The 144179-nt window shown below is 45.1% G+C and overlaps 4 protein-coding genes and 1 long non-coding RNA gene across 8 annotated transcripts; 3 read left to right on the top strand and 2 right to left on the bottom strand.

Moving 5' to 3' along the window:
* Positions 1-7: 7 nt before the first annotated feature.
* Positions 8-1288, bottom strand: LOC135901283 (akirin-2-like). Its single transcript, XM_065431023.1, has one exon. It carries the CDS (start codon positions 1137-1139, stop codon positions 510-512), a length of 630 nt encoding a protein of 209 aa, XP_065287095.1. The 5' UTR covers positions 1140-1288; the 3' UTR covers positions 8-509.
* A 12159-nt stretch (positions 1289-13447) lies between these two features.
* On the top strand, positions 13448-14775 carry LOC135901284 (uncharacterized). Its single transcript, XR_010564081.1, has 2 exons — positions 13448-13726; positions 13819-14775. It is a non-coding gene; the product is annotated as an uncharacterized lncRNA (long non-coding RNA).
* A 10744-nt stretch (positions 14776-25519) lies between these two features.
* On the top strand, positions 25520-57003 carry LOC135901285 (uncharacterized). 3 transcript variants are annotated; one of them, XM_070534613.1, is made up of 8 exons: positions 25520-25973; positions 36642-37192; positions 37890-38016; positions 38454-38572; positions 39319-39474; positions 43377-43674; positions 50994-51143; positions 56873-57003. In XM_070534613.1, the coding sequence occupies exons 1-8, from the start codon at positions 25934-25936 to the stop codon at positions 56905-56907; spliced, it is 1476 nt and encodes a 491-aa protein (XP_070390714.1). In that variant the 5' UTR covers positions 25520-25933; the 3' UTR covers positions 56908-57003. The 3 variants fall into 3 exon arrangements, with proteins under 3 accessions (XP_070390714.1, XP_070390710.1, XP_065287096.1); XM_070534609.1 differs by having other exon boundaries at positions 56868-57003; XM_065431024.2 differs by having other exon boundaries at positions 25525-25973; positions 36642-37180; positions 56868-57003.
* An 82-nt stretch (positions 57004-57085) lies between these two features.
* Positions 57086-78052, bottom strand: CSN8 (COP9 signalosome subunit 8). The gene is made up of 7 exons (XM_065431006.2): positions 77859-78052; positions 77216-77286; positions 77099-77147; positions 68882-69011; positions 62949-63056; positions 62821-62883; positions 57086-57243 (listed from the first exon to the last, which is right to left on the bottom strand). The coding sequence occupies exons 1-7, from the start codon at positions 77943-77945 to the stop codon at positions 57164-57166; spliced, it is 588 nt and encodes a 195-aa protein (XP_065287078.1). The 5' UTR covers positions 77946-78052; the 3' UTR covers positions 57086-57163.
* A 200-nt stretch (positions 78053-78252) lies between these two features.
* LOC135901263 (MPN domain-containing protein-like) lies at positions 78253-137693 on the top strand. Of its 2 annotated transcripts, none has more exons than XM_065431008.2 (14): positions 78253-78506; positions 79323-79502; positions 96606-96752; positions 101773-101841; positions 109250-109308; positions 109402-109421; positions 111154-111241; positions 111337-111433; positions 113525-113597; positions 116122-116198; positions 116305-116476; positions 124357-124427; positions 133538-133627; positions 135249-137693. In XM_065431008.2, exons 1-14 carry the CDS (start codon positions 78504-78506, stop codon positions 135456-135458), a joined length of 1356 nt encoding a protein of 451 aa, XP_065287080.1. In that variant the 5' UTR covers positions 78253-78503; the 3' UTR covers positions 135459-137693. The 2 variants fall into 2 exon arrangements, with proteins under 2 accessions (XP_065287080.1, XP_065287081.1); XM_065431009.2 differs by having other exon boundaries at positions 78254-78544.
* Positions 137694-144179: the final 6486 nt, after the last annotated feature.

The raw sequence follows: 144179 nt of genomic DNA, 5'->3' as shown, positions 1-144179 counted from the left end.
CACTGAATCACACAAAAGAATGTTTATTCATTCCTGCCACAGCAAAAAAAAAGAAGTTACAATGCACACAGCTCTACATTTTCATGCTTTGACTTAGAACAGGTTCATACACCAAAAGAAAAAAAAAACACTGTTCCGACACTTGGCCACTCCAGAAAAGAAGTTCGTTCAAACAATCGACACCTTTCGATCGAGGAGCTCGATGTTTCTTGCGTTTTACATCGGAGAGCCGAACATGTTCTTTGTGAGCGGAGGAAGAAGGAAAAGGAACTGGCGAAGGAACTCTTGTTTAGAAAAAAAGTAAAGTAAGGAAGGAGGCTGGAAAACCACTGACGGGAAACATGACTGTAGCATGCAGTCGTTCAACTCTCTTGTCGATCTCTGCTGTTGTTATTTGCAGCCCAATACAGACAGTGCTGCTTTAGTGTTTCCTTTAGTGTTTCCATCGAGCGCACAACTGATGCATATTCCCGTCCGAGTCCTCTTCAAATATGGCACCCGTGGCCAGGTTACGACATGTAGCTGGGCTCGCACCCCTGAAGTTTTTTCTCGATTTGCTCGAGAGTGAATTTAACAAATGCATCGTGCTGTTCGGCCAGCAAGGTAGACAGAATGCGGTCGTACTCCTGACGTACCAAGTTTTCGCGATCCCTCCAGATGTTCTCGCAAATGTTCGCCACTTGGCGGTAGGTGAACATGGGCTGGTCTGGACGCACCGGAGGCTTGACGTCGCCAGCGCCGGCGCCCTCGGACGAGGTGCCGGCACGTGGGCAACCTTCCGGTGGGCTGCAGTTGTCTTGAGGCTCCGGGTAGCTACTCTGCTGGCTTTGCTGCAGCTGCCACAATCCTTCAGGGGCCTGACCTGATGCCTCGCCTGAAAGCAGCTGTGCTGGCATGTCGCCGCACGGCGAAGGATAGATCTCATCAGCCATTGTTGAAGCAGTTGATGGAGCACCCAGGTAATCGACACGTCGTCGTTTCGCCGGTATGTCGTCCGAAATGTCCATTCTCGGGGCAGGTGCTGGTGCCTGGCGATGTGTCAGGCACATCCTCTTCGCTGGTATTTCGTCCGCCTGGCCCGGGGGATCCCAGTACAGGGTTCGCTTGGGTGCCCAAGAAGCCATTTCTTGCTGCGACATGCCTAAGTGCAAGTGAGTCCCTCCCGTGGCGGCGGTCTGAAGAGGCAGCTTGCGGGACAACTGGAGAAGCGGCGCAAGGCCTGCGAACGACTTCGACGTGCAGCGTGCAGAGCTTGCCCGTCGTCTTTGTCGTATCTGCACGCGGCGTCGTCCTTTTCCATCGAATCACCGTGTCAGCCTGTATAAACCCGTTGCAATAATTATACTGTCTTATCAGATGTGAGCCATCATCACCGTTTTTTTTTTACATATCAGAATGGGACGTTTGTAAGCCTCATGAGAAGGTTTTCGTGTAAAACTGCCCTCATCTAAATCGGATCATTCAATAATCCGTGTATTAATTACAGTGCGTGCGTCCGTCGATGTTGGTGGAAAGAAAAAGTGGTAGCGCCTTATATAAATCTTCTTCCTTATTAAATCAAAAGTTAAAGTAAGAACAGCGCACATGATGACCATGAAGAACAGGCCGGCGACTTGAAAGAGAGAGGGAAAAAGAATGAAAAAAATGACGAGAACGTTTTTTTGTGTACGCTTGACGTTTTGCGTAGTAGCAGTAATTCATTGCGTTCATTAGGAAAGGAAAAATGAAATGGAAAGGGCCCCAGTAATATGACTGTCTCACCTTTCGGTTGACAAGTTAACTGTCCTGCGGTCACGGAGAAGATAAAAAAAAGGATTTGTAAGAAGAGACAGGAAATACTGGAATAAATGGATAGAAGTACAAAGAGAATAAGTGGCCATAAAGAAAAATAAGTATTTATTAGCACGTAAGAAAACTTATGGTATAAAAGAACGAGCATAAAGAATCGCGTGAACAGCACTAGAAAACTTTACAGGGACACTTGAATCACACACCAAAACACGTGTACACTATCGCGTTGAGATGCTCAACCATCCAGCGTTGTTATGCGCACTACCAGGCCAATCTCCTCCAGAAAGTCGCTAGGCTGGCGTATATGCCCTCTCGCGAGTCCACCTCCTGCCCTCCATCGGTAACAGCGGAGTGGTATCAGTGCAGCGAGGCCCAGGCCCCTGAAACTGGCACCGCGCGATGGAGCAGCAAGTGTGGTCTCGTAAGCAGCACAATCGGGGTAGGCACTAGCCCGACTCGGCTCGCTACTTCTCGCCAGTCCGTTTCCAGCGGATGCCAGTCCACACACACCTGATGAGCAGCCTGAATCAGGACGGCGCGTTGATGGCATGCTTAAGCCTGCGGACGTAGTGGGCCTCGGTGGGTTCTCGGTGGGGACGCGAGCGCCTTGAAGGTGGACGACTAGCTGAAGACCATCCAAACGGGAAAAGGAAAAACCACGAGACTCCTGCGGCTCCCTTATTTCAGTTTCTGCGAACAGCAGTCATGAGCCCCCGATTCCTGGATACGTTTAGAGTATGTACCATCATCTCATGAATAGCACCCGGGTTATCTAGGGAAAGATCATTATTTGCCGCAGGCCGAATTCCCGCGAACTACAGGCAAACGCTAAGAGGTTCCCCCGCCACGTAAAGAAACATGCAGCAAAACAGGCGTATGGATGTCCGCAGCGGCATCCATTTCAAGGACGACGTGTGAGACACGCCTGGTTAGCTTCCGCGAGGTGACCTTTAGCGAGTACCAAGCAACAGGCCTCCATGACACCGCCGCGGAGGTGCTGTCATTGAGGTACCCTAACGATATAATTATTGGTCGACCTCCCATATAGTGGGTATGCGCCACTCTTGGAGGGAAATAAGATAAAATCATATTGAAACAACAATGACGGCGACAGCGGCAAGCAGCAACAGAATATCGTCGGCATTTGTCACCGTCAAATGCAAATGCGTCTGTTCGCTATAGCGCAAAGCGCATACAGTATTGTATCTGAGGAAACTGATGTTGTTTCTTATTTAGATGTAGAAGCATAAGAAGGTAGGCGCATCAGAGCCGGCTATACCAAAATCCCAGATTCGTTACGCAAAGAAAAGAAAAAAGAAAAAGGTAGACATTTTCAAAAGACACGATACACACACGAACGCAGACGCACAAAGATTGTCTCGTCTACAGGAACCAGCACCAAAAGGCACAGTCCAGTAACTATATCTTGGTCACAGGAGTGAAGGAGTCCACACAAGTTTATTCAAATATGCATACAAGGACAACACCACCACGAGATCAGCTCGTTAAAGAAGAACCACAATGCAAAAGACAAAATAGTATTGTCACTTATTGGCAGTCAAAAAGATTCATCATCATCATCATCATCATCATCATCATCATCATCATCATCATCATAATCATAAACCTGGTTACGCCCACTCAGGGCAAAGGCCCCTCCCGTAATTCTCCAACTACCCCAGTTATGTACTAATTGTGGCCCTGTTGTCCCTGCAAACTTCTTAATCTCATCCGCCCATTTAACTTTCTGCCGCCCCCTGCTACGCTTTCCTTCCCTTGGAATCCAGTCCGTAACCCTCAATGACCATCGGTTATCTTGCCTCCTCATTACATGCCCTGCCCATGCCCATTTCTTTTCTTGATTTCAGCTAAGATGTCATTAACTCGCGTTTGTTCCCTGACCCAATCTGCTCTTTTCTTATCCCTTAACGTTACCCCATATCATTCTTCATTCCGTAGCTCCTCGCGTCGTCCTCAATTTAAGTGGAACAGTTTTCGGAAGCCCCCAGGTTTCTGCCCCGTACATGAGTACTGGTAAGACACAGCTGTTACACGCTTTTCTCTTGAGTGATAATGACAACCTGCTGTTCATGATCTGAGAATGCCTGCCAAACGCACTCTAGCCCATTCTTATTCTTCTCATTATTTCAGTCTCATGATCCGGATCCGCAGTCACTACCTGTCCTAAGTAGATGTGTTCTCTTACCACTTCCAGGGCCTCGCTACCTATCGTAAACTGCTGTTCTCTTCCAAAACTGTTAACCATTACTTTAGTTTTCTGCAGATTATTTTTAGACCCACCCTTCTGCTTTGCCTCTCCAGGTCATTGTAGTTGGTCCCCTGAGTTACTAAGCAAGGCAACATCATCAGCGAATCGCAAGTTACTAAGGTATTCTCCATTAACTCTTATCCCCAATTCTTCCCAATCCAGGTCTCTGAATACCTCCTGTAAACACGTTGTGAATAGCATTGGAAAGATCGTATCTCCCTGCCTGACGCCTTTCTTTATTGCGATTTTGTTGCTTTCTTTATGGAGGACCACGGTGGCTGTGGGGGAGCTATAGATATATTTCACTATTGTTACATACGGCTCGTCTACACACTGAATCCGTAATGCCTCCAGGACTGCTGAGGTTTCGACAGAATCAAACGCTTTCTCGTAATCAATGAAAGCTATATATAAGGGTTGGTTATATTCCGCACATTTCTCTATCACCTGATTGATAGTGTGAATATGATCTATTGTTGAGTAGCCTTTACGGAATCCTGCCTGGTCCTTCGCTTGACAGAAGTCTAAGGTTTTCCTGGTTCTATTTGCGATTACCTTAGTAAATAGTTTGTAGGCAACGGACAGTAAGCTGATCGGTCTATAATTTTTCAAGTCTTTGGCATCCCCTTTCTTATGGATTAGGATTATGTTAGCGTTCTTCCAAGATTCCGGAACGCTCGAGGTCATGAGGCATTGCGTATACAGGGTGGCCAGTTTCTCTAGAACAATCTGCCCACCATCCTTCAACAAATCTGCTGTTACCTGATCCTCCCCAGCTGCCTTCCCCCTTTGCATATCTCCCAAGGCTTTCTTTACTTCTTCCAGCGTTACCTGTGGGATTTCGAATTCCTCTAGACTATTTTCTCTTCCATTATCGTCGTGGGTGCCACTGGTACTGTATAAATCTCTACAGAACTCCTCAGCCACTTGAACTATCTCATCCATATTAGTAATGATATTGCCGGCTTTGTCTCTTAACGCATACATCTGATTCTTGCCAATTTCTAGTTTCTTGTTTACTGTTTTTAGGCTTCCTCCGTTCCTGAGAGCATGTTCAATTCTATCCATATTGTACTCCTTATGTCAGTTGTCTTACGCTTTTTGATTAACTTCGAAAGTTCTGCCAGTTCTATTCTAGCTATAGGGTTAGAGGCTTTCATACATTGGCGTTTCTTGATCAGATCTTTCGTCTCCTGCGATAGTTTACTGGTATCCTGCCTAACGGAGTTACCACCGACTTCCATTGCACACTCCTTAATGATGCCCACAATAGTGTCGTTCATTGCTTTAACACTAAGGTCCTCTTCCTGAGTTAAAGCCGAATACCTGTTCTGTAGCTTGATCTGGAATTCCTCTATTTTCCCACTTACCGCTAACTCATTGATCGGCTTCTTATGTACCAGTTTCTTCCGTTCCCTCCTCAGGTCTAGGCTAATTCGAGTTCTTACCATCCTGTGGTCACTACAGCGCACCTTGCCGAGCACGTCCACATCTTGTATGATGCCAGGGTTAGCGCAGAGTATGAAGTCTATTTCATGTCTAGTCTCGCCGTTCGGGCTCCTCCACGTCCACTTTCGGCTATCCCGCTTGCGGAAGAAGGTATTTATTATCCTCATATTATTCTGTTCCGCAAACTCTACTAATAACTCTCCCTGCTATTCCTAGTGCCTATGCCATATTCCCCCACGGCCTTGTCTCCAGCCTGCTTCTTGCCTACTTTGGCATTAAAGTCGCCCATTAGTATAGTGTATTCAGTTTTCACTCTACCCATCGCCGATTCCACGTCTTCATAGAAGCTTTCGACTTCCTGCATGGTCATCATGACTGGATGTAGGGGCGTAGACCTGTACAATCTTCATTTTGTACCTCTTATTAAGTTTCACAACAAGACCTGCCACCCTCTCCTTAATGCTACAGAATTCCTGTATGTTACCAGCTATATTCTTATTAATCAGGAATCCGACTCCTAGTTCTCTTCTCTCCGCTAAGCCCCGGTAGCACAGGACGTGCCCGCTTTTTAGCACTGTATATGCTTCTTTTGGCCTCCTAACTTCACTGAGCCCTATTATATCCCATTTACTGCCCTCTAATTCCTCCAATAGCACTGCTAGACTCGCCTCACTAGATAACGTTCTTGCGTTAAACGTTGCCAGGTTCATATTCCAATGGCGGCCTGTCCGGAGCCAGTGATTCTTAGCACCCTCTGCTGCGTCGCAGGTCTGACCGCCGCCGTGGTCAGTTGCTTCGCAGCTGCTGGGGACTGAGGGCCAGGGTTCACTATACTATACGTCCAGTATATAGTAGGAATGAAAGAAAAAGGGTCTATTTGGTATTAGTTACACGGCTCCAGTTACGGAAGACCACTCCATGCAGGTGCATGTTAAATGTCCGAGTTCACATCAGGACACGTCGCCCTACTGCACGAAAGGTATCCGCTTTTAAACCGTTGTCTTCCCTTGGCGACTCGACTAGGGAATCTGATTACTGTATCGCGGCCAATCACAATAATCGAATCGGTTGCAATACCCCGCCCAGGATATCGCATCGTTCAGCAGCACTCTCACATCCGATGCAATCCTACCTTAGCAGCCCTCCTACCTCCGCGTCATTCCTACCTAAGCAGCCTTCCTACCTTAGCTGCAATCCTACCTTAACGTCATTCCTACCTCCCGGTGGTATGGAATGTGTGACAGGATAGCACGTTGCGAGTCCAAGGTCGGCGCCGTTCTTCGGTAGCATCTGACGTTGACCTTTTTCATCATTAGTTCAGGCGGGCACGTGGTGGTATGGGAGCTTTTTGTGGAGCTGTCGGCAGTCGGTGTCAACGCTGCGTTGATTTCTGTCTATGCGCGGATGGATGGATGGGGTTGCCTCGTGGCAACGGTCTAATTAATGCCATTGGCCGTGTTGAGACGTAACAGCACTGAGCTCTTAAATCTAATAAACGGTGGCCATTGCATACTAATCCGCAATTAACCTGCTGCCGCAAGAATTTAATAGGACAGCTTTACACTGATAATTCAAGGGTGCTCGATTGGTGTTGTAGGTTATATTAGAAAACAGGTGAAGGGATAAAGGAGGAGGGGGAGAGGAGGGTGTGCGTGGAGGCAAAGAGGAGAACAATAGATCAAGGGGTGAGGGAGAAAATGTTAAGGGTGACGAGAAGGTGGGCGCAAGCGATTACGTCAGCGTCACGTGATAGCGCGTCTTCCCAGGCAGAAGCCGGTTATTAGAAAGTTTGTTGGGCGTCCGTAACCAATCATGTATGCAACGCGCGAGGTCGTGCGCACGTAGCGAAGCGCACACGCACGAAACGGCAATAGTTGGCCGGACGCAGAAGTTGAGAAGAGGATTGCTGACTTGCACGCGCAGGAGCCGGTTGTGTTACTCAGTGCCAGCTTCTGAAACTGTGTAGCTATTATCAGCCACCACGAAGTCCAACCACAAGCTACAGTCATATCGTCGACAAGAACCATATCGAAAAATGCGCTCTCGTGGACACTCGAGAACACGCGAGAACGTCCCGCAAAGCCCGCAGAGCCTGCAGCGGACGCTGCGTAGCTTTTTAAAAGACGCGGGCGCACGCAAGAGACCTTGCATGCACCTGCTTAATTCGCAATGCGCGCTGTCCCCTCCGCGGGTTTCCTGCATACGCAGAGCTGCCGCAGATGCGGCGGAGAGGCTGCGTCGCCAGGACAGCACGGAAACGTCGGGCTTCAGAAAGGCACAAGCGAGGCGCCGCTCGCTTGAAAGTCGCTGGGGCATCGATACGAAGTAAAAAGAAAAAGAAGACAGATAAACGACGCTGAAAATTTTCACTGACGATTACGATACTCCCTAATGCGAATTTCGAGCGCAACTGCTTAGGTGTTTTGAGTTCGCGATATATTGTGGCAAAGAATTTGATTCTGAAGGACAGTGTGTTCTCGGCGGCGGCGCTGAGCCTCTGCTCAGGCAGTTCGTTTAGCAGCAGCGGCAGGCGAAGCATTTCCACCGGTTGCGTCTCTCATTGGTCTGAAAGAAAGCGTGAACAGCGGAACGCGTGATTCGCGCGCGCCGAGTTTCAACACGTGAAGCTATAAGGGAACAAGTCGACGAAATGCTGCGCGACGACATTATCCAGCCGTCGAAAAGCCCGTGGGCATCTCCTTTTGTCCTGGTGAAGAAAAAGGACGGGGCCCTACGTGTCTGCGTCGATGATCGTTGACTGAACAAGATCACGAAGAAAGACGTATTCCCCTTTCCACGGATAGACGATGCGTTGGATCAGCTCTGCAACGCTAAATACTTCTCGTCTATGGAGCTCAAGTCTGGCTACTGGCAAATAGAAGTCGACGAGAGAGATCGCGAAAAGACCGCCTTCATCACGCCAGATGGCCTCTACGAGTTCAAGGTCATGCCATTCGGACTGTGCTCGGCGCCTGCAACGTTCCAGAGCGTCATGGACATGGTGTTAGCAGGATTGAAGTGGCAGACGTGTCTTGTTTACTTGGATGACGTCGTCGTCTTCGCCGGAAATTTCGACGATCACCTTAGGCGGCTTGCGACAGTACTAGAGGCCATCAAATCATCAGGGCTCACTCTGAAGCCGGAAAAGTGCCGCTTCGCTTACGATGAGCTTCTATTCCTAGGCCACGTCATCAGCAAATCCGGAGTACGGCCCGACCCGCAGAAAACAGCTGCCATCGCACAGTTCCCGCAGCCTATCGACAAGAAGGCAGTGCGTACAGTGCGGACATTCCTTGGCATGTGTGCCTACTACAGGCGCTTTATCAAGGACTTTTCACGCAGCGCTGAGCCGCTAACGCATCTAGCCAAATCTTGTCTTGTTCAAGTGGCAAACGCCGCAGGCCGACGCATTTGAAGAACTAAAACGACGTATGCAGTCGCCGCCGGTAGTTGCACATTTCGACGAAGACGCCGATGCCGAAATCCACACTGACGCCCGTAGCCTAGGCCTCGGTGCCGTCCTAGTCCAGAAGAAAGACGGACATGAACGAGTGATATCTTATGCTAGCCGGTCGCTGTCAAACGCGGAAGGCAATTATTCTACGACTGAAAAGGAATGCCTCGCCATAATTTGGGCTACAGCAAAATTCCGCCCTTTCTTATATGGCAGGCCATTCAAAGTCGTCAGCGACCATCACGCGTTGTGTTGGCTAGCTAACTTAAAAAACCCTTCAGGACGGCTGGCGAGGTGGAGCCTCAGACTGCAAGAATATGACCTCACGGTAATCTATCACGCGCCCCATCGATCCCCCGGCGCAAGACGACGAGGTTGACGACGCCTTCTTCGGAATAATAAGCGCGGAAGACTTCACTAAACAGCAACGAGCAGACTCGGAGCTAAAATGCCTCGTCGAGTATTTGGAAGGGAACGCCGACGTAGTACCTAAGGCATTTAAGCGCGTATTGTGTTCGTTCACGATACAAAACAACCTGCTCGTAAATAACTTCTCACTAGTCCGCGCCAGCTACCTTCTTGTTTCGTCAGCGCTGCAGCCAGAAGTACTGCACGCCCTTCATGACGATCCAACCGCTGGGCATCTCGGATTCTCCCGATTGCTGTCGAGGATACAGGAAAGGTATTACTGGCCGCGTCTGACCGCCGACGTCGCCTGTTACGTCAAGACATGCCGAAACTGTCAGCTACGCAAGACACCACCGACAAGGCCAGCAGGATTACTACAGCCAATCGAGCCTCCTTGCCGACCGTTTCAGCAGATTGGGATGGACTTGAGACCCTTTCCGACGTCAACATCCGGAAGTAAGTGGATCGTTGTGGCGACGGACTACCTCACCCGCTTCGCTGAAACTAAAGCTCTGCCAAAAGGTACCGCAGCCGAAGTGGTGAAATTCTTCGTTGAGAAATCCTGCTGTGACATGGCGCCCCAGAAGTCCTCATCACCGACAGAGGAACGGCCTTTACAACGGAGCTCATCCAAACCATTCTGCAGTACAGTCAGGCAAGGCACAGGAGGACAACTGCCTACCACCCACAGACGAATGGTCTTACGGAGCGCCTGAATAAGACCCTCGCTGACATTCTAGCAATGTACGTCGACGTCGAACACAAGACCTGGGATGCCGTCCTGCCGTACGTAACATTCGCTTACAACACGGCGATGCAAGAAACAAGACAGATCACGCCGTTTAAGCTGGTTTACGGCAGGAACCCGACGACGACGCTCGACGCCATGCTGCCGCACGTCACTGACGAAGAGAATCTTGACGTCGCTACCGATCTCCAACGCGCCGAAGAAGCCCGACAGCTCGCCCGCCTACGGATCAAGAACCAGCAGCGTACCGACAGCCGACACTACAACCTCCGACGACGCTTCGTTGAGTACCAGCCCGGCGACCGTGTTTGGGTTTGGACCCCGATACGCCGACGAGGACTGAGTGAGAAACTATTGCGACGCTATTTCGGGCCCTACAAGGTCAGTCGTCGTATTGACGCACTGGACTATGAGGTCGTGCCAGACGGCATTTTGCGTTCACAGCGGCGCCGCGCACGATCTGAAGTGGTCCACGTGGTGCATCTTAAACCATTTCACGGATGCTGACGAACATCCTTATTATACCCGCCGTGGTTGCTCAATGGCTATGGTGTTAGGCTGCTGAGCACGAGGTCGCGGGATCGAATCCCAGCCACGGCGGCCGCATTTCGATGGGGGCGAAATGCGAAAACACCCGTGGGGGTACTTATATTTAGGTGCACGTTAAAGAACCCCAGGTGGTTGAAATTTCCGGAGTCCTCCACTACGGCGTGCCTCATAATTAGAAAGTCGTTTTGGCACGTAAAACTCCATAATTTAACTTCCTTATTTTGTTGTTCTCGTTGCTGCGGGTGTTTTTCTTTATTACTTTCGTTTGCAGCATCGAGTCGATGCCTTTTAAGAGGGGGGTATTGACACGTGTACTTGTTTGTCTCTATCGGGCGACACGTTTCACCGCCTAACAAATGTTATCGCACAGCGCAGGACGTGCCTGCATGTATCGGAAGTTTCTTAAATGTTATCGATGCTTCCATCCGCTGTCTGTGACCGAACCTTGTGTAATCTCATTGCATGTGTGCGCGACGTGAATAATGTAGAACTTTGTGGAAGGCACGCGGGTCCCAGCGATTACTGTGGAACATTCGACGACTGGTGTATAAAAACCGACGCGCTTGACCCGCTGATCAGATTTTCGACGATCGCCGACTTCGTTCGCCGCTGTCGACGTTCTTTGAGTGTAGCCTGTTTTGAGGGCACAAGTTCGCCCAATAAAACGCTAGTTTCGTCTTTCCCAGTTTGGCTGCTTTCTTCACCGTCACTACCACGTGACAATATGCTGCCTTAAATGTCCAAAAATAATGCAGTAGGCGTGTTTCCACAGACCAATTCCTCTTCAATTGATGAGAACAATGACATTATCAATTGTGGACCTATTTTGTAGGAAGCCACTCATTTCCTCCAGGTAAACTTTTGTAGTTTCCAGGAGCCAATTTGTTTGTTTGTGAATCATTTTTTTTCGAATAGCTTTCCTACGCAGCTTAAGCAGAGATATGGGTCTGAAGGAGGCGTAATTTGTCGGCTGCTTTCCTGGCTTCAATATAGGAATAACTTTCACAAGCTTCCATTCCGTAGGAACCTCCCCAGTTATCCATGAGGCGTTGTAGTACTCCAGAAGGCGTAGGCGAGATGTGTGGCATAGATTTGCGAGCGCTTCATAATTCACACCGTCATGGCCAGCTGATGAACACTTGTTTACGCCGCCTATTGCTGCCGTAAGCTCTTCGATTGTGAATGGCAATTCTAAGTCAGTAAGGGTAGCTCGAGGTGGACTAGGCTCATGACTTGCAATTTGCCGAGAAGGGTGTGCCCCGTTGGAAAGGAGCCTGCAGTACTGCTCTGCCACCTCTTTCAGGGATGCGCGCTCATCTAATGAGAGGGCGATAAAGGGATAAAGCTGTTGCGGCTCTTAGCGAATGCCTCTGACGACTCGCCAGATTTTGCTCAGCGGTTGTCGTATGTCCAGTGTCCCACAAAAGTCCCTCCACCTATTTCAGTTCAGCTTGGGGAGGTAACGTCGTATATGTCTTTGTGCCCATCGACAACGTCTGATGTCTTCGATATTCTTAGTAAACGTAGAGCCTTCCTTACGGCACTCCTTCGAATGGCACATAACCTTTCGAATTCCTCGTCGTTAGTAGGTACATTACAATGCTTAGTAGCAGAGCGGGTGCTTTGTTTGAGGTAATGAGCTATTGTCGGTATTAATTCTGCATTCGTAGTCGAGGCTGTGATCCCTTTGTCTACGGCTGCTGTGTAAGCTTCCCAGTCTACCGACTTTAGTTTCACTTTTCTGGGCGACGTCCGAAAATGAAGGGCAGAGATTAGGATCGAGTAGTGATCGCTACCTCGAGTCTCGAAATCTGTACACCATCCGAACATAGGGGCCACTTGACTTGATGCGAATGTGACGTCAATGCAGCTAACAGTCTTCGGATTTTTCAGGTGTGTTATGCTGCCATCGTTCAAGGGCTCTATATTGTATTTTGCAAGAAGCTTCGCCAGCTTAACACCCCGAGCCTTTTACGCGAACCTAACCTAACGTTAACCTAACCCAACGTGGCCGAGACGCAGACAGAAATCCGCACGGCGTAACCGCTGTCAGAATACGCCGCGCCACCCTAACGCATTTTACGCTAACGTAACCTAACCTAAGGTAACCTAAACCTAATCTAAACCTCAGCTAAGCTAACCTTACGGGGGCTAGACGCAGAGCCAGTAATCCTCACGGCGTGACCCCAGGCAGTGGCGTTCAATCGCGGTTGCTAAGACGTTGGGCGTTTATTTCACTCAAAGAGGACAACTCAAAAATGCTCCTGAAAAGTCGCGGACAGCAGCATACGAAAAGCCTACCAGGAGCGAAGATACTGCACCACCGAGCCTCTACTATACGGCCCCTACTGCTCCCCCGGAAAATTCTGTTTTTCTTTTGTTTTTGTTGTTTGAGAAAGAGCACCGTGAGGGGTAAGAAAGGTTTAGTCCGGCATGACTGACTCAGCACCAGTGCCGCAAGCGTGAGAAAGTCTGTCCGGCGTACCTTCAAACACAGCGATCACCGAATGGGGCCTCCGTGCCCACTGCCTCACCGCGCGGGCAGCCAGCATCGGAGCGTAAACTCGACCCCACTCCGCAATGCACGCATGTCTAGGAGACAATCGCATACAACACGCGCTAAGAGACTTCCCCGTAGTGCCTAGGCATACTCATATATTCAAGGAGCAAAAGCCCGCTGATTTTCTCTCACACACGCTCGTACTCGCGCCTGCGCACAAACGGCTGGCGATCCCTCATATGAACGTCTCGTCCTATGCCGCCTGTCGATACATGCGTCCTTGGCGTAATTGTTTCAATATCGGGCTTGTGTAATTTGCCGTCGTGTGTTCACATCTTGTCTTCTGGCTATATTAATTGTATTTATTGAATTATTTATGACAGAGAACCTAATTTGCAATGATGTGTTTACGAAGTGAAGAAGCCGTTTGAATTAAGCCTTAAAAGGACGAAGTTTAGGCGAATACATCATTCTCATGCAAGCTGAATCATCTTCCTTGGTTCTTTTTTCTGTGAGCCCGCTTACAACTTCGAAAGACTAACGCCAGAGTTAATTATTGTATGAAACTCTATTCTGTACATTTACTTTATGGCTAGGAACGAGCGAGAGGGGCAACGGTGTTTGTTTATGTCTTTCATTTCTTTTGCCAGGCCCATGGCGAACGAGCTTCGGTCGAAGCCTGGTGGTGGCACGAGCACGTGGAGCTTATTCGAAGAAGCGTACAACTGGCGGCACGCGCAGCCGCGTTGCTTCCGTTCCGTGTGTCTCGGCATCCAGGCTGCCGCTGCGAAGCAAGACCCAGTGCCAACGTCGCACCACTTCAAGGAGTACGTGTCTACTGCAGCCATAGATTGCACCATGAGTGATCGACGACCACCGGGTGAGCAGCTGGCTTTCCCGAACATCTTCACCGAAGGCGATTGTCAGCATGACACAATGTTTGGTACGGGGCCGGCATCGCGGTGGCAGCTTGAGCCTGGGGCGGCGTATGAGCCTGACGCTGTTCCAGGGTCAAAATTTGAGATGGCTAGCACGCAGACTGGCGCCGGCGGCTGCCTTCGAACAGGGACCAGTCAATTACACGGACGACCCGCGACAGTTTCCGCAGAAAGCTACCTTCAACATGGCGCACCACACTGCCGATCGCTGCGCATGAACTTCACGTCCCTTCTTTGTGATCCCGTTTTTGCTGCTTCTTCCGTGGATCATATAGAACCTCTTCATGCGTTCCTGTGCTGTCCCCTCTCCCATTAATGGTGCCTCGAATATCGTCTGAAGCAGCGTGATGAGTGCTTTGGACTGATTTACGGTGCCAAGGTCCTTCCAGAAAACTTCAAGATAAGCATTTTTTTATGCCTTGTTACTGCTTCCTTTGAATGAGAAAAGGGAAGGACAATGCCTTTTTGCGCATACCTAGCCAATATTTCACGATGTTCTTGTGTTCCATTTTATTTGGCTGACAGCTAGATGTGTGAACTTGAAAGTGTGCAGTGCAACCTCGCGAGAGGCGAGTGGAGCCAGACAAGTGTGCTGTGAATTTGCCGTTTCTTCTCAAGACCGTATCCTGGAATGTTTACGTGGTTCAAATAAATTTGTTAACTGCGTGGGCTTAGGTACGGACTAATATGCTTGATTACGCACTGTGCTGCGTCTTTCATCGATAACAAAACTTTGACCCCTCTTTCTTCGAATAATGTAAACCAGAGAAACCTGCTTTTGAGGAAAGCAGCAACCACACGTATTTCCGTCGTATTGTCGGCGTAGCACCCCTTGTAGTCAGCTACTTTTAGACAGTAACTACTTAACTGTTAAGGAAGGAGTTCAGTTTCCAAGAATTATTTTATTTCGCAAGAGCATGCTTGACCTACGACAAAGGGATGCAGGCCAAAAAATTTCACCGACGATCACGATACTCCATAATGCGAATTTTGAGCGCGGCTGTTTAGGTGTTTTGAATTCGCGATATATTGTGGCTAAGAATTTGATTCTGAGCGACAGCAGCAGCGGCAGACGAAGCATTACCACCGGTTGCGTAGCTCATTGTTAAGAAAGCGTGAACGCGTGGCTCGCGCGGAGCGCATTCTCTAGCGGCAGCGGCGCAGGAGAACTAGCGCGTGCGCAGCGGGTCCGAAGCCCACGCCAGCGCATTGTTTCCATATATGGTACAGGTGGACGTGCTCGCCGCATGCCTGGTCGCCGCCGTAAAGCATGTCTCGTCCGGCACTCCGCTTTCCTCCTTGCCTTTTCGCCATACTCTCCTCCGCTTTCCTCCTCGCGCTCATTGTGCTCTCGCCGTATTTCATCCCCCGCTGCGCTCCGCGTTCGCTCTCTCATCCTTCGCTGTTCTCGGTCGCTCGGTTACGCCGAGGGACGCCGCCGCTCAACGCAGGATCAAAGCTACGCTATAAAACGGTCACGCCGCAGCAAGTTCGCCCCTGCGCGAGCCCGCAGTGATTTGGAAAGCGCGCCATGTTTTTCGCGCACTGTCGAGTATCAAAGGCGCGATAACAGGCAATCAGAGAGCTGTCCTGGAAAAAGGCGCCCGGTATTATGTCAGTAAATGTGAGACAAAAAATAAATTCTGAAAGAAGAAATCTTACGATGAATGTCAGCGTAAATGCGATTATGATTGGAGAAATGTAGCGACTCACCGTATTGCCGCCGCAGAGACCCATTATGTGTGAGGCAGGTATGCAGACGGGTTTCTCTCTCACGCTTTCCACTTGAGGTGCCTAGATAAAGAAGTTTCTAAGGTAGAACCACTAATTGTTCTTTGCGCCGTCCTCCTCACTCTCGCGCTTACTCTCTCTATTATATCTTATTAGCGTCTGTGATTAGTGCACTGCTTGCGCGTGATGTTCTAAGTGGCTAACGGTCATATTTAATATCTTGCGGAAGGTTCCATGATCCATGCCATGATCCGCCATGATCCGGTCGGCTTTTTTTTTTTTTTGTCGGAAGGCGTAGTCGTAGCTACACCATGGTCGTAGCCAAGACATAAGGTGGTGCTCTAGACTACCACGGCCGCTGTACTACTCTGTATTAGAAGCTCCGCGCAGCTCTGGAAGCTACAGACACTTCTGCCAATGAGGAAGGCGAATACATCAAAATGTATCCGTCCGCGCTTTGTCATCTGCCAGATGACAAGACTGCGCAGATACGGCTTAAGAGCGGACATATGCGAACTATATTTTCCTTGAGCAAGCACCTGCCTTCCCATGCCTCGCAGTCTTGGATCTCCTAAACGCAGCTTGTGGGACAGAGTTCACTCAAGGCATTTTTTATTAGAGCAAAACGCAACCCGCGTTGGAGTCCCGAAACGGCTGTATGACCGGAGGCCGTTGGTGCAAACAGGTAGTCTGACGTCGGCGCCGGTGATACATCACAGCAAGAAATGTTTCGGTGTTGTAACTATAAGCCACGTTTACATGAATGATACAGCGGGGCTTCCCTTTATTTGCAGTACTATACTCTTTCTCAGCTGTTCCTTACTGTTTACTTAGCCGACAACAGGGGCGAGCGCTCCTCTAAATATGTTCACCCATGCCGTGTTGTCGGCTCGGCGTCTATAGTTGGCGTGTGACGGCCCGCTGACGTGCAAATTTTGCCAGCCAGTTGCGACAGCGGGCGTCAACTTTTCCTGGAACGCCAACGCAAACCTCTAGCCACGGCGTCACTAAGTCGACTGTGTGTGGAGAACAATACGCGCGCCCTCGACTCTCCGTCGCTGGAGCCAAGATGAGTGTGAGGAAGCAGGTTTTGTTCCTAATCCCGCCACCGCCAACCTGGTCTGCTGTGAACGAGAGTCCCCGAGGGAACGTAGTTCGAGGCCCCTTCCCACGCGCCGTTCAAGACGCAAGACAATGGGCAACCGGCGGGCGCGCTGCGGGGGTCAGCTCGGGGGAATAAAATGCGCCTTTATTGACGTAAGCCCCGAGTTCTGCGAAGACCATCTGACCTCGGTTGGGGACCGTGAACCTGTGCGGAAATGTGTGTGTGTAAGCCTTCCCGCCTACGGTGCCTGGCCAGCTCGTCTACGGTGCCTGGTCGAACGTTTCCCTCACCTTGGGATCGAGGGAGGACCGAATGTTTATAAACCGCTGTTGTGCGGCTGCTCAGTGTACTTTCTCTCGCAGTCATGCTAGACTGATGAACTGCAACGTCCTGATGTAGATACTGTAAATAAACCCATATTCCTCGTTCTCGATGAGAAGCAGTCCTTCCCTTCAACAACGTCCTCAGCGTGGATAAGTTGGACGACGGCATGGGCCAGCTGCCTTCTAATTCATGCCAGACTGCAATCTTGACAACTGGTTACGAACGGTGAGATTGAGCCCCCAATCCTTACAGCGTTTGCTCGTCACCGTCATCGCGTACCGTACTAGAGCGGAGTAGTAAAATGATAGGGCTATTTTTAATAGGGCTAGCGTACGTAGGCAGTCGCCATTTTTCTTGACTTGTGTATAAAAAGTGTAGATCCGCCCACCTACACAATGCCATTTATTTTAGCAGTAGTGTAGCATGGAAACTACAGTTTCTACACCGCAGTTTCGATTAGTGTAGGTAGCAGACGACAAGCAATAAGGCTGGCGTTGCGAATGCGTGGGGCCATTTTGTCTCTGTCTGTCGGCGCTGATATGGCGGCGATAGGGAAGGTTAATTGCAGGGACGGGCAGCGAAGTGCTGGCGTGACCGTGTGTCATAGACGGTCACGCCAGCACTTCGCTGCCCGTCCCTGCAACTAACCTTTCCTATCGGTCACGCGAGCATTTCAATGTATTACATGAATAGAGAAGTCTTCGTGCGCTACGTATTCGCAATATATTTAGCTGCAGTTTGTTTAGATTTGTCGCTCAAACTCGTACATTAAATTTTAGTTTCAGGCAAGTGCATACACGCACTTGCCTGAAGCACTAAGCACTAAGTCAGGCGAAACGAAATGGAGGTAAAAAAAAAGGCCCTATTGATGCACTGATCAATTAAGCTTTTAAAGCGTTCCGCATCGTCAACGCATCACTTGGATTTGGATTGCATTTAGTGGCCTCACCCTCTGTAATGGGTGGGCATCGCCGTGAAAGAGTTGCGATGCCCTGGCCTTGGTAGGTAACACATATCAGGTACATGCACACATAAGCACAGTCACACATGCATTCACACACACCATCAATGTCAATATCAGGCGCACGCTAAGTTTGGTCGTTAATGTGCGCGCACTACGGCCCTGCACTCATTAAGTCGATTCTTGGTTGAGGCGACTTGGTCACCGCCGCTAGATGGAACGCTGGGGGAGAAGCCAAGCGCTAGCGGTAGTGTGGTGTCATCTATAGGCGCTGGTGTGAGGCTCGCGCAGTGCAGGACCAAATGTTCAATTGTCTCTTCGTCCGCATCACACACTCTGCGCATAGCGTTTCCCGCGTTGTCGTCAAAGCGCCGGCGGTAAATCAGAGTTCTGAGAGCGCCGGCTCGTTGCCTCGAAGAGGAGGCCGCTGGCTACACTGTTGTCGTAGAGGGGTTCCTAACTGATCTCATGTTTGTATTCCCTAGAGTTTCAGTGTGGGCTTACCCTCCATTTCTCGCCGCCAAGTGTCCGCCTCCGTGTGTCACACCAGGGTCTCGACTGCTTTGGCCCACTTTCTCTCGGTCTCCTCCTGTACAGGGCTCGAGAAGAAGCCGTATTTCTTGGACAGCTGCTGCAGCCTTTTCGTCCACCTGGTGCGGATGCCATTGCGGTGTATGTAATCAAATATACGCCGTCTCCAGCCGTGTGGCTGCATCAGGCGCAACCTGCCCTCGTACGCCAGCTTGCTGCGTGCCTCGCGCACTTCAGACCGGGACCAACCGAGGTCATCCTGGATTGCCTCGTTTGCCACGTTGCCGTGGCATCCCGGAGCCAGTCTCCCTACAGCGCGCTGGCTGCGTTCCAGCCATTCTCGGGTCTGCGCTGTGGGGCATACGACTGCATTGGCAAACGTCAGTGCATGCACGTGTACGGTTTTCCACAGCTTTCGCACCACGGTGAAGCGATTGAATCCCCACAGGCACTTTCTGCAGAGTATTTGGTTGGCCCGCTGGGATGTTCCTCTCAGGTGCTTTTCATGGTTTGCCGTATAATCTTGTTGCGCGCTGAAGTTCACACCGAGGTATCGGTACTCAGTTGCCTGGGGCAGTAGTCCTCCGCATGGTAGTGTCAGCGAGCCGAGTGCCTCAGGGCCAGAGAAGGCAATCACTGCCGATTTCTTTGTGTTAAACTGCAGTCCCAGTGGCGCCATGGCTTCGGCACAGCTGGTGACGAGGGTCTGCAGATCGCCAGTGTTCCCCGCCAGCAGCACTACGTCATCTGCAAATACCAGCCCCGGCAACACTTGCTGCTCCCTGAGCCCATCACTTGTTCTCTCCACCACAAAGCCTACCCTGGGGGCCAATAGCGTGCGCTTAATTTTACACATGTGGTATACAGCATATAGAGAAAGGGCGAGAGTGGGAAACCCTGTTTTAAACACTTGCCCACCGGTACCTCGCTCGAGTAGGCGCCGTTCAGGGTAGCTACAACTGTGCTGTCTGCATAGAGGCGTCTGATAAGCCCAGTCCATGTGGGCGTCATCCCAATCGCCTCAAGATGCCGTAGCAATGGCTCGTGCGGGACACTGTCGTAAGCCTTCTTCACATCAAGAAAGCAGCTAATCAGCCCACGTTCCTCCTTTCGTGCGACCTCTATACATTGGCTCAGGACAAACAAATTGTCCTCGAGCCGTCGGTCGCGCCGAAAACCATTCTGCAATTCAGTGAGGTGTCCGCCCTCTTCGGCCCACGCAGTCATCCAAGCCTTTAACACTTGGGCGAACACACGATACACTACGCTAGTGATTGTAAATGGCCGGTAATCACGTAGAAGGCCGGAGTCGCCACCCCTTTTGGGGAGCAGGATCACCTTGCCGCGTAGCCAGTCTATAGGTATTGGTCCACCGTCCAGAATTTCGCTGAAGAAATCAGCCAGCTGTGACCGGTGATTCAGTACCGAGACATTTCACAAGTCCCGCCGCGATACGGTCAAGGCCTCGAGCAGTGCGCGCACATATATTCTCGTGATTACCCTATCAACGGCACTCCGAGACACTGTCCATGTCTGATGGTCGGACCCGCCAATCCTGAGCGATCTGGGGCAGGGAGGGGCACAGCGGGTGAACCCTGTTGTGGCGGCGCATATAGTAGGCGGATATGGTCAGTTAAGGCTCGGTGGAGTTCTATTTGGCCCCCGTTGACTCTGTGCGAACTTCAGACTGTGCAGCTTTGCCATCAAGGCGAGACATACACGTCCAGAATTTGACTGCTACTCCTGTGCCTGCAGATTTGATTGCCTGGAGTGTCTTGTGGTTGGCCTCTGCTATCTTCCGCTGCGTGATAGTATGCATCTCCCGTTTTCGGTGCAGATATTCCTGCCATGTCCCCTGGACATCCTCGCTGCGAGGACTCTTAACCGCGTGGCGGTGGTTCCGGTTGGCAGCTCCGCGAGCCTTCAGTGCTGCCTGGACCTCCCCGTCCCACCAGCTCTTCCTTTTAACCCCTTGATGCGCGTTGACAATCTTCTCGTGTTTCCGCATGTTCCGGCGGAGCTGGTCAATGTACTGCTCGTACGTCTCCGCTTCTTCGCGGCTGGGACTTAGTTCAAATTCGTTCGCCACTTCATATGCCGCTTCGGGGAGAAACCGCACTGACGCTAATGCTGTGGCGCCATCTGTTAATGGGAAATCAAACCCCTTTTACACCTAGACATCGTCTGTGTAGGCCTAACAGCGTCAAAACAAGTAACTGACCTCAATAACAACGACAAAATATACATAATGCCCTGTCCTCCGCATGGGATGAGACTAAGTGATGGCTGATCTCACGATTTATTTTTTTGCCGTTGAGACGGAGAGCAAGCAACAAGTGGGAATTTCGATCGAAGCGGGCACATGCAAGGGCGCACGCGAGGCATCATGGCTAGTGGTGTAAAGAAAACCTGCACAGTGTTGGCAGCTAGACAGCACATATTATGCTTCTTTATTTCATGTACCCTGCACCATTGCCTCCTTTACTAGTTGCCTGCCGCATGAGGCTCACGCAAATGATTGTGCCGGCTGTGATTTCATCGCGATATACAGCGTAAACACCGTGCGCTAGGTCACCAGCCGTCGATACTGCCCGCCATAGAGTTTCTCACTATATATATATATATATATATATATATATATATATATATATATATATATATATATATATATATATATATATATATATATATATATATATATATATATATATATATATATATATATATAATACCTAGACGCATGGAAGAAGGAAAAAGTTAGAAGGTAGCATTACGTCACGCAGCCAGCCTTGGCAAGCGAACGCTCCGTGAAGTCCATACATTTGCTCAGCGGTGGCCCAACACATGACCTGTTGCGTCGAGATCACGGAGCAAGAATCGAGATTCGCTGAGACATTTGGTTCCCAGTATGCCAGTTGTTATTATTCGGTGCGCGCTTGTTCAGCTGCCCTGCCGTGCATGGCTCTGCCTGTAGAGTGGGAACACTAAAACTATATATCCGAGCACTTTGACGTGCGATCACGTGGTGGGTCACCAGGTTTGGCTTCAATCGCGTTGCGCGATGCATGCTCCCTCCTAACGTTTTTCTTCCTCCATGCCTAGATGGAAATCTGGTGCCACCGTCTTAGGGAGTTTTCTAACGAGTGCTGGGTGCCGTCATGGGAATGAAAGTGTTGTGCGAGGCTTGTGTTGGCCGGTGTTGGCTACACAAGGGATGCGTTCGTATATTAAAATCTTCATAAAAAGTTTTCATTCACCGATATTACATGAGATTAAAGCAACGCACCGAAATCTGACACGTATACGCACACGTAAAAAATGACATACAGAGGCGCTACCAGCGCCTGTGTATGTCCTTTTTTATGTGTGTGTATACGTGTCAGATTCAAGTGCGCTGCTTCAATATATTGGCTCACCAACTATAGCCCATCAGTCCATTACCCATACTGCATATTTCAATAAAGTTTACTCACCTACTATGCATAATTAAGCGAAGAAAGCAAGAACAGACGACAAACAGTCCGAAAATGAGCGAGACTCTTGTCGTCTGTCCTCCTACTTAAGCAGCCTGCTGATAATTTTTACGTTTCATATAAGTGAACACCGGGCCAGAAGTCCTCATAATTATAAAAGAAACACGCTCTTTTTGTAATAATAGAGCTAACTCAGCTCTTTAGTGTTGTTTTAGTAGGAAATGAATCATTGTGACGGACAGAACGGTGCTAGCCAGGCTCATCTTCAAGGTGTCCTGGCTCTCCGAGGCCAATCTGAAGTCACCATATACCGGCATTCCCATGCATACAACAGCGCAGCAGCCCCAGATTTCCCTCTAGGTAGAGAGAGATAAGTTTAATTGTACAAAATGCAGATAGGTCGGCCTGAGGTATATTCCTCTAGCCAGCTACTCTGCGTTGTGGGAAGGGGAAGAGGGAAAGAAAGAGGGAAGAAAGAGGCGCATGATGGGTGACGATGACGAGAGAAGGAGGATGTAAAACATATGGGAAGCAATTTGGCATGCTCAAAGCTTACAGTTCAGGCCCGTACTTTTTAAAAAGTTCAGTAACGCCTGGATGGCCTTGAAACTCGATTGAGCGTCTGGCCAAGGGTCTAAAATAACGTCCTCCGACAACGGTGGGCTGCCGATACGCGTAGGGTCGTTGTTCAACTTTTGACGCTCCTCCACGTACTTAGGGCAGTCACAAAGCACATGGCCTATAGTCTCATTCACATTGCACAACTCACAGTCTGGAGACTCGGTGCGTCGCATGAGGTGTACGTATCCGCGCGTAAACGCTACCCCCAGTCTTAGCCTGTGCAGAAGACTGGCACAGCTGCGTTGAATTTTCGGTGGTAGCCTAAATTTCATGGTAGGGTCCAATCTCTGGAGTCGTCTGTGGCGATTATCCGGATTGTCCCAGTGTTTTTCTGTCGATTTTCAGATGACACTGGAGAGGAGGCAGTTGGCGTCCGCTCTTGAAAAAAGGAATTGCAAGCAGTGACTCTGGTTCTTCGAGTGCTTTCTTTGCTTCGGCATCTGCCAGTTCGTTGCCGTGTATACCACAGTGACTCGGAATCCACTGAAATGTGATGTGGTGGCCGTTTTCTTGCGCTAAAGTGTAGAGCTCGGCAGTTTGAAGAGCCAACACTCTGTAAGCGCTTTCTCTCAACACCACTCTAAGTAGTTGCAGAGCCGATTTTGCGTCACTGAAAACTGTCCATACTTGAGGAGGCTCTCGCGAAATATATTGAATGGCTTCTCTGATTGCCACTAGTTCCGTAGATGTTGTAGTCGTCTTGTTACACAGACGAAACCGTCCAATGACTTGATTCGCAGGCACGACGATAGCCGCACCATGACGCATACGACGAGACCGATCCGTCTGTGTACACATTCACCGAGAAGTCATTCTTTCGACATATATTCAAGTGTTAAATGTCTGAGGCCGAAGGTAGGTATTCGCGATTTTTTTAGAAATTCCGGGAATACATTGACGTACCCGTATTTTGGACATTACCCATGGGGGCATACGTTGAAGGTCAGCAGGGGCAAAGTATGATGGTATGGCAGATTCTTGGCATTTAATGGCTCTTGAAAAAGGGGACTCTGGCCGCATGTCGGGCAGTGTCGATAAGGGGTGGCGTCCATGACGGTACAGCAGTCGCAGGAATACTCGAAGAGGTTCGCATCGTAGATAGACAGGTAAAGGGGTGACGCGAGCCTCCTCAATTGTTCCCTGGGAAATACAATGAGAAATCTATGCCGCCCGCCGCCCGTGATGATGATGATGATGATGATTTATTAGCATTCCCTTTGAAACGGTGCGGGGGGAAATAGTTGCCTAGCTTGCTTGAGTTACTCCGTATGTTATCATGCTTTTCCTTCTAGCATTCTTGTATACATCTTTTTAATCTTCTTTATCTACCTTGTACCGCTGCCTATGCCTGTAATGGATCCAGTCGTATCAGTCTCTTACATGTATTTTTTCCACCAATACTCTAAACGTCTCTTGCTTATCTAGACTGCTGACCGGTTGATACTTCCGTCTAATTTAAATCCAAGCGCTTCTGGAAATTGTACGTTACGTACTGGTCTCGCTGGCTGAATCCCTTCGCATCCCATTAGGATGCACTGAGTGGTCTCCGGATTTCTGCTGCAGCATACACATGCCTCATCTTGTTCCGAATATTTGCTTCGGCATGCTTTTTGTTCTTAGGCAACCGGCTCGAGCCTCAAATAGCAAGGCACGGCCCTTTGTGCTCTCGTACAGACTTTCCCTTCTAATTTCTTTCTTCCCATTCTTGTAAATCTCAATCGTCCTTTTTGTTTCAATTCTATGCATCCGATTAAGTGTCTCTGTTTCTCTCACTTTTTCTCTGATGACTCCTGGTTGTCCATGTACTTTCAATTACCCTGTATTTGGTTATCAACTTTCTTCATCTCTTCCTCTATTCCGCGTCCGCGCTTTTCAGGTACAAATACTTGCGCACTTTAGCCACCCATTAATTCTGATCCATGTTCCTGAGTCTTTCTTTAAAATTAATTTTTATCTGACTTCAAAAGAGACCCAACCTATCTCCCCTTGCACTGCCTCTTTGTGGTTTCGGCGTAGGCTCGAGCTAAAGCCAAGCGACCCACCGATCTTTGGTTAACTTCCAACCCCGACAATATGTCTGATTTTAGACACAGAATGGTATTTGCGAACGTCAGCGCTGGCACCATGACTCCTTTCCAGATTCTATGCACCACCTCATAATTATTGTGGCCCCAAAGTGCCCTATGTTTCATTATTACTGCATTCCGCTTGCCCTTTATTTTCAGATTATCTTGAGGGGTGCTTGAGTAAGGCTTTCCTCTGCTTATGTATACGCCGAAGTATTTATATTGCTTGACTATGGGAATGACTTGCCGTTGAGTTGCCACCACGTAAATACTCGTCTCTTCATTAAAGATCATAGTTTCCGATTTCCCTGTGCTAAACTTTAGGCCTAGATTTGTCGTTGCGTTGCCACGCACATTGGCCAGTGTTTGTAATTTGCTTGCTTTGTTCGATGGTAGCACTATGTCGTCCGCATACATCAGTGCGGGGACCTTCTGTTGCACCATTTGTCCATTACGCGTGTATGATAAATCAAATCCTAATTGACTGTTTCCCAGTTGCCTATGTCCTTAACATACCTCAAGCGTGCTCGTCATTTATATGCAGCGAACTCGCTCGCATTCGCCCTCCTTGCACTATAGCTCTCCTCTGAATCTCTACATGTCGGGAGAGCGCATGTCCGCACTGTGTTCTTTTCTATTATGTCGCTCACCGATGTGAACATCACGTGGCGACAGGTCGTATCTGCCGTGCTTGCGTAGGCATTTCACTGAGCATAAAATGCGAGAACGTCCTGCCGCGCTCGGCTGGTGTCCCATTCCGTGCGCTCCCGCTCCCAAAGTTGCTGACGAAGCGCGACCGCTCTCGCGTGAGCTCGAGCTGCGCTGCGGGAGCAACTCGCCGGTGGCCAGCACGGCAACAGCCTCGTTTGCGCCATCGCCCCTGATGTTCGGCGTTGCATAGTCGAAGAATGGGCGGCGGTCGCGGAGAGGGTCTCCAGCGAGGCCTCCTCGCCGAGCGCCTGCCGCAAGACGCGCACGGCCGTCCCGTCCGCGGCACTCGGCCGCCCCGTGCAGGATGGGATGCTGGGTCCTGCTGCTGCTCCTGCGCCTCGCCGGTGAGAGGACCCACTCTTCTGCCCTCTCTCTGCGCGCGCTCAACACGAGCGGGCGACTAGACCCAGGCGCATCATCAGCGCCCATCTTTGGCTGCGCGCGCGTATGCAGTAGTTATCGCTGACTGCGACTTTGCGTTTGAGATTTCCTAAATGCGACAGGCAGACAGCACGCGAAAGTTGTGGCTAGCAGTTAACAACAGTACCGCGCCGCAGTTTCGGATAAAAAAAAACATGTAATTGGTTCAGGTCGTGCAAAGCGGTCGCTTTCAGTACGCACATGCACAGTTCGAGCGAGCGTGCGGTAGCCGTCTGTCTGTGCGTGCAGCAAACTTGATGGGATGTGCTGTTCTCAGGATTGCTGCACCGGTTGTTTTTTGAACGCGATGTGGTGGATGGCGAGGCTTTGAATTTTGCTCGTCACGGTTTCAGAGTGCCCATACGCTTGTGGAGCGGAGCGCATCAGAATGCACGTTTTGCTTGCAGCGTAGTATATATGTCATGATGCTCCCTCAGCTCTATGCTGCCAGAGTTCGCAAAGCAAGAGCGGTGTTCGGGTACTATGCGCCCTAATTGCTCTGCTGTGCGCGGAAGCTTTGCACCATATAAACTGCTCCGTTGTCCCATGTCTAGGGGTGGTCGAAGTCAACTTTTGCTTGTGTAGCCATCTGGAAGCCTTCAAGGCGCACTAGCCTCGAATGGTGGATGCTTGCGCATAGTTCCAACTCCACGGTAAAAAAAAATACAGCTTCTTCGGACGCACCAATACTGTGCCTTGTTTCAAATTTGGAAAATAAGTATTCTTTGGGGCAGGTTGGCGCACTGCGACCCGCCGTGGTTGCTTAGTGGCTATGGTGCTGGGCTACTAAGCACGAGGTCGCGGGATCGAATCACGGCCACAGTAGCCGCATTTCGATGGAGGCGAAAACATCCGTGTACTTAGCTTTAGGTGCACGTCAAAGAGCCTCTGGTGGCCCGGATCACCCCCATTACGGCATGCCACGTAATGAAATCGTGGTTTTGGCGCGTAAAACCCCACTTTTATAGTGGCAGCATAATTGGAAAAGGTTGAGGCATAAAACGCGTGACCAGAAGGAAGACGGCACGGGCGCCCATCCCGTCCATATCGACTTTCCTGTGGTCTCGAGTTATGAGCTTCAACCTTTTCCAAATTAGAAGTATTAAGATATGACTTAAAATTAATTTTGTGTGTGAGTTGGCATATAGAACGCCGTCGAAAATGTGCTGTTTTGTCAGTTCTGTGTGCTTCTAAATGACTATCTCGAGGTAAATTATGCGTACTAGTTGGCAAAATAATATATTGATACAAATACGTATTTATAAATATGGCAAGGGCTCCAAGTTTCAAGCATGCCCGGAGCTTATTGTATACGACCTCGCGTCACGACTCCGGCGATCTCGCTTTCGAGCTGGAAACGCAAGCTTAATTTAAGGAATGCCGCAGCCTCTGTAAGCGTGACATTATACAGGGTGTTTCACGTAACCTGTGCCAAGGATTTAAAGAAAGTGTTTAGCCGCGGCTGAATCAAACCAACAGCATATTGTTTGCCGTCATGTGGCGCTCCTTAGTTTTTTATATTCCGCTTAATTAGGTAACTGAATTATGCAAAATTTTTCAATATGCACTGTAGGGCCAAGCGCGTTTCGTTGCGTTGTAGATGGGGTTCAGAAACGACCAATGCAACTTTTTGTGGCAGCGTACATGCTGCGTGGCCATTTTTTTTTTCGGCGTTTTAAGAAAGCCCTCGAAATATGAAGTAAAACCGCGCTCGTGCGCTCGTGCGCTATCGCATTGCAGCGCTCTCCACCATGCGTCGAGCCTATCGCTTATCAGGGAGGACGGCGCTTCCTCTCCCGTGTGCCGCCGCCAAAGATGCTGACGCAAGCGGATGTCTGGAGCTGCGGCCGCCACGGTCCGCGCGCACGGCTCTTTTTGCACGAAGTGCGGTTGAGAACGCTGCAATACGATAGCGCACGAGCGCAGTCACGTGGTTTTATTTCATATTTCGCGGGCTTTCTTTATTAAATGCCGAAAAGCAAAATCGGCATGTGCCTTGCCACAAAAAAACGGATCGGTCGTTTCTGAATCCCCGCTATAACGCAACGAAAGCTAGTTGGTAATTCATGATCAAAAATAACGTACAGCGCGAAGGACAAGGACTGCGATAGACCTAAATCTAACAGTACATTCGACTGGTCGTTTCAGAAGCTGCGACAGCGCTACAAAAGTCGTGTAATACAGCGACCAAGCTTTACTGCGAGTATTTAAAAAAGAAAGAGATTCACTTTCGATAATTCGGCCATGTCATCACTACTAGACTTGCTTATTCTTGTAAAGTTGTCACGTACGCGACTTTTCGTAGCACTGCCAGAGTGATCAGAAGAGACCAATCGAATGTGCGGCAAAGTATACACGAGTGCGTTTCGTCCTGATGGCAACGCGGTCGGGAATCGAACTCAAGACCTCGTGTACATCAACAGAACGTCGTAGCAACTGAGCCAACGCGGCGAGTGTAGCAAGGTTCAATAGAATGGAATTAAATTCTGGGATTCTACGTGCCTACACCACAATTTGATTACGAGGCACGCCGTAGTGAAGGACTCCGGCTTAATTTTGACCGCACGGGGATCCTTAACGTGCCTCCAATGCGCGGTACATGGGCGTCACTGCATTTCGCTCCCGATCGAAATGCGGCCGCCGCGACCTCCGTGCTTAGCAGCACAACACCATAGCCGCTAAGCCACCACGGCGGGTGAAACTTCAGTAGGGCTGTTGACACTTGGGTACCTAGCCGGGGAAAGCAGATATTGGGCTTATTTAGGTTGGTTGGTGCCATATATTAAAGTAAAGTAAACGGAACAATATCACAGCTAAAGAACAGAAATCCCCAGGCTCTAATGAATCAGTCCATTCCTGGGACTCGTTTAATGCGGAGAGTACACCAAGTACGCCCCCCCCCCCCCCCCCCCCGCCCAATGATGCAACGTGTTATGCAAATCTTGTTCAAGTTCGAAATTTTTCTCAATTTGGCCAATTTTATGCCACTTTTGTGCAGTTACACACATTCCCTTAACCGGCTTTTTACTGCATCCTAGCTTACTTAACTTTCTCGCGCGATCAGGCCCTCTGTCTGTCTTTCGTTAATCTGTTCCTCCGAAATGTACAGCAACAACATAGATATAGCACGAGCCAAGCGATAAGCACTTCGCTCGCTGCTGATTCCTTACCCGAATTTTCAATTTAGGCAACTGGGTTGGCGCCCTTCTATCTTCACGGGCTTTCGGTGAGGAGGTAATGGTGCGAATGTACGGAACGCAAACTCATTTCCTGCTGTCGCAGTCAAAGAAAGAAAGCGCACGTGTCTGCGTTCTTGTCCTGTCCTTGCAAACCTTTATTTTTTAAATTTATTTCGACTGTAGCTCTTCATTACGGTAAAGGATTGGAACGCCGCTTTGGAGTACAAGCTTTAAGTTTGGCGGTACTTCCTTCCGGGGCGACGTGTGTACTAAATGTGATGTAACCCGATCGAAGCTCTCGGGCTTCACCGTCCGCTTACGATTACGCTTTCACTTTCTGACCGTGCAGCCACTCTGAAATTTAAGGCAGCACGTTTGTTACTATACGCGGTATATGCGATAATTTCTGCTTAGAGTAAAAGTAAAGAGTAAAAGCGCGGAAACTACGTCCCTGGAAAAGAAGAAAAAGAAAGAAGAACGCGCCGCGGTCACACAGCGACATGGCATTGCACTGCTTAGGTCACGAATTCGATCGCTGGTGTGGCGGCCGCATTTAGATGGGGGCGAAATGCAAGAACGCTCGCGCAATGAGATTAGGTACACGTCAAAAAACCCCGGGTGGACGAAATTGATTTGGAGTCCCCCACTAACTCATAGTTAGATCGTGGTTTCGGCGCGTGAAACGCCATAATTATGACTATTTTTTTTAAGGAAGAAGGCATTGCAACTGATGCGTCAGAACGTAGATGTATGCTTGTCGCGAGAAAATAGTGTTCCCATGGTATCAACTGAGTTAAGCTGTTTCCTCACAGGCAGTCGTAATATACATCGTGTGCTGTGCAGTTGAGGTCTTGTGTATTAGTTTGCACCACAAATCTTGTATTCGCGCTTTATGTATGTGCTTTTGGCGTTGAAAGTTTACAGGGCGCGGAATCCGCGAGAAAGCTCAATTTTTTTGCAAAGCCAGGGCACGCAGCCTAGAATTTAGAGTTGCAGCTTGTGATAAAGTATGGACAGTCAGCAGAGTCGTCCAATCCTTGACATGATGCCCGGTCAAACTGCCCGGAAACTAAGTTTTGATTTCTCTCTCTCTCTTTCGGTTTGCAGAAGCCGTGTCCCGTGAACGTTTGACGCCGATTGAACGTAACAGTTGCAACGCGTACAGTTCACTTAACGGTTTCTATAGTACACCTGGCCTGCTCAAATTGGCATGATCGGCTTCACATATCTAGATAATAAACTCAATAATAATAATAATAATAATAATAATAATAATAATAATAATAATAATAATAATAATAATAATAATAATAATAATAATAATAATAATAATAATGATGGATATTAAACTATTACTGAACGGGGTACTGCACTGCATCATTACGCCGAATTTCGCAAATCGCAGAATACTCCACTCATATCCGAGATCATGAAAAGTGAGATTTTCGGCAAGAACAGAGCTGCATGGCTCTTTATTTCGTCACCCATGAAATTCAACGTGGTGTTAAAACACAAGCTTGCACGGCGCAAGGACATTGTATGACTTACAACAACCAATGAAGCACGTCTTAGGATACAGGTGGAGTTTTTACCGATGGCGTTGTCCTCCTGCATTACTGAATACAAGCTATAAAACCTTTAAGACAGTTCACTCTGCGGTCCAGGAGTAAACGAAGGAGACGTAGAAGCTACCTATATACAGGCAGCACGTAGAGCATACGCAAATTGTCAATTCTGTCCCCAGTTGTCCTAATTCGAACGCACTTGCAAAGCCAGAAGGCCAGAAATCGGGTCATGGCCAAGGAGAACACAACTTATAATACGTTACGTCGCAAAATCGACTTTGGCAGGATACTTAGACACGCCGAGAGGCTTCTGCAGCGCGAAGTTCATGGATATTGGTACAGGTTCTTCGATATAAACCACCAAAAAGGTATTTGTTAGACCGCTTCTGTAACATAGTCACAAAGGGCCACGACAACACTCTTCTGCTTGGTGATACACGACAAGACTTGAAGTACTTCGGCCGCAAACGTGTTTGCTGTCGCAGCAGGACGCCCGAGCCAATAATCCTTGTGACAGGTTTATTTCTCTAAGCTAAATTACCGTCTGCATTCAGCCGTAAAACATGTGCGGAAGGCATCAATAAGGAACAGCGTGAAACAATCGAAGAGGAAAAACAGCATTTGCAAAAGCATTGCGTGTCGATTTTCCTTTTTCTTATGTTGCGCTTGTTTTCTTTTCTCCATTTTCTTTCTTTTTTGTTCGCTTGTTTGTTGCTTCCGCGCGCTACACGCCCTGCATGGTGGCCCTATGGCGTAGCGCCGCTATAGGTCGCGGCATCAAATCCCGGCCACGGCGACCGCATTTCGATGGGGGCGAAGTGCAAAAACACCGGTGCGCTTAGATTTATGTGCACGATAAAGAACCCCAGGTGGTTTGCTAAAGCGCAAGCCCTCACCTTTAAAGAATGTTTAACAGAACGCACGAGCGCAAACGTCCCTATCCGTGTCGACTTTCCTGAACGCATTGTACATCTAGGCCGGAAACACGAAACGGAACGTGTTTTGGTAGCCCTACAGACTTGCTGTATACGAGTATACGCTCCCAAAGGAACTGAGGGGCATAAACAGTTCAGAATCGCTGGACTCTAGACGGTGACGATGATGATGGCAACCACTTTGGAACGGGGCGGCAGCAAATAGTCACCTAACCTGCTTGATCTAATCAGGTTTTACTACATCAATCGCAGTCTATCATTTTGGCTATCTCTCCTTGGTCTTTTCTTTCTTTATTAAAACCTACCTCTCCTAATTGTACAGTTACCTATGTCTGCAATGACTCCGGTTCTGGCAATGTATTCCCTGCTTTTTTTTTTTTATCCAATACTCTAAACGTCTCTTGCGTCTCGACTATAGACCAGTTAATGCTTCCATCGGTTTTGAATACCAGCGCTTCTGGAAAATGGACGTTTCCTACACGTCTCGCTTGGTGAATACTTTCGCATTCCAAGGATGTGCCGAGTTGTGTCTGGACTTTAGCTGCAGCAGACACATGCCTTATCCTGTTGCGAATATTTGTTCCGGTATGTTTTTGTCCTCATGCCTCAACTAGCAAGGCACTGCTCTTTGTGTTATTGTACCTTTGTTCTGATTTCTTTATTGCCGCATATGTAAATTTCCCGTATAGCAGCGTATGGTGAGGCGCCGTCTAGTGAAATTTGACGCTGTCCGCGTTTCTCCGTCCCGTGCACTGTGCAGCTAAACAAACGCAGCCCCGCTATTTTCCAAAAACCTTTTCTTTTCCTCTTTTTCCTTTTTTGTTTGCACTTGTAGGTTAGCACTAAGAAAAATCTTTAAAAAAGCAAAGAGCCAGACAGAGCACAGGCGACTGTATACCCACACACCCCGCCGCTTTCTTTCTCGCGTCTTCCAAGTGAGCTTACATAAGCAGTCTCGCCTGGATGTAACCTGGCATTGAAGCGCGTGCCACGTCGTGGCATGTGCGGCGGCACGCCTCCTTTGAGGCGCTTTCAGGTGCACCCTTTTCGGCGTCCAAGCTGACCCGTCGCAGCGCGCGGCGGGAGACACAGCAGCTGCCAACAGCGCGGGTCAAAAAAAAAAGGAAAGAACGAACGAAGAGCAGAGCCGCCGCCCAGCGCTGGCTGCATGCACGGACGAGCGGCTTTGATGTGCACCACGGGCGAGATAACGGCCACCGAATTACAATTAACGTTCGTGGCCAAGGTTGCGTCTGTGCCCTCCCCACTCGAGCGCGCCTTAGCGATGCGATGGAAGAGATTCGAATCTAGGCCGAGGCGCCTTTTCAGCCCCTTCTCGAAAGGCCGACAGCGACAATAAAGGAGGGAGGAGATCATTCGCGGTTCCGCGTCCCCTGCTCCTGTTGCAGCGTGACAGCGGAGGTAGCCACCACCCTGGGCAAGGGCAGTCGGCCGGACACGGCCGGACACGGCCGGACACGGCGCGACCCCCCTCCTCCACACGTGGTCACTCGGGGAAAGGCCGACCTAGCACGCACCAAGAGGCGCCTCGACAGTGTACACCTTTCTGGGTAGTTGCGTCGTATCGGGGACCTACATATGGGGCGTACACACTGCACGGGCGCCGGAATGCACTGTTATGCACGATCGAAGCACAGTTACCTTCCTGCCGGTCGGTCGTTAAGGGTAACAGGTCTCTTTGTCTTGCGGGATGCCGCGCGGCAGAGCACGTATCTCCAGTGGCGTTTGCCCATTTACTGATAGCAGCGACCGCTGAAGCAACTTAATAGCCGTGGGTCAAAAAGAGATTATATCCTTCACTCATTTTACCAGGTACTTAGTCAAAAATATTAATTCTTAAAAAAGAATGTATAGTTATCTCTCTCTTGTTTAAATTTTTTTAAGCGAGGGGGGAGGGGGCACATAATTTGCTTTGGTGAACATGATAATCTGTGCGGTAATCATTGAACTATATAATTAACTAAAGCTCACTGTTTCACATTGTGAGTAATTTATGGAATATAGTGCAGATGCGGAATTTAAGTCAGTAAATGCTCAAGACAAGTTCAGTGCCCAAGAGTCTACAACACCAATTTCAAGATATGTGTCCGCAAACAATTAAATATTTTCTCAGAAAGCCTTTACTTACTGGACAAAACCATGCGGAATACACTTTGCGGCACGTTTAGAGACGAATATCTCGGACGCGGTTGTAGTTTCAGGATTTGTGCCAAGTAGAAATGCGTTCAGCCATGGGTCAGGCGTCGATTCTGAAAGTTTAAGATATACCCTGAAATAAAAAGCCCTCCAATTATCAAATTTCTGTATTTGAGGGTTTATGAGTGATATATGGCACAAAGTAGGGTGTCCGCTGGTGCGATATTGTCGCCGGAAGGATAAAGTTTACCTACTGCAATGTTCATTTTTTCTTTTTTATTTCCTTCTTTTTTTCTTTCAGGACAGAGCTTAATTCGTAGAAACGCCTACTGTGTCTCGTGCATCAACGGGACACGCCCTCAATGTACCGTGCAAGCTCCATTTCGTTTTGTAATTGCTCCGGTGGTTATCACAGGATTGACTCTAGGATCGACTCTAGCTAAACGCGCCTTTGGCTAAATCCTTGTCCCGTACATGTGTGACCCCATCAAAGCGGTCTGCTGTGTCGCGGTGCGGTGATAAGCTTAACCTTGTTCCGCCAAAGCTACAATACTCTCAGTGAAAGCACTACTGCAAGAGCGCTTCTAATTGTACGATATTGGGGTTCTGACTGCGGAGTAATGCTGTTGACTGGAACAAACAAATCCAAAACGAAAACGCATCAGTTGAAGACATATTAAGTGTACACGTGGAAAATAGCAGCGCTAAAGAGGAGCGCCCCTTTCACTGTCCGCACTGCCACGTGCTGCGCGGTCGCCAGATCGCGGAGACAAACGAAGCGTGCAACAGCGGAGCTGAGGGCGGCGCCAGAACAATGCTGCAGTTGGGACAGCAGCGTCCAGAGGCGGGGGAGGGCAGCAGCAGAACGATGCGTGATGTCGTAATACGTATATATGCCGCCCGGCACAAAACGGAATCGCGTATGAAAGCACACCCATTTTGCGAATGAATGGGGCGAAGGACGCCCATCACAAGTATACCACGCAAGGTGATGACACCGCTCCTCTCAGCCTCAACTACGCGGCAATTAACGGGACAATCGTTAATTGCAGGCTATTTCATATGGTGCAAGAGTCTTAGCGCAACTTCGGTTCACAAGCGAACACGCCTTTCAACCATTTGTGAGGTGATGTAGAGAAGTTGGCGCCCAAACCTTGCACAGTGCACATATAAACGCCCCTGCCCTGCGCATTGGGCGCACGTTAAAGGTCCCCTGGTGGTGAAATTTAATCCCGAGTCCCCTCACTACAGTGTGCTGTCAGGATTGGGGGCTCAATCCCATCGCTCGTGATCCTTTGTCAAGATTGGAGTCCGGCATGAATTCGAAGGTAGCTGGCCCATGCCGTCGTCCAACTTATCCACGCTGAGGACGTTGATGAAGGGAAGAACTGCTTCTCATCGAGAACGAGGAATATGGGTTTATTTACAGTATTTAAATCAGTCTAACATGACTGCTTGAGAAAAAGAGTGTCAGTCCAACATGACTGCACGAGAGAAGTGTGTCCAACATTCGCACCACAGCAGTTTTTAAACACTCGGTCCTCCCGCGATACAAGGTGACGCGAGCGTTCGTTTACTCATTGTCAACGTGCCACCGCCCCGCAGAACAGTTTACGCACACATAGGCACACGCATTCCGATGTCCGGCGCCGACGTCAGAGGGGCGCCGTTCCGGGAAGCTCGGAGCCATGGTGGGTAGCTCGTTGTCCTGCGTCCCGGACCGCGCGTGGGAAGCAACAAAAAACGGCTTTCCCGCGGCAGCTTGCTCACGCGTAGCAGATCAGGTCCGCGCTGGGGAGCTCGGGCACAATAGTTCGCCCGCCGAACTCGTTCCGTCACAACGGCGATGGGGCTGGAGGATGGCGGCGGTTTTCAGCACAAAGCCTGCTTCATCGAACGCATCCTAGCTGAAGCGACGGAGAGTGGGGGATGCGTGTCTTGTTCCCCGGTCGTAACTGGGTGGCAATCTTGCATTGCAGCTCGCCATTCTTAACAGTGCCTCGTAGTCAAATCGTGGTCTTGACACGTAAAACCGCAGAATTCAATTCAATTCAGTGCACAATTGCACAGTGGGACTCCTGATTTTCTGTGATATCATTAAACGCGCCTTGAATCCAGGGCGTGATGTGTCTTGCATTGCGTCATGTTTTGCAGACACTGCGAAATCAAACGTTGCGTAGCTTTACAGTTCTGTTTGCCAGAGAGTATGAGGGCGTCTGCCATGGACTCTTGAGATGTTGTGGTCCAAGAAAAGAAAAATAACTGCGATAGATTCTGTCAGCTGACCATCTGTATCCGTGTCAGAAAAAGAAATCTTGTTTCTTTCCCGATAGTGATCTGTGACGCATGGAAATTGCTGGGTTGTTTTGTTTGTCCTGTTTTTCCTTTATTGTGCGATGACATGTATATCGATCACGTGCAATAAAACCAACAGTTATAGTATATCGCGCCTTGTCCCTGTCTTTCTGTCACCTTTTGTGTTCCGTTTGCGCTATTCTGTACATGTTAGATTCCGTCGTGACATTGCTCCGGGGGTGACCTTGGGATTACGTTGTTGGCTACCCAAATAATGAAAAAAGTCAGCTAAGTAGAGTTTCTTGGGGCTGAATGATTATAGAGTGAAGGGCAAACGTGCACGGGGCTAAGGGAGAAAACGCAGTACCAGCCTGTTCCTATTTTCGGCCTGCGTTGATTTATGCTTTATTTTGCTGTGAAGAGGGGCCATCATCTTACCAATTTTGCTTTTTTTTTCGAAGGGAACATTCACGCATGCGCTGTGCCCAGCGGCCTCACTCATATGCTGAAGATGCCGAAGCGATCTGTGGCCAGCCCCATCGTGCATTCTCCGGAACCGGCATGGCCACGACCTCGGCCTTGGAGGATAACGGAAGGCCGCTCTGGACACAGGCCTTCGGAAGCGTTTAGGACCACTGTGGTCCTCACCGACGAGGAATACTTCGCCTCATTGCATCCTTCAGAGTCCCAGAACAGTCCTGAGACCGCTGACCATAAGCCCTTCTTCGACGGCTATGCCGACGGGAGGTCGAGAGAACCCGACGGAGGCGAACCTGAGGAACCCATGGCCCCAGACCGTGAGGAAGACACTGCAGCTGACCAATTGAAATCGAGCGCCGAGGTTCTGAGGGAGCATTTAGAAAGCTTCCTCAGTGATATGAGAAACGACCTCGACATACACTTGAAGGAGAGAGCCAGGGTTCGAATATTCAATGAATTTCTCGGATACGGACTGGAGACGCGGTACCAAAACTTCACAGGGGAGCTTTACAAAGACTTGGTAACTATATTGGCTCGCTTGCCTTGAACCTCGTTAGCTATCTGATCTGTGCTATTTGGGTTTTTATGCCAGCCAACTGAAAAGCCTAGTGTAGTTTTCCATCAGTCGATCTTAACAGCCGCGGCATAACCGTTTACTGATGACATATGGAAGGCAGCGCTTGTTTCCGGATGTTGTTGCTCTAGCATTGTTGCTTGTGGCCGACAAAAAAGAAAAAAAGAAGAGAGAGAGAGAGATTGGTCGGGGCGCTTATCACATTTATTCTCACCACTTCAGGGTATAACGACATTGCTCAAACTAACGAAAACCATCATGGGAACTCAGAATACAATGGATCACTGAAACAATTTATGCTCCACAACATGGGCTAAAATTAATAAAGAGCACAAAATTACGTCGAGAAAGAGAGAAAGGGCTCTGTATTATAAAATGTGTTTGCCGGCATGCATATACCGCTGGCGTGCTACTCTGCAAAGGGAGGGGAAAGGGGATCAAATTATTTTACAGCAAAGAGGAAAAAAGGAGGAGAGAAGGAAAAACATGTATGCGAGTAAACTATGTCGCTTAACGAGTGTCTTCACTCAACGCCTTTGCGGTCCCAAGACGCTGTCACTTCTATAGCACAGGCATTTCGTTGACTTGATAACTTCATTTCAATGATAACTGTGGCGACAGGTCTCACAAGAATTTTCTACGCTCTGCAATGCAGATGGACAAGAGCCAGCCGGCATCGGGTGTCAACATTATTGGCGTCCTCTCTGGGAAACGCAGAAGGACCCCCGAGGACCAGCTCATCGTTTTGGGAGCGCATTACGATACGTTTAAAAAAACAAAAGGTGTGAATAAGACTGCTGTATGCCGCGAAACATTAGATACTCGTGTGCATGAAATAGTGAACATAACGCAACCAAGTCTTGCTAATCCCATTTTCTTTTTTATTCCTTGATACGAACCATCGCATGATACGTTTATGTCGAAAACGTCACCCTGCAAGAGAGACGGCAGGCAGATGCGGTTCAGTTATGCGCAGAAACAACTGCTCTGAGAGAACGGCTGGGAGAACGAAACGCATGTCTTTTTTTTTTTTGGTTGGTTGGTTGGTTGGTTGGTTTTTGCTAGGGAGTATTCACGCTGTTTTCTGAGGATATAAGTATGCCCTTACTAAAGGAATAATCGCGATATATGAAAGGCTTGCTTAAGTATTTAAGCCTGAACGAATGATGGGCTAAACACGCACTATTACTGATGTCACTAAAACACTGACGAGTCCCAGGTGTCAACGACAACGGCTCCGGTGTCGCAGCCTTGCTTGAGGCGGCGCGGGTACTCACGATGCACCAGTGTGATCTCAACTACACTGTCATTTTCGTCGCTCTGGACATGGAAGAAATCGTAAGTCCTTGTGGCGTTCAAGCGTCTTGTAATATGTTTATTATTTAGTTGTGCCCTGCCTAAAGAAAAAGAAAATCATCCTCTACACAGCTGGCAGCTCAAGTCCTTCTTATGCGTATGGGTTTACTATTTCATTTGCACTCCGTAGAGACCTGCAGACTACTTGCGTGCGTGTTGAAGCGGTCTGAAGAGTAATTACCTAGTCTTTATTTTCAGGTATTGTACCCATACGTATTGCAAGCACTACTGGTTTCACCGTATCTTGGAATACTATGGAGAAGAAAAACGAAACATTATTTTTGTCGTGTAGACTATAGCTGAATTCGATTGGTTAACTGTGATGGAGGGCTCTGTGTTAATTTTTTTACTAGCTGGGATTCGTTAACGGACTTCTGATCTAATTTAACACGTGCTTTCACTTTCCTCCATCGGTTACGGCGCCGCATGCCATGCTCAGGAATTAAACGCGAGACCTCGTGGTCCGTATCGGAACGCCACAGCCGCTGAATCACCACGGCGAGTGTGTCTGCTTGAGTTCGCGTGAGCAGTTTCCTAAGGGAAGTCAGTTCCTTCAACTTAACATAAAGGACTTGACTTACAGCTGTATTATAGCACAAAGACTATAGTATGTTGTAAATGTATTTATCTAATCCTAAACGGCAAAACAACGACTAGCAGAGAACCGGCGCAACAGTAATTAATGTGTCTTGATGGCATCGACTTACTGCTTCTTTTCTCACGCGCAGGGCTGCATCGGCACTTACTACTTCGTGCATGACTTTCTGATCTCGAACGAGCTACTCCGAGATGGATCCAAGTTTCAGGGTGCCATTATTATGGACACCATCCTGCACTACAACGATACAATGTACTCTCAAGACATTCCCGTCGATTTTCATGACGTAAGTTAGCCATTTTTTAAAGTCGTATTACAGTTGTATTCATTGGCGTGCGCAGGAATTTTCATTAGCGGGGACAAACCAGGCTGCATCGAAGCGCTTTCTCTCTCTCTGGGGAAAGGGAGCGCATTGAGACACGTTGTGCCAAAATATATCTTGCAGCGTCTCCCCCTCGCTTTTCTCGTCCACGTTCTTTTTCGCATTATATACACCCCGAGGCAGTTCGCGGACATTGAACAAAAATTGAAAAGCCACCATGTAATCCAATATTAATTTATGCAATAACCGCTTAGGACACTTCCACACTGTAGCATGCTAGGCTCTTGTGCAATGTTTTGGTCCTTAAATGACCTAGAACCATGCACCAGGAAGAATGGCACAAAGTGCGTGCCAAGAAACGGTATTAACGTCTTTCCCCTTTTCTACAAGAAAATCTACTAGGTATTCCTTGTCACACAGTCATCAATAACAAATGAGTACACGTTTCTTTTCAGAACTCTGCTTTAGTACAAGCGAATGCACCTAAAATGTTGCATTTTCCTATAAATAGATAACAACCTACCCCCAAAATTTGAAGGACGCTTAAGCTTAGCCTTTAAAAGTGGAACGCGATAGCCTTCAAGGACCCCTGACTGGTTTTCATGCCTCCCGGCAACTGCAGCTAGCTTATGTAAGCGCAACGTTTACCGGGAAACGCTGGCAAGCTTTCTGGTAGAAACGCGGCCTCTTGCGTGGGTCGATCTCCTGTTTTTTCGCACTTTTAATATTTCAGTCTGAGAAGAGCTAACAAAAGATAGAAGCTGCCGTTTGTTTTTCCCCATTACATTGGTTTGTGGGCTGCCATCCTCAACATTCCGAGTACGGGCGGACGGACGGACGGACGGATGGACCGACCGACCGACCGACAGACAGACAGACCGAGACAGACAGACAGAACTTTATTTAGGTCCGAGGTACGCTACCGCTCAAGGCGGTAGAGCAGCGGGCCGTCACCGCCGCGTCGCGGGCCCTCTGGACGGCCCCGAGTTGATGTAGAAGGTCTGAGCTCCTGAGCATGGAGCTCCGTTCCTCTTCGGTCGTGCGTTGAGGACCCTTTAATGAGGGGCACTGCCAGGTCATGTGATCTAACGTACAAGCGGCGCCACCATCCGGGCGTGTTGAATGAAGGCCTTCGATGAAATGGAATAACTTTTAAAGAATGAAAGACAAGGTGTGCGCAACTTTGGTTGTGGAAGAGTGATTGGATATGCGTGGTTCGAAATTATTTTTTGCGCAAGCGACGTCCGACGCCAGATTTTCTGCGACACGGGGCCCTTGTCGCTGTCGCGTTAAAATCTTGCATTGTGCTTTTCAAGGCAGTAGGCATTTTTTAACAACTCAGAATGCTAACAACGTTAACCTGAGCAAAGGTTCTAGCGCCTACATATATCTTCTCCTCACCTGAGCAGAAGCCTGCATTCTTTTGATTAATGCTGAGTGATAGAAACACAGCTGGTAGACAGCGCAACGCCCTGTTCAGCAAAAGGTAAAAGCAAAAAGGTGCTCATGGGATATGTAACTAACGACTGTGTGCGGCATTTGACCCCCCGCCCCCTTGTGTGCACGGCTACGGTTGTATTACAGGTATTCGTATGCTTGGATATCTGAAACGCAACTTTCACGCAGCCCCAACTAGCATCAAACTTCTACTCTGTACCACACTCGTACGTTCACAACTGGAGTATGCTTCATCAATCTGGGGCCCTGGTGTTAAGAGTTTGATCGACCTACCGGAGATGGTACAACACAAATCAGCGCGGTTTATTCTTTCTGACTTTCGGCGTACATCAAGCGTAACCACTATGAAGACTACCCTGGGCCTAACTTCACTTGCATCACGACGCAAAATTGCACGCCTGTGCCTTTTCACAAAATATTTCATCATGAGTCTATTGGCTACGAGTTACTTCTTCGCCCCTTTTTTTTTTATTGAGATGAATATTAGGAGAGGTTGGCGCCTTTATGGTGGCACCGGCTACTCCTTGTCACTTGGCAAAGGAAACAAGTTTGCGTAAAAAGGGAGAATAGCGACACGAAAGATGGCACTTAGTAGAACACTGGATGAATAAAAAATATACAGTCCAACAGTACATGAGTCGCAAAGTTCTGTGCATAAGTCCAGTCCACGTACGGATATATAAAGTCAGATATTTAGAACAGTCATAACACTCAACACATGTAATGCACTGCAAGTACAGAACAGAAATATACATATTGCATAAAAGTTGCGATCGCCTCATAAACCAATTATGAATCACGAACAACGTTTATGTTACTCATTTAGCGCATTCGGATCATCTGATGCCTAATATTTTCCCAAAATGTTGGTTTCCTCTAAAAACTTTTTCAGAGCAAGAAGCGCTCTTTTTTGAAGGCCCGCAGTTGGCCATGGGCCAAGTATTTTTTTTAGAGTGAAAGGTCTTCTGTCTAATATCAACAAATTTGCTTGCAGTGCCCTTCTTTGTGGAATGTATTTAGTGCACTCGAGGAGAAGATGATGCACATCTTCGTCTGTATGGCCACAAGAACACTGTGGACTAGAGACACGTTTTATCCTGTACAGGAAGTGTTTAGTGAATGCAGTACCAAGACGCAGGCGGTGTACCAATGTTTCAAATTTTCTGTTGTCTCTTAGATTTCCCGGCATTGTTAAGTTTATACATGGGTCTATAAAGTATAACTCAGAGTTTTTAGTTTGCTGATCAAACCAGGTAGTTTTGCTGAGGCGACAAGAAATCTGTCTCAGGAGCAGACGGACTTCACTACGCAATAGAGGAAGATTGGTTGTCTCCACGTTATTGTGCGCCCGATTCGCAGCTGCGTCCGCTGCAGTATTTCCAGGAATATTGCAGTGCCCAGGTATCCACTGGAATGCAATTACGTGGTTCAATGCGCTTGCTTTTGTAAGTTCTTTGAGTGTCTCATACAATAGCAAAGTGTTCAAAGAGTTTTTCTTATTGCTCTATAGTAATGTGAGAGCGGCTTGCGAATCGCTAAAGATAACCCATTTTTGAGAATGTTCTTTTGATGCTATGAACCGCAAAGCACACAGGATTGCAAACAGTTCTGCCACGGTCGAAGATGTCTCTCGGGATAATTTAAATGTTTGCTCTAGCGCTAAATGTGGAATGACGAATGCTGAAGTCGAGGAATTTTTATGACACGAACCATCTGTATAAACGTGTATGTACTGGGGATATAAGGAGTAAATTTGGAAGAGTGTCAGTTGTTGGGCGGCTACTATGAACATGTCTCTCTTAGATATAATCCCGTCAACCGATAATTCTATTTTAGGACATGTTAACATCCAGGGAGGGTAACAAACATCCACTTTGCATATTTCAAATCTTGGTAATAATGCTTTATGTTCTCGAACAACATCGTGAATTTTGCTTTTGTTTCTTTCGGTAAGCGCGAGGTTTAATGGATGACTCTCGTGTTGGGTTTCATATGTTTCACGCCGCACAGATCACATACATAACGTAGGAATTTCTACATGCAAAACTAAAACATTCTCAGATTCTTTTATTCCTCGGACGTCATATGACTGGAACCACCTTCCTTCCTCAATTGCCACAATTCCTGACCCTGTATTGTTTCGGACTGCTGTTACCGCTTCTATTGAATGATATATTGTGTTGATCACTTATTCTAACTTATCTATGTCTTGGTATAATTGTTCTCTGCTGTTGCTTGTATTTTCAGTGTTATGTATTACCCACTCCCCTCTGTAATGCTTCGCCCTAAGGGTAAAATAAATTTTAAAAAAATACCACTCGTCTGAGCGTCCGAATGAAGCGGTGCGCTCCAGTTCGCAGGCAGAATTTGCCGCCGTAGCATTACCATCGTAACGTTCGTGCGTGTAGGCCAGCCCGATGGTGGCGAATGCGATCGCGGCGGACGGCTTCCGCGGCAACTTTCTGGCCAGCATGTCCCGGTGGCGGATGGACGAGCGGTTGGCACTGGCGTTCGGTCGCGCTTGGCGCCGCGAGGACGAACCTCACTTCCGCCTGCACAGCCTGGCTATCCCGCTGGGGCCGCAGCCGCAGGCAGCCAGCCTTGCCAAGCACATCAACTTCCTGCGGAGCGACCACGTGATGTTCTGGTACCACAGCCACCACGTCTACAGAGAAAGCCTCAGCGCCATCCTGCTCACGGACACCGGTGAGGAGATCGTCCCGTGCATGTTTTCGCGCGCTATCGCACTCTTTCCCACGCGTTTTAAAGGACTCCTGGCCGTGTTTAGTTGCGCCAGACAGACAAGCACGGTGCGTGGCACGCGGTGACGATCGTGTCTTCAAAGTCATGAAAACAGCTGGATATGTTGAAAATGATAGCCCGCGCGCCCTTCTCGCAGGAGCCGCTCTTCAAGCCGGCAGCGACGACGTCAGAGGCAGTCGTCTCCGTGTCAAAAGTGCTGTCTGCAGCGCACAAAGAAAGAAAGAAAGAAAGAAAGAAAGAAAGAAAGAGAAAGAAAGAAAGAAAGAAAGAAAGAAAGAAAGAAAGAAAGAAAGAAAGAAAGAAAGAAAGAAAGAAAGAAAGGGTGAAAGCTATTGGAAGTTTAAGGATAAATGATTTGAAGAACTTATGAATGTGCGAGTTCATTTTAGTATGAAATTTGCTATCAGAACTGCTCCATGTACGCGTGTGCGACCCCTAAGTATATACGTCTGTCGCTGTAAAATATTTCGTAACTCGGAAAACCACCTAAAAGCTGAATACTCTGCGAAGATGTACACAGCCTAAGTTAGACTGGTGTAGTGCGCATGCACCTTTCTGTGCGAACGCAGTACATGCCTTCCTCAGTTTAAACATTTATTCGACCCAGACTGGGATATTTTTGCGTTACGTGGGATCCATTCACTAAAATTAACACTAATGTCTTCGAGAGGATACGGAGAAGAGGCGCTCGTTTTATTTCTTCCAAATACGACCGTGAAGTGTCTGTAACCGAGTTATTGCGCACTAACGATTATCATAACCTTTAAACAAGGCGAAAAATTGTACAACTGAAATTCCTTTGATCCTTAATAAGCCGTAAACTTTCTTTAGATCTTAGCCCACATTACTCTCTTTCTACATCCAGAAAAACCCGTCATTCCCACCCTCTTACTCTCTTTCCTTACTTTGCCAGGACGCATTTTTACAATTGCTAGTAGGTACAGAGCAGGGCGTGGCGTTTCTCGAGGCGCTCGACGTTTCTGCGCAGGCGCGAGTAAGAGCGGGTGCGGGAGAGAAAATCTGGGGGCTTTTGCCAACACCTCCTAGACAAGAAGGCCTGAGTGCTCGGCGAGTGACGTCATGGAAAAGAGGCCGGTGGCGCGCTTGGTGATACGGGTTGAATGAAGGGATCGCGGCTTGGTTCACCTATCAGCAGTATGCTTTCATTGACCACTCCACACTTTTTCTTCAGTCGAAACTGCGGAATGAGCAGCAGAACCCTTACAAAGCATTTATTTAGAGGCACCGATACAAAACAGCTTTGTAAAGCTTGTGCAGGTATTGATGCCAGCAGTTTTTTATAGCGTCGCGCTTTGTCGTCTTTGTAATGTACGTTATTTGTGAATTATTATTATACGCCACACTTCATACCTATTACTTCAAATAAATTGAATAGATAAAAACTTTTCCTTCTGTATTTTTATACTTACGGTTTTTATGGCGCGGCAATGATGAATGTAACACAATCGATTAGCTTCACAATTGCATATGAACAATTTTATTGGGGACACATGTACTTATTCTAATCTAGATTATGCTTCAACGAATAATTTCACTTTCGACGCACTAATTACCGCAGTCCACTAACTTACAACTCAAATAGGTTTATAAATGGGATATAAAACATTCGTGCAGCTATTTATAAGGAAACAGCTGCCTTATTGCGCAGAGTTTCAGCTTTTCTCTTCCTTGCCTTAGCATTGGCATCCAATATCTTGTCATTCATCTTGAAGCAGTAGTTCTTCAATAAAATATTTGTGCTACACCACAAAAGGTGCCTTAACACAAATTCACATTTGTGTCCATTCTCGCAGGCGTCGAACTCTGAGGAATCATCACTTTGTGTAAAGGGCACTTTCTGTAATTGAGCAATTAACCTTTCCGTATTTTTCAAAAGTAACTATTTAAAGAAGTTCTGAACATCTTACCCTGGAGTGCGGTAACACAATGAAATCTGCACGTGGTAGCGCCCTAATCCAGGCACTCTGGGCTTCTTCATCTTGCGGAAACTTGAAGATATAATTTTTCAGCCCCGATTTTTACATGTAATTGCCTCAGCGATTCGGCATGCAGTACTTATTAGGCATATCTTGGCATGGCACGCCACATTCCGGGGCAATGAAGACACGCTGTACACACAATCGCAAGCACAGCACAAGTGTTGAGACTACATGCACTTGTCACGTCTAGAAGAAATGTGCGTTCGGAAGCATGCAACAGCATGCCCGAGCATGCTAGGACTTGTTTAACACCGAAGCTATTCAAGGAGCGGCAGGGCTCCTGGAACTAATCGAGTTGTCGCCGCCGTCGTCCTCTCGGTCTTCTCCGAATAAATTGTAGCATTGCCATTTGTTGGGCGTGTTGGTAAATTGAAAGCATATTTAGCGCCAGCAAACAAGGACGTAAGGGAGACGACAACACAATGCGCTAACTTCAACAACTTGATTTTCAGGAAGTACACCTATATAAACCATGCACAGTGGCGCCACCTTATCCAAATCTTATCCATCCAAAAAAGCCGTCTCCTTATGTAATAGGTCGATTGAAGGGGCACTAACACACGTGTCTCTATTCCGCCAGATAGCCTGCGCTTCAATGATCTCTCGCACGTCTTTATCTTTGTGCTTCGCAAGAACCCGACAGGATTCATAGACCGGCGCACAGCCGCATTCTTGACAGTGGGATGACAGATGACCGTTTTGCTTATTTTTCACAGTTTGGCAATGTTCCCGCAATCGGTTATTAAGACATCTCCCTGTCTGTCCGATGTATTTCTTCCCACAGGACAGCGGAAGCTTATATACAACACTCTCTGCGCATCCCACTGGCGCTTTCCGATGATTCGTAGAGCACCCGGCAGCTGGCTTACGGTACGGGTCTGTCAATCGACATATTTTTGCCAGCTTTTCTGGTGTGGAAAAGACCACTTTTGTGTCCACCCGGCTAGCCATTTTCTTAAGTTTATGTGCCGTTCTATGCAGGTAGGGCACTACCGCTACCTTCCTTCTACGTTCCGTCCCTTGATTTGCCGTGTCCTGAATTGTGCTATCAGACCTGCACCTTTTTAGCAGCCCCTCGACGACCGAAACTTGCACTAAATCCAGAAACCCTGCTGCTGATAGCCTTCCCGATTGATCCATAAGGCTCGTATAGATCTTGTGGTGGCAAGCCTTCTTTATAGCATTTCCAAAGCATAAGTTGGCAATGCTCCTCTTGACGAGCTTCGAGTGGGCTGACCTATATGATAACAGGGGCTTATTAGCTCTAGGTTTATACTCCCAACACGTGTGCCGTTCCATGAAATCGAGCTGAATGTCTAGGAAGCGCAGCACGTTATTGGAGGGCTCTTCAATCGTGAGAGTAAGTGGGCTAAGGCCCGCAGAAAATACTTCGTAAAGCTTGCCTACCGTAAAACGTGCGTCAGGTTAAAAAAGAACGAGATAGTCGTCAACGTATCTTACAACTTTAACCACCCTGTGCTCCGACAAGGTACGGGACAGGATTCTGTTGTGGTGAGCTAGAAAGATGTCACTTAGTATGGGCGCCAAACATGAACCGATGCAAACCCCTTGCTTTTGAATGAATATGTCGTCGTTCCATGCTGCGTATGTAGAGTGAAGGTAGCAACTAAGCATGTCTAAAAAGCCTTGAACGGACAAACCGGATGAATTTTGGAACGGTACCACGCCATACTCGTCTATGCACTCTTCTACACACGAATATGGCGGTGCCCTATCAGCCATTCGTGTTCTACCGCGGTTCAACCCCCTTCTAGATTTTCAATATGTGCGGACCGGCCTCTTCCACGGTCCCTAATGCACCCACGGAAACATCTGCGATGTTACTACCTCTTTCACTGCGCCGGCAGCCAGCGTCGGAGCGTAAACAAACTCGACCGCGCTCCGCAATGCCGGCACGCCTATAGTGACAAACACATAGAACACGTACTAACAAACTCTTCCGTCGTGTCTAGGCACAGTCATATATTCAAAAAGCCTCCACATTTTCTTTCTCGCGCCCGCTCCTACTCGCGCCTGCGCGCAAACGTCCGGCGCCTACGCAAATGCCATGCCCCGCTGTACTTACAAGCAATTGTAAAGTCGCTGCCAGGACAACCTCTCTAAGTATCCCTTTTATCCCAGTATTATAGAACAATGGAATGCCATACTTCTTCATTATCTCAACTCTGCAGGATCACTTCAAATTCACATTCTCAATAATTCGTTTAGGCAAAATTACTGTTTTGTGCTGCTTTGGTTATTTTCTTAAGGTTTCATTTTTTTCCGGCAATGTTATATTGACGTTCTAGTCTTTTGCATGCATATTTACCAGTGTGCCTTACCCCTCCTGCTTGGGCCACAAGGGCTGCAGTATGATGTAAAAAAAAAATATTCGCCAACATAACACAATAAAATTTAAGTTTATCGTGAAGCCACGATAAAAAAACACTTGTGCACTATTTTTGCACTGAGGCGGAAAACGTAAGGAGGCACCTGACGGCCGCGTCTGAAAACGCCGCCGTGACGTCTTACCTATCCGGCTTGCTCGTTGTTGAACCAACTATATAGCAACAAAAAGATAGAAAGTTGGGCGAGTTGGTATGCGGTAACATGATCTTGGATTGTAGCGCGAACTGACACGGACAGAGACTCGTCCTGCCTGCTTCTAGTCTCTGTCCGTGTCACTTCGCGATACAATCCAAGATCAAACTAGCAACAGAATTTGAGAAATTTTCTAGTTGTCCGCAGTAAGCAGGCTTTCTATTTTTTAGAGCGCCATATTTGAAGAAAGACGCTCTCGCATTTACAGAGTCATTGACAACACTCTTCATAAACGTTGCTACACAAGTCCTGCTTGAAAAACGCCTCCCAGATAGCAGAAGGCCACCGCGCTCTAATTGCGACATCACTGAAGACTACGCTTCGGGGGAAAAGAAAAGTACTCGCCCGCGCCCGCCGTTGAAATGTATACGCTGCCGGCATTCTCGACTGCATGGCAGCCTGCAGGCTTTGTTACTTAGAAGGTGTTGGAGGATGCCTCGTGCCCAAGATGCTCATGTTTTCCTTCTTCCTCTACGTGCCGCTGTCTATAACGTGCTCTTGACCGACTGCCGCGATACGTATGTCGCGCTACAGCCAGACTACTAGCATGTCCGTAATTGTTGCATTTTTAAGGTAACGTATATTCATGCATTGTCCTGTGCCGCTGTAAGGACTCGTACGGACTCGTTATTATCGCTTCCAGCGACAGGTCTCCTGGCCGAAGAGAATAACTGCCTCCCTGCTCTTAGCTGATGTTCTTGTCATTCTTATGCGTATCAGAGCTCATGCCAGAAGTGCCAAAGTCACTTAGTGCGTGACTTGAACGTTCGAAGGGCTTTGCCACGGTGGAATCTCGAAAGCTGGCCAAAACTTTCGTTCTCATTTTAGGCGCGCTCTAAGTACCCTGATAATACAAGGGCTTTACTGCAGTGCACATCGAGTGTGCGACCTACCCTTAGCATCGCACATCGATTGACAGTGCTAAGCCCATAGCGGTCGAGCCCGTGCTACTACTGTTCAGTACGTTGGCCCTCTCTCTTGCAGCAACCACAACACGGAGCTCAATGGTTGACGTTCTTGAATGATGTTCAATCACGAAATGGATCTCAGTAACAGGGTAACGTGTGAGGCGTGCCAGAATTTTTATACGAAATATGGTTTGTTTGTTTTTTTCGCTAGCCTGGCATGCTTCAAGGACCCAGTATTTCAAAGGCCCTAGGAAAACATTAGAAAATGCACAAAATCTCGCCATGCGTACCCGCTGAAACGAAAGATACGATATGGTAAAACAATGCATGTTCTTTCTGGACCTGCTGAGGAATTTGCGGAATAGGATCAGATAGTCCTCTTTCAGAGCTTCATCCAAACAAGGACCACGAAAATGAGTGACGTTGGTCATATAGGTACACACGAATTTCGCTGCTATTGAAGGGTGTTTACATGGGCAAAGTCTGCAAGCGCGATATAGTCGCATGCATTGACGCTGACGAGCAAGCTAAGGTGCCTGATCTCCGAATTCGCCGCCACTTATTTTATTAGACAGCTGCCATCGACATTAATAAAAGATTGCCGGCCTCTTGAATGTCTTGTCACAAAATGGAGTTTATAGAGGCCAGAATGCCGGCCTCTTGAATGTCTTGTCACGAAATAAAGTTTATAGAGGCCAGAATGGAGCTGCCAGTGCTGTTTCTATACCGCAATGACTTGTTGCATAATCCAGGAAGGAGCCATCAATATTGGAGAATGCTTCCTTCTTACTTCAATAGCGACGATAAAGGCACATTGACTAATTCACCCTCGCTCTGCGATCGGCTGAGCTAAGATGGTAGAACGACCGCCCTGGTAAGTTGTTGGTCCCGAGTTAGAGTCCCGGACCGGGACGAATTTTTCTTCAACTGCGAGGCTCACCACTGTCGCCATACTATCGTCGTCGCGCCATTGTGTCCCACCGTTGTCGTCACTCCAGCATCGTCATACTATGGTGACAGACATCATGACGACCGTACCATGTTCGTCTTGCAGTCATCATTATGTCATTGTGATTATACCAACGTGGTCATTTTGTCGTAGTGATATTTGTGTCATTGTTGTCATGCTTTAGTCGTCATTTTATCATTGACTTTGCGTCGTCATCATGCCGGCGTGGTCGTTCCATCGTCGTCATTCCTTCGTCGTCATGCGTGATATCCTCAGATACCGTATTGCACCTTTTTACATTATAAATGTGTTCTTGCTGGTACAAACAAAATCTAACGTAGCCTCTGCAAACACGAACCTAGGCTATAAAAGAGTGCCAGAGAAATGCACATGTGACTTTAAGTTGCAGGAAACTTCATGTAATAGAAAACGGAATTGTTTTTCCGTAACGTAAACATAAATATTTTTCGGTTTATGTTGTTATTTATTGTTAGCGTAACTATTAATTTTAAATCGTCTATTTGAACCAGAAATGTGTGTGTAGGACCAAACGTAGGGGGGGACGGCGAATGCAGCCTATATGAGCTTGCAGGGTTTTTTAGGCCGCCGCGTAAGCCCTTTTTGAAGAAGTATTGTTGATAACACTGATCATGACATGCTATAAGCACGGCTACAGTGTGCTAGCATGGTGCTAGGAAAGTTATTCCGAGAAGCACGAGTAGCTCGACGATGGAAACGTGCGTGCGTGATGCTTGAAAATCGTTCGCGCTAACTCCAACTGCCGCCATTTTTTTGCTAACACAGGACCGTTCCGTGGGACAATGCGTGAGTGCTATCACGAAGTATGTGATGACGTCACGGCGCTGAATGACTTGAATCTGCACTTCCTCCAGAAGACCACAAACTCGCTTGTGGCGACCATCATAGACTTGGCCAAGGGATCTTGCGACACAGGTAAAGAACTAAAGAAATTTTACTGACGATCCTTGCATTACGGTTGTTAACAATACAGTAAGGTTTCATGAGTGATGCAAATAGCATATGTTGTTACTTTTCGAAAAACACCAGTCAAGGAGTTACAACGACGGTGACTCGATCAAACAAGGTGCCCCACAGCTTGGCCGGCAACCGTTGCACGCCTGGCATATGGGCACTAGATATAAGCACTACGTAGGACCCCTGTCTAATCGTACATTATCCTATCACGGAGAAAATTTCTTCGGTTTCATGACAGGTAATTATTAATTCACTATTCTCATGCCCGCTCGTCACGCATCAGGCCTCCTGACGTGATTTGTGCGGGAAGTTAGAGGTAGTACTCCGTCTGCCACTCACTCTCGTGCTGCGAAGCGAATTTAGTGCCTCGCTTGTGCCAGTCATTCCAGAATACAGATTGAGATCCACCGTCTCAGAGTTCTGTCTAACAATAGAAGAAGGCTCACAATGTCACTTTGTTTGTCCTCCTTTATTACTTCGTGCGAAATTGTGTTGTTTATTATTCCCTCCTTTTTTTCTTTTTTCTGTGCCCAACTGTCATTTCAATATGGCGGCGGTGACGCGTGATGTGGTACTGGCTTGGTGGCTGTAGACGGCCGAAGACGTTATTCCGGACTCGCCACGCTCTTTTGAGGCTGAAAATATAGCAAGAACCCGACGCAGCATGCTGCCCAGCTGTGCGTGCGCCCGCTTAATTCTCTCCGTTGCCCGCGAAAAGCGCACCGCGCAGTGAAACGGACTTACGTATGAGCGTCCGAGGACGCGACGGACTTTGAATATGAATGTTTTTTTCTTACTTAAAACACAAAGTACTCCCATTAAACTTTCAGAAATAAGCCGTCTTTGCATAAACAGCCAAATGCGTTGAATTTTACATTTTAATTAAATTAGAGTAACCGCGGGAGCCATATACAGTAACTTTAAATTGAATTATCCTACAGCGCAATTGCGCCTGAATGAGGCATTTAAGTTTTTTCTTTATTTCTACTCTTTTTTTGTTAAGGCTTTTTTTTGCAACTTAAAAAAAAAAGCAGTTCGCGTCCAAGCTACACTGACCGCCTGGGGTTGTTACTTCGCCAGTCAATCACAGAAGCAAACAAAATTGTCGTCATGCGACCTTTTCAAAATGGCGTCGTACTTTATACCTCCAGAGCGTCTGCTGTTCTTGAAGAGTATTTACATCGGCGGAAGCGATGTGCAACAGACATGGACAAAGTGAATGGTGTCTGAGCATTTCACTCTTCAAAAGTCTGCGGTACAATTCATTTCAGTGCTGAGCCCGTTTTACCCATGAAATTTCACTGCCAACTGAAGTGAAACTTGACAATAGTGGAAGCGAAGCAAGCGTTTTATTTCAGTTAAATAAAAAAATTAGGTTTTACCGCTCCACTGTAATACAAGACTGAAAACGTATAAATTACATGCTAACAATTTTATCTTTGTGGTTACCGCCTTACTTAGGTAACAGGGAAAGTTTTGAACTACGAACTATCTGCAGCATCGAGAAGGAACAGTGGCTGGCGGTTATGAGGGCGTGGGCGGGGCTTCACTGCATACTTAAGTTGTATCCGACTATAGCCCCCATCTGACACCCTTCCTTATTCCTTACTGCCTAATAAAATTTACAAAAAACTCAGTGCCCTTCGACTTTGTGAAGGATGACCACAGAAGCTGTGTATGTGGGCCCTATGGCGAACTGCACTTCCGGGTCGGCCCGGCATTGCACTATCTTCGGGATCGGCCCACGCACGGGGAGTGTTTAACGCCTGCTTCACCTCTGCCACGGGTCGGCCCGGTATTGTACTATCTTCGGATTTTCTTTTTTTTTCTACACGCGGACACGATAGTGGCGAATGTCTATCTTTGTCTATCGGCTCTGTAAAACGGATCAATCTTTGTTAGAAATTTTGGGATGCCATGAATTTACTTTATTAGATAGTTTTAGGTTAGGGGACGCGAGCGGCTTGTGTACGCAAGCACTAGGGGCGACGGTACTGCGCGTGTGCACACCCAGACGTAGGGGCTTGCGCATGCGCAGTAGCGTGGCCTCTAGTACTTGCGTACGCAAGCCGCTTGCATCCCCTAATCTGTTATCGTTTCAACTTCGAGCAAACCGGAAGCCGAAAGAAAAACGCGACAGGGCAGTGACGCAGGCGTTGGCTGTGCGATTGGCACCAGCAACAGTTATCGCTTGCGCTGCGATAACGGTTGCACTGTCGCCTTTTAAGCGGCAGCACACGCGGCTAAATGGAATGTTCGCTTGTACGCGGAACTTCTGGGAGCACTGCAGTCACGGACTGAAAGCGGGCATGTCACGTTGTATATTTTTGTAGTTAGCGAGCGTCTGTAGTAAGCGGGGAAAAAAAATAATACTTAATAGATAAAAAGTTAGAAACTGTTTAATCGGACGTTTTGCAAACAGCTCAACTTTCTAATAGGAATATTTTGCCTAACTTCGTTGCTTCAGCAGCTGGTTAATTAATCTTGACTAATTATGCAATTAAGCAGAATACAAAAATAGTGACTTACTACAGCAACATGCATTTGGCCGCGTCATGTTAGTGTGTGTGTATGTGTGTGTGTGTGTGTCACACAAACTGCCTCGAGTGGCCAATCACGCGGAACTTTTTCGTGCATTCGAGGGCTCACTTCATGCTTAGAAAAACACTTTTATGTAGCACGTATTGCACAACAGAAAGCTGTATCGGCGAGTTTTTCATGTTGCTCTACAATTTTCTCATTGACACTTTTCATCTAATTTTATATTCCATAAGTTGATTAATTAAGACTAATTATGCAATTAGGTGGAATTAAAGAAATGAGTATCCCCAAGCGACGGCAAACTACATTACCATGGTTCTATCCAGCTACGTGTCATTCGCATATTTTTTAAGTTTGGCTCAATTAACGTGGGACATTCTACACTTCTGGACAGTGAAGACCCGGAAACATTTCTGCATTACAAGCTTGAAGTGCATTTAGAGAAATCAACGTCGAATTTCTCTTTTAGCGGCGACGAGGTGACACAGTTGAGCTTCTGGAAGTAAAACGCGCCTCGTTTCCCACTGCTCTCGAGGGTCGCAAAAAAGGGTATTTGCATGTTGGCACGTCGGCAGATATAGATCGCGCCTTTCCACGGAGTCTTTTATCGCGAAGGCACGAAGGGGTCGTTTGTGCAACGCCTCTTAAAAAAAAAAGAAAAAAAAACTACGGGGCTTTACGTGCCAAGACCACTTTCTGCTTATGAGGCACGCCGTAGTGAAGGGCTCGGGAAATTTCGACCACCTGGGGTTCTTTAACGTGCACCTAAATCTAAGTACACGGGTGTATTCGCATTTCGCCCCCATCGGACGCCTCTTTTGGCCAGTTAATGTTCATAAAACGCAAGTTAGTACTTCATATAGTACCCTGTTTCTAGAACTGCTATGCAATTTTTGTTGTTGATTTTTAATAAAGTGCAGAATTCCACACACCAACACTTTACGACCCTTTATGAACACACCGTGCTGCGACCTGGTGGCGAGCGACGAAATTGACTCGGCAGTACAAGCCGCAGGTCTCCGCATGTTGTCGTCGGACTGTACAGCCGGTCTCGCTTGCTTTGTGTGTTCCGTCTTCATTTCTTAAGTGTGTTCGCGTGTTCAGCTACCGGAAAAGGCACCTTCGTCTCATCTCGACGAGTGTGAGCCCTGTTATTTGCTTAATCATGCAAAAAACACGGGAGAAAAATTTACCGATGAATAGGATACTCCCTAATGCGAAATTAGAGCGCAGCTCTATAAGTGCTTTCATTTCGCGATATATTGGCTGGCGCGGACAATCTATCTCGTGCGGCACATTGCAAACGGAGCGGAGAGTGGCGAGTCCGACTCGCTATAATCGGGAGATCGCGAGAGGCAGCGCGGAGATGACGCGCGGGCGCGATTCACAGCAGAAGCCGCAACAGACCTCCGCGCACGCAGCGCCGTTTCCATATAGACGACGCGCGCTACTCGTCGCCGCAAAGCCCATCTTGCTCGGCACTACGCTTTTCTTCTCACGCTTTCGCCATACCCTCCTCTTCCGCTTTCCTCCTCGCGTTTTCTTCGCTATCGCCTTCTTTCATCTCCCGCTGCGTTCTTTCGCTCGGTTACGAGGGTCAATGCCGCCGCCCGCCGCGGGAGCGGGCACCTAAGAGCTGCGCTCCAAAATGCAGTCCAGACACTAACACCACGGGCGGTCTGCTCGGCTTAGCGCGCCGTTTTGCATTCACCGCAGGGCCTCGCGTTTTGTACTATCCGAAACCGATAAACGCTGCATGGAGGGCGCTGTTTACCGGCGTTTCCGCAGTGCCGCCTGGGCAGCGCATCTCGCCTACATCACCAGTACTGCATCATTTATCGTTTCTAATTTGTGCGTGGATGATGAAATGAATCCTTGACTACATGCTTTATTGTCATCAAATATTTTATACGATGTTCTCGAAAACAAAACATATAAAAGCTAATGAGGCTTTCACGCCTTTATATTGTTGACCTCGTTCGTTGAATGGTGTACAGTGCTCACGGAATGAAACACGTCAATTTAGGGCTAAGTAATGCGCATACTTTCGTTTCAACCAGCTGCAGTTCGTGTCACATCGACGTAATTGTGCCGCGTACACTTACATCAGAGTCCTCGTCACCTTTGGTGACCAAATTCCTAGCAACATGACATGGTGCTCTCGCATACTTTGCACATATGTAGGGTTCTACTAAATGTTCCGTGTCCCATTTCATTCCGTGAGCACTGTACATGTTTTAATTCATGTTCAGTTTTATGTATATTTTTTGTCATATTACAGGTCTTTGTCATGTGCACTTGTATATGTATTAGTGAAATAAAGTTCCTAAAGTACAGGTACTGAATTGCCCAGGCATGTGCTTTATACCATCCGAGTGATTGCAGAATGTTTCTTTTAAGGGCTAATGTTGACACATTCAATGCACTTAGGCAGACACTTATCCTGAAACCAAAACTGAGAAAAGTTTTTTAACAGTAGATATTACATCATAGGCAACAACTGTAGAAATTACAGGCCAAAAAAATACGCAACACTATAACATAATGGCTTCAAAAATATGGGAGGGGGGGGGGAAGAGACAGATGGAAGTAATAAACAATTATAAAGCATTTACTGGAATTAGAGGAATAGATCAGCTCAGCCACTCAAAGAGTGGAATTGTTCTAACTTTCACCATTTCGAGGAGTTAAAAGGAGTGGAATTATGGGCATCTCCACTCTCCCAATAGAATGGATGGCTCCACTCCTTACCTCTAATTTTCGTACAGTTTTGCCTCAGGGCACACCACTCAGGATATGCGACTGCTGTGGATGAATAAAATGCTGTCTTACAATTTTGTGGTCATGTTCTTGCAAGAGCATCAATGTGGAAAATTTTTTACACATTACTTTGTTGTCCACTACAAGGTTAATTTTTTTTCATGCAAATCACTGAAGAGCTCACTATTATTTGAAGAATAAAAAGGCCCTCTTCTATCAGAAATAAATAGACAAATGCTGTACCCTCATTAGCTTGAACCATTCTTTGTCACAGTGTGGCAGTCTGCATAAGGGACACCCGTTTTATAGCTTCTGCTCACTTGATTCTCACTGCCAAAGGCTTGCTGGTGTTACTGAGTGATGGCACCACCTCTTTTGCAGCACAGAGTTTAGCACTACAGCTACGTTGGAAACCAAGTAACAATGCATCCCCAAGAAGAAACATACTGCAGGAAAAGACAGTCATCTTTCTGTGTGTACTGATGTCATTCACAATGTAAATAAAGTTCAGCATTTACCTCTATGTGAAGTTTTCTGTGAACTGAGTGGCATAACGATACTGATTGTGGCTGTTAAATGTGGCAGCTAAAAAGAAAGCATTTTGTTTGTTGCGATTCATTCATTTTAATCACTTTATATAATCCAATATACAATGGGTTCCAAGTTGGCAGCAATGATTAATTTTCTAGGAAGGCAACAAAGTCTGTAAGTTTAGCTAACTGTTCTTCACTTGGTGTTGAATCTTCATGCCTAACAACTGGAAGAGAGAAAGAGAGAACAGCAGTTATGAAACATGAAAATTACCAGTTAACTCCAGTTAGCAAATGTACAAGCATTTGTTAGTGCTATAAAAGAATGTGGCCCATATAACACAATACCTATCGGATCAGTAAACCAGCACAAACACTTGCAGCCTGCCTACTCATCAACAAAGTACCATATTTACCTGAATGTAACGCGACCCCAATTGTAACGCGAGGGTTGACTTTGTGAGGGCGAAACCGGAAAAAAAAAAGAACCTGATTGTAACGTGAGGGTCGACTTTGCTAACGCACAAGATCAAAGACGCAAATGTAACGCTAATGTAACGCGAGAAACCGAAACTATAGAACACAAATGTAATGCAGGAAACAAACTATAGGAAAAGTCGATAGCAGCTTTATTGAAGTACCTGCAAACTATGCCTAATCTTCATCCTTGCCACTGATGTCGCCGTCGCAGTTGTCATCACAGCTGGACTCCTCTTTGTCACTAGTTGTTTCCCACAGCAGATCGTCCTTGCTTCCGTTGAGGGCATTTGAAATAGAACATTTCTTAAATGCGCGGTAGACTGTTTCATGAAACAGCCGGTACCAAGCAGCTGAAACCCACTGGGCAACAGTAGATGCACTCAGGCGTTTCAGTCTCCCTGTAGGTGTTGAAGTAGATCCACCTTCAATCCAGTCCCAATACAGCTGCCGCAAGCGATCCTTGAACGGCTTGTTCAAGCAAACATCCAAGGGCTGAAGAATGGATGTCATTCCACCCGGTATAACCAAATGCGTTCGGTCACACTGCAGCTTTTCTTTCACGCCGGGTGTGAGGTGACTTCGAAAATCTAGCATCAATATTGATTCTGCATGCAGCAATGCACCTGGCCTTCGGTCCCAAATGCTGGAAATCCAGTCTATGACGATTTCCAAGTCCATCCAGCCTTTTTCATGGCAGCGTACGACAACATTGCTCGGAAATGTTTCTTTCGGGATAGTCTTCCGGTAAAAAATTATGAAGGAAGGGAACTTGCGACCGTCAGCCAAACATGCGAGCATAACTGTTATCCGATTCTTTTCGTTTCCAGTGCTTCTAATACGAACTTCGTGTTCACCAGACTTGTGCATTGTCCTAACCATTGGCATATCAAGGTACATGGGGGTTTGGTCCGCATTCCCGATGTGTCCAAGTGGCATGTTGGTAGAGCGGCGATCAATGACATACTGCTTGGCGTAGTAGTTCTGCAGGAGCCCGCAAGGTGGAGAGAAGTAATGAATAAAGGGAAAAATCAGACATCCACCCGTTCGTAGCAATTGCTACAAAGGAAACCCATACGGGTTCCTCGAAAGAAAGGCCTCATAGTCTATGGTCTATGGCCTCATAGTCTATAGTCTATGGTCTTTGGTCTATGAGGCCTTTCTTTCGAGGAACCCGTATGGGTTTCCTTTGTAGCAATTGCTACGAATGGGTGGATGTCTGATTTTTCCCTTTATTCATTATTCTCGACATACTGCTGAAACGCAAGAAGTTTCGACTCGAAGTCCTTGGGTAGTTTCTGACAAATCGAGGTAGTGCGTCTAAGGGAAAAACTGGCCCTTCGCATGAACTTCTGTATCCAGCTGCATGATGCCTTGAATTGGTTTGGCGCCAAACCCGCATCTCGTGCAAGTTCACGTTCTTTGCACTGAAGCATTTCAATGCTTGCACCAAGAAGCCGGGAGCGTTGTTCACCAACAAAGTCGGCAAGACGACGCTCCAAATCCGGGAAGCGGCCTTTCTTGGGCCCACGGAAACCTTTTCTATGACTGTTGCAATTGAACAACTCCTGGTGATGATTTCTCCACCCCCTTATCGTCGATTCATTGATGTCCAGGCTTCTTGCGGCTGCTGAGTTACAGACTTTTCCGGTGAGTAGAATAGCGTTGCGTTTGAAGCCAGCGGTATACTGTGACAGCATACCGTTTTGGATGTAGGCACATTAAGCAGGCAGCAACAGACCAACGTGTCGAAGCGCTGAATGGACAATGCGGCTATGCGCTGCCTGAGGAATCGGTGGCATAGGTCACATGGTACTATTGTGGAAACAAGTGCCCAGGACAAGTGCCAGTGACCCAAACGGATCGCTACGTCACCAGAATTACCTAGCGGTGAGAAAAAGGCGCTTCCATTTCGCGCGCCAATCGTTCGACACTCACGCGCACGTTTGGTCCCTCCAAGGTGATTCGTCGCTGGCGCGCTCTTGTTGGCTCGTTTTTCATGTTTGCACCGCATTCGCGACTCACCCTAACCGTGGTTCGCGTATTGGTTCACCGCTGAATTTGGAGCACGCGACTTTGAAAGAGCAGGTCAATCGACACGCATGTAAATGCGGCACATTAAGCGAGCTTAATAATGAGTGTTTGGTGCTTTTCTAAGCATTTTTATACCTAGTATTCGAATGTAATGTGGGGGGTGACCTTTAACTTCTATTTTTGGTAAAAAAACTCGCGTTACATTCGGGCAAATACGGTACTTTCATTCCACCAGGTCACTTTCACTGTGGTTGCTAGTGGTGGTAGGACTCGTCATGAGCTTTGGCATGCCTCATTTTTTTGCAGCATGTTAGGTACACTAGAGTATATGCAAACATAGCTTTTGTGGGGGATTTCTTTTAAAGCACTCCTAGGCAGATATCTGCCCTTAAGCGCTACAAGCTCAAGATGGATCTTTAAGATATACTTTATAACATGCAATGTGCAGAGATGGTTATCTGCTGTGTTCTCCTCTATAACAAAGTAAAAATATGTTTCCACACTCGGACTTTTCTTTTTTTTTACTTATGATCTGCAACAGCACACACACCCTTTTTGAGCCTTTCCGTGTGGCTTAGAAGCACCACTGCATTTTTGTACAAAATTAACTTTTTTTTGTAGTTATTCTTACTTTATGCAAATGAATATTAATCAGTCCAAACCAATGTGAACCTTTATGTTTTCACATTGGAGATACATCAAAAGGGAAACAACTTTCCATTTGACACTCTGGCTGTAGCAAACATCATAAAACGGCAGATAATTAGTTTTGATTTTACAGCACTGCTTGTCAGCATGGAGAAAAAATAAAAGCATTACCAACAAAGATAGGAGGAAAAACATTTGCCATATAAATAGCTCTATGCAAATCACTGATTTTGGTGACACTTGATATCACTGCAGTCTTTGCAGCGTTTATCAATAATTGTCACCAAATAGGCATAATCCAACCTTTTCTAACCGCGTATGTCTGCTTTATTGGTGCACAAAAATTTATGCTAAATGTGGTGGGAATAATTGTGCCCTTTCTATGCTCACACATACCTGCCAACCTACTGAAGGAAAGATGGTGAAGAGTGCGCATTTTTATTTTTTCCCTGAGCACGCACCTTTCTTTTGTGGGATACACACACTTTATGAACAACAATTTGCTTTAGACGCAGCGCACAGGCAGCATAAATACTTGGAACACGAATTGACAGATAGCACAGTTTTCAGATCACAGTGACCTTTTCAACAACACTGCTGCTGTTGATTTCACCTTCTTGAGGAACTTGCCTTAATAAACTTGCCCTAAGAAGTTTTTTTTTTCTGGTGTTCAAGGATATGGAGACCGACGAATTAAACTTTCTTGCGAACATAATTTATTTTTCATAAAATTGTAGAATGAGCCCGAAATCGTTATCTTTAGGAATAATTCGGGAGAGTCGGCAGGCATGTGCTCACATATGAAAATTACATTTTGCCTGCAGAACACATTACAGGGTGCACTTGGACCTCGTCTTCACCCAACCATGACCAAACATTCCTTAAGCAGCAGCTTCTCATCACTAACAATCCCATAATTTGTAACAAGTGAGATGTTATACTGGTATTTGTATCGTAAATGTAAGAAAGATAAAAAAAGTGCTAAACTTTTCATGGTGCGCTATCACTTGAATGTGACAGGCTTCCTGCCTTGAAAGACAGGAAGGACAACTGGTCCAGTGGGCAAGCTGCAAGAGAAGTGAGCTCGAGCGCAGCTTCAGTCAGCAGAAGGACAAGCTAATATTCTACTGACGTTTCTTCAAAAGTACAGCTAAACCTTGATATCAGCAATTTGCTTTGTTACATCGAAATCTTGTTGTATTGAAATTTGACCTGTTATGAAAATAAGTACAGCCGCCGATAGACTTTTTCCTACATAAAAGGGGCTGTAAAATTTTCTGCATTATGGGCCATCGGAAAAGTAAACTTGAATGAGAAAATATAATCGTCGAATTTGAGTCGGCGACGAAAGGTACAGTTTCATGCCATGTTGACAATATCTTCACATCAGCGGTACGAAGTAAGCCAGCCATGCTTTCACATCCACTCCCCCTCTACGGCTCGTAGTGCTACCAGCAGTGGGACGGCGCTAGAATAATAACCGCTGGTAGCAGGGAGTGAATGTTGCATCTGCCTTTCGCTTCAACGTGCCTCCAAAACTCAAGGCTATGGAAACTCTTGCCCTAAACATGCAGGAAGACAGCACACGATGCCACATCATCTCGGCGTGGGATGTGTTTGCACTCAGCTATACTGACAGTCCTGGGTAGCCACAGCCACGATAGAAATGGAGACTGTACGATTCATCATGTTACCGCAAGCTCACTCCCCTCCCTCTTTTTCCCTTGCTCATGCGAGAAGATGGTACCCATCAAGCCATCATCCAAGGCTCACCCTCGCACGCTTTCACTTACACACAAAGCATACAGCGAGCGAGGCACGATAAGGTCTTATAGTTGGACTTTATATGAAACGTGATGCTGCACTGCTTCAGCGGTCATTCTTGGTCACGCAGAACTAGATTTGATAAGTGCGCATTTGCAAGCAGCTGCTTGCAATTCTACAATTTGACCATCTATGTCCACGGAAGTTTGTATTCCTTTGCGGTGGCAGGGAAGTTTCGTTATATTGAAATTGTGTATAAACACACTATATCAAGGTTCTAAATACATGCTGTTCTATGGACAAGAAGTTATAAAAAGTTAAATACTTTGTTATAGTGAAGTTTGTTATATCGAGGTTTAACTCTGTCATTGTAGTTCATTGGTAATTTAATCCCAGAAAAACGCATTAATGCGGTAGACAGGCACAGAAAGAAACGCATGACAGAGCCCTTACTACATTTTTTGATTGGAAGCAATATTGAACACACACAATCATGGAAACCAGACAAACAACAGGAAAAAAGAAAAAAAGTCATGTAAAGACTATCATAACCCAACTGTTCTTGTCAGCTTTTTTTTATTTGTGTTGTTGCTGAGCTGGTTTCTTCTGTGACTGTATCTAATTCAGTATTACTCACAATAATAATTAACAAAGAAACTAGCTGTGAGTGAGTGTACAAATCGCTTGCTTCTTTCCATACCCGCCTATTCCATTTGTACTTTCTTGTTAGTATGCCTGGATGATCATTCTTCTACTAGAGATGCATGTTAGGCATATGGCGTTTTTATACCTCCCACCAATGTCAAAACCAAGTGCATGTTCAGAAAAAAAAACCAGCACAATATGTTTTTATTTTTTCATAATATGTAAGAAATGCTCACCTGTGTGTTTTGGTAAGACCATACCATTTGTGGCATCAACAGACCATCCCAGTGGACTCACAACTGGAAAAAAGATTAAAAATGAAAATGCCACTATGAACTTCAGCGAACATGCTGATCATTCTTACCATCAGCTAATTCAAGCTTGGGAATACCAAGAAAAGAGGATGCGTCATCAAGGGAAATAGAAGAATATGCCTTGGCTACCAGCATCAAGGCCCGCCGTCTTGTGCGCTCTGCAACACAGTTAAAAACAAAAGAGAACATAGTCAACACACACTTTCACGAAAAGAATAAAAAATACATAGATTTTAAATGCATGCATCAAGAGGTTCTTGTGACAGCACCTCAGGCTAGCATTTAGTACATACAAGCAGTCAGTGGGCACAAAAATTATTAACCACAACTTGGAGCGTAAGTAAGCTTTTTCGAAGAGTTTCTGAAACATGAGGCAACAGGAATGACTGAATGTAAGGACACTAAAGGCAAACTTCAAATCAACCTAGCATGGTATATTGCTCTTTCCAAAGATTCTCAGCATTTGTTTGGCAGATAGACGGCCTGTTAGGAGTGAATAGATGCGTCAAAGGGACATAAAGGCAAATAATAAGTCAAGCTAAAGAGATAGATTAGTGCTTGAGAATCTCAAAGGGATCAATATTATCGCGAACAGAGTCTTAGTAATCGAGAGACCCCCGGGAAATTCATGCACTCCTCAGTTAAATTCTGTCACTAGTACTCAACCATTAGTTCCAAAAGACATCAGTTTCGTTATCGTGTAGCGCTGTGCTGGTTTTGCTGGCTCGCAAAACTCGCTCAAACTGCAAGTAGCAGAGAATTCAACTTCCATGTGATGTTGCGGGATGCCCGAACGGTCTGCGCCACTTGACCAAAAAACAACTGCAGCGGCGAATCCACCACTCTGTCTTAGCTCAGTAGCGCCGTCTGCCAGGTGGGGTTTTACTCACCGATGGTAGCAAAGGGTAGTGATGGCATATGCAATGTCACAACTCACCTGGTTGGGTGGCGGGAGATTTGAATTTCAAAAAAGAGATTCAGACCCTGCAGATGCAATTTTCTCGTAAACTAAGTCTTTTCTTGGCGTGAAAAAAGTGTTGCAAGGTTTCTGGAATGGTATTTAAACAGTCTACGTTGACTTAGTATTTGCCTTTAGTGTCCCTTTAACTAGCAGCAAGGCTCAAGGACAACAGAAGTGCAATGACCTTTGTTTGCTAAGAGAAGCAACAAATTGTTTTCATTATTTCGTAAATTTCAAGTAGTGTAAAAACAGTGCTTCAGTGCATTAGAGGAACTTCTAGTACGAGTATATTTACTACTAGTAGTATACAAACATCTTATGTAGGATGTTTAGTGATGAACTCTGCTAATGTTGCAAAAATCTCCAGGACAAATTACCCGTGGCCTTCTCAGACATATAACCATGTGGTAGTGTTGCAGTTGCTGGCAATATCCTAATTTTTATATACAGAGGTCTCTAGAAGGCCTTGGTTAGTCCAGTGTCGTTCATAGCAGTATCGGCATGCAGCAATATGTTGAGCTGTTGCCAAGGGCTTTGGCATGCAAACATTCCTGACACAAAAATAGTGCTCTAATAAAAAAACTTCAAGAAAAACAGAAGTTGCGAGAAAGGACTAGAACAGTGATCTTTATGAAATGCATCTGTGTAGACTTTAAGGCTGGTTCATGCATATTTTTGAAATTAAACGGGCTACAGCCAGCAGTTTGCTGTGCGGTGGCACTCAAAACACTTTCTTGCACGGTAAGCATTATACCCCGATTACTAAGCCACTATTATTCAGGAGTTCTTTACTAGGCAAAATACAATGCCATGGAATGCGCCTAAACATCTTGCACTACCGTTTGCATAAACATAACATTGAAACTGCAGTAGCTACCTAACTTCATTACCAAGTATAAAACACTCATACAGCAACAATAACATGACTGAAAATTGGTCATAACTGCAGGCATCAAGTCACTCAAGGTCAGTTAAAGTTTTAAGAAATAAGTAAAGATTAAAACTGCAGCATTCAGCAAGTCTGGACAAGCAGCTTAACAAATGAGCCGGCAATACTACAAACAAATATGAGGAGGTGAGATTGCTGTGGGCAAAAGTGTGCCCTTACGAGACTTAAAATTAAGACTAGATGAGTGGCTCCAAGAGCTCATGAGTGAACTAACTCGACCAATGTTTGTAAAATCTGATGTACGCATCACAATTTTGAAAATGCATCATTATTACTTTTTGAATGTGCCCAAGGCAAAGTGGACGTGTTTGTAATCACAAGAAGTTGCGTGTTTGTCAAACACCGATTTTGACAGCACTCAGCACATGAATGCAATGCAGGTGATGCCTCTATGGAGCATCTTTTACACCTTTACTACAAAGCCTACTAAGAACACTTCTCTGATGGATCCATTAATTATATAAGAAGAGGCATTACTGTGGTTGCCAACACACTAGGCAGGAGGTCGGAATTTTGTCCAGCTGCTATACAAGTGTCCACAGTTTCTCAATAAATCTCTGCGCACATAACATACTCATCAAGGCGACCAGCCCTCACCCGCCATTTCACCTAATAATGCCACAAGTTCTGCAATATGAGCTTCACTAAGGATTTAAAAAAATTAAATTATGTGGTTTTATGTGCCAAAACCACTTTCTGATTATGAGGGACGCCGTAGTGGAGGACTCCGGAAATTTCGACCCCCTGGGGTTCTTTAATGTGCACCTAAATCTAAGTACACAGGTGCTTTCGCATTTCGCCCCCATCGAAATGCGGCTGCTGTGGCCAGGATTCGATCCCGCGACCTCGTGCTCAGCAGCCTAACACCAGTCACTGAGCAACCATGGCGGGTGCTTTACTAAGGATTGTACCTTCGGTTCAGTGTAATCAGTAAACTGAGAAATACTAAATATATAAGGTATACCGAATATTTTTTCAGCAATTAGTTTTACTGAAGAAGGTATGCGAGGGCAACATGGTACACACATACACATGAACACATGGCAGACAAGCAAAAAGAAAATGTGCAGGCAATTAGCTTGGAAATTACCAGGGGTGTGCAAATAGGTATTTTCGAGAATCAATTAAATATGAATGGAATAGCGCCAGTAGCTAATTGAATTGAATACCAATTACTTCCTAAATAATTTTGAAATAATGAAAAGCCATTGTCACCATTAATATAAAGAATGTTCACATCCTAGTACATTCACAATGTTAGCAAGCTTCTGTCATTATTAAGGACTGTTTACTAATTGCAACAGGCAGAAAACACACAACACACAAGGCACACAAAGAAGGTTCAGGAACGTTCCCCATATCTTGTGTATTATCAGTTTCCCATCAGGCGCATTAATAACAGTCTTTAAAAATGAATGAACTAGTCTCTCAGGATGCTCTGTCATTATAAAGCGTTGTTTAATAAAACCACAAATAAAGCATTTGGAACAAATAAGCAGTTTGTTAGCATACAAAGGACTGTTCAGTGAGCGCAAACGACAGCGGTTTAGCCAGAAAGGTCTGGCTTTCTTATGGTACGTTCGACTGGTAGTTTTCGAGCCCTTGAGATTGGTCCGGCAGTGTGCAGAAAATTCGGCTGGTGGAAATCGAGTGCTCGAAACCAATTCGGCTGGTTCTTTCAAAGTGCCACACTCCCGATCATAGCGCTCAGAGCCATTCACAACTTTGATCTGGCAGCGGTGTGACCCTAGATTTGGTGGAGTTGCGGTCATGTGGCTCCTGAAGTTTCCATTGTCGGCGTGGCGTCTGCCGCATGCATGCCTGTTTCTTTACATTAGTAGTGCTGACATGTTTCCTTCTCGAGCCTTCGATTGCTCTGGTGAGTGACTACACATGGTCGGCTTCGTCACGCTTTCTCTGGTTCAAATCAAGAGCGAGATCCGCAAAGTTGCAATTAGAGTTGGAGGGGGGCAGGAACCAGCTGAATGTACTGTTAGCAACATACACCTCCAGTATGTGGCTTCTTGCATTTATTGTCTATACAGTCACAGGGAGGATATTTATCGCACTTTTGCTTTAACCCTTTCGCTGTCACGGACGTACCGGTACGTCATCGCGCTTCCCCCCCAAAACTGTCACTGACGTACCGGTACGTTCTCTATCGTGCGTTCAAAATTTCGCGCCAGAGCGCAAAGCTGGCGGTCCTGGATTGGCCACGCACTCTGTTGACTCTTTCTACAAGTTCGTATATTCGCCCCGACCTGTGTTACTCCATGTATTGAAGAGTAGGGCGCGACGGCCACTCCCCACTTTCTCTTTGCTGAGTGGCGCGGTGGCTCCGTGTTCGCTGTATCATGCGTCGCGCGCGTGTGGTTATGGGTTCAAGGGTTGTTCTGCCGTCTCCGCTGGTTTGAAGGTTTTTATTTTTCTTCTGTTGGTGTGCCTGCTACGGCGCGTCAAGTTCAGGCGCACGTGCCGTTGCCTCTCCGAAAAGAGCGACTCGTTGCTGCTTTCGCTCTCTCGCCGCACCCTCGCTTTCGACCTGCAGCAGTAAACGTAAAGCCCTTCGAACTTTGTTTAGCCTTTTTCCATCTCTCTCTGTCATCTTGATCACCAAACGTCCCATTTATCTCCGTTGTACGGGCGACTGAAAGCGCATCCTCCCTGCGCGCGGTTACTTTCGGATGGCTCAGCGCGCGGGACCTTCGTCTGCTCATTGGAGCGGTGGCTCAATTCCGATTCAGAATACGAGCCGAGCTCGGATTCGGACTCAGACAGAGTCGCATGCGAGGAAGAGGGTTCCGCATCGTCAGATTCGGGTGTTGAAGGGATTTTATAGTCAGGCTGATGATGATGATGATGTTTACTAGCAACAGCTGCAGAACACTGAAATACGTATATTACATTGACTATGTTATTTGTATACCAATCATAATCAAAAATAAATTGCTATGTTCATTCCCTGTTATGCTCGTTCCCTGAAACCAAGCCGACACTGGGGGTGCGTCACGGTCAGAAACGTCCGACAGCGAAAGGGTTAATTTTATTTATAATCTCTGTAAGTTGACAGTTTAAACTATTTGAAAACTACACAAAAAATATCCATATTTATGATTAGTGACTATTCGATTTGAAGACAGAATCAAATTTGACAATATCAGAATTTTTATAAGTTTTGACTATCCCATTCACACACCCCTAGAAATTGCAGAAGTGCAATGTTTCATCCAAATGAACCAGCATAAATATGTACACCTGAGTTAAAGGATATTAGATAAGCAAGCTGTGATCAGGATAAAAAATATGCAGTGCTAACGGTTTGCTGTAGTCAAGGTGACACAAACAGCTTGTAAATGCCCACCAAGCTTTCTATTGCACATTTTACACATATATTATGACAAAAACTTAAATATAGACTTCATTTTAGTTAATGCTTTCCTACTTGGTAATGCCCACCACCATATACAGTATGCTGCACACTTAAAGGATGACACCTACACAATATTAAAGCAAACTTAACTGAAACAGTCCTTAAACATTATTAGCAATAAAGGTCACTAGATGCAATAAAGCACCACTAGATGCACAAAAATACAGCCTGCAATTCTTTTTGCCATAGCTGAAGTAGCAGTGGAGTACACTGTACTTAAGAACGTTCATCTTGTTGCATTGTCAATACATAGTAACGGCTGCATGTGCCTGGTAGCGACATCACTTTAAACCTTACCGCCTATGCATCTGCATATTACAGCTATTCACCATTACTAGAAGAAATGAAACAATGATCATAATGAGAAAACATAAAGTTGTGTCCACGGAGAGAAACAAAAAATCACAGTAATCTTTTAAAATATAAGACTAATAACTGAAGACCATGAACCATAACAATATCGCAGAATGCCACTTCTATGTCTGAGATGCATTTGGCACAAAAGGAATGGAGCAACCAAGCAGAGATTCACCACAGTATGATTTTATAGAGCTCATTTATTTTATGACAGAAAGCTCACTGATCTTGTGGCCCAAAGAGACGCAAGGAAAAAAAAACTGTTCCTGGAAACTACTGAACTTGCCTCCAAGTTCCTGCATGATAGGTTTGATGTGGTCAGGCCATTCCTGGGCTAAGCCATTGTAAATTGCCGGAAAATCTTTGAACCAGAGGCCTTGGCCAACCTTCCAGATGTTTCCCAGCTCTGTGTGAGACTTAAAAGAAAAAAAAAGTGAACATTAAAAAGTACTCCCCGTTTTTTATTTGCAACAGTTAAAGGCAGAAACTTTTGGTGCACTAATGAAGAATGGCATTAACATGTCAAATGAGAAAAAGCTTTCACCAAACAGACTCCATGCAGTTTTCTACTTGGCTTTGTTTAAAAATAAGAAAATATTTGGTATTGAATTCCAAATATTTGGCATTGAATTCTATATTTAGCAATTATTTCCCTCAAATATTCGTATTCATTAAGAAATTTTGCTATTTGAACACCCCTTTATAATGTGCATGTATATAAAATTTTGGCAAAAGTTCAGAAGTAGCAATATTTAATCACTATAACGAGGTTCGACAGCATCACATTTCAAAGCACGTCACAGTAATGCTACGCTACACCATTTATACCTCGATTTGCAAATTTATTTTAACAATTAAAAAAAAAAAGATTTTGCGCTTACCACTGCTTTGTTCAGGCTGAAATTTTGCTACATGATTGCATTCTCTCTCTCTTTTTTTTTTGTCTGCATCATTCAATATAACACTCGGCATCATTGCTTGCCTGGTTCGTCTGGAAGAAATGAAAAAGCACACTGTCATTGAGCGTATATGATCTGCTGCATGGACATAAACAAGTTTTTCCACCTGTCAGCCCAACTAAAGAAAACAGTGCTAATAACATGTGGAACAGGGCGACTTGGTTGATGTGACGATTCCGTTCCATCTTCTTGCTTTAAGATCATGAAACAGCCTCGCATTACTGAATCCAAAAGTGCTGCTGACAGGTGGTGAGACCAGTTCATATCTATGTGGCAGCTTGCTTATGCTCATACAATAGTGCTTTTTCATTTTTTCCATATGAACCAGGCAAGCGACAATGGCAAAAGTTATATTGAATAATGCAGACAAAAAAAAAGTGACATTGTAACAAGAGTTCAGTATGAATAAAGCAGCAGTAAGCACATCCTTTTTTGTAGCAGTTAAAAAAAAAAAAGCAGGTCGCTGTATGCGGTTATTCACGCCTTACACGACAGTGCCTGAAATGAGTTCGCAGGTGAGTGGAAGACAGCACACGCCAGAAGCATTCTTGCATTTCCCCTCTCTCCCTTGACGCAAAGCATCAACATTTACATGCACCATGTGAGCAGACCCTTCCTGACCTACTCTTGTTCGGAACTTTATTGTGCTTTGGCTTCCTAGCCCGTTATCCCTATTTGCATGCATGCAATGTGCTACTGTCATTTATATAAATGTTGTTGGTCATGGACATACATAACTGTGTAAAGCCAGGTTTGTGTTAAGTAATCTTTTTATTCTACGCAAACTGTACGTGTGTGGAAGAATGTGACGACCTTGTTAATGTGCTGTCACCTCACAGTGACAGCTTACTTATAAAGGGACCCTGAAACGATTTTGACGATCTTGTACAAATGTATTGAGTCGTTAGAGTAGGTCCTTCCGATCATTAATTGACGTATCTAAGTGCTCTGCGTAAAGCATGTAATTTATTATAAGGTTTTAAAAATGTACATCGATGCCGATCATAGCACACTGCTCAGCGGAATTTTCAGCCGCCTCTACGCATACGACGTAAATCACCCAATTGATGTCAGTAGGGCGAGCTATCCGATTGGCTGCCCAGGGAGCGTCATGGATATTTTTTCCACCTTTATGGTGAACAAATGATGTTTGTAATAGTTGGAATGTTAGTTAATTTGTTTCTATAAAAAGAAAGTAACAGAAAGAGAATTCACAAGAACAATTTCACACAACACTTAAGCACTTCCGGTACACAGCAAGCGTCGTCTGCTTGTGTTACAACATGCTCCATTTTGACGAGAGCTCCGCGGTCAGAGTCGGTCTCGGTCTTTCTGCGAGCACTATGATTCGACTTTGTTGCATTGTGGACTGCAAACGTAGTGACTGGCAATATGTCAAGCTGCGACATCGTGTCCCTCTGCAAGGCAGCAGACGAGCGGACTGGCTGCAGCGCATCGGACTGCCGCTATCCAATCGGTGCCAGGATTTGCGCATTTGTGGGTCACTTCTCGCGAGTCCGGTATTAGGGTAAACGCAAGTGCAAGGGGACAAGGCCTGGCGATTTGACCGTGTCATTTCATGGGATAAGCAGAAGCACAAATGTGAATGGTCTGCACGGCGCAGCCACCTGGTTACACAGAGCTCAACCACACAAAGTATCAGTAACAAAACGTATTCTGCTGGTGTAAATTTTTCGCAGGAGTGTGATCGGTAACACGTTTTTGTAAATGCTTAAAATGTTTTACACTTGGCTAGAGCAATATTAGCCCTTTGTTTGGCTGGTTAAGCTCTGCGCCAACAGGTGGCTGGACCGTGCAGACCGATCAGGCTGCTCACGTACGTCTATGCTAAAGTTCCTTTATCAGCTTGAGTTTATGCCTCCAGCCATCCGTCGAAACGCCTAGCTCGCCTGTGGTTAGAGGAATACCAGACACATTCGGCGCTGCAACAGAATGTTCGCAACGCATGCTGCTTCGATAGCTCTCACTTGGGGTTGACTGCCAAGCAGCTGGCGGAGAGTTTGGAGAGGCTTCGCACGCTCGCTCCTAGAGAACCGTAAGTCGCCAACATGACGTGCCATCATGACGCAGAGCCAGCGAAGGCGAGCTTTGCCCTGATCACTCAACGAACGAGTTGAGGAGAAAATGCATGACTACGGAGGAGGGTAACTTGCAATCGTCCGTAGTTCTTTTAATATGAGATGTTTCATACAAATTGTGGTGCAAATGATTAACTTTAGCTGTACCCTATGCGTCTACAAAATTTGTCCGAACCGTTTCAGGGGCCCTTTAACATAACTCAGTACTATTGTTTGGCATTTAATAGCGAAACGAAAAAGAAAAGCCAATGTGTGCAAACAGAAGAGCACATATAAATTTGCAACATTAATTTTATAGTAAATTAATATTTGCTTTTGCATAACTCTGAAAGATTAACAGAAAACGTAGTATAGGTAATGATGCAACAATTAAGCAGGTAGGATGTAATCCAAACATGCAGAGAATGCCTTAATGTATACACTAAACAAATTGTGTGGCTAAATCTGAATTGCCTATTACCTGACAGTTTGTTCTTTAACATATAAAAGTAAGGCACTGCTGCTTTTGTGTGAAAAGTGAGATGTTGGAGGAAAGTATGTAACCAGTTCACTATAATGAGCATGTTCCAGTACCAGAAAATCAGCCCATACCATCCATGCCAAAATGTCCCTGCATATATTTTTACGTACACTGCTGACTGCCTACTCACACTAATACAGCAACAGTGCTGGCACCTCTAAGCCAATCTCGCATCAAACATCACAAAAGAAAGGAGAACGGGGTAAGGAGAACATGACACAAAACTTTCGATCTAATACATTTGATGGAAAAACTTCCACACTGCGACTACATGCAAGCAACAACTGCAATTCACAGGGCACTGCAACGTCTCTTAAGCTGTGGAATGTGTCTGGTATTAAAGGGCATCACCTCATAAACCTTCAGCAATAAAATGTTTTTGGATGTGCCCTGTGAGGAGTTATTGGCGACCAAATGCTGCCATGCCATGCCTTCATGGCCTTCCCCTCCTTTTCATCATTCCTACTGCAATGTCCGTGTTGCTCCTTCCACCTATCACTGTGCTGAGGCCTGATATCAGTAGTGCATAAATCTCCACCATAATACTTGATCCTGAAGTACACACTATCTGCACAAAGGTATGATATTCTGCCACCAGATGGTGCCATTGCTTTATCAATTTGACTCTGACAGATATTATACTGAGGAAAAGAAACAAGACAAAGGAAATGTACACAAAAATGTTTGAATGAAAAGCATGTATAGTATACCTGATTAACTCAGTCTCCTTAATAGGTGATGTGACTATATTTTACTACGATTACCTGCCATAGCAATAATTTGTTTATTTGACAATGTGACTATTTGTCACTGACCCGTTTCAAAGGGTATGCTGATAAATCATCACAATATTTTTCAGCCATCCTTGGTCGTACTGGAAGAAGTGCTTAGCTGTGATGTGCAAGAATGGTGAATCACAAAAGCGTGAAAAGTGGTGCGGCATTAACAAAAGCTGAAGGAAAGAGCAAGCAGTCTTTTGAGAGCAAATGTAGGCTCCCTGCTGTGCGCAAATAATACGTGGCTTGGGTATTTATGATAGCAATGTCTAGTGCCTAAGCAGGTTCATATACCATGCTTAAAAGTGTTTCTAGCCCCCTTTAATGGTGTCCCAGCAAAAAATGTTGCTATGAGTGCACTGAAGCAGACATGCAAGGAAAATGGCATAAAAGACGTACAACTGACACCACGCGCAATGCAATAGCAACTAGTTTTATAGCTCAAGAACCTACAGTAAACATAGGCATTGCATGCCAGTGTAAAGATCATGGCAGGAAGCAGCATCATTGTAGCAGGCTCTGGAGATGCCATGCCATATCTTTCATCATGTTTGTGATGCTGCTTTTTGTCATGCTCTTCTCACTGGAATCCTGTACTTATACATATTGTTGGTGCTTGAGCAATAAAACTGTTGTCAGTTTAGATGTGGTTGTGCCAGTTCTTTCTTCTTGTGCTGCTGCTCCAATATGCTGAAGCAACTCACCCATCAACCCATGACAATGGGTGCAATGTTAATTTTTGAAAAGTGATTGTATGTAAAAAGGAACTAGCAGCAGTTTTTTTTTTTTTTGAAAACAATCATTTTCTGTTCCTTTAGCACCACACCGTTCTGCTCACCAATCAACATCTGCCAGAAGCTTTTTATGGTGAAATGTAAACACTTGCACTATTTTTTAATATGAGCAATCACTAGCAAGCATTCTGATAACCATTTCCAGATAGAACAATGGTCACAATATACCACTCTGTAGAATGTAACTGAAGCAAGCATGCTAGGTGAACAGTAGCACAATGTATGTACTATCCAGTGACTGTGCACATTCAGTGACATCAAACACACTGTTCAGCCAAGTTTCGCTATTTATGTTTTAAAGAGCCCCTCACCAGGCCACATAGAAAATTTTGTATATGCTCGAAGTTGTTGCGTGCCCTCTTGGGAGCGTTCTAGCGCAAGAATTTTTCAAATTGGTTCACTAATAGCCAGTATAGCAACGTTTCAGCACCACGAACCCATGATTTCAGAAGGCGATTGTCACCACCAAGGACATTCTCTCCACTTGTCCTGTCTAGCTTCCGCATGCGAAATTCCTTTCCTCTGTTCTCCCATACCAGAGCTGGAGGATCGCGGGATGCATACGTCATGGCCCTGCCTTCTTTTTTTTTCTCTCTCTCTCTTTTGCTGCACGCACACTTCTGCTGACGGTTTTGCACGCAAGCTGTTATGCTTTTCTCGTTTCGCACAGTGCACGATTTTGCACGCTGTGCACAAGAACACCTTACTAGCGGCATAAGTCAGTGCTACATGAACACTGAGGCAGACGCAAGCGGATAATAGAGTATGATTGGGTGCTGGAACATGGTAGAAAATGACATAGTTTCACTCTCAGCGCATGCGACTGCAGGATGTGGGAATAAGCAGACGAAATGGAAGTACATTTCTCTTGCTGTGGTGCGAAATAAAACAAAAACATGCAGACATTCAGTTTGTGTGTTTCATTATTTCACTAAATTTAATTCATTGATTGAAGCAACAGATTACACAAATAACAGATGTTGCCTTGAATAATTCTTGAGGTATCACGGGTCACTATGTGTGAGATCACAACATATACATGTACGTAGGCACGCTTGATGATGTACATCACCTTGGCATGCAGCGCGCGCGAGAAGGGCAAACGGCATTTAGTTTGAAATTTCAGCTCTTTCTGTAGTGCGTAGCGATGCAATTCTTAGCAAACAAGATCGTGAGCGCACATTGTAAGCACTGTGATTGTCAGCTCAAGATGGTCAGACCTGGTGAGGGACCCTTTAAGCAATGGCTAAAAGACGGTATCATACAACTACTTCATTGCATCTTTACACAGCAACTAAATAAAGCATTCAAACCTCTCTTCGTGATTTAGGAGCACAGATTTTTAGAAAGTTTGTTACACCCAATGGCAGGAAGCTGTAATGATGGGTCTGTTCAATTTGACTAAACCATCTGAACCAGTTCATGAGGTTCAATTATGTAGAAAAGGTGCAGGGCTGGTTCACAATGTTTTTGCATCCCCCCTACAGATGGTGCCGACTTGGTGCAAACATGCAGGTGTAGAGCAGCAGCACAGCAGATGACGCAGCACACAGGCGTAAGCGACGTTGAAACCCCCCTTACGTGCGCCTACTGCGTCTATGCAATGCTGGGTGTGTTGTTTACACTGCTTGTGTACACTAGCACGTTGTGTATTTGCCACAGCCAACATTTCATCCATTCATCCTGATCAAACCAATGATATTCTGGATTAAACAACATGTCTGTCAATTGTCAGCACTGGTAATTTTTGCGTTTTTATTACCCCCTAAAGCAGAGGAATAAAATAAGATAAAAATAATCACCTGCGTGTTCACCAGCAACACACAGCAAGTTAAGATATATCGTATTTACTCGATTCTAAGCACCGCCTTTTTTTCACGATTGCGATGCCCAAAGTGAGGGGGGTGCTTAGATTCGAAAAATCTAGAATGCTCCCCGCTCCCTCTTTTCGCTGCTACTTCACGACGATACGGGTGCAAGAAATAACATTTCATTTTGCAGACATCTAAAAGAAAAATCGGTACAGACAGTGAACCCACCCCTTGTGTCGAATGCTCAGCTACTATCACTGCCACTCGAGTTCGTCGCACCGCTTGAACCGCCGCTCTCGGTATCCCACAGCAGGTCGTCTTCTGTTCCATCAAAATGGTTTTGGATCAAGCACTTCTTAAGATTTGACCACAACGTCCACTTGTACCCACTTCCATGCGTCCGAAATTCACTTTGCCATAGTCGATGGGGATGCTTTCTGCAGGTTTTGCCGTACAGTCCGGCTGTACGGCGTACTCGAGCCGCGGACGCCGTGCCACCTCGCGATTCCGACGGCTACGGCTCGATGACAGAGTGAGCAAGCGCGCATGGCGGCCTTGGCTACACGCTCCTCCTAACAAATAGGGGGGGTGCTTAGATTCACATGCAAACTTTTTTCCCAGTTTTCTCGCGAAAATAGAGGGGGGGTGCTTAGAATCGGGAAAATACGGTATCCTACAGTGGAAGCTGTCTGATCCACTGTAGCATAATTAAGAAGGTTATTGTTAACCAAAGACATAGCATGCACATTTTACTGCTTTCTGCTGTTTTAAAACCAAACACCTCAGAAGCACTTGCGGTTAGAGGCTTCTCAAACTATACTCAAACTCATGCAGACGATGCACATTAGCATTCATTTCTAGCGTTGCATTATGCCTGCACAGCTTAAGTAAAGCTGCTCAATTTTTAAATTTTTTATACCCCACCGTAAATTGGCTCACAGTGGTGCACGAGAAGCTCATAAATTGCACAACTCGTTTTCTACGGTGCAGACATAGCAAACACTCGAAACAAATGCCGAGGTGCAGAGGCGGCGCAGGCGTTATGTTTTGTCCAACTAATGTGCACCGAGTGCATAAGTTTCAGAGGTCCTGAACTGCAGATATCATCGGCTTCATAGGTGTAAATACACCCTGCATTTGCATAGACACGGTAAATGCATGCAAGCGGGGTTTCAAAGGCACTTGCACCTTTGTGCTGTGTCATCTGCTATGATGCTGCTTCGTACCTGTACGTCTGCACTAAGTTGGCGCCGACAGTAGGCAAGGTACAGCAAAATTGTGAAGCAGCCCTGCATCTCTCCTGCACCTTCTGAACAAATGGCATGGTTCAGACTGTGTCATTGCTGCACTGCTGAATCGAATGGCAGAGTGGAGCGCTTCATGAACTGGTTCAGGTGGTGCAGACAAACTGAAGACTGAATGTGTTACCATGTGCATGACTGTATTCACTCGCAAAACACACTCTTTTCACTTGCAAAACACTATTCTATTTATGGCGCAACACATTAGGTAAATAATTACGCTTAACGCATATAATCACATACCTGCTTGATTTCTTGAGGGATCCTCTTCCAGAGAAATTTGGCATTCGGCCTAGCCAGGATAAAATGGGTAATCAAGATACATACATAACAATATTAAAAGTGACGATGGATACTTACAGGTCATTTTGAAGGAGGTAGATTGCTAGTAGTTGACCATAAGCCTGTGGGCTGGCAATGCCATTGGCAGCCTGAGAAGCAAGTTATCAAGATAAAGCGATAAGTTACATTCACGTAACAAATCGAATCTGGCGTTCATTTAGCATAGCAAAAGAGAAATCAATTGACCGAAGCACTTCGTCATACTGCGGCACAAACCTCTGTTTTGCTAATTCCTTTATAAAAACACAAACTCACTAGATGAGTTGACATTGTATGTACTCACGTAATGCTCGTCATCGCGGCACACTAAATTTGATTGCTGCAGTGAGCATTACTTAAACGTCCCCGCCCCTTCCTCGCTTCCATATACTCAACACCAACATACTGCACAGCGTGTTGGGTGCTTCCAGGAGATGCAGCAGAGGCGAAGAAGGCGCAAACAGTGGAGTAAGGATCAAGCGAATTTCCCGTGGAACTTGCTCCCTACATATATAAACTTGGCAGCACCTTGCGCTACAGCCGGTCAGCGACCTAATACATACATATTATAGCTCACACGCGCTGCTGTTAGCCTCCGGCAGGGAGCGATTTGAAATTTGGCCCACGATGGTGATGCACGCCGCCTTCAGCTGCATACACAAGTCTTGGAAAAAGCGCTTACCTCCAGTTCCTGTTGCTCAAGGTCGGCAGCCAGCTTTGAATATTCACGCATCCTGGCATCGCCGCTACCATCAACGACAATCGACATTTTGAAATTTTAACGCTATGCTGCCTTTAGGGCGTTCAAGACTGCCTTTACCGCCTCTACCGCATCTACTGCTAACAAGAATAACAACAAATGCAAATGACAAACGCTTAGACTATAGTAGCCGCACCATCGTACACTACAATTGTTTTGCAAAATATGCACTAGTTCCATGAGTTTGCCCAAAATCTGTAAGTCTGTTTAGTTTTGCCACACCTACTTTTATTATCAGTATTTTAATTACTAAACATCAACGGCACTGGGCAACTGCCATTCATACCATTGTGGCCGTTTGGCCATTGCACGGTTATTAGCCCTTAGCCGTTGCCTAGACCGTTGCCTAACCGTTGCTCTGCCGTCGGCATCGGGTTGCCGTGGCGATAGAGCTTGTGGTTTTACTCGTAGTGTGTGCTTTTGTTGTGTTAATGATATCGAGTATCACTTCAGGCAGAGTTGTAACTAGCGTCCGTTGTGTGTTTAGAAGGAACGTATTTGTCGGTTGCGCTGAAGAATTAGAGATGACCATTTGTTCATCGTGGAAGCCTGAATGAAACAGTGCCAATGGTTAGCGCACATCCCTCTTTAATTTTCTTTGTTGTGAGGTAAGACGTTTCACTGTTTTTGATGCTTATACAGTTGTGGCCGGAGTGGTTATGTCTAACTATTTTGCTTGTGATTGTTAGACTTTGGTGTATAATTTTGGAGCGTTTGTCAAACAGCGTATGCTGAACATCGGCCTCCAAACCTGTGCAGTACGGAACGTTCAAATTTGCGCACACTACACGACTTTGATTGCCACTTCAATAAAGATTGCATTATATAAATGAAACTACAAACTTTTTTTTTTTAGTAAATTAAGGTATCAAGTATTCCGACATCTATTGAAACCAAGGAAAGCAACTAAAAAAGTTTGCAAGGGAACAAAATTTTTCAATAATTTCCATTGGGCAATAATTTAAAGTAAACAGTCCTCCAGTGTGAGGGCCGAAGCATCAAATTTCTTCTAATTTTTTGGTCGGCGTCTATCGTGATTTCTTGATGAACGGAAAGTTGTTCCAGTCGCTTTCCTGCAGCCTTAAGCGGCCTGCGTTGTCTTGTCTAACAGCCGCATAAAAAAGTGAACAGAAGTTTCGATATATATAGTCTTCATTTCCTGGGTCACGCAGGCAAATTAGAACGCGAGATTCAATGTAATCGTCGCGGTTGAACTAAGGGGCCAAATTGATCGAAGTAGGCGTGCCATGCTGCGCTTGATAGCTCGGATCTGTGAGCTGGGCGCAATGCACTTGTGGAGGTCATTTCACGGGGGCAAATAAATGTGACTGCTTTTAGTCTCCATCTTGAGTATGTTAAGATGTGCTGCTGTTCTGTACGTAACAGGCAATGTCAACAAAAATTGAGGATGAAGACTTGGATGCTGGTGAGCAGTCGGGAGACGAAGAAGATGAAGAAGGCGGGCTGTCCAAACGTCGTGGTGCAGGCCGAAGTGTCACATTGAGCATGCTGATGTCTGAAGGCATCCTTCAGCATGGCGAAAACGTTCTGTCCATTGACTATCTTGTAAGTGGAAACTTTTCCATGTAGTGGCTTGCAGTGGTGTCTCATAAATTGCTATAGCCTCACTTTAGTTGAGGCTACCTCCTATTGGAACTTAATTGCAGGCTTGATACATGGCTTAGCATATGCATTTTGATAGAAGTGAAATGCAAAACCACATGCACACACACACTTGTTTCAACCCATCTTTAAAGCATGAGGGTGTCCAAGTACAGTTTTGTCTTTGGGCTTCAAGAAAACCCTCGCGCACTCGTTATCACAATGAAACCCCTCCCTGCCCCCCTTATTTTTTAACATTCGACTTCCCTTACCCTGCTCTACTCAACCCTTATACTCCTGCCCCATAGCCCTTATACTCCTCCCTGTATATAAATGCTGTCAAGAAAATATGAAGATAAGTTCTGTGTACGAAGGTTTGTCCTTTGTACTAAAAATGCATTGAATTAGGATAGTGATTTTGGTGAGTTGGTCCACACATGTCTTCCCCCAGTCCAGTGTTTTGTACTGCATTCACATCATGCAGAAGAGTCCCCTTGTCGAAATGTAGGCTGTTGTCAAGATGTTTGACCACTGTTGATCACTTCAAGTCTCCATCTTCTGCTACCATCACTGCAGCAGAAAGCTTATTAGAAACTCACTATTATCACTGGCCTAATGGGCGTCATTTCCTGAAGAAATGCCTTTTCAAAAATAATTCGAAGGCAACAAAGATTTGACTACCTTGTGCGAATGCATTTTGCTGGGTAAGCTACCTAGCATGGTGCGTTAATGTGATTGGCTTGCAGAAGTTGGTGCAGCCACTCATGTCAGCTGCACACGTGCCAGAGGTCGTGACCTGCACCAGCTAAAGCATTTCACATAGTTAAAAAGATATTGCAATGCTGTAAAATTCTCAGCCGTTTCCTGTAATGTTTGATATGAAAGTGTACTATCTTCTCATTTGAAATTTTTGGGCATACTTATTACAAACTTATTGGATTAAATATTATGGGTTTTACATGCCAAAACCACGATCCGATTATGAGGCACACCACAGTGGGGGACTCTAGAAATTTGGACCTCCTGGGGTTCTGTAATGTGCGCCTAAATCTAAGTATATGGGTGCTTTCGCATTTCCCCTCCATCGAAATGCGGCTGCCGTGGCCCGAATTCGATCCCGCGACCTCGTGCTTAGCAGCCCAACACCATAGCCACTAAGCAACCACAGCGGGTGTACAAACTTATTGCTGCAATGTTTGTGGATCAGTAATTTAATTTTACAATAAGGATATCTTTGATTCCTAAAGATATGTCCTAGAAACCCTAAGATAGCCTATGCTTTGCAATATGCATTGTCTATTGCTAGAAAAAAATTTAGATGCCACACAGCAAAATCACTTTGTAAAGGCAAAGAGCAGTAAAAGGAGTACTAGCTGACACAAAAGACTGGATTATTATTATTATTATCTGTTAGGTAGCTCTAGGTCCTGATAAAGACGGGTCCGCTTGTCAAAACGTTTGCCCCAGAGACATCCCTTAAAGCTGCTTCACATGCTTCAACTGGAGCAAAAAAAGCATCGGTGCAGTTGCACGTGTTGTGATGCTATGTTTAGAGGGCTCATTTCACATGATTACGATTGTAATAATGTGGCTGGTGCGATGCCTAACCTGACCCAGGGTTGCTTGTTGCCAGATTTTATGGCATACACCGCATAATTTTTCAAATGTAATGAAAAAAAACCTGTGCATTACAATATTATTTACCAGTCTTTAATAGGAGCAAATAATATGTGTGCTTTGTAATTTAAAAAGTTTTGACATTTAAATCGGTTTTGAAGTGCGCAACAGCGGTTCCTGAAGTTCAGTGCAAGGAGACGTGGAGGACGTAAACAACTAGTCGTTCAGCACTGTGTGTTGTCTCATGTCCCTTCTAGGTCCGTGTCATTCTGCCTCTGCTACAACAAATTATAAGAGAACCTATTGAAAAATCCATATAGCTATCCTCATCGCATATACAGTATTCACCATTTGGCCGCAGCAAAGTGGTCATGTCAGCGCAGAGAGGCTCTGGTGCTACTCATGCTTAGCGTCAGCTTCTGAAGAAATTATGTATGTATATTGCTTGTAATTGCGCACAAGCGGTGCCTGCTTCTAACCCTATTCTTGCACCAAACTTAGCAGCAAGCACCAATCCGAAAGCTCACGTCTGCCCCTGAGTGAGTGAGTAAAAACTTTATTTTAAAAAATTAATTAAGGCACGATGGTTGGGGCCCCTATTACAGGGCCCCACTAGCATGAGTGGCTCGCTGGGCTTAGTTCCGAAGAACCAGTTGGCTCTCGTGGCCTTCATCCGCAAGCCATGCCTCCCACTGCCCATTCCTCATTAGTGGATGTTTGTGTATCATGGGGCTGTCTATGAGCAGAGGCCTCTTGGGGCACTCCCATGTGATGTGCTTTAGTGTGGGTGTGTCTGTGCACCACGGCCAATCGTCCGTGTACTTCATGGGATGTATTCTGTGTAGGTGCAGGTTGGGGTATGTCTTCATCTGAATACAGCACCAGTCAATCTCCTCTTGGCTGTTTAAATTCGAGTGAGGGTGTCCAAAACATTGCTGCGCCTGTCTTTGCTGTAAGAGGATGTCACGAGAATTCGGTGGGAGGTTGTCGCTGGGCTAGGTCGTTGCTTGGACGTTTAATCCTCCAGCAATACGGTCTGCCCTAGCGTTCCCTGCCAGTCCCTCGTAAGCTGGACACCATATGATAGTGTGGTGCCTTCCTAGTTTATGGCCTAAAATTTTTATTATTGATTGGGGTGCTGTCCCATTTAGAAATAGGCGGCAAGCTGCTTGCGAGTCAGGTAATACGACAGCCGAATTGGTTTGGCGTCCTGAATGGCCAAGACAATTGCTGTAGCCTCTGCCACGCATGCTGAGGAGGCTTTGAAGGATGCCGTTATTATGTTTTGACACAGAGACTACGGTGAAGGTGTCAGAGCTGGTTCGACTAGCATCTGTGTAATATACTCCCAGCCCCGTGCCGTAACGTTTGGGAAGAGTCTTTGCTCTTGCACTGCATTGTCCGGGATGGTACTTGGGATGCATGTTTTTGCGAATTGGGGCCACCATAATGTGTGATCGAACGTTGTGGTCTCTTTATGCCGTTTCCTCTCCGCAATACTGGGGTCTCAGGGTAAAGCCTAACATCGCCAATATTTCCCTGCCGTGAGTTGAAGAACAAAGTTGTTCTTTTTGAGCAGATAATGGTGCGACTGCATACTCATCAAAAGTATTGGGCAGACCTAGTCCCTCGAGTCTCTCTGTGCTAATGCATTTGGGAAGACCTAGGATGGTTTTGAAGGCTTTTCTTATTATTGTGTTTGCCTGTATTATCTCTTGGTTCGTCAAAGCCTGATGTGGAAGGGCATATGTGGTGCAGCTAACTACAAATGCGTGGACCAGGCTCATAGTTTCTTCCTAAGTTAGGCCGTCTTTGCTTCTTGCCACTCTCCGTATCATTCTTGCTACGTTTCCTGTGACCCCCTTTAGTTTTTTTAGGATGTGGGATGTTCCAGGGTTTTGCTGTATCCGCATCCCCAATATTCTGAGTGTCTCCACTTCTCGAATCAGCGCTCCTTCGAGTCAGAGTGATTCGCACCCAGTCCTTCTTTTTTGCATATTTCGCATGCACCTGAATAAATTCCAATTTCTCGGGCATGCATGCCATGTGCACTGCCCTCGCGTATTCCACAACTGCGTCTATAGCCTTTGGAAGAGTTTCTTGCTTGTCCCCATAGAACCCCTGGTGAGCCCACAGCATGATGTGAACAGCATATATCGCACAGCTGAGACTCTGGTGTTTATCTAGCTCCAGGGCTAGCTTTCTCGTCCCCACATTAAATAGCAGTGGAGAAAGTAAAGAGCCTAGGGTTCCTCTGTCAGGACAGCTGGAGGTGTCGGGCCTCAGGGAGCCTAATCCACTTGTAGCCGTACGGTCACTGAGGAACAAGGGCACGTAGTTATAAATTCGTGTTCCGCTGACCGCTTCCAGTCCCTCCAAAATAGTGTGGTGGGAGATGGGTTTAAAGGCCTTTTTGATACCCAATGCCAATACAAATTTATTGTCCGACCCTCTGTTTGGGTGCAGGACCTTGTACTTTAGTGGTAGAAAATGTCCTGTGCCGAAACGTGGCGTCAGAAACCGAACATGTTGGAGGGGAAGATGTTGCCCCTGAAGGAAGGCACAAATGATTTGTGCGTGATTACTAAACGTGCGATAGAATTTGTGTTGTGAACTTAATCTTAGTGCTAACCTGGTTCCTCCATCGAGGTGCATGTGCTGTAATTATGTATAGAAGTTCTTTCTGAATATTTCGGAAGGCTTTGCAAAAGCTGACACCACACGTTTTTTAGGAGCTGCAGTAACTTACGTACGTAGCATGATAACATTCTAACATGCATGGGTGTCATCTACTTGTCCCGTGTCCCTGTTAGCAGACTGTGAATCTGTATCAAGAAGCTTTAATCTATATGCTGCAATACATAGCGCAGTGGCATAGCCCCACTGCAAACATTAAATGCGTTGTTAGGTGTACACTTGTTTTTTTAATAACAAAATAGAGCGCTAGAATTTTGTATTCATTGTAGCAAGCATAAAGTAGGAATGCAACCATAACCATTGGCCAATCTCGTTGATATGCGTGTGCTTCTACTTGCTTCAACACATTAGTTGAAGGAGGTAGAACACAGTGGGGCTGAAAACCCTAGCTTACCATAAGCCTATGCAATGGGAGCAGGTATTATCGTCCCTTTGGTGGAAATTAAAGCAAGCATCCCAATCTGTTAAGCTAGACCTGTACATGACCTATATTAGACCAATGCTAGAGCATGCTAATAGGAGCCATTTCAAACTAGAGTTCGACAAAAAAGAAAGTGCAAGGAAAGCGCCCAGGTACACTTTAATCTAGTATTCCAGAGTGAATTGTATTTGCAAAATTTTATGCTTGCGTGAATTGCCTGCATTAACCCAACGCTCAAAACAGGGGAAACTGATTCCTGTTCTTGCTGTTGAAAAGGTGCTTGAATGTCAATAGCATAGTACTACATATTGTTCCGAGGGAAAGTGTGAACCATTGACAATATCTCTAAGCTTTTATATCGGCTTTCTTCATGAACAGTAATGAAATAAAACTGGTTACCCTTGCAAATTTCAGAATCCGAACATTGGAAAATTTTTGAGGAGACCACATTAAATTTTTAAAATATTGACAATAAAAAGTGTGCCTAAGTACAGACTGAACACACTTGAGTGGTTAAGTGGCCGGCTGCAAATGTGACAGCAAACCGTAGCTACTAACACGAAGTAACTGCTAGGTTCTATGTGTGTTTCTCCTATAGCCCATGGACCTGTTGGCACGCTTTTTTTTTTTTTTTTTTGCAATAGGTGGTGGCCAACTCGGCTGAAATGCAATTCCATCTGTACATGTATTTAGCATTCATGTGCATCTTATTATGTGCATTTGTTTGTATCATGTTCTCGATGGTTGTACTTGCAGTGATGTACAGGGTCTGTTCTGAAAGTAGTAGGAGACCCTTTTTTTTTTAATTTTATTCGTGAGAATAGCACAGACGACTAGAATTTTTCAAAGTAGCACCCTTCCACATCTGCACACTGCTGCCAACGAGTTTTCCAGTTTTCGTATGCCTCCAGGAACGCCTGGACCGGAATGCTGTTTAGCTCCCTCGTCATGGCCTGTTGAACCACCTGTACTGATCCGTGATGCTTCCCGTTGAGTGTCGATTTTATTCTTGGGAATAGAAAAAAGTCTGGTGGGGCCAAGTCGGGGCTGTAGGGAGGCCGAGGCAGTGTTGCCACCTTGTACTGGGCAAGATATTCCACTATGCGGAACGCTGTGTGGCTTGGCGCGTTGTCATGGTGCAGCCGCCAATTGTTGGCGATGGCTGGGCAGACACAAACAATGCTTTTTCGCAGTCTTTTGCGGACTTCCACGTAAAAAAACTGCATGAACTGTTTGTCCAGGTGGTATGAACTCTTTGTGGATGACTCCATCTCGATCAAAAAAGCAAGTGAGCATGGAGTTTTGCTTGGATTTGCTCATTCGTGCTTTCTGCTTTCTTGGGGTGTGGGGAAGAAGGGGTGTGCCATTCTGAGCTCTGCCGCTTGCTCTCCGGGTCGTAATCAAACACCCACGTCTCGTCTCTGGTCACTACATTGTCCAAAAAGTCGGGGTCCTCATTCACATGATGAGGCAGATAGATCCTGGCAGATCGCTTTCCGGTTGGCCTTTTGCTCCTCTGACAACCACTTGCGGCATGAACTTCGCGCACACTTCCTTCATGGCAAACTTTTCTGTCGCGATCTCAAAAACTTGGGTTTGAGGAATGCTCAAGTCATCAGCAATCATTGTGGTACTCATCCTACAATCACTGTTCAGAAAATTATTCACTCGCGACACATTTTCGTTGGTCTTGCTGGTTGAAGGGCATCCGGAGCTGTTGTTGTCATCCACTCTTTCCGTACCTTCTTGGAACAGCTTGTGCCGCTCAAAAACGCCTTATCTACCCATGGCAGCATCGCCATAGGCCTCCTTAATCATGTTGTGAGTCTCTTTGCCCATTTTATCAAGCTTTACACAAAATTTGATCGCGTATCGCTGATCCAGTAAACGCTCCATGATTCTCGGTGACGAGGCATTTCGACAGGGGTTCACAGTACAAGTGACCTGCTCTCTTGAACGGTCGAGAGCCAACTGCCGATTTTTCCCAGCGTTCCCAATATGCCCCTTCACCGATCTTGCTCACGCAGACCACCTCTCGTCCGCCTGTTTGCCCAGGAAAAAACCAGACCTACTACTTTCAGAACAGACCCTGTAAGTGTTCTTTTTGATATAGTTCACTAATCATTTTTTCAACTTTGTGTTGAAATGTAAAAATGTGGTCACCCAGTAATGCCAAGATAGCTAGCATCGGCAAAAGTATGATGCAGATCCAATGAACTTAATGGAATAGACAGAGGCGAAGCTTCCATGTAGCGGCCAATTATATTCTATAAAACTCCCTGCACTGTGTACAATTCTCCTTATTTACATCCGATGCAACATGGACTCCTATGCAATGTTTGCTTATGGACCGCACAGGTCACTACTTTAATGTCATGTAATGTATGTTGTATTAGGCCGGGGGGCGTAGCCGAGTGTGCGCCTGTGCGCTGGCCAAGGAAGCAGTCTGGACACCGTGCTCTCGGGTGATGTAAGAAAACTTTATTATCGTGCACTGCTTTTATACACTTGCGTTACATGACCACAGATGGCAGTCGCAGCTGCCAATGGCTGCTGACGTCACGTGTCAAACAAGAGCCTCTTTTCAAACACTATTAACATCACATGCATACAATACAAAATGGTATAGGGAGACATAAGCATCCTTGACACCAAAGAAAACAACACTGAACAAAATCGTTTAAAGCATCAGTTGTCCACCCCCAGCCTTATGGGCTTGCTTACTGCTCTACCAAGTCTGGTCGTAGTTAAAATTCTAGTTTGATAATCGTTACTGTTTGTCTCCGTCGGAGTTAGAGGCACCGAAGCTTCGTGAATTTGGTTGCCTGTACCAGTGACCAATCGGGCCCTGCTGGGCAGTTCCTGACTATCTGAGAAGTCGTAGCTTTCGCTATCCACCCGGTTCTTTGGGAAATGGTTGAGCATTCCCTCGTTTCGACGGACTTCGACCCCGCTTTTCGTTTCAACACGGTACTATCACAGCTGTGGTGCTGCTTCGAGCACGATACTTTTGGTACGGAGATGAGTCACCCACACCACATCACCTGTTTCCAGCTTTCGGAGATTTTTAGACCGTTGATGTCAGTTGAAGTGGTGGCTTTGCCCCTTCCTGACTTTACGGTCATTGGCCACTGCTTCCTGCAGGCAGCATTATCCCGAATTGCGGTGCGAAGGCAGCATTGGGACTCTCGTCCTAAGCCTTCTACCCATTAGTATCTCCACTAGGCTGACTTTCAGAACACCAGGCATGTCCCTATAAGCCAGCGAGGCTAAGTAAGGGTCATCCGACTTCAAAATGAGATTCTTAACCATCTTTATCATACGTTCGACTTCCCTGTTGCCCTGGGGTTGCCTTGAACTCATGGCAACGTGACGAAACCCATATAGTTTTGTAAATTGCTCGAATTCTGCACTGACGAACTGGGGTCCATTGTTGGTCACCAAACACTCGGGAATGCCATGTCTCGCAAAAGTGCTTTTTGTTCTGCTGATGACAGTAGCAGACTTTGTGGACGGAAGAATGGCAATCTCTGGATATCGCGACAGATAATCTACCCTGACAGGATATTCCCGTTCTTTAATTTGATACAGATGGACCCCTACTCTCTCCCAAGGAAAAGAGGGTGTTGGCGATGCAATCATCAGTTTGATCTGTTCCGGCACATGCATCGTGCAAATGTTGCACAGTTTCACGAAAGATGCAATCTCAGTGCTAAGTCTCGGCCGCCAGACAGAACCTTTAGCTATACTGCGGCATCATGAGATGCCTTGGTGACTGTTATGCAGCTTGCTTAGTGCTTCTTTTCGAAGGGGCTGAGGAGTGACTAGCCTCATACCGTTCAGCAGCAACCCGTTCACCACAGTAAGACATGCTCGATTCTGCCAGTATGGCACAAGATAACAGGGAACATGTTGTTTCTTGGGCCACCATTTTTTGCAGAGTATGTGCAGGCTTCGACACACTTTGTCATTCGCTTGACCTTCTTTCACTCTTGTGAAAAAATTGTCGCCTGTTTCTAAGCCCATTAAAGAAGCTTTCGAATAAGCTGTCACCTCTGAGACAGTCAAGCAGCTTTCCACTTTCATACAAGCTAACGGTGAACGTGAAAGAGTGTCAGCAGCACTACGGAAAAACTGTATCACATCAGCCGCAGACAAAAGCATTGAATTCTAGGCGCATATCATCGATTGCCCTGTGACCCAACAGCAATACCAAGGGCTTGTGGTCAGTTTCGAAAACAACTTCCAGATCACATATATATTCATCAAACCTTTCCACTGCCCATGTCAACGCCAGTGCTTCCTTTTCAATCTGGGAGTATCCTTGTTCGGTTTTGGTAAGTGAACGAGAAGCGAATGCGACTGCTCTACATTGCCCGTCTTTTTGCTTTTTAAGCAAAACTGCTCCCAGACCGAAAGACGATGCGTCAGCTGAAAGAGTGGTTGGTAGCAAAGCATTGTACATAGCCATGCACTGCACTGAACAAATGAGCTTTTTGAGTTCTTGGAACGCTTTTTCCTGATTGCTGTCCCAGGCTCAGTCTCTATCCTTGTGCAAAAGAACACGCATGGGAGCCGTCACTTGGGCTAAAATGTGGCAGGAAGCGGCCCATATGATTAGCCATGCCCAGAATGCTTCTAAGCTCAGTTATTTTTTTGGGTGGCCTCAAATCTTTGATAGTGCTGACCTTCGCCGGATAAGGATGAATACCTTCTTCATTCAAAATATGACCCAAAAAACATACTTGCTTAACCCTAAATAAGCATTTCTCTTTGTTTAATGTCACTTTTGCCCTTGCTAGCCATGTGATCACTTTACTTAAACGCTCATCGTGCTGAGCTTTGCTTTCGCCAAACACTAGGACATCGTCCGTAACGTTGACTCCTGGTGGGCCACCTAGTATCTCAGACATGGTCTTTTGAAAGTATTCCAGAGTGGAGGTAATTAGAAATGGTAGTCGCACGAAACAGTATCTACCGAAAGGTGCTAGGAACATGGTTAGCTCTTTCGAGTCTTTGCTGAGTCGCACCTGGTGGAAGCCCAAGTTGGCATCGAGCTTTGAAAAGCACTTCACGCCCGACAGTGAACCGAGAGTCTGATCAATGGTTGGTAACGTACAACGCTCTCGAATTACGCATTTGTTCAATTTCGTGAAGTCTATGCAAACTCTCGGGTTTCCTGAAGGCTTCACAACCGGAACTATACCAGCGTACCATTCGGTGGGGCCATCCACTTTTGTGATTATGCCTAAATGCTCCATTTTATCTAGCTTTTCAGAGACTCCCTCAGATTGGTACCCTGCGTGGAGCGCTTATGGCATGTGGGACAGCGGCGGGTTGTAGTCTGATGGTTACTGCCCTGGCATCGTGCCTAGACCTCGGATACATTTCTGGAAAATGAGCCTCATACTGCAAGTTTCCACACTTGACTGCGTCGGCAAATTTAATGATCCCTAACGCCTCAAGTGCTGGCAATCTTAGAAGGACGTCGTGTAATGGACTGACAACGTAACGTTTGATACACGGTTTTTCCTTTCCATGCGATCTCTGCAACGAATTTGCCTAGCACGTTAAGCTTACTGCCTCTGACACCTAGCGAAACTTCAGTTTCTACAAGTTAGGATGGCAATCCCGGAAATGTTGATGGTAACACTGACACTTCCGTGCCTGAGTCAACCTTTGCAAATATGGGCATGGAATTTATGTGCACCTGAACAAATCACACTTTTCTGCATATGTCTTATTGCTCCCACGAATGTCTCTCCAGTTTCCTGGTTGACCGCAGAAACACATACCTTTCGTTGAGCGGAAGCCGCCCCTTTCTTTAAGCAGGCCTTAGCAAAATTATCCCTTCTTGTCACAGTGGTAACACTTGGCAGCTCTGGCTGGGCACACCGTCCTGGGATGGGTGTTGCCACTGCAGAAAGGGCACTGGCGTTTGTGGCGCATGCGATGGGTGCACTTGCAGACGTCCCTTGTGCCTCTGTCGAACCACAGCGTCAACATTGGGGTCCTGGTCACTAAGTTCCAATGAGTGCTGGCTGTGTTGTCCTCATAGAGTTTTTTGCTGCTGTTTGACGGTTTCCTTTAGGCGAGCCTTCGCCAGCACTGAAGCCAGCGTGAGCTGCGAATCCATTTGTAGAACTTCCGAGAGCTTTGCGTTGTGTAGCCCGACAACCAGTCTCTCGAATCATTCATTCTTTCAGTTCACCATAGTCGCAATGTTCTGCCAAGCCATGTAGCACAGTGACGAACTGGTCTACTGACTCGCCTGGCATTTGTGTACGTCTGTGGAAACAGGCGCTTTCGTGCACGATGTTGCTCTCCTTTACAAAGTGCCAGTCAAACTTTTCCTTTACGGTCTCCTAGTTCCTTGCGTCTTCGCTGGATAGTGCAAACGTCCTGAATATTTTAGGAGCTTGCCTCCTCATTGTGTACAGCAGTGTGCGTACCTGAGCCTCCCTGGAGCATTCGTTGAGTCCTGTTGCATATTGGTAGTCGTCAAAATGCTCTTTCCATGCTGGCCACTCTGACGTGCCGTCAGAGTCCAGCAGTGGTGGTTGCTGAGCACATGCAGTCGCATTGAAGGTGCCTTCGACATCGTTGATGGAAGATGCTTCGCTCAGTGGGAAGATTCTTCACCATCTGACACCATGTCGTGTTCGGCCGAGGGGCGTAGTCGAGCCCGTGCCTATGCACTGGCCAAGGAAGCAGTCTGGACACCGTGTTCTTGGGTCACGAAAGAAGACCCCTCTTTATTATCATACACTGCTTTTATACCCTTGCGTCACATGACCACAGATGGCAGACACAGTTGCCGACGGCTGCTGACGTCACGCGTCAAACAGGAGCAGACGATTCCAGCACAATGTATACATAGCTCGGTGAACTCGCTTAAACGTCAGCTGACTAAAACTTAGACCGACCCGTGAGGCTGAGCATGATTCAGAGCGAGCTTGGCTGAGCAGAATTTTGGTGAATATGAGTCAGAGCAAGCTTGGCTGAGTAAAGGTTTGGTGAGTATGAGTCAGAGCAAGCTCGGCTGAGCAGAATTTCAGTGTATATGGGTCGGAGCAAGCTCGGCTGAGCAGCATGTTGGTGAATATGAGTCAGAGAAAGCTTGGCTGAGTAGAATTTGGGTGAATATGAGTCGGAGCAAGCTCGGCTGAGTAGAATTTTGGTGAATATGAGGCAGCGCAAGCTCGACTGAGTAAGATTTTGGTGAATATGAGTCAGAGCAAACTCGGCTGAGAAAAATTTTGGTAAATATGAGTCAGAACAAGCTCTACTAAGTAGAATTTGGAATATGAGCTCCACTGAATAAAATTTTGGCTGAGTCTGAGTTTGCGTGAGCTAGGCTGAGTTGAATTTTGGGAAGTCTGCACACACAACTGACCCTGTCAACCTTTAATTGCCGAACTCTGTCATGTGAGGCTAGCTTAGCAGGACTCTGATAAATTATCAGACATTGTTTGGGATATCATTGGCCTTAGTGAGATTAGAAAAACTGGTGAGGCTTATACATTGCTGAATAACGGACCTCTGCTATAGAGGTCTCCCAGATAAAAAGTAATACGGGGTAGGATTCCTAATCCATAAGAACATAGCAGGCAACATTGACAAATTCTACAGCATTATTGGGAGGGTAGCTGTAGTCGTAATCAAACTTAATAAGAGGTATATATTAAAGGTAGTACAAGCCTACGCTCCAACATCCAGTCACGATGATGATGAAGTAGTTCTGTTTTATGAAGATGTTGAATTAGCAAGAAGAAAAGTTCAAACTCATTATAGTGTAGTAATGGGCGACTTCAGTGCAAAAGTGGGGAAAAAAGCAGGCTTTGGCAACTACAGCGTTGATTCTAGGAACGCTAGAGGAGAGGTCCTGGTAGAATTTGCAGAAAGGAATAAGCTTCGAATAATGAACACTTTTTTTCAGGAAGCGTAGCAACAAAAAGTGGACCTGGAAAAGTCCTAATGGTGAAACAAGAAATGAAATTGATTTCATACTTTCTGCTGATCCTAGCTCAGTGCAGGATGTAGAAGTGTTAGGTAAGGTAAAGTGTAGTAATCATAGGTTAGTGAGGGCTAGGATTCACCTCAATTTGAAGAGAAAAAAAGAGTAAAATTGGTCAAGAAGAAACAGGCCAACGTAGAGGCAGTAAGGGTAAAAACAGACAAATTCTGGCTGGTACTTGTAAACAAATATGCAGCCTTAGAACAGAGAGAAGGCGATGACATAGAAGTAATGAATGAAACCATAACTAGGCTGGCTTCAGAGGCAGCAATTGAATAAGAGAGGTAATGCACCAAGGCAACCAGTAGGCATGCTCTCCCAAGTAAGAAAGGACCTAATAAAGAAACGATAAGGAATGAAAATGTCCAACTCAAGAGATAAGATAGAAGTCGCGGAACTGTAAAAACTGATCAACAAGGCAAAAATAAGTGATATTTGAAATTATAACGTGAGAAAGAGTGAAGCAGCCGTAAAAATGGACGCAGCCTGAAATCAGTGAGAAAGAAACTTGGCATAGGACAAACCAGGATGTATGCACTGGAAGATCAGCAGAGTAATATCATCAGCAACCTCGAAGACAGTAAAAGAAATGGAAGAATCCCATACTGACCTGTACAATACCCAGAGGAGTCAGGATACCGCCATTAGAAACAGTAATAAACAGGATACAGAAACTCCTCCTATAACTAGCAATGAGGTCAGTAGGGCCTCGCAAGACATGAAACGAGGAAGATTGGCAGGAGAAGATAGAATAACATTCAATTTAATCAAAGATGGAGGATACATAATGCTAGGAAAGCTGGCGGCTCTTTTTATATGCAGGGTCTAACCAATGCAAGGGTCCCAGAAAACTGCAACTATGCAAACGTTATACTAATCCACATAAAGGGAGACGTCAAAGAATTGAAGAATTATAGGCCCATTAGCTTACGCCCAGTATTATAAAAAATATTTACCAAAATAATCTCCAATAGAATAAGGCCAAAACCGGACTATAGTCAACCAAGAGATCAGGCTGGCTTCAGGAAGGGATACTCTACAATGGGTCATAACCATATCATTAATAAGGCTGTCGAGAAATCTGCAGAGTACAATAAGCCTCTCTATATGGCTTTCATAGATGACGAAAAGGCATTTGATTCAGTAGAGATACCAGCAGTCATGAGGCATTACGTAATCAAGGAGTGCCTTGAAATATATAATACCTTGGAAAATATCTACAGAGGTTCCACAGCTCCCTTAATTCTACACAAGAAAAGTAGGAAGATACCTATAAAGAAAGGGGTCAGACAAGGAGACACAATCTCTCCAATGCTATTCACTGCATGCTTAGAAGAAGTATTCAAGCTATTAAACTGGGAAGGCTTAGGAGTGAAGATCGACGGTGAATACCTCAACAACCTTCAGTTTGCCGATGACATTGTTCTATTCAGGAACAATGCAGACAAGTTACAACAAATGATTGAGGACCTTAACAGGGAGAGTGTAAGAGTGGGACTGAAGGTTAATATGCAGAAGACAAAGATAATGATAAATAACCTGGCAAGGGAACAAGAGTTCAAGACCGCCAGTCAGCCTCTAGAGTCTGTGGAGGAGTAAGTTTACCTAGGTCAACTAATCACAGGGAACCTGAACCATGAGAAGGAAATTCACAGAAGAATAAAAATGGGTTGGATTGCATACGGCAGACATTGTGAGCTCCTGAATGGGAGCTTACTGTTATTATTGAAAAGAAAAGTATACTATCGGTGCATTTTAGTGGTGCTGACATAGGGTGCAGAGTCTTGGAGGCTGACAAAGAAGCTTCAGAACAGTTAAGGACTGCGCAAAGAGCGATGGAACGAAGAACGCTAGGCATAACTTTAAGAGACAGAAAGAGAGCAGTTTGGATCAGAGAGCAAACAGGCATAGACAATATTCTAATAGACATTAAGGGGAAAAAATGGCACTGGGCAGGTCATGTAATGCGCAGACTAGATAACGGTTGGACCATTAGGGTAACACAATGGGTACCAAGAGAAGAGAAGCACAGTAGAGGACGGCAGAAGACTAGACGGAGTGACAAAATTAGGAAATTTGCGGGCACTAGTTGGAATCGGTTGGTGCAAGACTGGGGTAATCGGAGATCGCAGGGAGAGGCCTTCGTCCTGTAGTGGACATAAAACAGGCCGATGATGATGGAATAAGTTGGTAAGTAGCTGTGTCTCACAATCTAACAAAAGGACGATCCATATACACAAATTGTCATGTTGTCTTTGTATAGCTTTCAAGTTGCGGTATACTTATTTTATAGAGGTAGTAATGATGGCTATCATTATTTGAGTTTATGCAGTAATGCATGTAATTGCAAACTCATTGGCAGCTTTGCCACCATCTTGTTGGGCCTATGCCTTGTGATACGTCTGCACTCTTTATTAGCTGTGGACATGCAAAAACCATCTGTGCTTGAAAAGATGCCGTCATTTGCAGGAAGGGATGCAACCGGCTGACTTCACTGCATGATTTTGATTTGCTTTTGTTTAGTGTGTTATCTGCTATTTCAAAAAAAAAAAGGGTGTTTGCCTGTTTTTCACATTGTTTATATGTGTTTTAATGGAGGTAGAGACCTGAAACTGCAATTTTCGTCGCATGCGACTGATATCGCACTTCCCGTGCGATGAAAATCATGTACAATATCATGTAAAGCAATGCATTATGTAAAACGGGCTTTAATTGGCCCCTGCTGATCATTTCAAAAGTCTCCATGTTCCTGTGTACCTCTGCATTTCGAAGCACGCTATCTGCAGCACAGCTTCTGACTTGAAGCAGGAGGCTGGTCACATCACAGAAATATTGTAGTTGGCAGTCATGTGGTAGCACAAACCACTCATACACTTTGCCAGTTAGCCGTGTGTTGTGATTGAAGGCCACACAACTGCGTCACCAAAAGCTGGCCCTTCAATTTTGGATGATTTCTGGCCCTACAAGCTTCTGACTTGAAGCAGGAGGCTGGTCACATCACAGAAATATTGGATTTGGCAGTCATGTGATATCACAAATCGCTCATACACTCTGCCAGTTGACCCTGTGTAGTGATTGAGGGCCGCACAACTGCATCACCAAAAGCTGGCCCTACATTTTGCCCCATGCGATTTAAGTCAAGCCTGGATCTCTTTCGTAACTTCTCTGAGAGCATAGGGAGACGTTCCTACGTTATATTCCCTCTTAGCCCGTCGAGTGCTCTGTGCATTCTGCTTTCAGCAGCATGGTCACAGTTTGGGTGCTTGCTGGTAGGGTGTGGTACCATGTGACTATCACCTCTGCTTTCTGTAATGGGACCAGCTTTGTGCTTCAACTCCAAAGCCACACTACACTTGGCGTCACATTAAAAGGCGATGTAATTAATTTGTTTTTGCACTCTTGAGGAATGGTGGCCTCATATTTTAAATTACTGGCTGACAACTACCCAAAGAAAAAAAGAAAAGCAAGACAAAAATTCCATGTAGGTACTCATTTGAAGCCACCTAGTACTGCAGATAACATTTCTGACTTCACATTTTTGAAAGCTATGTTGTAAAAATATCACAGTGGGCGTGACTCTACCGTGATACTTTTATAACATAGCTTTAATTCTTCCTGCTCCGCATTTCCCAAAACTTGTTACCAGAGCCATATTAATAAAATGGGAGGGCTTGGGTCTTGTGGTGGCTAGGGAAACCACCTTCCTCATCTTGATAATTGTGGCCCCCCCCCACTTCCTTACTGCTTGTGGTTAAGGTATTGAGCTTGAGCCCTCAGAGTTTTGGGCAACACCAATAATTGCCATGGTGGTTAGTGTGGAACATCCTTTCAACTACAGGATTCACATAATATGTGAATTCAATAAAACTAGGCTAATAATAACCCACACTATGCAATGAGTGTAAATAATCAGGTGAAGCAAGAGGCACCATTGTACCATGGCAAGTTACCAAGGGGCACCATGATCACTAACAACCATATGAAGCCAAGGAAAGCATAGGGAAAATTAAATTTTTCCCTTGTAAATTAAACATAGAAAAAATTAGCAAAGGGGAAATGAAAAGTCAACTTGCCAAACGTGGGAGCCAAACCTACAGCCTCTGTACGATGCATGTGATACTTGACAAACTGAGCTATAGTGGCAGTTGTCCTCCATCCACTTTATTGGGTATTTGTGTGTGTGTTGTACCTTGCCCTGGCAATGTTAGCCAGTGGCATTAGAATGTTCCCCCTTGGTTGTCATGGTTGTGAGTACATTCCTTTGCAATCTATGCCCATCTGGAGCAGTCTTGTCATTCGACATTTACTGTTGCAGGGTTCAAGATTCACCGGTGATTTGCTGAAGGACGGAAAAATCAAGTGGCGTGAAACTCAAGAAGTCTACTCTTCACCTAGCTCGTGGGCAGTTCACTGCAAAAAGTTGTTAAACCCTGACAAGAAGTCTGGTTGTGGCTGGTCCACGGTAAGGTTTATTCCTCCCATTATAAAATCGTGTTGAAGCATACATGAAGGCTCTGTGGTATCTGTGTTTTCCTATGTTGTAACAGTTTTGCATTGTAGTTGTCTGCTAAATCTATGTTTATCATTACATTCCTGGAGCACCTATAATAGGGCATTAGCAGGTACAAGAACGGGTGCAATAATGGAAAGAAAAAGCTGCCAAGTTGAACGGGCTTGTAAAGAGTGTCGCTTGTGTCGAAGGAAACAAGGCAACTGTTATCTTTGCTTTTCTTTTTTATGCATTTTTATTATACAAAGGCATTTCGCATCAATTTGTTATTAAACTTCTATGTGTACTGAATATTTGCACTTAAATTTTATTTTAAAAAGCCTCGCTGTTTTAACATCTACTCTTGAATGTGGCAGCTCATTTCAGGATGAAGGTACCATTTTTCCTGCGCTATGTCTAGTGAATGGTAAAGCAGGCTTTTGCATTCTTTGATTTGATTTCAATAGCAAAGGTTGAGCAGTAAAACATCGTTTTTTTTTGTTTTTTTGTTTAATATTGTGCTAAAGTTCTGAGAATTCTCACGCCTAGTAGAGACACGCTACCATGGAAATGCGATGTCAGAGCAAGCATGACATTCAGGGACAGATTTCCCAAAGGTTTTATTTCATAAGAACATTTTGTCATTAGATGACCGTTTCTTATTCATTACGCTGTTTTACTTTGTAAAATATGAAGCGGGATAATTTTAAGCATAATTGTTTTGTGAATGTTTTACATAAGCATTGTAGGCAGCAAACACAAAACCAGTGAAAGGCCGTATGCAAAAGGTCTCTCATTTTGGCTGATGCAAACTGCCTAGTTTTGGTCACCCTGTTCTAGAACTCCCTGATATGTTTGTCTTGAGTTTCTAACCCAAAATTCTGTTCTCAACATCTAGCATATACTTTAACTCATTAACTGCTTCAGGTTTCTAAATTTTTTAATGCCACATTTGCCAAATGAGACCGTTCATGCATGTCTTGCCTGTTAGATACGAGAATTAGGTGGAGCTGAGCCCAAGGTCAAGCATTCTCCCATGTTTAGAACTCCTTGCAGAGCAGAGTGTATCATTGTGCATAAAGGCAGGTCAGCATTATTTTAAAGTTTTGTGGTGAAGTGTATATGGTCATCCACATTTGAGGGCAGGCACCTCATCAGTATTAAATCTAGTATGCTTTATATATATTCAAATTCCTCAAGCTCTGTGACAATGCGGTCCTCCAGAAGGGAACGCATTGCGATTCTGCATTTGGAACACTGTGCTCCAGTCAAAGCAAACAAGGGTGCACGACTGCACACAGAACTACTGGCATTTGTAGTGCCAAAACAGTGATTGCCTGCTTATTTGGAACAGTCCTGGTTTTAAATTTGCAACACAAGAAGTTTAATCAGTTTAATCAGAAATCCAACTATTTCTGGGCACAAAAACTCAAATGTGAACTCTGAAGAAGTCTAATCTGATAAAAAATCAGCTTATCTCTTACCTTTTCATTTGAGTAGTAGTGCTTTCTTGGTTCAGTGGATGGAACAGATTGTCGAACATACGTGTGCAGGAACTAGAGCCTTTGTCGTCGTCTCAGCCAGATTCCTCTTTGCCTCAACTCAAGAGACTGCATTGCAAGTTACAATTTTCTTAAAAAGAAAAAGTATCCTAATAGTGCAATGCTACTCCTTAGTGATTGAACAAGTGCCTTTGGAGCCAACATTTTGACAGAGGCACTTCTCATTGAATGAAGATGTCATCTGAAGTGCAAGCAAACTAAGTGGTGTGCAACTGTCAAAAAAACAAAGCCAGTGAGGCCCTTATGGTAATCCATTGTTAGATTACTAGATGAGGTTCTGTCTGCTTTTGCGCATCTTGCAAAAAGAGACGCACGTGCGACGGTATTGCCGGCTTTTGAGCAACCGCCTGTAAACAAAGTAATCACACACCCATAAGGAAGAGCCAAGCAGGCAACACCTCGCGCTGACACTTTGAGTGGTAAGAAATAAGATATAAATCAGTTTTCCAGACGCTGATAACTCTAAACGACATATGCGAAAATGCAGGTTATAAAGTGCGCGAGCATAAGTACACAGCACGAAAATAGGTGGAGCTGAAATACTCCTGGAGTGTACCACAAGGGCAGCCACCATAGTGTGAAGCAGAAAATCAGTTTTGGTGTAAGCCAAGGGGCAGCAGCAGATTTAAGAATTTTTTCTAGAATTTGCGGAAAATTGCAGCACCTCCGGAGTGACACTAGGTGAAAGTTCATTCTGCAAGGACGCATTGTTTCAAAAGTTTGGTCACTGCCGTATATGTACAGCCATGATCACTTGGGATTTCTTTTCACTGGCATGTACGGTGATAACCCTCAAAGGGTCAAAACGTACTTTCTCCAAAAAGGAGCAGAACATTTTTTTCTTGAAGAGCTCCAAATTGCAGTTAGAATTCAGCATAAGCTTTTATTCAAAATTGGTTCAATTCGAAGCCAATACTGAAGACGCTGGTTGTAGAAAAAGAATGTTTTTTCATACACAAGCTAACAAAAACAGGTAATGCATTAACCCCCTTAACTGCCATGACAAGTTAGAAAAAAATTTTTTTTTGAAGTGCCAAAAGACATATTGGTGAAAGTCATTGTGTATTATTTTCTTGTTAAAATTATAAGAAACTGAACACCTACGCATGTGACAAAATTGTCAAAACTTCAGGATAAGTTAACTCGCAATTGGCAGTTAAAGGGCCCCTCGCCAGGCCCCATAGTAAATTTTGGTTATACGTTGGAAGTTGTTACATGTCCTCTAGGGAGTGTTCTACCACAAAAATTTTTCAAATCTGCTCATTAATAGCCAAGATAGAAATATTCCACTGGCGCGAACCCAAGATTTCAGGAGGCAAGCTTCACCGCAAACATAAATGCTCTCTCCACTTGCCCCATCTAGCCTCCGCAAGCAAAATTCCTTCCCTGTGTTCTCCCATATCGGACCTCGAGTAATGCGCAACGCATACGTCACAGGCCCCACCTTCATTTTTTTTTTTTTCTCCTTGCTTTTTTGTGGCGCACTTCCGCTGACAGCGTCGTGTGTGAGCTGTAGTGATTGTTTCATTTCGCGCAGCACACAGTTTTGTGCGCTCTGCACGAGGACACCTGACTAGCGGTATAAGCCTGTGCTACACGAATACTGAGGCAGACACAAGCAAATCACAGAGCATGATCCCGCACTGGAACACGGTAGAAAACGACATAGTTTCGGTGTCTGCGCACACGACTGCACGACGCGGGAACAAGCAGACGAAACGGAAGTACATTTCTCTTGCTGCAGTGTGAAGTAAAACAAAAACATGCAGACATTCGGTTTGTACATTTTATAATTTCTCTAAGCTTTAATTCATCTATGCAAGCAACAAATCACACAAATAAAAGATGTTGCCTTGAATAATTAACGAAGTCACGTGTCATCACGAGCAACATGACAGTGCAAGCATGTGTATGTAGGCGCACTAGCACGGTTTCGTCATCCTCCGGTTTGTAGCACGGGGGCCGCAAGGAGAAGGGAAAACGGCATTCAGTTTCAAATTTCAGATCTTTCCACTGCGCATAGCGATGTAATACTTTGTGGACATGATCGTTATCGCACATTGTATGCTCTGCGCTTGTTGGCTCAAAATGGCCAGACCTGGTGAGGGGCCCTTTAAGGGGTGAAATGTTGACTTCGGAAAGAGCATTTATTCAAGCATTGGCACAACCCATTGGCTACTTGCCTCATACAGTCACTAGTCTTCGTTGTCGACATCACTGTAGTGTTTCAATTTTCAGCCTGTACTGCAGCTCAGCTTCTTTGTGAGAGAGTGCAATTAGAGGTCAGCATGTGGAAACACCCTGTCTGTTAGATAAAATGGCAATGTTTGGCTTGCAGTGGCTATGACAGCAGCTCACATTAGTTATGCCACGCTGTCTTGTTCTGCCAGGCACCAAGCAAAAGTGTAAGAGATGTGTGGTTCACTGTCCACGCTCTATCCTTGAATTGAAGCTGTCCTATGAGTTTTATATTGTACGGTCCTAGGGGGAAAAAAAAAACATATTTGCTTAGCTTCAAATAGAGGCAATGGCTTTTGCGTTGCTGGTACATTATTGAGGATATCATGTGTTATGCAGATATCTGTTTATGAAAGATTAATCAGCTGGCCTTCATTGTATATATGGGCTGTTTTGAGTGCTTAAATACAATTGTGATGTTCCCCCTTGTAGTAGGTAACCCTGTACGTAACACACATAAAGAGAAGTGCCTTGAGGTTTGACATGAATACTTCGTTGGGATAGCTTCAGGCAGAAGTCTCTTTGTTCAAAGATAAAATCACCCAAGCCCTCTGTACAGATGGTTAACCAATGAAGCTGAAACGTGTGGCCCTGGTGTTTATCACTGGGTTAATTTGGACGGTTCATTAAACGACAGCTTGGTAGGCTGCCGGATCCGCGGTATGCAGTTGCTGCTTGCATTCGGCTGCACGAGCCTGTTCTTGTGCCCGGGGTGCAGCATCGGAATGGCGCAGACGAGCTCGTTCCCAGTTCTGCTCATGGTGTTGCTGATTGAAAGCTGCCTGCTCCTCAGGCGTACATATGATGTGTGGCCTGCTCATTATGGAGCCAGAGAGAAACTTCTGCCCATGCGCTTGGCTGCGACGGAGAGCAACGATGGCACTACTGGTGCAGCCAATTGCGTGCCTCTCTCTCTCTCTCTCTCTCTTTCGCACATGCTCATGGGGTTGTGCTGGAGGAGTTATCGGTGAACAGGCGACAGATAGACGGACGAATCGGCTAGCCATATAAAGCTTCCCTGCAAAAATGATAGCCTTATGTGTTCTAGCAAGTAACACTTCTGAGCAATATGTCTTGCTAGGTAATTTAGTTTATATGTTCAGGATGGTGTTGAAAAAAAAATTATCCACTGTCCTGTTCAACGTGTGTATGTTCTGCTCTATTCTTTTTTTTTCTTCTTCTTTTTCTTCTAGATCCGGTACAAGGGAAAAAAACTGGATTGGTACAAGGCTACCTGGTTCAGAAAACAGAGGATAAAGAAGGTCTGTGAAGACTTGTTTATGTTGCAATATTCTTGTAGCACACATGCACATGCTGTAAAAACATAGTTTAGAGGTAGTGCCTGAATACTCTTGTCACCTATGGTGGGGCATGTAGAGATGTGTTCTCACTATAGGTTGAATGACTTGCTGTATCCGTTATCTGCTTCATTTCACCCAGAGTGGTGCCTTAGTGGCCATGACATTCTGCCACTCTGCGTAAGGTCATGGGCTTGTTCATGGCTGCTGTCCATCATTCTGTTATTGTTGCGTTGTGATGATAGCAGAATGCAAAAGTACCTGCGTACAAGGATTTAAGTGCACTTTAAAGAGCCCTAGTTAGTCAAAACCTTCAAGTACACACTCTCAAAGCCCAGATGTTGCTCTGGAACATGAAATTTCACCAGTTGTTGTTACTTTTATTTAAATATGTGTCGAACTTCACCTCATATCTCTTGCACTTTCAGTTATTTGGTAGACCAGGAACAGATGTGCCGAGTAGTGAGAACAAGGCAGCAAACAGGGTCACTTGGTTCTTGGTACATGATTGAAGCTTCATTGCACTTGTTGGATAATAAAAGACAGTATTTAACAAGTTCACAGAGCTATGGTGGTACTATATCTTTTCCAATTGTACAAGTGCACGGAAAATCTCAGCCATGCATGGCAGTGAATTTAGCCATTTTTTTTTTCCCTCTTCTGTTTCCCTTTACTTTATCATTTCTATACTTCAGTTAAAACTGCAGGTAACTTCCCCTATGCTTCCTTTGCTTCATTGTCTGTTGGCTTCATGTGGTTGTGTCTAACAAAAAATCAAGCCCTTTGGTTCCCATTATTCTAAATTTTATTACATTGTTTAAACCAAATAACAGTGTAAATTACGTTCCTACAATTCTTACATCCCTTGGATTTTCAGAAGTTTAGGATTCCATGGAAAGACTATGAGATGGATATAGGCAAAGTTTATTACTGTCTGTATTGATCGGATAGACGATACATAGTCAACCCACAGATTAATGCACGCATAAGAAGATGCAACAAATGGCAATCAGCAGTTGAAAGCCTTTATAATGAACCGCTTGAGGCCTCCAAAGCCGTTCATTATACTGGTCACTTCATTGTAAAGATTGCGCACTGTGCCACTCGTAATAGTGCCAGCGAAGCACGTCCTGCAAAAGAAAATTTTTATTTAACATAAATTCAAGAAATGCTGATAACCAATTGCACACTTCAGCTGACCAAGAAAGAAAGTGATGGCAGGCAAGGTATCAAACTGGAACTGAACCGAAAACTGGAAAAACACATTATATTACAGCGAAAGCTGTATATGACTAACCTTCTGTAGTTTTTTCGGTGTCCGGCAACAGAAAAAATTATCATGTGGGCCAATCCTTGTGACAGTGTAGAAAGGTTCCAAGCTCAATGGCACATACCCCTGTGAGCTCGAGAACCTGTAACGTGCCCCAGATCTATTCTTGTCACACGCGGGACCCAAAGAGGTACCAGGCACACGGCTAAAAACAGATGTGTTTGGAAAATTGTTTTGTAAAAATTTTTAAGAAGGACTTAAAAATTCTCGATGTCAACCGCGCAGACGTGCTAGCGCCACTGCGCTCGTCGTCGTATTTTTTTCACAGCTGGCTCCGTTGTGCAAAAAACTTTCACCGTCAGCAATGGCGGGAGCGTCGTCGTCTTCCACAGCTGGCTCCATTGCCGCTCATCATTCCAGCATAAATTCACTTTTGTCATCGTAATTGGGAAGTCATGTCTGCGGGGGTATGAGCCATTGATTAAGGCGGTGTAAGCTATACAACAGCTGCATTATCGATGGGGCATGCACGTATAGTTCATACACCCGAAGAACAACATGTGTATGAGGAGCGCTGGAGGGAACAGCAATGAGAATGTTAACAGCGCCGGCGCAAAACCATCACTGATGAAGGACGTTCCCACGACGCTGAATGAAAACGACAATCGCGAGCCCGGGCACTTACGTCTGAGGAACGACGCCAGACTCGCGATGCAAATGGCGACAGAGGTATCAGATGGACCGAGTGAACTTCAAAGGTGTGGATGCCAAGTTCCAACGAGACTTTCTGGATAAACATTTCGGATTTAGTTGCAGAGTGTACGGCCATCTGTGGTTCGAGAACGACCTGACGAGGATCGGAAATGTACGAAATGTGACTAATTGGGATCGTGCGCTACAGGTACTGTCCCGTACATTCCCACATAACCATTCCGCTCTGTGAAGATGGAATGGCAGTGAAAGCACTTTGCTTTTCGTTTGATAGCTTTGACTGTCCTCAGCTTTCGCTGCCATTCCATCTTCACAGAGTGGAATGGTTGTCATTTTTTTTGCTTTAACCAGAACTGAACCATGAGGGGTTCGCTTGCTGTACCCATACGCAGCCTTGCAGAAAGAGAGACCAGAGTCCTCAATTCAAAGAAGGATGTTTACTCACGCAACTTGAGTGCCTGTAGCTGGCCAGACAATGAAGGCAAACAAACAGAAAGCTGCCTCTTTGTTCTACCATTAAAGCTGATGCGCAAGGGGATACATTGATCAGCTTCAGCTATATGGCTCAATGCCATTTGCAGTCAGACATGCACATATTGCAGTTTCATTTCCTTTCGCTTGCACTCATTGATCAGCAAGTCGCCAGTAAGCGCTGTGCCTGAGCCAATATCAAGAAGAGCAGGAACAATCTTTCCAACAGTCTTAATGCTCATCCTGGGTTCTATTGTTAGAGCAGGTGTAACATGACACACGGTAGGAATGCAACTGGTCCGCCCTCTTGACAGCCTTGTTGCCTGATATCGGCCGTGCATCGTGACAACCTACCAGAGTTCAGTGTTGCCGACTTTGCCCGTCTTTTTAAAGGGACCCTGAAACGCTTTTGACGATTTTCTACAAACGTACTGAGTCGCTAGAGTAGGTCCTTCTGATCATTAATTGACACATCTAAGTGCTCTGCGTAAAGCGTGTAATTTATTATAAGGTTTTAAAAATGCACATCGCTGCCGATCGCAGCGCACTGCTCGGCGGAATTTTAAGCCGCCCCTACCCATATGACCGAAATCACCCACATGACGTCAGTGGGGCGAGCTATCCGATTGGCTGACCAGGGCGCGTGATCGATAATTTTTCCAACTTTATGGTAAACAAATGATCTTCGTAATAGTTGGAATGTTAGTTAATTTGTTTTTATAAAGAGAAAGTAGCAGAAAGAGAATGCACAAGAACAATTTTTCAGTACACTTAAGCACTTCCGGCACACAGCAAGTGTCGTCTGCTTGTGTTACAACGTACTCCATTTTGACGAGAGCTCCGCGGTCAGAGTTGGTCTCGGTCTTTTCGCGAGCACTATCATTCGACTTTGTTGCATTGTGGACTGCAAACGTAGCGACTGGCAATATGTCAAGCTGCGACATCGTGTCCCTCTGCAGGGCAGCGTACGAGCGAACTGGCTGCGGCGCATCGGACTGCCGCTATCCGATCGGCGCCAGGATTTGCACGTTTGTGGCCGTCACTTTACACCGGAAGATTACTAACGCACTAGCGTTATTAGGGCAAACGTAAGCGCAAGGGGACAGGGTCTGGCCGCTTGACTGTGCCGTAACGGGATGAGCCGAGATGAGCAGAAGGGCAAAGGTGAATGGTCTGCACGGTGCAGCCACCTGCTGGCATAGTGCTCAACCATACACAGTAGCAGCAACGAAGCGTATTCTTTTTTGCTGCTGGTGCGTATTTTTCGCAGGAGTGTAATCATCAACACGTTGTTTTTATAAATGTTTAAAATGTTTTACACTTGGTTAGAGCAATATTAGCGCTTTGTTTGGCTGGTTAAGCGCTGCGTCAACAAGTGTCTGGACCGTGCAGACCGATCAGGCTGCTCACGTACGTCTGCGCCAAAGTTCCTTCATCAGCTTGAGTTTATGCCTCCAGTCATTTGCCGATATGACCAGCCTGCCTGTGGCTAACGGAATACGAGACACGTTCGGCGCTACGACAGAATGCTCGCAACGCACGCTGCTTCGATAGCTCTCGCTTGGGGTCGACAGCCAAGCGGCTAGCGGAGAGGTTTCGCGCGGGCAGGGGCGGGCTTCAAAACAACCGGAAGTGGACGATGTGACGTCGCATCATGACGCAGGACCAGTGAAGGCGGAGCTTAGCCCCGCTCGCTCAGCAAACGAGTTGAGGAGGAAAAGCATGGCTGGGGAGGAGGGTAACTTCTAATCGCTTGTAGCTCCATTAATACGTAACGCTTCACTTAAATTGTGGTGCGAATGTTCTACTTAAGCTGTACCCTACGCGTCTACAAAATTTGTCCGAACCGTTTCAGGGGCCCTTTAAGGCCAATTCTCTACCGAAGGCCTCTACTGGCGCAGCATTGGCACTACGCATGACTTGGCTGACCGCTGTTTAAATGTATTTTCTGCTCTTGGAAATTCTGCCTATTGTGTGGGCCTGTACTTTGGCATCTAAACACCAGAAGCCTCCCGGTGTCAAACCCATTATGGGAGGCTTTTCCAGTTTTGGTATTGGAAAGGCTCTGGAAAGGCTTTGGTTAAATGGACCAGACTGGGGGCCCTGCTGACTGGCTTGAGTATAGGGTGAACGGTATTCTCCCTGCTGTTGCTCGGACTGTTCCCAGTGAAGTCGGCCGTGGCCTGGTAAGGGGTCTTCAGGCGCGACACGTAACGCTTGGCTGTAGGCAAAGATGTCCAGTGTCTGTGGAGAACAGACCGACGCAACAATGTGACTCGCCTCAACATGCAGGGAGGGACGGGCAATGGGAACTGACCAAGCCAGTGATGGTTATAGGGCAGCATTTGGCAGCAGCGGGGGCACGTAGTTGCTCTCAGCTAGCAGGGCGTCTTGAATTTTGTGTGCTACACATGCAGTTCGCACAAGGGCCTCGAATGCATGCTCATACAAAAATGGTCTAAACCTGGAGTCACTCTGTTGGGTGACCCAAGCAACTTTGTCATGCTCAGGCACATTTGGTGCCAGTTTGGCCCAAACTACAGCTGTTACACATCGCATTAATACCGACGACGCCCCTCCTATTCATTGCCGCCCGTATCGAGTGTCACCGGCTGAGCATCAAGTTATTCACGCAGAAGTTCGCAAAATGCTTGCCAAGAACATTATTGAACCGTCATGTAGTCCATGGGCGTCACCTGTTGTACTGGTAAAAAGGAAGGATGGCTCATGTTGCCTTTGCATGGATTATCGGCACCTTAACAGCGTTACCAAAAAGGACGTGTATCCCCTACCTCGGATTGATGACGTCCTTGACTGCCTCCACTGTGCTCGCTATTTCTCCTCTATTGACCTTCGCTCCGGCTACTGGCAGATTGCCGTGGATGATCTCGACCACGAGAAGACGGCTTTTGTAACACCCGACGGTCTTTATCAGTTCAAAGTGATGCCGTTTGGTCTATGTAACGCTCCTGCCACTTTGTAACGCATGATGGACTCCCTTCTTTACAGTTTCAACTGTCCTGTGCTACTTGGATGACGTTATAGTATTCTGCCCAACGTTCGCTACGCACCTTGAGCGCCTCTTGCAGTCCTGGACGTTTTTGTCGAGCCGGTCTGCAACTCAACACATTGAAGTGCCAATTCAGCTGTCGCCAAATTACCGTCCTTGGACATCTTGTTGACGCAAACGGAGTGCAACTGGACCTAGTCAAGATCCATGCTGTTATGCACTTCCCTGTTCTGAAGTGTGTCAAGGATGTATGCAGCTTCATCGCCCTTTGTTCGTACTTCCGCTGTTTCGTCAAAAATTTCGCGGCCATAGCACGACCACTAACCGAGCTTTTGAAAAAAGACGGCCCTTTCTAGTGAGGCGATAACAAGGCCTCTGCATTCTCACATGTAATCGACCTTCTCACAACGCCTCCCGTTCTGGCCCATTTCGATCTTTCTGCGCCTACCGAAGTTCGTACTAACCTCCAAGACCTCCAAGCTTTAGCCACATCGGCTAATACTGGTAGAATGCATTGATCATATGCCTTTCTTTTCAAGGATATCGGTAAGCTGCCAGTCATGACTTGAGAGTGCCTACCATTGTGCTGCAACCTATTTTGTTTGCCTGAAAATTTTCTCATGATTCAGGTGCCTTGCGCACACTAATATAATGCTTGTATGAATTCAGTGTGGAAGAACAATAAAAACAAAACTTTAGTGAGCACAGCATGTGTGTCGTTCTCTACAGTTCAGTCACATCTAAACATTGTTTGCTCTGTTCTATTTAACCTCATGAAAGCAAAATCCCGCTACAACGAAATTCTCACAACAAAATATTTTCTTACTCCCTGCGAACACCCATAGCATTCAATGCATTTTGTACCTCAATGAAATTTGCTAGAACGTAACCTCGCATATTGCCTACCCGCACAAGGCTACCAGGCTCCAAAATGTGCTCAAATGCAATTATTTTGCACTAAAGTTGCATAAAATACCACCACATTGCACTTGCATGGGCGCCGCCATTTTTGTTTACAAAACCAACCAAGCAGCAGAAGTGATCGCATGCGCTGAAAACACGTCGTAACCGCCGTCTTGTTTGTTGATCGCCCGTATGAAGCGGCACGCATGTTGTTACCGACAGGTGACGATGGTTTTTGCACACCTAGTGCAGTGCATAATGTGTGCCTCGGTGAGAAAAATGCAGCAAAAACAAAGAAATTCACGTCCCACTGATGTGGAATTGTTTATGGCGCTTGATATGGCAATTGCAGCATAGAGTGCCTCGCATCGGGCCAGAATTGAGCAATCGCTGGGAATACACATCCCTTGCTTTAAGAACTCGTTTTGGTGCCACCCGACAAGCATCGCGTGTGGATTTGGCGCTGGGCGCAGATTTGCGTGGAAGGGCCGTAATCTTGATTGATTGCCTTCGGGTATGCACGATACGATCACTTTCGTGCTCGGCACCGGAGGCGGCAGTGCCTACGGGCACTTACGGTTAACAGCATGCGCTAGGGAAATGCTGCTGCATGCGTGGAGCACTCTTGCGGTGCATCCGGTGCTGAGTTATGCAAAATCTCGCAAAGTGATTGTATCTCGGAAAGCAGTTGACTGAGAATATGGCAGTGCTGTTACTGCTTATCGATGCATGCGGTGCACTTTGTACTGTCGGTAATGCAGTTCTATATCCTTGAGTAAAGCTTGCCCAAGTAGGCTAATTGAATTTTGACAGTAAAGTTTCCTTCTGTGACGCATTACCTATCTGTGCTGTATTTTGCAACAACGAAATTCTTGCAAAAATGAATTTTTTCACATTCCCCACCTGTTTCATTATTGCGAGATTCAACTGTAGCTGTTTTTGTTTTTATGGCATTCAAATTTTTAATCAGCAATTCTAATTCAAATGCATATTGATTTGGCATGCAGGATGACAGGGAAAATAATGTTGGGGCCAAGACTCCTACCGGAGAGAAGACAAAGTCTGGGTAAATTTTTTTTCAACTCATCATGCAGCCTTAAATGTGTGAGCTGCACAGGAAAGAAATTTACTAATGTATGCTTTCTTCTTGTTTTCATAGGATTGTTATCAAGAAGCCTTGTAAGTTCTTTTATCAATATATATAGTTTATTCAAATTTTGAACGTAGCAGCATTTCTGTAGCAACCTTGCACTAATATAGTCAAATCTCATTAATTGGAACACGCTTAATTTGAACTTCTAGTTTATTCGAACTGATCCCATGGTCCCATGAAAGTTAGGTGTATTCCAGTCGGCAAAAACGCCCAATAATTCAAACGCACAAGCATTTGTGACGGTTAATTCGATCATACCGCGCTCCCACAATGCTCTCATCAACGCGCTAAATCACACAGTGGCACTGCTGAACAGCAATGCTCTGACCCCACCTTAGAGAAAAGGCACCCCTCAATGCCACGTGCGGAAAAAAAAAGGAAAAAAAAAAACAGGGTGAAAATTTTATTCTCCCTCAAATGGCAAGGTCACGATTTCTGCGTTGCGCCGTAATGCCCTAGCCACACTTGTGGCAAAACGCGCGCCACGGGAGGGACCGGTCCTGGGCTGATTTTTCTAGGCTCGCTGCGAGCGGAGGAGACGAATAAAAGTGGCCCCTACAATAACGTACGCACATGAAACTGGTATCATGCAGATCCGCCCGACCGCTCTGTTCGTACTAGCGGGTGGTTTAGCCAGACCGCTTGTTTCGCACTAATGTCTGCTCCCGTCCGCTCGCGCTTGTCTTGGTTGGCTTGGTTAGTCTCGTTCGTGTGCTTCTTTTTTTTTATTTTTTTACAGTGACTGGTCTAAATTGAGATTCCCCGATGGAAAGGTTGTTGGAGACAGTGCGCCATATCCGATTCTGTACGACAAAACAGACCCTGAATACAAGGACGCGAAGGCGACACCCAGTACCTCATTCTCCTTGTCTTTTGAACACGGCGACGCCACAACAGAAGGGAGCAACATGATTATGATCAGTGGCAATGACTTTGTCATCTTGATAAGACATGACTCGCGCAATAAAAACAGCGCTAAACGACGGGACGAGTGAAGGGACACAGACACAGTCCCTTCACTCGTCCCGTCGTTTAGCGCTGTTTTTATTGCTCGTAATCATGAACCAACCAGCCCAAATGCGTACTCTTTTACATGACTCGCGTTAAGAATGCAGGGTGAAGAACGTAAACACAGCGCCAATCTATCAGCAGACAAAGGAAAAAAACGCAATCACGCAGGGGGAAGCAACAGCAACTCTGCTGCTTCTGTGGCAGATGTAATTAGCACCATCCAGCAAGATGGTGCGAAAGCAAATCCGCTTCCCTCCCGCCCTTCCTCGCAACTACGCTCGCCCTCCCTCAACTCTCTCGTAACTCCTTCACCTTCAACGGTCTCCGCGCGCACCCGCCTCCATGCTGGCGCCGCCAGCCCAGCCGGCCCGGCCTCTCCCATCATCGGGAACCGAGCGTTGGTGGGCTTAGGCAGTTTTGTGGTTTTTGCTGGCTGTGTGCTTGCACGCCGCTATATTTCATGACTAACACCGTTCGGCCGTTGTGCTATGGTGCATGGATACTTCGAGAACAAGTCCTTCTTTTATTTCAAACAAATTTTTGGGCTTCTTCGAGTTTGAATTATCGAGATTTGACTGTGCATTGTGCACTTAAAATCAAAAATACGCATTGTCGCAAATGTCGCATTGCTTTTCTTGTGTGCTTGAACTTGCAAAACATTGCTACATTTGATAGGTCACATAGTCGGGTGTGAATATTAGAAATGCTCATTTTTATTGTGCCTGACAGTGTTTGTTGTTTTGTTAGTGGCCTACCAGAATGCACCAGGGCAGCCAGCACCAAAGGAGACTCTTATTCTAAGTCATGGAGCCCTTGGGACTCGCAATGTTGATTGGTATGCTTTTCATTAGACAGTTCGATATTCTGTTGCCCTCTTGATTTACTTCAGAGTTAGATTTCTTGGATTTGATTTTTTTTTCTTTCTTTCAGTGATTTGAACACCCTGGTCATCTCCACGCCATTTAGTGTTCTGGACCGGATTCAACCATTCACATTGACAATATCTACAAATTGCTTGCTGCTTATTGTTAGTATATTTTTTTCACTATTGATTGCGGGAATGGTTAAACCGATCAGGGTTGTTCATTCATATTGACATGTCCAGATTTTTTGTTTGTTTGTGTATTTACACAACTGATTTATATTGTTGCACGTATTGTCTGATATTATTTGTCTACTGTAGGGCATGACTAAAAATTTTTTTGCAGCACAGTACTGTAGACATTTATTGTGCCCTACCAGTAAATTGAACATCATTTATGTTATAATTATTGAAATGTTACATTGGCATGAAGTATACCATGCCAATTTATTTTTCGGTTGAAGAATCTTGGCATTCCTTCTTTTTTTTTTGCGATAGCAATTATATGGACGCTTCAGGCTGCATTTCTGCCGGCTGCATCGCCGTGAGGTTCCGTATGAAGTCCAAGCGGGATAAAATCATTGCCGCGTGCTGCATGTGCGAGTGAAAGCATGCAAGGGTGAGCCAGTGATCACGGCTCAATCTCGTGCACGCAACGGAGGATAGTGGAGAGGAAGTGCACCGCCTTTCGTTGCGCGCAAGGCTTCAGGTGGAGGGAGGGAGGAGGTAGAGGGAGAAAGGGGGTTCTACTCTGGGCAGCCCGGGTGGCCATGCGTGCCCGGCCAGACCACTGTATCATGAAAACTATCCAGCACTGCCAGGTTTGTCGATTTCTCTCCAAACTGGCTATTTTTGAGGCTCCTGGCGAGCGAAAATTAGACTTGGCGACTTGGCTACTTTCTGGCTACTTTTGGCACTAGCAATTATTATAGGTAGTGTCGTAATCACACTTCCCCCGTCGCCAACGGCCCCCTCCAACGACAGCCCCAAACGACAGATCTTGTAGGCCATCCTTTTGTGTCTTGCAAGCTTTAAAAGCAAATTCAGTAGTTGAAAATATATCATAGCCGCCATATAGTCAGTGGGCCTATTTGACTTATCCTGGGCCGTCCTGTACTACCCGAGATGTTTCATATGCAGTACTAGTTGGCTGAAATCAGCATTTCGAGCAGTGCGGGACTGTCGTGGATGGATAGTTCAACAGGCCCAAGCAGCTCCTTCTGAGTAAAAGGAATTAACGAATCTTAAAGGTAATGCTTTTGCTCCCTTCATACGACGGAAGGTGGTGTCCCGATACCACCCCCAGCGACGGTACCTCTATAGAGAATCTCTAAGACCATAGTTCTTGGTGCCAGAAACAGCTGCGACAATCGAAAGCTCATCATGACAGCCATTACATTACAGGCATCAATGTCTATGCGACTATGCAACTGCATACCAGGGAGAGAAGTGTGTGACGTCATACAGTTCGCACGCGAACATTTGAAGTGAAGTCATAGTGGTGCAAGGATGGCATGCAGCGAGTTTATTGAACTGAAACTGGCGTCACCACTTCGGCTATGGGAAAGCACGAAAGTGGGCAGCAAAAAATTATCAATGAACATCAGCTGGTCATTGTGGTAAATTATGACACAATAATATGCAATAACATTTGTTTTGTTCTGTTATTTTTGTTTGCCATTAGTAAAACAACTACAAGTCTTTTTTGTTTTCTTCATTATTATCACGTCAAAAATTGGCGATTGTTGGTTTGTGGCAATGTGGCTACTTTTTTTGGCTACCAGTTAAAGCTTTTCCCACGGTTGGCGACTTTCTTGGCTACTTTTCGGAATTTTTTGGCTACTTTTTCTCCGAAAGACCTGGCAACTTTGAAGCCATCTGCGACGGATACAGAGTCTGCGCTACGCTGTGTTTTCGCCTCTTAGTTCACGTTGATGTGAGCGGCTGCATGAAGGTCAATTCGCTGGCTGCAGCATTTTGACAGCAAGTTCTTGCGGTAATCGAGTGAGATACATTCATGTTTGCTTGCGCACGCGTGACACTATGCTTGTTAATTTATTAGCATGCCTATGTTTACAAGTTTATACGGCTGATAAAACTACTATCGTTACTTCGTAAAGCTGTCCTCTAATTTGCTATCATAATTGATGCTTCGTCTTTTGAATGTAACTGCAGCTTTTTTCCCATGATTGCAGTATATTAAGAACAATTCTTATGGACAGCGCCTATTTTTTTTTTTCTTTTTCTTTGTTGCAGGACTTTCACTGCCACTTGACTGAGAGTGAAGTGGTTGGTTACCTTGGCGGAACATGGGACATTGCTGCACATAGTGAGTTATGCAGCTGTAGCTTTTGGTAAAAAGATTAAATATAGGCTGCTCTTTTTATCTGCACCAAAATTTTTAAAGATTCCTGTGGCAGGTAGCAGAATTCTAACCCTTTATTGTAGAGTGTTGCCTACGGGCAACATACCAGAAAAATACGTTTTTCTTGCTGAGTTTCAGTATTCAGTACTAAGTTTCTGGCTAAATACCTTTGGTCAACACTGAATGACAGGCAGCAAGCATCCTTTGTTGGTTTAGTGCATGAATGCTGAACAAGGAAAGAGTTTGGCACGTGACTCACTGTCTTTTGAAAGCAAGGTTTAGAGGAGACAGGCTGATGCAAGATATCCAGCTGTGGTGGTGTAAAGCAAATGTGATGTACACCTATGGTTTACATATGATGAGAGCTGTCTATACAAAATGAAAACGAAGCCTTAGGTAGCTTGGGGTGAAGCCTACTACCAGTTTCCTGCCTGGGGTTCTCCCCCAATTTCTGAAAAAAAATTTCCGAAAAAAAAAATTTTTCTTTTTGTTGATTAAGCTTATTCTGTGTGTTTTGCACATTTAGATACAAAATCCAAATATTTCTGGGCATTTATATGTCTTGTCATTAAAGGGTTAAACCAATCGATCGGGCGGACCTTACCTCCGCAAGCAATCAAATGTGTGATTGACAAATTAACAAAATTTCACTGATTAAGTTTTTTACTAATCATTTACGGCATGTATTGTAATTTGCAAACTGTAGCTAGGGAGTTTGCAAGGCATATAGACTTGGCACCAATTCTAAGCATGGTACCAGTTTCGAGGAATGTGCCATCCAACTTGCGGTAAAAATGCACCGTTGTTCCACTTACTTTTTTAAGAAAATGCTGTGTTGTGCATTGAAGCGCAAAAGTAACTGGAGTACCTCTGTATTTTATCGCACACTTCGAAAATTAATATCTTGAAACTGAGGTCATGGTGAGTATTCATTCCAAGTGTATATGGCTTGCGAACTGACCTGCTACAATTTGTAAATTTAAATGTGTGCAGTAAAGTAACTAATAAATAAGTTCACTGGTGCAGTTATGTTAAATATTCAATCAAGTATTTTTTATTTCTTGTAGAAGCAATGTCTGCCTCAAGTAATTTAATTCAATAGCAGGAATGGTGCTATCTCTGCCTCAAGTAATTTTTTAAAATTTGGTGCAGCTAAAAAAAATGCTTGGTATATATTACACGTGTAGTAAGAAAATGGCTTTGCATGAAGCCTGTACGCACGTTACAGCATGGAAGACGTTTTTCAGTCAGAAGTGCACTATCACTGGCTTGTTTTCATTGTTTCACTTAAAGGGACACTAAAGGCAAATACTAAGTCGAGCTAAAGTGATAGATTAATGCTTGAGAATCTCTGAGGCGTCAATATTTTCGCAAACAGAGCCTTAATAATTGAGAAATTGAGGTAAATGCAGGACATGATTAGAGACTCCGCCAGACATTCAAGCACTTGCCTGATGACGAAAGTAATCCTCAGGTAAATTCTGTCTCTAGTACTCAACTACTCATTGCGAAAAACATCCTTCTATTGTACAATAAGATGAAATAAAATGCTACACGTCCAGTTCTGTTTAATTTTTAGAAAAAGAAAGAACTTTGAAATACCCTTGACAGCGACGCGGGCGGTCAAAAGGTTTTGTTTTTGCTCGACTCTGCGCCGCCCACACTTTCGTGTCTCAATAGTTTCCTTGGCGTGTAGTGACGTGCTGGTTTTGCTGGCTCGTGAAACTCTCACAAACTGCAAGTAGCAGAGAATTCAACTTCCATGTGATGTCGCGGGATGCCCGATGGTCTACGCCACTTGACCAAAAAGCAGCTGCAGCGGCGAATCCACCGCTCTGTATTGGCTCAGTACTGCCATCTGTCAAGCGCTGTTTTACTCACCAACGGCAGCTAACAGTAGTGATGGTGTATGCAACATCACCACTCCCCGGTTGGGTGGTGGGAGATCTTAATTTTGAAAAAGGTATTCGCACCCTTCAGATGCAATTTTCTTGTAAACGAAGTCTTTTCTTGACACGAAACAAGCATTGTGAGGTTTCTAGAATGGCATTTAGACAGTCCACATCGACTTAGTATTTGCCTTTAGTGTTCCCTTAACCATAGACCCTCAATGAATCATAGTGTGAACTACAACTTCTGTCCATTGTGGTGTTCAGCTAGACATTCGCTTGAGCACTGGGTAAAAAATTCGACAAGCCATGGCAGGTGAACCATTGTTCAAAGGCTTAAAAGATATCTTCAGTAAGGAAAGTCTTGCATTCAATTCTTACATGTCATTGCCTATTCACGTGGTTTTATTTGATAAGTATGTCATCTTGTTTAAATCCTTTAACTTCGTTGTGCGCCATGTGCTGAAAATAAATGTTCAATGTTTTGTATTTGTATTGCATGAAGCAGAAAAGATGTTAACATGTCTAGCATAAAGCCTAAGAGATGTCTTGTTATTTGTGCGTTTATAATGTGAGCACTGGCATTCTCTTCCATTCAGACCTCTCCATATTGCAAGCGTTCCCATGTAGAGGGAGACTCGGGGACAAGGAGGCTGCTCCAGCCATAGAGGAAGAGGTACAGTAAATGCTTAAAAGTGTTTCACTTTGTTTCTCGGAGAGGCTCTGGGCTACTCATAGAGTTAGTATTCATGATTGCATCACTTCACCATGACTGTTCTCAGATTCGCGAGTCACTTGAGCAACGCCATCTCACCGTTGTGGGTTGGTACCACAGTCACCCAAAATCTCCACCACAGCCAAGCTTACGAGACTGCAACTCCCAGCTGGACTACCAGATCACTATGAAGGGTGAAAGTGATTCTTCATATACACCATGCGTTGGCCTCATATGCTGTAAGTGCGCCTTGAATTTTTATTGGTAGTGGTGTTGCAGCAGGCGGGATTAGCCCGGCATGCATTTATTATTGTTAAGGGTGCTGAATGTTGATCAACTGTGTGTCTCAGAGGAAGGCAATCAACAGACGTAGACCTCCTTTCCTTCATCTTAAAACTTTTTGTGCGCAAACAGGGACGAAGAAGAGGGGCAACACAAGGACGAAAGCGCTCGTCCTGGTGTTGCCCCTCTTCTTCGTCCCTGTTTGTTTGCGCACAAAAAGTTTTAAAATGAATCTGTTCCAACTAGGCCGACTCGCAGTTATGCTCCTTTCCTTGTTGCTCGTGGTCAAAAGGAAGCACTACATCTTGAAAGCTGGCGTATGGAAAACATTTATTCTCTAGGCCATTAAGCAAATAGCTTTCCACATTGAACTGCAGATGCAAACAGACAAAGTGCTCCACATTGCCAAGCTCACCACATAAGGCGCATAGTAGGGAAGCGGATCATGCAGTATTTAAAACTAGGTGAAGCTTGTTCTAAAATACAATAGGGTAGCCTCGTTGTGAGCAAGTTGTTTAATTGCTAGCTGTTTGAGCAAGACCAAATAAGTGGGGGCCATTACATGCTGGCCTGTTTGGGGCACCAAAAGAATGAAAGTTGGACAGAGCAAACACATCTTGCACTTGTCCAGTTTGTTGTCTTTTCTTGCTGTGCTTAAAAAGAAAGTCCCAATGCCAGCTACTCTAAGAAGCACCATTTCTGCTTGTCGTTCACTTTTGTGATAGACGTATCATTTAATGTTTTAAAAACTAGAAAAGAAAAGCATGTGAAGTTGGTTCAAGTGATTTGTGTGGATAATTATTGTTACTTTCATTAATTTGACACTATTACCATATTTGCACAAACACTGCTATATTATTACTATTACTACTAGTGCTGCTAGTACCACTGTATTTGCCAGTTTGGCAACTGCCGTATCCCTTGTGGGTTTATAAAATGTTTAGGTGCTTTCAAGGTGCATTGCATACAATGCAGACAATTTTATTCCTGTTGCTAATATAGAAGGGAAACATCCAGCTGTTTATTTTACATACAGGCCTGCTGCAATAGCTCAGTGGCTAAGGCTGCCTGCTTCTGAGCACACAGTCATGGGCACAATTGAAAATGCTAAAGCAGGATAACAAGAATGGCAGGTTATGGGTTAAAGGTCAAAGTTTATTTAGTTCCCTAATGTTTAAGAGGAACTCAAGGCTCAAGGCTAAATTTTATTCTCTGACAGAACCTTGACCCTCTCTGCAGATATGGCACACACAGCTCGGTTACATTCTACGTTATACATGCATGTGCAACTTTCCACAATGCTGTAAAAAAGTAATGCACAAGGAGTGTTTATAACCATAAGAAGTGTGAGAAAAAGCAGTTTGACATATAATAGTGTAATAATAAGGAGTGGCACCAAAACACATTAGGAGAAAAAAATAACACTTCCTCCTCAGAGCAAAAAATAAAGGTTTAAAAAAATCATGGCATAGTAAACAGAAGTGAAAGGCAAGTGTGCAATTTATGGGCATGTAAAATGTCATAGGTGGCATCAAACAGTTCATCCACTGAATGGGCAAACATAACTCTTACCCTTTCCGTGTCGGGCTTTTTCTTGGATAGTATCAAATGAACACAACAGTTTATTTTCAGTTATGCAGAAGGAAGAAAAATGACACGGATAATGGCAAATGCACTCTTAGTATGTTTCTGTCTTCATTTTCCATCTCCTACCTAGTTTTGTTCTGATGCACACTGTTAAGGCTGCCACCACTTACGGGGACAGGGTTTTGGCAACCTTCAACAGCACCTGCTTGGAGCTCAAACCAGCTTGACCTTCGGAGAGGGTTTGGCAGGGAAGACGAGATGATGTAAAAACAAATACCAGAAGTTTAATACATCATTACAAGTGAGCGGTGCGCTCCAAGACAAAAATACAGAAGTATTCAGCCTGCATCCTTCTGCACACAAGGGCAGAGAAGAAGTGTCTCCACGTGGCACCTCGCTGGTTTTCTTATACCCTCCACCATCTGGGCAAGCTCATTCTCTCTTGCTCCCTGGTAGAGGGGCTTGTCAGCACATGTGGGGTCAACCCACACAGAGGAATACAGAAAGAAACCACTCCCTGGCGTAGAGGGGGTGAACGTAGGTCATGTCGGGTCAATGCACACAGAGGAGTATGGAGAGAAACCACTCCCCATAACAGACTGCCTCGCCACTAAAGGAGATCCCCATGGACACTATGTGGCTCAGTTTTTCGAAGAGCAAGCGGGCCAACACTGCTCTCAAATGTTGCATATGCTCCGCCCATGATGCAGAATATATTGCGACGTCATCTAAGTAATCATCTGTCTTCGCAACACTTTGTCCATAAGGCTTGAGAAATGGTACAGTGAATTTTTCAAACAAACCTTAGGGCGGAACGTTCCTAATGGAGATATGACGGCGGCATACCTGCTAGCTTGCTCTGTGAGCAGAACCTGCCAGTTGCCTCGAGCTAGATCTAGTGTGGAAATGAATCGGGTCTACTAACTTTCTCGATGGCCTCTTTGATGTTTGGTATAGGATAAATCTTATCTTTAGTGATCACGTACAGCCTGTGGTAATGTACGTAAGAATGCGGATCCTTGCATAGCACCTCATTTAAGATCAAAGGCGAGCTGTATGTAATCCCTCTCACAATGCTTGATCACACCTAGAGTCAACATTTTTTCCACTTCCGCATCCATAATCTCATGTTGGTGCATTGATACTCGATAAGCCTTTGACTGTACTAGCTCCAAAGAAGTAAGCTCGATGTGATGTAAGAAGCGATGTCCTTCCTGGCTTATTTACAAATAAGTCCGGAAGCTCTTGCAGAATTTCCTGCAACTCTGTCACTTGTTCGGGCTCCAGCTGCACTGTAGAGACTAGTTCTCTAATTAGTTCTTCCCTAGCCTCTCTGTTAGTGACTGACACGAGCCCCAGGAACTCTACCGGAATCTCTTCGGGAACGTTTACCTGTCCAACACCTTCAGTTAAGTTGCTTCAGATGTTCCACAGGCTGGGGTCCTTGTTTTCTTTGGACTTAAGGCTGACTGTCTATCTGTAACAACCGCTGTAGGCCTTCCGACATAGGTGCTACAAACAAGTCTGGTGACTGCCTATCCAATAACTCGGCTGCGGCCACTACCAGGACCTCTGCCTGCGCGGATCCAAACTCCGGCATTTCCAGTGCAGTGGCATTCTCAATCTCCACTTTCTGAGATTTCGAACAGCCATCCACCTAAATTAGTGCTGTTTCCACAACTACTCTTGCATTTAACTCAGAAGCTCTTGATCTCGTTGGTGCTATTATGCTAGCCTCCCCAAACATTAGCGCTTTCCTGCACAGAATCTGATCCAACCTATTTAAGAACAGGTAAGGGCCTTACTGCCTTACTGCCTATACTGATGGACGACTTCAATGCCAGGATAGGCAAGAAGTAGGCTGGAGACAACTCAGTAGGGGAATATGGCATAGGTTCTATGAATAGCAGGGAAGAGTTATTATTTGCAGAACAGAATAATATGCGGATAATCAATACGTTCTTCCGCAAGCGGGATAGCCGAAAGTGGACATGGAGGAGACCATGTCCACTTTCCATAAAGTCTATTTCATTTCTATTTCATTAGAAATGAAATAAACTTTATAATCTGCGCTAACCCTGGCATCATACAAGATGTGGACATGCTTGGCAAAGTGCGCTGCAGTGACCATAGGATGGCAAGAACTCGAATTAGCCTAGACTTGAGGAGGGAACAGAAGAAACTAGTACGTAAGAAGCCGATCAATGAGTTAGCGGTAAGAGAGAAAATAGAGGAATTCCGGATGAAGCTACAGAACAAATATTCGGCTTTACCTCAGGAAGAGGACCTTAGTGTTGAAGATATGAACGACAATCTTGTGGACATCATTAAGGAGTGTGCAATAGAACTCGGTGGTTACCCCTTTAGACAGGATGCCAATAAGCTATCGCAGGAGACGAAAGATCTGATCAAGAAACGCCAATGTATGAAAGCCTCTAACCCTACAGCTAGAATATAACTGGCAGAACTTTCCAAGTTAATCAACAAGCGTAAGGCAGCTGACATAAGGAAGTATAATATGGATAGAATTGAACATGCTCTCAGGAACGGAGAAAGCCTAAAAGCAGTGAAGAAGAAACTAGGAATAGGCAAGAATCAGATGTATGCGTTAAGAGACAAAGCCGGCAATATCATTACTAATATGGATGAGATAGTTCTAGTGGCTGAGAAGTTTTAGAGAGATTTATACAGTACCAGTGGCACCCACGACGATAATGGAAGAGAGAATAGTCTAGAGGAATTCGAAATCCCACAGGTAATGCCAGAAGAAGTAAAGAAAGCCTTGGGAGCTATGCAAAGGGGAAAGGCAGCTGGCGAAGATCAGGTAACAGCAGATTTGTTGAAGGATGGTGGGTAGATTGTTCTAGAAAAACTGGCCACCGGTATACGCAATGCCTCATGACTTCGAGTGTACCGGAATATTGGAAGAACACTAACATAATCCTAATCCATAAGAAAGGGGACACCAATAAAACCAAGTTTTATTGATGTACACAACTATCTTGCCACAATTTAACTAGACGACAATAATAGCTCGAATTACCCGTTCTGTTCTAACCCTTCAACAAAACCTGGTAAAACTCAGCAGAGAAAGCCACCACCTTGTAGCCAAGAATGCGGCGTAGACCGTCACAAATACTGCATTCAGTTGCGACTTGGTAGACGAGGCTTGTAGATCCATGTCCCTCTTCTGCTTACCAGTTGTTAAGGCTGCCACCGGTTGTTACAGGAATTGGGTTTTGGCAAGCATCAACAGCGTCTGCTTGGAGCTTGAACCAGGTTGACCTTTAGAGATGGTTCGGCAGGGAAGACAAGGTGATGTAAAAACAAATAACAAATGTTTAATACATCATTACGGGTGAGCAGTGCACTCCAAGACAAAAAATACAGAAATGTTCAGCGTGCGTGCTCCTGCACCCAAGGGCAGAGAAGAAGTGTCTCCACTTGGTGTCTCGCTGGTTTTCTTCACCTTCCACCAACTGGGAAACCTCATTCTCTCTTGCTTCCTGGTAGAAGGCCTTGTCATCACACGTCGGGTCAACCCACACAGAGAAATACGGAGAGAAACCACTCTCTGGCATAGACAGGGTTAACATAGGATAAAGGAGAGTAGGATTTGCACTGGTGCATAATCCCGTAACGCACACCCGACGGACAAGTCATTTCATGTTGACGAGCGTGATGATTAGGCACGTCGTGTCTCGGGCATTTGGCATCTGTTCCATTCATTGCCACATAAAGGGAACCATAACAGCACGCTCCCGTGATACCGCCATCGTGTAAGGGTAAAAAGTAAATCAACCTCTAAAAGTATGACAGATAGCAGAAACACACAAGAGAGGTGGCTTACGCTACAGTGCAAATGCAGTCAACCGATAATTTGGACGTCTTCCTGGCACCACCGCATACCCGATAGAGTCAGTGTATGAGAATGACTGAAATTTCGGATGCAAAAACCCTTCGCCGCCCAATTCAGACTTTTCGCCATGACTGCAGGTCCGAAATGGCGTTATTGAAGCCACCACCACAGCAGTTTTTATCATCTCGCTGCCTCGAACAGGTGCTCTCACACGCAGATCCGCTTGCAGCTGTAGGCAATATGTATTCCTTAATTGTACAGATGTGCACCTGCCGTCTCCTGTCACACCAAGAGCACTGATACGCCTACTAAATGTACCGGCAGGCCTTCAGAGCTATTTCAGACATGCCTGTGGTGATGTGGGCCCTTGGGGGCAGTAAAAGGCATGCACTCATTTTTTCGAACGTTTTCGCAGCCCCTAGGGAATCCGAAAAATCGGAAGTTGGCTGTATTCAAATGAAGAATCGCAGTGGTAGCGGTGCACCAAGTCTGGGAGCCACCCCTGCCATCTGCCGATGTGCACTCCAGGCAGCGCGCTAACATAAACCCAGAGAGATGACACCATATGTTTCTATACATGTACAACAGATGGCAGAACTACCTCAGAGCTCAACAACAGCGTGTTACTGTGCACATTCTACTGGAGAAAGTGTGGAACGTATGGGTACGTTAGTGGCATAATGGGACAGAAATACAGAAACTTACCGGTAGGTCTGTGACACAGAAAGGGCTTAAAAGTAAAAACATTCGATGATACTTCACCAATTTCTTTTTTTATTTAGAGGATTTGTTGTCACAAGGCATTATGAAAAGAAAAAATGAATGAAAAGAAAAATATATAAAAGCGTCCAGCGCTGCATTGTGCGAGAACTGTAGCAGTGTCTGTGAAAACTTGTTGTCCATCACCAAACAAGTGATCACTTAGTTTTTGTGGCAGATTTCAACACAGGGAAATTACGGTAAGTTGGCTTGGCACATCTGTTATGGATACAGCATGTCATTGATGACAGTGAAGTTTCTTTGTTTCATGTTTGAAAGAAGACAAATCTCTCTGGAAGTCCTTTTTTCCCCTTCAATATTTAATAGCTTTATCAACTGAAAATGAAATGTTTGTCTGCCATGTAACCAGTGTCCTTCAATTTGGCTCTTGGAGAGAGTACCGGTGTAGCGAGTTGATTGATGTGGCGGCTGTGTACTGAAGTTCCATACATTCCATGTGTATGTTTCGTATATCTGTGTACTAGGGAAGCCTCAGGCTAGAGCCAACTTTTTGACAAGGAGGGGATAAGGGTAGTTGTACGTCACAGTGAGAAACACAGCTGTCTTGCTTATTTATTTATTTATTTATTTATTTATTTATTTATTTATTTATACAAATTTTGCAGGCCCAAATGAGGGCCCAAGCAGGAGGGGCAGAATACATAAATATTTGCGTATGCACGTACTTATATATACATACAGACATGAAAAGAAAATACAGAAGCAATGCAACATATGTAAATATTATAAGAAAACAAAAAATGAAAGCGACGACTAATAAGATTAAGAGAAGGTACACTGAAGGAAGGCTACTTGACAAACATTAGAACAGTATCACACGCATATATGAGCACTGGCAACCACTATCGAGAGAGGGAAAAAAAGTACCAGAAGTTGAACGAGCGCTCATTGCAAAATACTGAATAGAATAAGGATGATGTGGAAAGTATTATACAATATTCATGTGTAAAAAAAGAAGAAAACAGTAACAAGGTTTGTCCATATGGCAATACCCCCAGTATCACAGACACAAGCAGTCAATAGAATCGGTGTTTATCAATTCTGATAATGGCAGGCTGTTCCAATCTGTTACAGTGCGAGGGAAGAATGAAAACTTGAAAAGGTTAGTTCGGGTGTTATAAGGCGTCAAAGAATCAGCGTGACGATGCCGTGTTCGGCGCGCTGTAAGTGGTTTAACATAAGCCTACGGCTGGAGGGACAAACAGTTGTTTTTAAGCAAGAAAAGAAAAGAAAAGAAATTTCAGTCGTTGTATTTTCCTGCGTAGTTGTAGCGTTTGGATATTATGTTGAATCATTAGGCTAGTAGGAGGATCATTATGTGTTGTTAATGTAATAATAATTCTGTGCTTGCATCTACTACTGCTTAATTAAATATAATTCTGTAGGATTATTTGTTTCCCTTAGTGTAGTCAAATCCTTGCTGAGTCTTTCTAAGTGTTGTGTATGTTTTATCAAAAGGATGAGATGAGCTACATCATATCTGGATGATAAAATAATGTATCGTGTGTCATTCTAAACCCCATGAATCAAGCAAGTTCGCTGTTTGTGCTCGATAGCAGTTGTGTGCAAAGAATGTCCGAGCTAGTAAAGAAATTGTTCTTCTTCTTTCAGCTCCTTATGTTAAAGATGAATCCTGCGTAGATGCCAAGTACCTGGCCTACTGGGTCATGCCTCCACCAGAGGTAAGATCTTGCACTGCATGGTGCTAAAAGGATACTAGAGGCAACTATAAGGTTGAATTAAATTCAAGTGATTCTATTTCATTACAAGGGATGAGGGGGCCGAGGATAAAAGCTATGAGATTGACTACCCCATGGCTCCCACATTCCATTGACAACAGGGCAAGTGCGCTTACCGTATTTGCACGAATCTTACGTGCACCTTTTTTTATGAGCAAATGGGTCTGAAAAAGTGCCTGTGTGTTACAATCGGATACGAAACCAAAACTATGTTTGCGGTAGCAACAGCCTACCGTCAGACGCAGTGTCATCACCATTGCGAGATGGAGGCAGAGCATGTTTTCTCGAAGGTTGCTGTGAGTTCTTTTTGTTTTTTACTCTTGTGAGGTATCGTGCGACTTGACACCAGATGCATCGGCATATACGGCCACCAACATTTCTGGCACTCTGCCAAGCTCACTACCTGTGCCGAATGCCGGAAGTGCTCTCGGCTGCGTATTTCGACAAGCCCGATGCTGATTCACGTAATATCTAGTGAAAGTGATAGTAGTATCTCTAAAAGGGATCACTTGAGAATACTGCCTTGTGTGCATAGTATCTGTGGCCAACGAAGTGCAAATGGCAATGACAATGTGCTTCTTCTATTATGAAAGCTAATTTAAAAGTTTCCCTTCTGTAAAAATTCTGCACGTCTCGTTTTTCGTGACCGTCAATGTGGGTCAGGTACTATATTTCTTTTTTATAAATTGGGCGCACATTACATTCAGCTGCATGTTAGATTCAGATGCACTTTTATTTGCCTACCTTAAGCCTACAACAATTCAAGCCCGCAAAGATTCGAGGGCGCATTAGATTAGTGCAAATATGGTAATTACACTGGCAGCAATACATAGCAGTTGCATGTAAACAAAAACAGAAGCTACAATAGCATTGAGAAAAATGAAAAATGGAATCTAGCTCACTGCCAGTTGGTGCAGTGATTTCGTTCTCAACTTCTTTGCCTCAACATATCACGAAATGAAAACGCATTTCAAGCTGCACTCAAATTTCGCATTAAGGAGTATTGTGATCGTTGGATAACTTCTTTATCCTTTATTTATGCATAGAAAATTGTAGATGTTAGTATGTCTTATTTCTAGTATCCCCGTGTCATATAGTCCAGAAAAGTTTGGTACTATAGCAAACCTCCATTTAACAAATGGGTAATTTAACAGTCTATACTTGTAACACTGTGAATGAAAACCAGTGTTTTGTTTTTGTTATTCTTTAGTAAAGCAGTTTTACAAAATATACTTTTATGTAGAGTGTCTAATTTATATGATTGATAAAAAAGGTATCTAATTGGAGCATGTGGAGTATCTCACTTGTGTGATTGTAAGCAACTGAACTGAAATGTGCTGTCTTTTGTGGAATAAAAGAAAATGGTGTTTCAAATATAAAGTATCTAATCCATGAAACTGGTTGTAAGTGCTGATGCTGAATTTTCTCATAGCAATGAAAATATCTAAGGGGAAGCAATGCTTAATTAGTATAAAGGAAGAACCTGGTAAAATGGTGCTACAGGTTCACCTGTAATGCTGCGTTTATTTGCGCATGTACAATGCAAAGGGGACTTTCAATGATTTAGCAAATTTTTAAAGTGATCATATGAATATATTATGAACTAATGATGCCTTACGTGTCTGTATCCACGGGCTTAGAATAGGGCTTTTTAGGGTAGCGTAATGCGTGATCCATTACTGGATGTGTGCCGACACTGAACCGCCTGTACATGTGAAGGGGCCTGCTTGCTTGGGCATGAGTCACGATAGCGAATTGGTCATGGTGCCATGCTAAAACTTCCTGACAAGATCACAAAGCACTGCACCAAGAGGCCGGTTACAGGTGTGTTAGAGCAACTGCACTATCATAGTGAGGCTGCATTGGCATACATTGCTGATTGCTGTACTTCAGTGGTTCTTGGCTATGGATGGGTGTCGGGGACCCCTTGCACACTGGTGGAAGTGATGGGAGATGCCTTGCAGTGATTGGGCGGGGGAGTCAAAGGCTTTTCTTTTCGACGAATAAAACTGGCAACGGACATTGTGATGCGTTTCATTTTTTTTGTTATCTTGTGAGTATTGCTGCCGCAGTTCCGACAGCAGGTCCCGGAACTGAGAATTAGTCAAGGTTAAACTGGCCTCCAGAAAATCTGCAATTAAAAAAAAAATTTTTTTTTTAGGGGTTTGCGAATATCAGAATTTTCCAATACGTATACTTAAGCTTCAAATATTGAATAATGATATGCACATGCTTTGTTAGCAAGTTGGGTTAATTTGATATGTTGGAACATTGCAATTGCATTGTCAGTGTTAACAAACTAGACTAGTAAGCCAATAAATTAAATCATTGTGCATTTGGCTCATGTTAATTTAGAAAATTGAGTAATTCTCGCTAGGAGTTCTCGGCAACCTGTGCCTTAATATACCGCATAAAATGCCTGTAAACCCGGAGGCATTTGACCCTGTGCCAGTCATCACTCATCGCACTTGCTTTCAAGCACTAAACTTAGAATTGGGGGTGGCGCTGACAAAGTGAGAGAGAGAGAGGAAGAAAAGGCACCCTTGCTGTCGGCAAACGTGTGCCCCTTGCTACTGAGATGTTGGCTTTCGTGCAAAGTTTAGATGTTGAGTGGCTAAGTGTGCTGCACAAAATATAGCATATTTCAGTACAATATCACCACAATATTCTTAGATTAGAACCAAATGCTAAGAACTGTGTTTGCCAGCAACATAGTCAATTTGATTCGAATATTTGAGTATTAGTTTTTTTTTTTCTTTGTTTTATCGGCTTGGGTCTTGGGGACCGCCTGGCGTCCATGGACCCCTATTTGAGAACTACTGCTGTACTGGATCCAGAATGTGCCTAAAGCCTTTTAATACACTTTTTACTGTAGTTGGGCCCCTTTGCGCTGTCACCTCCATCCCCATGTGCCGAGTAATATGCTTGCCTATTGAGTATGTTTCTTAATACAACACATGTTCTCAGGCTGGAAATCCTAGAGAAAAAGGACGCAGTATTTATATGTTTTTGTATTCATACAAGGACAGTATATTTGCAATGTGCACAACCAACATTTAATGTTTCTATGCAATTATTCTAATGTGTTGCAATTGATGTTACAACTATGGTCAGGAAACCAAAGTGTAGACATTCGTAGTTTGCATGAAAAAACTTGACTCCTACAGTGGTTTGTTAAGTAAGCATTTGCCATGGAAGAATGCACTTCCAGCGTGGGCAAATGCCCTTATATTGAATGCCCTTTCACATGGAATAGAAGCGGCGGGAATGCAAATAACTTTTTGCACAAACATTATATGTCTTTTCAGCAACAGGGGCCATATTCTGTAACGGTTCGCCTTAGAACCGGTTCGCTCTCATGAATGCGATTGGTCAGTGCTTTGTTGTCATCATCCCTGCTGGGCACGACAACAAATTTTGTTGTCATCACACAGGTTGTCAATCATCTGGAAAGGAACCCGTCGTTTGCTACGAGAGGAACCGCAGAGAAGTGGTTCGTTCGAGGGTCGCGTGCGGTGGCGAGCATGATCCTCAGGGTTGCTAGGGCACCCGTGGCCGTCTGCTAGTCTCGTGCTGGCCGGCGTGACGAGAGGGACGCCGATAGTGGCTTCTTTGGTTGTGTTGCTCACAAGCGTTTGCCAAAGACAACGACGTGATGAGAGGCAATGGTGCAGTGCTTTCAACATGAGGGAAGACGAGTTCTGAAGGCATTTTAGACACCCCAAAAACAGAATGCAATACATTTGCAACGAGCTAAAATATCACGGACCACAAGATTTAGTAGCATTGATATTGCGACGTAAGTGTTCTGCATGCTACTTTTTTGCTACGGGTTGTTTTCAGCAGTGCGTCTGGAATGCAGAAGCTATTGGATTGTCGCAAGCGTCAGTGAGTCGCACCATTACCGCCAGGAAAATTACGGTTGAGGGAAAAGAAAAAGGGGTCCGAGATTTCTCTCCGCACTGCAGGAGAAAGCCGCAGTCAAGAGTGCTTCCTTGACCACGGCAAGATTCCCGAAGTTGTGGGATATGTGGACGGAACTCTCATAGCAATCGTGAACCCCAAGAAGCTCAGCTATGCTAAACGAAATCCTATTAGAGCCGCGGCCTACACGCAAAGAGCTGCTTTGATTGCTTATTGTATGGCGCACCACCTAGCGACAAAAAAAAATAAGTAAAACAGCGCAGATAAAATAAATCACTAGCCCTCTGCGTCTGAAGTTCAGTTGTTACTGGAAATTAAATGTGCAAGCGTTGTATACAAACAAGGCTTAGAACGACATAAAGCTGAGCTAGTTGGTAAGGATTCATAATGCAAAAAAGGGGTAAGGCGTGCAGACACTGACGCCTTAGAGAAGTGTTGTCCACTTCTGTTTTCTTGTGTCTGTGTCTGCACGCCTTACTCCTTTTCTGCATTATGAATACAAACAAATATTTTTTGCCAAACTAGCAGCATCCTTCAATTACTATATCGTCCCTAAATTACGAACAAAAATGATGACGTGACCTTGCGGCAGGACGGCACTCGTTCATTGGTCTCCCTCGCGCCGTGACATTCCACTCTTTCTCCGAGTGACGTCACCTTGACGTAACAACCAGACCGAACCGGTTCCAAAGCAAACTGTTACAGAATATGGCTGCAGCTTGTTGCCCAGTAGACTCATAAATGTTGAATTGTTACAAGAGTGCACTTGTAACCTTGAAGTGAGTTGAAGTGCACGCTGTCTCTGCATGTATGAAACGCCTCAAGAACTCAAGAATCTTTAATGATTTGAAGCTGATCTCTAGCGGAGCCTTGGCCCAGTGTGGTTATGTTGTGAGTTGAGCTTGTATTCTTCAAGGCTGTAGCAATTGCTCTTGGTATGGTTTATATAAGCTGTGCCTTTCGATAAGAGGAACCCTGATATGTTCTCAGCTCAGGATTTATTATGAAAGGGGTGAGAGAGAGGAGAGTGTAATGAGTGTGAGATATATCTTCCAAAAACTTGTGAAAGCCTGTGATAGTGACATTCTGATGCCAGACACTTTCCTATATTGTAATTTTAAAAATGCAAGATGCCAAGCAGTGAGCCTTTTATTTTATGTCTGTCTGAAAAGGAAAAATGGGGACTAACTTGCTCTTGATTGCATATGCTATGGTCTCGCATAAAGCTTCGTTCTTTCTTGCTGTTTATACGGCACACACACACTAGTCAAGCACCACACAAACACCATGGGTTTAAGCACGCCAAGCCCCCATAAGGTGCTGCGCCTGCCCCTGCTCCACACCATGTACCAACGGGCCACTGCACGCATGCGCTCAGCTGCTCCCATTCAAGGAAAAGAGAGCCCCGTGCCAGCAGCAAGGGAGAGACCCTGGACAACGCTCTTCAGTAAAACATTTATTAATAGGGAGTTGAAACACAACACAATTGTTAAGTATACAACTGAATTGGATCCTAATTTAAAAAGTTACATGTGGCTCTGCTATCGCAAACCTCAGATACCAGTGGAGCTGGGGGAAGGCCAGTAAAGTAGTGCCAAACCGTACACAAGACACACGAGCGCCGGCAATGCATCCCTGCGGCGTCCGCGATTTGCTTGGCCAATGCCGTAGTAGACGACGCGGTTGTCTCCACTCTGTAAGGAGCGGCGCGCAAGGAGGACATCGAGGCAACCTAGCAGCTGCAGGAGAATTCCCCTCCTCCCTTGCCTGATCCCCCTGCCGCGTGCACCACAGGAGAGGGCACGCATCCGGGCTGCATTCCTCGCTCACGTGCACACCTCTAGGCTTCATCCACCCTTGCCACGCCGTTATGCTGCGGGATGCTATTTTTATACTTTGCTTTAACACTCTCTCAGCTCTCCCTCCCCCAGCTAGCTCCGAACGTCGAGAGAAACCCAATGAGTTTCTAACAGCCCCACTGTAAATATTCAAATAGTTGTCAGTGACTGCAAATGGTGCACTGCGAAAGAGAAAACATGCAAGGACCCTACCTGGAGGGGCCAGCTATTTTTGGGCTACCACTCTTGTTATCGGCCACCCCAGAGCAGTAGAAATGGAGGGAGAAACAATGTATAGGAACAGAGGGAGACACAATTGGGCAAGGCACTGCCTGCCTCAGGACATTGAGGGTGTGCAAGCTAGCTGAGGCAGGGAGCCTCGATGAGCTGAAGTAACCGCCGGCCAGAAGCGAACAAAGGGCTATCACTGGCCAAAGAGGTTAACACACGCACCTTTTGACACCTTGATGTGGTCTCCCCAAGCCCTGTCTCACGGGCAGAAGCAAGGGCTCGAGTCACGCCATAGCTGTGCCAATAGGGTAGCCCATTGACCCTCTGTGGGTAGAGTGAATGCCATGTGACAGTGTTTTATGACTCGCTGCCACCCCGCTCAAATGAAAGGCAGAGGACGGAGAGGTTCTCTGAAACGCAATGGTGCGTGCAACTGTACTACGAGCACTCAATCTTCCACAACTCTTACTGCCTCTGGATAAAGCTATTCCTCAGTTATTATAGTAATTACACTTTCTTCTCCCTTTCCTGAAAGGCAAAGGCACTTAATTGTATACCCATGGTGAGTAGAGCCCGTTGGCCCTGGCTACTCGCATTATGTTTCTCATGACACTGCTCTGCTCACTTGCCTAAACTTGATTTCTTGGAGACCTGGGTTCCAAAGTGTCTGTGGCTTCTACTTTACGTTGCATAGTTGAGAGAACTACAAATGACAAAAGCATTGTTCATTTATTTATTTTTTATTTATTTATTTCAAGATACCTGACACACCCAGAGGGGCATTTGCATAAGGGGTAATACAGAAATTGTGATCGTAAGAACTCGCGAATGAAATAACAATTCAGATTCAGTTATATTCAGATTAGATAGAAAAAAGCTATTTGTGCAGTGCTTGGTCACCAAGAGACCAATGGAATATTTGAGGAAGTTATTAAATGTGGTTGGAATAAATATACAGGTAAAATTGTGGTCATTTCTTTAAGGGGGCATGGGGGGCTGAAGAGTCAACTTTTGAACTGCTGTACCAATTTTGATAAAAATTTTAAGGATGGTTTATCTTCTTGTCATTAAAATATCTACTAAATTTCAGCACCCTAGCATGAAGAGAGAAGAGCTTATAGGTGTCATATTGACCAATCGTGTGTCAACTTAGGAAACTATAATTTCAAAAATAATAAATGCATACTAATTGTTTGTAATTAGATACCTTCTAGATGGTTTATAGTGCAGCATAAGGCAAGTTGCATATTTTTTTTACTTTCTGTAAAAATGTCATCACTCTAAAAACGAAGTTCATTTCTTTTGTTGTCATTATATGTCAGACATCTGATAATTTATTGTGTTGGAAAATATTTATAAATCTAAAAAGTACTTCACCTTGTTCCTGACAAAATTTCAATCTAGAAACCACCTTGTAAAAGCTTTTGGCGACATAGTTTAGAAATGACAGTATTCCTAAGGGTTTTGTTTGGCCAGAAAGTGCAAGTTGAGAAAAATGAGCTCAAAAATTTAGAAGATGCTATATTACTTTAAAGGGCCCCTCACCAGGTCTGGCCATATTGAGCTGACAAGCGCAGAGCATACAATGCGCGCTAACAATAGTGTCTGCAAGGTATTACATTGCTACGCGCTGTGGAAAGGTCTGAAATTTCAATCCGAATGCCTTTTTCCCTTTCTCTCGTGGCGATCGCGTGCCAAGCCGGACAGTGACGTACTCGGGTCCCTGCGCCTACGTTGTTGTGTCCGCAGTGTGACGTCGCTTGTGGTGGCATGTGACTTTGAGAATTATTGAAAGCAACATCTGTTATTTGTGTGATCTGTTTCTTGAATTGACAATTGAAGTTTAGAGAAATAATAAAGCACACAAACAGAATGTCTGCATTTTTTTTCTTGATTTACTTCGCACCGAGGCAAGAGAGATGTGCTTCCGCTTCGTCTGCTTGTTCCCACGGTCGTACAATCACATGCGCAGGTACCGAAACAATGCCATTTTCTACCGTGTTCCAGTGCATGATCATGCTTTGCGATCCGCTTGTTTTGCCTCAGTATTTGTGTATCATTAAATTATACCGCTAGTCATGTGTCCTTGCACACAGCTCGCAAAATCATGCGCTGAGCAAAACGAGACAATCACAAGAGATTGCGTGCAACACTGTCAGCAAAAGTGCACAGCACCGCAAAAAAAAAAAAAAAAGAAGTGAGGAGAAAAAAATGAAGGTTGGGCCCGTGATGTATGCATCACATGATCCTCAAGGTCCAGTATGGAAGAACACAAGGAAGGAATTTTCCTTGCGGAGGCTAGACAAAGCGAGTGGAGAGAGCGTCTCACTTGGCAGTAGAGCCCACCTGCTGAAATCATGGGTTCACAGCATTAAAATAACTCTATCTCGGCTATTAGGGAGCCGATTTGAAACATTTTTGTGACAGAACACTCTCTAGAGGACACGTAACAACTTCGAGCGTATAACCAAAATTAGCTATGAGGCCTGGTGAGGGGCCCTTTAAGACCAAAAGTTATTATAAATTATTAATAAAGGACCCTGCTTCATAGGTTTCACTATCCTCTTCAATTTGAACCTGCTCTGCAGCAATTGCTTCAAGTCATCATTGCTTTTTTTTTTCTCTAATTGTATAACAGTGCAGCACCCTTCTCTGCGCTTGTCGACAAGCGTGCTGCAACCAGAATTATGCCTTTCTTTTTTAGTTTTTATTTTGCAGTCTGCTGTACCCATGACAGAAGGTCTCCCATGGTTTTAAAAGCGCAAAAAAGAAACTTTCTAATGCAGGCATTCACTCTGCATTTGGTTTCTTGTGCACTCTGCAATTTAGCCTTGAATACAATGTTCATGGGCGCTCTCAATGTCGAGCGTACACCACCGTTACGAGAAGAGAGTTAATTTTGTTTTATACAGCACAGATTGCAAAAAAATTTGGTAATGAGCTTTTTTATATATGTAGGAATCCAAACTAAATAAATTTGGAAACTGCTTTTATCTTGCGAAAATCTCGATTTTAGCCCCGCATCCCCCTTTAACATTGCTCATTTCATCTTGCTTACAGCACAGACCCAATGAGTATGGAAGGCCAATGCAGATGATGTACAATGTTGCCCAGGATTCATTCCTGACTCAGGATCTTCTAATGGAAATGGTAAGTTGTCCTGCTACATTCCTCTGAAAACTAAATATTTGATTTTCTATACAAATTTGCACTCTGACCTGACTTGGCTTTGGCGTGCTGCTACTGAGCATGAGGTCACCGATTCAATCCCCAGTACTGGTGGCCTCATTCTAGTGGTGACCGAGAGCAAAAACACCTTTCACTTGTTGTAGTCAGGTGTACGTTAAGAATCCCAGGTGGTCAAAGTAAATCCTAAAATTTATAAAATTCAGAATCCTTAATGAAAAACTATGTAAACAACATTTAAGTGCTTATTTACGAAAAATCTCGACCATTTATTGCAAAAGTCAAGTTTAACAGCCTTATACACGAAAATAGAAAGTATTATCAACAAGAAAATGGAAATCATAGTTGACGAGCTGGGCTCGTTCTTTGCCATATTTAGTAGAAATGTGCAGACGAACCCACCTCATCCATAGCAGAGGAGGGGTCAAGCTACAGATGGTGGTATTTTGGGGGCATCGGATGGGCACTGTTCCTGCCAATTCACACACATCCTAAAACCTAATATGTAGTCGGGCAGTGAGAAACCTGGAACAAACAAGCCGTAGCATTTAGCCCGTAAATGTGAGCAATATGAGATGGTGTCAGGTTGAAGACAAATAAGAAAGCCACTCTATTTTATGCAGCATTGTTTAGCAAAAAATGTGGAACAGTTCTCTGCTAAAGGCTTTAAAATCTGAAGTTGCCGGAAAAATCTCTGGTGTGTGTTTCTGGGTGGAAAATTTTGAATATTGTAATAAATCTGTTAAACCACCTCTCGGGCTTGGTGAAATAACATAGTTCATGGGTAGCATACGCTGCTGTGAACATCTTGGCCAAGGTTTGCTGTCGTACACGGCACGTGGAGCTCGCAAGTGGTTTGCCAAGTCACCTTTCTCTAAAACACTCTTTTTTCAACAGAAGGCCCTGTCCTAACTCTCTTCTGGATGCTTTATTTCATCATTTCCTTAGATGGCTTCTATAGGCCGATAGCTGACATAAAGCTGCGGTCAGCTACTTGGTGTAGATACCACAGCCACCGCGGGGTTCTGCCATGAGTCCACTGGCTAAGCACGCTGTGGCTCGCTGAGGACAACTGCATTTGGCTTATGTGTAGCGCGTCATAGGCACGAAAGGCAGAAGTCATGGCGTCTACATTAACATCCAAAATAAAATTCTAACTGTGCGCGACGGTGACATGTATAAGACTGAGCGTTGTATGCTCCACTGTGCCATAGCCTTTGCAGTGCAAGGCATTGAAGAAGGAATGGGAGCACAGCAGAGGCCACGTTTGATTGCCAATAACTCCGCTCCTGCTGAACGCATTGAAGTACTTTTTGCAGCAAGGTATTTCTGAAATAGCCTATTTTCACTTCAAATGCATTTCTCCACTTCGATAAAAAGTGGTTCAGGGCCTCTTTAATGTGACAATGCTCAATTGCATATGTTCACAGAATTGGTCTTTGGGGAAGTGCAAAATAAAAAGCATTGCACCCCGCCCATGTATGTGATTTATCGTGGTGCTGCCTTAATACTATGCAGTATCGCAGAATATCTTGTTTTCCTATTTAAATAATTTTGCCAGTAAATTTTTCACCCTTTTTCCCAGCGTCTGCTGTCTGAGTACTACCGTGGATCACCAGATGCACTCAACTTTTGCAAGGATTTCGAGCCTCACAACATCAGCTACTGGGAGAAACTGAAACGCTCGCTGACATCCAAGCTTCCGCGTGATCTGCAGGTCACAAGTGGTGACACGCAAGGGCAAGCTGTTGATCACTTTTGGGAATTTGTGAAGGGTCTCATCATGCCAGTGTAGTGACACTATGTGCTCACAACCTTTGGACCGTGCAAATGGCACTTGTTACAGTGCGCTGCCACCTTGTCAAAGTTCTAGCCCTTATCGGAGATCTATAATGATTTAAGCCTGTGTTGCACATTTGGCTGCTTGCAATGGAGCCCTGCAATGCCCTGGGGCAAGTTGGTCGTTTTTATGTTTATTGGTAAGAGGATGCTGGTACAACCTAACTGTGACTACTCTAGCAGCAGTGCATCACTTCTGGCATCACTGATTTCGATGTGTGATACTGGTGCCACACAGTTTGGTGTGATTTTAGTCCTGGCGCGCAGCTCACCGATGCTCCCGGTCACCAAGTGGCAAGCAGCCTTCTGCTGGTTAGGGCATAGTTTCATACAATTACTAGTGGGAACTTTGGCACTAGTGTCTATGGGAGCTGCAACCAAGGTGGTTCAGCCAGCATAGCCATGCTGGTTAGTGCATGGTTAGTGCAGTCGTTGCCTTCTGCATTAAGAAAAAGAAAGTATATATTGCTTTAAAAATTGAAGCCAATGAAGGCAGATAAAGCACAATAAAATGAAGCTACAAGAACGTCTGAAGCTACAAGCACAAAGATTAGGCTTGTACGTGCCCATGATGGTCCATGTACTTACCATCATTCCCATGGTGGCTTAACAATCACTGTGCCTAAGTTCCTTCTAGCAACTATTGTAGGAAACTATATGGGTTAGTGTAAATATATTCTCTGAAAGCCATTATAGTTCTGATTGCATCCGTCAGATAGTGTGACTTTGCTTCGCTGTAGATAATTTGAAGAGAGGTGAAATCATTTGCATATATATATATAACATATATTTCGAACAGATAATGCGGCCCTCTTACAGGCCTTCAATTTTTACATTTTTCTTTGTGCATGGCATGTGAAGTAATATTTTTTGTATATTTTTTTACACATGCAGAACATGCCAGTTCCACTGTATATGGAATGCAAGGCATACATATACTGTTTTTAGCCCATTATTTCAGTGTTGTTTCATTACCTGCTCCAATGCTTCATTTTAATTGCATGTAAGCTGTTTCTTCTTATAATTCTAGAAATTTTTTATGTACTTGACAGATTTTTACAAGTATACTCTTAATTATTATGTTTTCATGTATATAGCCCATCTGTACCAAAATTGTATATTATCCTGCTTTACAGTATGATGTGTCACAACTTGACACCAGTGTATTAGGCCTTGAAAGTGCTTACTTGCTCCCTCTACTTGAGCATATTTTACGAGATATATTTGAAAGTTTGTGTGCTGTTCTTTGCCAATAGTGTGGAAAGAGCTTTCATGAGTCATCAAACCATTTGGTGTGTGTGCATCAGAGCATGTGATTGAGCGCAGTCTTCTATAGTAAAGTGCACTGTGTTTGCAAGGATAGGTAATGACTGAAAGGTGCGAGCTTTTTATGACGATGGAAAAAGACAATATTATAGTTATATAAAAATCTGAGCATACAACCATAACTGTGGTAAGATGTTTCACATAGCGTGGACATCTAACTCGCAGGGCCACTACAGCAATGCAGGTCTGCATGCTCATGCTGTGCAGCCCGCACATTGTGGTATATTATCCGGTCCACTCTAAATGTCTTAAAGGCCATGGTGCGCTGCCCTGAGGGGGTGTGTCACTTGTGCTTGAGGGCAGATCTGCGTAGTGATGACAGACCAACCCATTGGGCTCCTTTGTGTTGTAGCCATATTTGCAGCTTGTTGCATTGTTGCTGCTTTGCTGACATGCTTGCCCTCTGAGCACGTGCATCTGTATACACCATAGAATTCTAAGAAGTTGGCTCATCTACAGAGCTGTCACCCAGTGTGTGAGCCTGCCACATTTTGAAATGTTAAATTACAAGGAAGAAAATCTTGTGTTATATTCGGAGAATGGCTCCATGAATTTAGCTCGAGGTGTTTTCTCAGCCTGATAATTTCATAAAATTTCATTCTATTCATGCAAATATAGCAATGCACTAGACTTGCTTGAAGCTGAAGGAGTGCAGCACTCGTGGGTCAGCAATATTGTTCTCTTGGCCTTTATTGTGGCCTTTTTGTAATGTTTTTAGCATTTTGCAGCCATTTTGAAGTGATTACATACAATGTTTTGTAGCAGTCATGCATGAGCACATCTGAAACTACTGTAATTCTGCATTGTATGCACATACAGATGGAAAATTTGCGTTTATTTAATAAACATGAGTTTCTACCTTCCATGCATAATTGCTGTGCCTCATGACCAAACTCCTTATGTGAATTGTGAGATGCAGAACACCTCAATATTTTCCACATAACTTGGGTAGCCTTCTGGGGAGCAATGAAGAGCACTATTTGAACACAGTTCACTGCGGCAGCACTTTTTGAGCTCCTATTTCCCATGTGTCATGACCTACCAATGGGTCATGCTCGTTTGAAACTTTCATGAGATCCTTAGCAAAGATGTGACTTGTGCACTACAGGAAAGCCCTGTGCACGGCTGCACAGGGGAAACCACCACCATGACCTGCCCATGACCCACATCGCAGTCAACATGTTAACAAACCTGCTAAGTATTAGAGACAATTAGGAGTGTGCAAATAGCGAAGTTTCAGCTTTTATTGATTATGTAATGTTAAAATGCATGTGAGAAGTTGTATATCGGACTAAATTAGAATATTGAATTTGGCCCGTAAATAAAAGAAACATACTATGTATTCGTGTTGAAGGGGCCCTGAAACATTTTTTGAACATGGTAAGAAAATGTTGCCGATCTGTCAACGAGGCTCCTGTGAACATGCGAGCCAAATAATATTGCACTGCATGCAGCAGAGAATTTACAATCTCTTGTCAAAAGTAGTGAAAAATCTCTTGCTCTCTCCTTCACAAAGGCATTATGCAGTGTCATTGCAAGCAGCTGGACCCACCAACAGCTACTGACTAATTTCATGATCACACAAGCATTCTCAATACAATTATTGCCCATTTGGGTTATACCAATGAAAAATATGTCTGTCTGCGATCTCAATACAACGGACAAAAGATTTCCTCTTTGCACTGCCAGTCTACACACGACAGTTGCATGTGGCCTCCAAGATTAAAAGCGTAGTGTAGGTACTGCGGCTGCTACAAGGTGCCACCATGAGCCATCTCACCGTCAAGGCGTTAAACCTTTGGGCGGGGCCGGTGAGGCATTGCTCCTTCATGTATGTAGCTTCCAGCGCACTAGTGAAAATGAAAGGAGAAAGAAAGCCGCTCATCGGTCCAATAACTATGTATAACTCCACTTGTGCTTGAAGGATTCTAAAAATTTCTGTGGCAGGACATAATTTAATAGTGATATCATTCTATAATTAGTTATAAAGGTGTTTCAGGGCCCCTTTAAGCTAGAGGCCAAGACATGATGGAGGAACTGAACTGACAGCAACAGCTTAAAGACAAATCAAATCAAAAGCAGGAGCTTAATTACCATATTTGCACGATTATACCGTGCCACCAATTGACACGCAAGTATATTACTGCCCAAATACCCCAAAAAATAACTTGCTACCGATTCTGCACCGCACATCAAGTAATGAAACCTGAGTCAACTTGTTCCATGTTGAAACAATATTATGGAACATACAAGGGCCACACAGACACACATGCAGCTGAATCTTAGCGGCGAGTAGCTATCGGAGTCTGACGACACCTCCTTTTCGCTGTCTACCAACCACAGAAAGTCAGCTTCAGTTCCATTTAATGCATTACAATTGCCACACTTCTGGAGGCTCCCACAACCATCGTCTCGGAGAGGGCATCCCACGCAGCGTGGACCCACCTTGTGTTGTCTCCGAGCGTCACTTTCTTCAGACAACCTGATCGATGGCAGTGTAGCTAGCTACCTTGCATTGAGAATAGGTTATGATTGCAACATGCATGCATATTTGAGCACACCTTTTATTTAAAAGAAAGTGCATGTTAGAGTCATGCAAATATGGTAAATTTTTATATTTAACATGCAAAACTCACTTTATAGAGGTTAATAAATAAAGCTTAAAATTAAACCCAGATAGGAGACAAAGCTTGAGGAAATTCACTGTGTTTATGGGATATAGCTTGTTCAGTAAACCTTCAGAGATACCGCCGCATCTGTCTTTTCCGGGGTGATGGTGTGACTGACATATGCCACCAGATATTTAGCATTTGTTTGCCGTGCATGGCAGGGGTAATGCAGTATATGACACACATTTGATATTGCCACATCCCTGTGAACAAGTGACGTTGACTCAGTTCGTGTAAATAGTTATTCGGGCTGAGCAAGCAATGCTTTTGATGTTGGCTGATGGCAAAGATGATGTTGAAAGTGTAGGAGTGACACATAAAGACCTCCTGTGTTGGCCTGAAGCAGCTTGGGGTGTTGCCTATAAAAGTGTGCATGTGTAAATATCACCGTAGCACTGACTTCCGAGATGTACAGATCTTGGATGTCATGTTGGTGAAGAGAACTGTTTGACACTTCGAATTATTTGAAATTAAATACCTAAACATTTGGAAGTTGGATTGGATTGTTTGGCAAGTTATTAGATGTGAATTCAAAGTTTGTATGTTTACATACTCCTAGAGGCAATGCTTGCTTGCATGGGGCAGCCAGATCAACTATCCTGTACCTCGAATGCATCAGCTGCTATCATATTTTACTTTCATGCTACCAAATTAACACAATCATCTTGGAAACACAGACGCTATCCAAGTTACAACTGCAATGTGTATTCCATTACATTCTTTACAGTGATGAGATTAAGTGTGTTGTGCTCACTTTTCACATTTGACTGTCAAGTGTTTTGTACATTCAGCTCAAGAAGTGTCTTATGAAAAGGGTCTCCGATAACAAATGGGAAGTCTAATGGCTATGTTCAAGCCAGTTTCTTGTGTGAGCTTAGCTTGGCAACAAAAAATTTTACAATGTCTTTGTCATCATATAATGCAGACATCGATGTGTTTGTCAAAAGTAGCAGTCATTATGCCCTGCCAGGTATGGTGGTAGTCCATCATGGGGGGGTGTGTTTAGGATGCTGCATGTGACGAATAAAGTATGGCTACTGCAGTTTTAATCATAAGGAAGCAAGTTGTGGTCTGTTACACTTCTTGAAAAAGTACAATAATGTGTTGTGTACTTGTGGGCTTATTTTGCATTTTTATGTATTTTTCAGAAACACTTTGTGGAAAACTAGAACCGACTATAGGGAAAGAAAAAAAAAGTTAAACTTGTTAAAACACGCACTGTATGAAAGAATGCATGTATTGTCATGAAAGTAATAAGTGAGCCATGGTATCATGCAATGAAAAATTTTGTGTGCATCTACTCTTCCTCATGTGAACATTTCAAGTAAAATTGTTTTACAATGCAGTACACCTACAGAAATGAAACTTCAAATCTTATAATATTGCTATATCTGAGAACAGTCTATGCATACTCACTATATGTCAAAAACTTGCTCGTTAAAGTCTCACAGGACCGGCGAAACACATGCACTTTAGGTTATTGAATTATCACTTTTTCTTTTTTTCTGACTTTCGTAACCCTGCAATATCTTGGATTCGTTCTTGAAAGTATGTGTTCAGTGTTACCTTCCACGGCCCTTATTCATGCATGTCTTGCCTGGAGAGGTTACCCTTAAAGGGACTGACAGCCAATTTTTAAGGACTCTGTTTTCTACAGCACAACAGAAAGCTCACCTTCGGTAGTGTTTTTACACCTGCGGCGGTTACTTCCAAAAGCGCATGGCTATTTTGTCAGCAGTATTTTTCAATCTGAGAAGCCTCTAAAAAAAGTAAGAGTACCTTCTCCAGCAATGCTGAGAAGTGAGAGCGATGTTGATAGCCCACCTTGCAAAATGTGAATGCTGGCCATCATTCTGCTTTTACAGAAGTGCAGCTGTGGTTAACCATTTATATTTTGACCTTTTCAACCACTTTTAAAAATAAAAAGCTGGTACAATAAGTTTTTGCACAGACCATTCTTATATTTGTACCGCATTTTTCTCCAAGTACACGCCTACATCATCGCTGGCTGGCCCCCAGCATAATTATTCTGCCGATAGAGGAGCCAAGCCAACTCATCAAAAACGAAGGTGAAGGCAGTGCCACTTTTCTACTCACTGCAAACGAAGGCCTATCTGTACATTTTAAGTTAGAAAAACTTATAACAGAAAAAAGTGTGCTGCATTTCAATACTAATAAAAAGACCAGGAACCGTGTACACTAATAGAAGGTCGCGTGATAGGCCGCTTATGAACCTTAATGATTTTGTCGCATGGGGCACCAAAGGTCATTTTTCGATGCTTTTAGTGAAGAATTCAGAACATAAATTCGTGTTTAATGAGAAAAACATGGCTCGTTTTAACCAATACATTAGCCAATCTTTCCATCAGGGGGGTCATCTCGATTCATGTTCTGAGCGGTTATCTGTCCCTTTAAAGTGTGTCTGAATGAAAACAAAAACAAAAAAAAGAAAATATTTTTGACCGAACAAAAATGTAACCGAAATGTTTCTTTTGTTTCTGAGCGAAACCGAAATCTATTTTATTGGTTCTCGGTTCAAGGGGAAAGTCAGCAATCCGAAACAGCCAATGTCAGGCAATGTCAGCATTAGCACGTATCTCGGGCAGGGATAGTGCGAGCAATAGCTGATCAAGCGCCCCACTGATCTAAACCTGTCACTCGGTGCACTAGTAAATCGGCATCGTAGCAAAACCCAGGCCTTGCGCGGTGAAGAGCTTATCATTTCGTTTTCTGTGGCTACAGTGCATTGTTACTGAAGTTTTATCATTCATTTATGTTCGTTTAAGTTGGTTTTATCAAGATAGCGGTTTAGCATTTTGGCGAGTATACTCTATGACCTGCTGCTTCCGAGATGGTGCTCGGTGCCTTTACTCAAGCCACTGAGCATGATCTCAAAACTCACAGTGGGAAAAATGAATTCTTTTTCTATCGTTACGTTGCTTCGAAAATTCTTGCATGTAAACAAAAACTGTTATGAACCGTTACAGATCTTTCTTTTTTTTTTTCGTTCCGGTGCAGAACCAGAGCGGAACTTTTTTTTGAAATGGAACAAAACTGAAACCAGAACGAAAAACATTTCATTCGGACGCCCTGAAGAGCATTAAACATTCAGAGGCTAAATTGTTTGCCAGGGCAGCCATCACCCTATTGCACTTTGTCAGCATGCTTTAACCCTTTGAGGGTCGATGTAAATATACGGCGCCGCGAACAGGTCCGAAAATGGTCGATGCCGTATATTAACGGCGCCGTCTGTACGCTTAAAACGCGCGCTAATTTCCAAACTTTTTCTTGCCTGGCATGTGCTGCCACTATGTGGGAATACATGGAATTTTTTTCTCGCGTCTCTCTCTGTCGGTTTTCGTTGTATAGCTCATTTTTTTGCTCCGGAGCGTCTGCTACCGCTCGCGCATTGGCGCCCTCGCTGGCGCGCGGCGGTTAGTTTCTGTTTTGTTCCGCACGCTGTTTTGGCTCCTTTCGCCCGCAACACTGATAGCTACCTCGTTCTTGTCACTCAAAGAGTGACCGCCTGTTACTCGCTCGTTTGTTGCTCACAGGAGTCCGCATACGAAGGATGCGGCCGTGCATGCGTTTCCTTTTTTGGCACTTTATTCAGAAGTTTCCTCCCACGGCTGCTCAGGGAAGCAGTACCCAGAGGAGGTGCCACGTATGCGCCAACACCACTCAACAGCCTTTAGCCTTTCATTATGCCTTAAATGACTGCCCACAGAAGTAGCACGGGGTGAATAAAGGTTGTGTCTGTGTGGAGATCCCTTCACGACTGTCTACTCTTAATTGCTTCCAACATGAGCTACATTTTACGCAGTTATACCTTTACCTAAATGTTGAATTATTAAGAAACTAGCATTTTGATGCTGATTTTATGTCGGCAACAGCATGTGCATGTAATGCTTGTCACATGGATGGTAGTTTCTAGTATATGGAAAAAAAGTTCAAGGTGCAGTCATGCTTTGAATATATCATTTCAACACCCTTGAAAAACAAAGAGGAGCAGTGATAAAATTGCCTGCAGAAAAATGATATATAACAGTAAACATAGGGGCTGTGCTTGAGGGTGTACATCAGGTTTCCTGGCTGCAGCAAACGCGTGTGACAATTTCCAGTCGCAAAGGCAGAACACCTCACATGTTCACAGCACAACACTGTATCTATTCATGCTCGACTTGCACATCACTTGCAGTCCTCTTGGAGCAACATTTTGTGCTGCGAATGAGTGAAAAACTTGGGATGAGTAGGAGCTCTATTTGGAAGACAATTGCTGCATTGGCACACTTCCAGGTCTGAAGCAAAATTACAGTCATCACCAAGGACATAACGGCTGGTATTCTGCAATGACGCACAATGGCATAGCCAGATGCTTTCTTCTGTGGTTGCCAAGATGTGCATGGCAAGATGAGGGAGGGGTCAGTTGGTGTGAAAGCTTTCACAAAGAGAAAACAGCATTTAGGGCAGCTACTCAGTTATCCACCACCACCCATGGCACAGGGTGGCGGTGGTTCTTTTGTAGCATGGCACAGGAAAAAAAAAGGCAAGGTACATTATAGCATAATGGTATAAATTTTTAACTTCCATAATGCTGTCTCAAAGTTGCAGCATACTTTTAGATGATTGTGCAATAATGAATGGAGCATTAAACCAGGATGAGAAAGTGAAACTGAGGGCTT

Source organism: Dermacentor albipictus, chromosome 1 (assembly GCF_038994185.2).
Source record: "Dermacentor albipictus isolate Rhodes 1998 colony chromosome 1, USDA_Dalb.pri_finalv2, whole genome shotgun sequence".
NCBI lineage: Eukaryota > Metazoa > Arthropoda > Arachnida > Ixodida > Ixodidae > Dermacentor > Dermacentor albipictus.
The sequence above is the reverse complement of the archived record's forward strand: the minus strand, read 5'-3'. Positions and strand labels throughout refer to the sequence as shown.

Coding starts and splice junctions, on each gene's coding strand:
- LOC135901263 (XM_065431008.2), top strand. Junction 101,842..109,249: donor GAAAACAGAGGATAAAGAAG/GTCTGTGAAGAC, acceptor TTTGGCATGCAG/GATGACAGGGAAAATAATGT. Junction 109,422..111,153: donor GATTGTTATCAAGAAGCCTT/GTAAGTTCTTTT, acceptor TTGTTTTGTTAG/TGGCCTACCAGAATGCACCA.
- CSN8 (XM_065431006.2), bottom strand. CDS start 77,945: ATGTCGATTGTCGTTGATGGTAGCGGCGATGCCAGGATGCGTGAATAT. Junction 77,148..77,215: donor TACCTCCTTCAAAATGACCT/GTAAGTATCCAT, acceptor TATCCTGGCTAG/GCCGAATGCCAAATTTCTCT. Junction 62,884..62,948: donor CAAGCTTGAATTAGCTGATG/GTAAGAATGATC, acceptor TCTTTTTTCCAG/TTGTGAGTCCACTGGGATGG.
- LOC135901285 (XM_070534609.1), top strand. CDS start 25,934: ATGGGATGCTGGGTCCTGCTGCTGCTCCTGCGCCTCGCCG. Junction 25,974..36,641: donor GCTGCTCCTGCGCCTCGCCG/GTGAGAGGACCC, acceptor TTTTTTTCGAAG/GGAACATTCACGCATGCGCT. Junction 38,573..39,318: donor CTCTGGACATGGAAGAAATC/GTAAGTCCTTGT, acceptor TCTCACGCGCAG/GGCTGCATCGGCACTTACTA.
- LOC135901283 (XM_065431023.1), bottom strand. CDS start 1,139: ATGTCGCAGCAAGAAATGGCTTCTTGGGCACCCAAGCGAACCCTGTAC.